Source organism: Felis catus, chromosome A3 (assembly GCF_018350175.1).
Source record: "Felis catus isolate Fca126 chromosome A3, F.catus_Fca126_mat1.0, whole genome shotgun sequence".
In the NCBI taxonomy this organism is placed as follows: Eukaryota; Metazoa; Chordata; class Mammalia; order Carnivora; family Felidae; genus Felis; species Felis catus.
This window is the reverse complement of record NC_058370.1, coordinates 35,962,917-36,100,967: the sequence shown is the minus strand read 5'-3', so window position 1 is coordinate 36,100,967 and position 138,051 is coordinate 35,962,917. Positions and strand designations below refer to the sequence as shown.

General features: G+C 40.6%; 3 long non-coding RNA genes across 4 annotated transcripts; 2 read left to right on the top strand and 1 right to left on the bottom strand.

Moving 5' to 3' along the window:
• The first annotated feature begins 28,644 nt into the window (after positions 1-28,644).
• On the top strand, positions 28,645-38,313 carry LOC111559789. Its single transcript, XR_002741045.2, has 4 exons — positions 28,645-31,237; positions 34,225-34,423; positions 35,686-35,748; positions 37,820-38,313. It is a non-coding gene; the product is annotated as an uncharacterized LOC111559789 (long non-coding RNA).
• An 8,203-nt stretch (positions 38,314-46,516) lies between these two features.
• On the top strand, positions 46,517-127,971 carry LOC102900958. Of its 2 annotated transcripts, none has more exons than XR_002154660.3 (3): positions 46,517-46,846; positions 67,267-67,377; positions 127,505-127,971. It is a non-coding gene; the product is annotated as an uncharacterized LOC102900958 (long non-coding RNA). The 2 variants fall into 2 exon arrangements; XR_006595371.1 differs by lacking the exon at positions 127,505-127,971 and adding an exon at positions 91,736-92,567.
• Positions 52,455-74,289, bottom strand: LOC109498080. Its single transcript, XR_006595372.1, has 4 exons — positions 69,984-74,289; positions 66,755-66,905; positions 53,856-53,916; positions 52,455-52,979 (listed from the first exon to the last, which is right to left on the bottom strand). It is a non-coding gene; the product is annotated as an uncharacterized LOC109498080 (long non-coding RNA).
• Positions 127,972-138,051: the final 10,080 nt, after the last annotated feature.

The window sequence follows — 138,051 nt, the reverse complement described above, 5'->3', positions numbered from 1 at the left end:
TTAATTATTATTAAAATCACACTAACGCTGACTGAGGGCTTACTCTTAGCTGGGCCCTGTTTTAAGTGCTGTTCATATAATAACTTACATGAACCTTAAATGACATACGGTCTGCAAATTCTTACTATCCCCATTTTGTAAATTAGGAAACATGTTTAGAAGTTAACTCTATTAACCACACAGATAAATTTCAGATCAGGAATCTGGGTCATTTTCAAAAGTGTATTTTCAAAGCATATTTACTCTCAAAGAACATTGTGTGGCTAATTTTGTCTTTTAATCAAAAACTGGAAACTATTTTATTTTTAGTCTAATTTATAGATTGGAAAATAACATGGATTGGTTTGGCAGGTACATCTCAGTATATCCCAGCTTTTGATATCATTTATCATCTCTATGCATGCTTTTATTTTATTATTATTTTTAATGTTTATTTACTTATTTTGAGAAAGAGAGAGCATGAGCAGGGGAAGGGGCAGAGAGAGGGAGAGAGGATCCCAAGCAGGCTCTGCACTGTCAGTAGGGAGCTCAATATGGGGCTTGATCCCACAAACTCCAAGATCATGGCCTAAGCTGAAATCAAGAGTTGGAAGCTTAACCAACTGAGCCACCCAGGTACCCCTCTACCCATGCATTTAATCTCCAGTTCTTCTTCCCACCCCCTCGCCCCGGTTTTATGCTTATTTTAACTCTCTCTTTTTCCTAAATGTTACTGTGTTGTTCTTTCTATATCTTCTTGAATTGACAAAAGATTCATTTATTTTACATTTTTCTTGTTTTTGGTACAGTATACTTATTACTGTAAATTATCCTGTGTTATTGTCGCCCTATCCTAAAGATTGGGGCGTACACTATAGCCTTTGTTATTTATTTCTAAATAGCATTAAATTTCAGTTTTAATTTCCTTTATTCAAATTTCTTCTGTTTCAATTTTAATTTCAAACAACTCAAGAGTTATTTGAAAGTATGATTTTAAAATTTAAGTAATAGAAAAAAAGCTTAATAATAGAGGTATTTTGCTTGTCATTTCTAATTTTTTTCCCACCATAGGCAGCGAAGGTGACCCATATGATGTGGTTTTTGAATTTAGGTGAGATTTCCTTTGTATCCATGTCCATGGCAAATTTCTGGGAATGTTTGATTTGTGTTTAAAAAGAAAGTCTATTCTATCTTTGACTCTATCTTCCTACCAACCTACATCAAATTAAGCTGAAGATTTGTTTTTCAAACTCCCTGAAATCTTTAGTCAATTGGATCTATTGATCTCCATGTATTCAAGACCCCTGCGGTACTATAACTTTATCATTTCTTCTTACATGTCAGCCCATTTCTTTCTTTTTAATATTTTGCAGGAGAACTGTCATATAATAGCTGATGATAGCTACTTTTTCATAGTAAATTGTAGCTTTTATCAATATTAAATAATAGAATTGCACCCATACTCCCCATTTCACTATATTACCTATCTATCTATCTATCTATCTATCTATCTATTGAAGTATAGGCATATAATGTTACATTAGTTTAAGCTGTACAACATAGTAATTTGTCAAGTCTGTAAGTTATACTACGTTCATCACATGTACAGCTATAATCTGACACCATACAGCACTATTATAATACCATTGACTATACTCCCTTATGCCATACCTTCCATCTCCATGACTTATTCATTCTATACCTGGAAGCCTGTATCACCCATTCCCCTTCACTATATTTATGGTGCACAACTTTGATTAAACTCAAGGGTCTGGAATATACGTCTTAGCCCTATCCTTTCCATCTTCTAAAACAAACCCAAACAACAATAGTAACAACAAACCAGATGTGGGAGCTCTCATGTGGCTCATGACTCAGAATCAAACAGTGAGGCAGTCACCTGTATTCTATGAGTTTTTGCCCTTACCCTCAAGAAGGAGTTGGTACTTGGATGTGTTTGGAGGCAGAATCTCTTTCCCCAACTACAATGTTTGGTTCTCTTTCCCCAACTACAGTGATAGGAGAATGTGATCAAGAATGGGCCTAATGCCATTATTTTTACTGGATGAAATTTCTCCTTGAAAGTGATGCAACCATAAGATCCAAAGTGCCTATTCTAGGGCAATAGTGAAGTGCAGTTACTGCATTTGAGACAAGTCCTCAAGACTCCTCAACCACATCAGGAGCATTATTTATTCTGAATAATCAGAATTTGTCCCAGGTTCAAAGCAGCCATTCTCAATTAAGAAAAATCAGCTGCATCGATTCCAACATGCTATGTCATTATAACTCTTATTGCCTAAATATTATGCATAATAGTCATCACTTACTGGGAATGTGCTATGTGACAGGAATTAAACTAGGAATTTTGTACAAAGCTATGGGGGTTATATAGGAACCCCAAACCTTTGCTACTCCAAATGCAGTCCCTAGACCAGCAGCATCAGCCTTACCAGGGAGCTTGTTAGACATGCAGAACCATGGGCTCCACTCCAGACCTCCTGAACAAGGTCATCTAGCATCAGGAGTTTGAGAAGTGCTGCCCTGAACCATGTTATCTCCGTACTAAGCAAGAAAAGATGAAGTACAAGTTGACTCAATAACCAACCAAGATCACAGAGCCGGGAGAGGATGAGAGTCCCAACGCGGGGAGCCAGACTCAGTGTCTGCTCCATATTTCACTTTCCCCTTTCTACACCACCTGCCGATTTCCAGCAGCATTTGCTTCCCAAATGAATGGAAAGCTCCACGGGCCATGGGTTCCAAATGTCTCACAACAGTGTCCTGCACTTGAAGGGTGGACACACTGGCTAATTTCCATGAGATAGTCTTTCATTCAAAGAACAAAGGGAAGACGCTTATCAGAAAAAGAACACAGAGACTTTCCTCCTTCAAGTAACAGCGTCTGTGAAGGCTAAGACTTGTTTAACATGATTAGAGCTGAATAGTCCTGATAAACTCTTCCTCTGAAAATGATGATAATTAAATTATAGGTCTTAATGCCAAACTAAGGATCAGAGCAAAGAATAACTTTTAGCAAGGTGGCAAGGTTCTGTTTATGCTTCTATTGTTAAAAACGGCCAGTTCTTAAATCTGCAGTGTTTATGGTGGTATAAGTTCTTCAAAGTGGGGACTGGACTTGGCTCCTTGTTATTCTACTTTGAATATTCCTGTGCATGAAATTCAACTTCCTTCTCTTCATTGTGGGACTCCTGGTTTTAACAAATTGCTTAGCTGAATAAAAAAATATCTTTCAGATATGAAGAACAAGTGGCTCATAAATAAATGGATTTACCACCTCACTTCCATTTTATGCCCATTATCTAGGTCACAGATGAGTCACAAGTGCTCACGATAGCACTTCTCTGTAGCATGGTCTAAGGTCTCTTTGCATCGAAATCTTTTTAGCTGCTTGTAAAAATGCAGACTGCCAGTTATAGCACCTATGGGAAGAGACTGATGATGGTGGGGCTAGAATTCGCATTTTCAGTAACAACCATAGGTCCTTCTTATGCTCCCTAGATTGGGGGGATTCATGTATAGCTTCACGTAGGGTGAAAAACTTTGCACGTATCCAAGGGGAAACTCTTATAAAACCATCCTATGATAAAACCATCTAAAAATGCAAATACATTTTCATGGCTATTTTGCATTTGCATGGCTATTTTGATCTGAGGTGGCAGCCTCTGGTTCTCCCCCACCATGTTTTCACAATATTTGATGGTATAGAATGGGCTAGGTTAAACACTATGAATGCATTTCTTATAGGGAAATTTGCCTTAAGAAACCATCTCAAGTGACAGATATTTCAACCAGCTCACAGATATGTCACTGCTTCCCCAGTCTCTCTGAAGGAAGTCACTGACCAACATTATAGCTAGATTCCTTTCAAGCTTGGCTTCTTTATTTTCCAAACCATTGCACTCCACCCCATTCCTAAATGGGACTCTGTGACTGTACATCTAGATATATAAACAAATACAGTCCTGATCTGGTTTCTTTTGAAAAGAAAATTCTGACTTCCCTGATAAGCCCCTTGCCTGGACTATTCTGGGCATAATAACAGCAATGGTAATAGGTGGCTTCAGCTTTGTAATTTAGGGTCCTGGTCTGTGACCCTAAAGCAGCCGGCCTCCATGCAGCCAGCTCTGGCATCTCTTAATTGCAACAGGGCTGTCAGCCACAACCAACACTGATTATGCCTAAATCTCTCCTTTCAAAAGTGCCAATGTTTCCTTTGTTTTGCAAATGCAGCCAAATGGGTATTTAGCACTGGGGTTTGTATGATGCCACAGTTCCTGATTGTTGACTTGGGAATTGAAGCCTGAAGCAGTGAGGACTCACTGACCAGGAAGAAAAGGAAGGGCAGAACCAAACCTCATTTCATTTACCCTGATCATAGTCATAGCAAACCACAGTAATTGGTTAGCCATCTACCCAATGTTTACCAAGTGTTATGCTAGTGCAGCCACAACTGGCATGCAGCTGGAGAGGAATGGCCACCTCTAAGAGATGGCTCTAGGGGCTCTAGCTAGAAGCTTTTTGCTTTCGTGTTTTCTCCTCCATCTTGCCTAGGAGGGAACTGATGAAAATGTTTGTATTCCAAGGAATCTGGCTAGTTCCTGGGAGAACGGTAATATCCATGCAGGACTAACCCTTGGCCACATGAAAAACAAGTCTTGTTATTCCCTAAATAAAATGGTTTCACTCAGGAGTGAATGAACAGACAAAATCCAAGACCAAGCAGAAAGAACCCTTTCTGGGGGCGCCTGGGTGGCTCAGTGGGGTTAAGCGTCTGACTCTTGATTTTGGCTCAGGTCATGGTCTCACGGTTCATGAGTTTGAGCCCCACATCCAGCTCTGCGCTGACAGCCTGGAGCCTGCTTTGGATTCTCTGTCTCCCTTTCTCTCTGTCCCTCTCCTGCTAGTGCTCTCTTGCTCTCAAAAAATAAACATAAAAAAAAAAAAAAGAAACAAAAAAACAAACCCTTTTTATGCCCACAGGACTGAGGCAACACTTGGAAGCTGCTGTATGCTCACTGACAGTCTTGCCTTCAGCAATAAATAATGGATGCTGGTGCTCTGTTCAGCCCCCTAGGATCGCCCTCACTCATTCCATATGGGGGTCCCCCAGTTTCTGCATATTTCATGCCTGACTCACTCCTCTAGTTTTTGCATATTTCACTCCTGACTTTACCCCTTTTTGTAAGACCGCCCTAAGGCTGCTTCACCTGATCCACTGAGAGATGTAAGTGCCTGGGTCTCCCCAGGGCAGACCCTCAGCTGGTGGTGACCCACTAGCACAGCAGAACAGAAGCCCTGCTGTGTTTGCCTTAAGGCAAGACATGGCCTAAAATATAATGGACCATCCAACCAAAGGGTCCTGCCAGATCTAAGACCTCTCCTCCCATCACTCCACCGCCTGGCTTCCTCTCTATCTCACTGTCCTGCTTCCTCCTCTCCCCTTCTTGTTTCTCCTGGCAGCACTTCCTTAATAAATCACTTGCATACAAATCCTTGTCCAAGGGTCTGCTTCGGAGGAAACCAGCTGAAGACAACTTCCATGGGCTTGTGAGTTATATTTTATGAAATACGGATGATTGTAAAGCAGGTACTGAAAGGAATGAACAAATCATTCCATCAGGAAAGGGGTGAGGCAGGGGGGAGAACAAAAATTCCCTGTATTCCTAGCCATGCCAAAGAATGGTAAGTCCAGCCAAAATTGGAAGAATCCACATCCAAAACATCACAGAGTGGCTAGAACTTGAGGGTTATCGGAGGACTATCCTCATAGGAGAAAGGGAGGCTCAGAGAGGCACAGTAGTTTTCTGGAGGTCACATCATCATCTAGAGCCCAAATCTATCTTTTAACTCCCAATCTAGGGCTCATCCTAAAGTAGTGTTGCAACCGCAAACATCAGAAAACTTGGGAGGAAGAGACTATTCTTGTCTGAGCTCACTGAATGTTTTCAGAATGTATAAAAACACCATGACTAATGCCCATGTGGCCTGTGCTCTTTTCCTACTGTTAATCTGAGGCAGTTGCTCTTTTTATCCATCATCCATCATCTCTCTGCTAACAAAACCCAAACTGTAGTTTCTTCTAGCGTATCTCTTCTGGCGGGTACTGGTCTTCGTATACAAGTTTCTATCTCCTGAATTAAAAAACAAGGCATATGAACCATATGGGATTTATCAAAGAACCTGTAGTATTTGTGATGCTAAACTAGTTGAATTTTGGCATTTTCCTTCTGGAGACATAAACAGTTTGACAGGTAAATGATGTTGATTACCATGATCTGTTTTCCTAGGAAAGGTGTCATAATGAAGACACCCAAAGCCAGGTCCCCCATATCCTAGACCTGTTATCATATGAACAGTTTGTTCAAAACCCTGGGCTTCTTGCATTTTCTTCACAATTAAAGCATACATGCACACCAGATTATAACTTAATCCTTTTTAAAATTGGTTTTAATGGACTCATGTTTCAAACTTCATTCTAAGTAGTAATATCTATACAATGAGAAGTTTTATACGTGAATTGTGTTTTCTCAATATATTGGATATATTGAAATAGACATACAACTATTCAGATTTTTAAAAGCAAATTTTATCATACTCTTAAACTCATCTGTGTGTGTGTGTGTGTGTGTGTGAGAGAGAGAGAGAGAGAGAGAGAGAGATACTTGGAAGTTCGTTGCTTAAAGATATGGGGAAGGGTCACCCACCATACTCTTGCCTTCATTTCCACATGTCTGACCCATGTAGAGAGGACAAAGACAGGCAAGAGAAGATTGACAAAAAGGGGCTGTGAGTTTGAGCAAAATCTAGAGTGTGGTGGCCAGGGCATAGAAGTGGAACTTTTGTGTGTGTGTGTGTGTGTGTGTGTGTGTGTGTGTGTGTGTTTAAATACCTTTATCTTAGAATCTGGGAGCACACAGAATAAATGAGTGATTTCCATCAAATGATCATATTCATTAACTGTGGATAACCTGAAGCTGAGATGGGATCAGGGAGGTCAAGGTCTTTGAAATCACACTGTACTAAAGATGAATGAAGGTGTGAGGGTGTTTAGCTGAGAGAAAAGGCAGGGAAAGACTCAACAGTTAACTACAAGGAAGGGACATTAGACTTGTTCTATATGAACCCTTAAGTTATTTGTTATTTAACTTAAAATTCCTTGGCACGGGGATATGCTACTTGTAAACTGTACACCAGAGGTGGTTGGTAAACCCTGTATGCACCAGAATCAGGAATATACAGTTCTGAGCTGGGAAGTTAGCATTTCAAAGATTTTTAATCAGAAGCCCACATGCCTAAGTCAGGCTCTGGATGAGCATGGAGCCTGCTTAGGATTCCCTCTCTTCCCCTTCTCTGTCTGCCCCTCTCCTCCTTAAAATAAATAAATAAACAAACAAACATTTTAAAAAGTCTTTAAGGGGTGCCTGGGTGGCTCAGTTGGTTAAGCATTCAACTTCAGCTCAGGTCATGATATCAGGGCTTGTGAGTTCAGGCCCCACATTGGGCTCTGTGCTGACAGCTCAGAGCCTGGAGCCTGCCTCAGATTCTGTCTCCTTCTCTCTCTGCCCCTCCCCCTCTCTTTCTCTAATATAAATAAACATTAGGGAAAATTTTTTAGGTAAAAAAAAAATCTTTAAAATAAAAGAAGCCTGCATCCCTGATAGAGCTACCATAAGAGCTTCAACTTCCTTTTTCTGTGGTGCACTGGCAGGTTTGCTAAGTAACGAAATATATGTTAGGAATGACTTCTCACTGGTGAAATGAGTATTCAAAATATGTGAATTGGCTAGAAATACTTTACAGGCACTCACATCCCCCATAACATAAATAGGGTGTGTGTGTATGTGTATAGTTGGTCTGGATCTACACTACTGACTTAAAGTTTAAATTTGGTCCTTTATTTTGTTATGATTAGGCAATTCTCTTGCCCACTGGTTCTCACCTGGAGAGTTTGTTAAAGCTGAGATTGCTGATGTAGTAAGTGATACTGGAATGGTGTCTGAAAATTTGCACTTCTAAGAAATTCTCAGGTGATAACCGCTGCAGACAGTGCAGGAAGCACACTTTAAGAACCACTGCTCCTGGGGGCCAGGGTGGCTTAATCAGCTGAGCGTCCGACTGGCTCAGGGCATGATCTCCCAGTTGGTGAGTTCGAGCCCCATGTTGGGCTCGCTGCTGTTGAAGCAGAGCCTGCTCAAGATCCTCTGTCCCCCTCTCTCACTGCCATTCCCCTGCTCACACTCTCTCTCAAACATAAACGTTAAAAAAAAGAAAGAAAGAAAAATACACTGCTCTTACCTGATCTGATTACAAGGTCACCTGAATCCTGTTACTAGAATATTGCTGCATCTTCCCTGGATAAGCCTTTTATGGAAGGTGCTTGCTGGAGTGCCCAAAGAAAGCTGGGACATCGTTTTGGTAGAACAGGTTGTTCAACTAGAAGTGTGGCTTCTTTCTAAAAAGTATTGCATGTTGTATGGAAACCAATTTGACAATAAATTTCATATATTAATAAATAAATAAATTAATTAATTAAATTAAAAAAAAAGTATTGCATGGAGGAAAGAATTCATCCCGAGGCTTGTTTCCCTTGAACATAAAACCCACTCTCAAAGTCATAGGAGAAGAGAGCTATAAACATCACCTGACTACTAAAGGCTGCAGATATCTATTAAATAACTACTGGCAAATAGCAAATTGGCAGAAGTCAATTTACTACAAACTCTAAGGAAAAAAAAAACAGAAACACTAGGAAGTTATAGGATAACAGAGTTGGGCTCAATAAAGAACACGGACAAGATCTACCCAAAGTCTGGGTTGGAAATTTTGGATGAAGTGAATTCCTGTTCTTAGAAAACAATCAAGGAAAGCCTACTGGCCGATGGTGGCCAAAATTCAGTCAAGAAAAGGGACACTGGATTCCCTTCCAAACCTGAGGTCTCTGGTTCTATGAAAGAAGCTGAGGTGTATGAAAACTTAGATGGACCTAATTCTATCCTCTTATCCTTTTTGGGAAAGGTTTGCCATGCAGGAAGGAAAACCATCTGCTTCTCAATATTAAAAGATCCACTGTGGTTGTAAATAAGGAAGACATTCCCTAAGTGGACAGGTTTCAGGGAGGAGCTAACTTACCTGCAAAGTTGCTTGATGGAGGTGAGAAGATCAAAAATGACAACTTAATGATTATTTCCCAGATTAATCTGACAATATCAGATCAAAGAATATAGGCATTCACCCTGGACTTAATTGTTTTTACCTTCGATGGAGATAATCATTATTATGTTTTTGCCTTAGATGACAGTTCTGCTATGTCTCTTCTTGAAGCAACCAGGACCCAAAAACACAATCCCACTGCAAACAAACTTATCATGATCCAACCTACTTAAATAGTTAAGCTAAGAGACTCATGGGAAATTATTTGCTCCAAAAATGAATTCGCTGCAGGGTTTCTTCAAATAGCAAAGCTCCTAGCTTACGTTATAACATGTCATAGACTGTTAAGTACTTGACAGAAAGAATGGGACCAAAAACTAAAAAGTCTGGCCAAAGTGTCGGGAGTCCCGGCTGATGGCACAAGAGTTCCAACTGATGATAAAGTGTCTCTGAAGTGATTGTGTAAATCATTGAAAACCAAAGACTGATTTATAAAATTAGATTTACCCAAATCTCCAATGCTTGAGATAAGTAACTAATGTGACAGTAACTACTGCAGTGTATAAATTTGGCTTCTTTAGTTACTCTATTTGACACTCACTATCATTAATGTGGAGTGGATTGAAGAAGCAGTTTGGACTAGCCTTTGTGGGCAGAGGGCCTGGGGATTTTTATTTATTATTATTATTATTATCATTATTATTATTATTATTATTATTATTATTTTGCATGTACCGAAAATATCAGAGAGAAGGAAGCTTTCTGTGGTCAAATGGTAAGATGTTCATGCTGGATAAGTCTCCACCCAGTGTGAGTGTCCATGTTCACTTCTGTTATTGAATGTGTGTTTGATCATTGCTAGTTTGAAGGTACAATTTCAATAGGTTAAAAACATGATTCTCATAAAAACATAGAGTGAATATGTGTCAAAGGTTTATTTTACTCATTAATGAGGGAACCAATAAGATGATAAATTTGGTTTGAAGTTAATTCATATATAATCATGCTGGAACAAGATTGCCAAATTAGACACAAAGCTAGTTAATATCTTATAGGGCAATAAAACTGTAACTTTTATAGTTGTCTTTTTTACCACACATAATCCTTTAAATTAGCACACAAAAATCTTCGAGTTAAGAAACATGTAACTTCACAGAGTATGGAGCCTAATCAAAAGTTAATAGTAAGTTAAACAAAGAGAATTACATAATATTTGAGTGGGTCCATTAGACATGCATCCATCCTTTGCCTTATTTCCTAGTTTAGGATAATTTTTCTCAATAATAGAAACGAGTGAGTTTTTCTTTGGGCACTATGCCATTATATTTGGTAGCAGCCACCAGCTGAACTTTTTGTCCCAGAAGGCTGAGTGGATATTCATGTGTTGTCCTAGTGCACTTAGTGAAGCATCTTAAACATCTTATGCCCATGGTTCTCAAACCTGGTGGGGGAATGGTGGGGCACATTAAAATCTCTTGAGGAGCTTCAAAAACTCCAGATACCCAGCCAACACCCCAGACCAATTCAACGAGAATCTCTGAGAACGGGTCACAGGCAGCAGTATATTTTAAAGCTCTTCAGGTGATTCTAAGATGAATCAAGACTGAAACCACTGTACTACTTAGAAGCAATATATGTATGTGTATACATAAATTTATTTTAAAATTAGGATCATACTAAGGTATATTTATCCTGTTTCTTCTTTTATTATTAATTATACTTTGAAAATTTTCATTAATCATTAAACATTGCTTGGGGCACTTGGATGGCTCAGTCGGTTAAGCATGCAACTCTTCATTTCAGCTCAGGTCATGATCTCACAGTTTATGAGTTCAAGCCCCACATGGGGTTGTGTGCTGCAGCACAGAGCCTGCTTGGGATTCTCTCTCCCCTTTTCTCTCTGCGCCTTCCCTGCTCTCTTTCTCTCTCTTTCAAAAATAATAAATAAAAAACTTAAAATCATTAAACATTGCTCAGATGCCATTTTCTTACTTTTTATTTTTTCAAATTCCATTAAAATTGTTTTAATGTTTATTTTATTTTTAAAGAGACAGAGCATGAGTGGGGGAGGAGCACAGAGAGAGAGAGAAAGAGAGAGAGAGAGAGAGAGAGAGAGAGAGAGAGAGAGAGAGAGAATCCCAAGTAGGCTTCCCACTCAGCCCCACAGATCTCACAATTGTGAGATCATGACCTGAGCCAAAATCAAGAGTCAGACACTTAAGTGACTGAGACACCCAGGTGCCCCTCAAATGCTATTTTAAAAGAATGTATTGTGTTTCATATAAATGTATTATGATTTATCTGGCTATCTCTTATTCCTGGACTTTTAATGCTATGTTTTCTTTTCTCTTTCCCCTTTCTTTTTTTCCCATTATAGGCTAGACTGCCATGAACATATTTATATAAAAACTTTATCTATATCTTGGATTATTTCCTTACAATGGACTTCTGGGATTGGATTTATAGGGCAAAGAAAATAAATGTTTTGATTTTTTTTGTTTATTTATTTTTGAGAGAGACAGAGAGAGAGAGAGAGAGAGAGAGAGAGAGAGAGAGAGAGGGAGAGCACGAGCAGGGGAGGGGCAGAGAGAGAGAGGGAGACACAGAATCTGAAGCAGGCTCCAGGCTCTGTCAGCACGGAGCCCGATGCAGGGCTCGAACTCACAGATTGTGAGATCATGGCCTGAGCTGAAGTTGGATGCTTAACTGACTGTGCCACCCAGGTGCCCCTGAAAATAAATGTTTTAAAGACATTCATTTCTACAAAGGCTTATAAATATATACTTTTAAACTGATGATTTCCTCAATTATTTATTTATGAAATATTTGCATATGCCAAGAATAGTTAAAAAATCATTTTTAAAAGTCTCCCTCAAAGGACATTTTTAAGTTTAATACAGCTAAAAGTTATTTTAGTGTGCATATGGAAAGACTTAAATCCCTAATTTGAGATTTCCCCCAAACAGCTTCTTTTCTCAATGTCATTTGTGGAATAATTCATTCTTTCTCCATTAATGTATGTAACATAAAATATGTAAATTAGTACTCATAACTGCAGAGAGCAAACTGAGGGTTACCAGGGTGGGAGGTTGGTGGGGCGATGGTGAAACAGGTGAAGGGGATTAAAATTACACTCATCGTGAGGAGCACTGAGTAATGTATAGAATTGTTGAATCACTATATTGTACACCTGAAACTAATATAACACTGTATGATAACTATGCTGGAATTAATTTTTAAAAAATATATAGGCTAGTTAACTGTACTTTGTAATAGTGGATAGACTCACAGATGCACATGAAAAAGACTGAGACTAGTAACAAACGATTTTGAATATATTCTTGTCTCAATTTTAACCATTGCTATTTCTTGGAGTGATCTAGTTGTGGTTTTAGCTCTCACTCACTCCCTTACAGAACTCTTAGGTGTTGAAAAACAACTTGAAAGCTCATCCTCTCTAAGATGGCTTTAATCTGTCTGCAAGCAGCTTGTAGCTTTGCCAATAACAGACCTGCCTAAATCCATCTGTTCTACTTTAAATATTCTTCCTGTGTAATATTGGCTGTACCTTGCATTATCTCTGAAGAAAGGTTTTTCTATGTAATGTCCCAGACTGACTTATTAACAATTCTGAATTTAGTGAGATCCATTTTTATGTATTTTTGTTTATATTTATTTTTAATATTATTTCTACAGTCAGCATAATATCATTAACCTATGCTTAATAGCCCTATTGAAAATCATTAAATGAAGCCCGAAGTCATCAAAGCCAGATTACACTCAAGAAAACAGAAACATTTTCAATGACTATAGGACACCAATCTTCTCCCCCCTCACCGCAAGATGCCTCTGTTAGATCAGAGGAAAGGCAGACTTACCTACTAAGTTTTTTAATGAGTTGCATTTCATTAGCTATTGCTCTTTTTTAACTTTGTTGTGTCTGAGAAAACTTTATGGTGCCTCTCCTACTGCCAGGCATTACACAGACCACTAGTGATTGCATATTACAAAGAGAAACAGCTGACTTCAGTAAATTTTCACCCATAACCCCGAGAAGACAGAGGAAGGTGTGTGTATGTGAGTATATGTTGCTGTTCCAGAAACTGGGGAGAGCTTACCCTGATCCATTCACCCTCACCTACCCAGCCTCTGTCTTGGTCAAGAACTTATTTGCTCATTTGAAGGATACACTGCCAGATGGTGGACAAGAATTAAGGGTGTCACCTATGGCCAGGGCCCTTTTAGTGATCAACCTTTGAAGTGCTTTCTGGCACCAGAGTCCATGTTAGACCATCCTGACTTTTGGAAATCTGGCACGTTGGCAGTTGTGTTCATTATACTCACTCAAGGGCCCCCCTGGACTCTGTAACCTCACAAACTCAAAGAAGCAGACCTTCAGGTCTTTTACCAAAACCAGGCTATGGGCTGCGTCGACACCTTCTAGGGAAGGGATCCCTCCAAGTCTTTTCAAGGACCTTTGGCTAGCAGATGACTGTGCTGCAGAGTCCTAGTGTGCTTCAGCAAACTTTTACCTAAAATGAAGAAACAGAAGCTTCAGACCCCCTATTATGGCTGAGCTGAAGGAGGAGGTGGAGGAAAATTTTCTGAGGTCAAGGAGGCACATAGCAGATTGTATCTCAGAAGTTCCTGAGGCTCTGGGACCTCCCATAGCATGGGAAAAGCCTCAAGGAAGGCAGGCCTAACTCGCCCACACATTGCCTTAAAAACATGATTTTTTTCTTCGGAGGATTCTGAATGGCTGTTTCCCTTACCACTGCAAGCCCCAAGACGTCCTTTCCTGTTTCCCCTCCAGTACTCAAAGTGTTTACAAAGCAAGCAGCTCAGGATGGGGCCAACTGCTCAAAACAAGCCCTAGATTTATAGAAACTTGCACAAGTTCTCCCAAAGGCACTTCTCCACTGGCAGTGAGAGTAAGGCAAAGAGGTAGCCCTAGGCTGTCTTCTTCCAGGAGTCAATCCTGAGCCAAGAATCTGAGTGCAAGAGGTTTACTGGGGAAACTCCAGTAATCCCAACCCACTCTGCTGCCCTGGGAGACCAGGGAGGGGGTGGAGGAAGTCAACCAAGAAAGGGATAGAAGCCAAGCAAGATAATCTCATTCTGCAGGGAGTTCTGATATGTAAAATACACCCTAGAGGAGGACATCCCACCTCAAGGCCAGTGTGTTGGGCTTTTGGACCAGTCAGTTATTGGTGAAAGCCACTCAATGGGACCGGGAGACAAAAACTCCCTGCATTTCTGGAAACTTGTAAGGATGAGGCAATCCTCTATGGGGTTATACACAGGCAATGCTTTGCATGGGGAAAGTCATAAGTTGCCTTTAGCAGCAAAACCTACAGAATCTGAGCAGTGGGCTGGTAGAAAGGATCCAAGGGGATGTCATGGGGGGCTACAGTGTCCACTATAGGAACTCTCTGGGGATAGATCTTCCTGCAGCTCTGGGCCAAGCTATTTCTCAGAACCAGAGAGAAGATGTCTTGCCCAAAACAGGTGGTAAGCCATCTGTGGGCTCTGTGGGAACACGAGGGCACATCCTGCTTATGGAACCTTGCCAGTCAGCAGGGTAGAAGGCCTGGCCAGGTCACCCCGAAACCTGCCTGGCCAGACCCTTTGTAGGTGTCAACACCTTTTTTCCAGTCCCAGGGTGTGGGTGATACGTAGATCACAGAACGTTTTTCGGTCATTAAACTGCACACACTGCCAGACAACCCCAAATATACCTTTAGAGTTAGTAGTGAATAATATTCCAAAGGGGAATTGCCCTGCATGTAAAAATTACATTTTCAACCTTCATCACTCTAAGAAGTTCGACAAAAAGTCCTCAGTCTTGCTAAATGTCCACGACCTGTGGCTACTCGGCCACTCATCCAAAGGCCCTAATAATAGGGAATGATCACTGAATGCTTAGTGTCTGCCAGGGCCTGTTTAGATCCTTGGATGTGATAACACAGTTTAATGGTCCCAGCAACTCTATGTGAGACAGGTGCCTTGATTGTCTCAATTTTATGGATAGGAAACCAAGGCACAGAGGGGTTAAGTGGATGGCCTCCAGTTCCACAGCTACTGAATGGCAGAGTTGGGATTTGAAGCTAGAGAGCCTGAATCCAGAGTCTTTGCCACTGATCACTGTGGACATTCAGCCCTGAGTGCTTATGAATAGGTTCTGAATGAGATGAAACCAGAATTCCATCAATATTCAGTTTAAGACCTAGTGAGTGAATTCTACTTTAAAAGTTAGATCCCACTTTGACCCTCGTCTACTCTTCTTATAGTTTAATAGGTGAGAAATGAGAGATATGGGTAAAGGGAAGTGATCCCGCTGTTCTTAGTATCCACAGAGCCTCATTCTTAGTCTACGGTTTTTCTATCTGCCATAGTGTCTCATTCAGGGTCTTCAGCTACTTTCTTCCTTGAAAACAATAATTAAGAACTGCTAACATTTACTAGATCCTTTTTTTATATTATTTTATTATTTTTTTATTTTTTAAAAATGTTTATTTTTGAGAGAGAAAGTGCGAGCCAGGGAGGGGTAGAGAGAGAGGGGGACAGAGGATCAGAAGCAGTCTCTGCCATCAGCACGGAGCCTGATGAGGGGCCTGAACTCATGAACCACAAGATCATGACCTGACCCAAGTCAGATGCTTAACTGAACAAGACACCCAGGTGCCCCTATTAAGTCCTTAATATAATATACACCAGGTCCTTTACTAAGCACCACATGTGCCATTTTATTTCATCCTAGTTATATGCCTGTGACATAGGAGCACATTATTATCTTGAATTTTTCAGATGGAAAAATCTTAGGCAAGCTTAAATATTTTGCCCAAGGTTACACAATTAGCAAGTAACCAAAACCTAAATCTCTTTTATTATAGAATCAATTGCTTTAATTAGTGTCAAGAAAAATTATCAAAAACTTAGAAATGAAGCAAAAGGACTATAGCATCCTTCTGTAGCATATAAAAACATTGTCTAATAGACTCATCCAAGGATCATCTAATTTTCTGAGGGAATATGCTTTTGTTTTGCTTACTATTTTTTTCCTTTCTCTTTCAACTGCTTTATTGGTATATGATTGATGAACAATAAATGTACATATTTAAAGCATAGAATGTGACACATTTTGTCATAGGTACTTTGCTATGAAACCATCACCAGGATCAAGGTAATAAATAAATCCATCACTCCCAAAAGTTTTTACTATTTACTCTCAATTAGAGACCAGACTATCAATTTAGATGTTACCTTATAGAAAACTGAGCAAATGACCTTCATTTAGTAGAGATGCAAATGATTTCTTTGGTAGAAAAGATAATCCCAAGTGTTACAGTTTTATTGCCCTATAGGACATTAATCAGTTTCATACTTAGCTGAGAAATTCATATTATTATGCCTTTTTTGACTGTCTATATAAATCTTTGTTCCTCAAATGCTCTGTGAATGAGCTTTTCAGCCTCCTGGTTCACTAATGACATGAGTGAACCCCTGACATATATTCACTGTATGTTGGTAGAAGAGTCATGGTTTAACTCTGGAAATTGTATTTTGTCACTACTGAGTTTGCATATGTGCATCTCAGAATGAGTTGATGTGTCCTCGTCCATAGGCCCTTCGAGACAGCAAATCAGGACACAATTGTTTTATCCACCTAACAATGGTAGAGCTCTAGATGGTTCTAGAAGATCATAGCTGCCATGGTAGAAAGCAAGTCTGTGATTCTCCCTCATTCTTATTTGGTACATACTGGTGGAGTGACCTGGCAAACACTGTGTCCAGAGAATTTGTGCCTTGAGTCTCCCTGAGTTCCTGTTCTTTCTCTTCCACCATACTTGAGATTTTTTTCTCCATAGCTATACAAATATCTAAAATTTCCATAAATTTGCTTTCTAGGAGGTGGGTATCATAGACAAACAGGCTTTTCTGGGTCTGTGGTCCAAGCAGCTAGAACCTCGAGGGGATGTGATAAAAATGAAAGATTTCATGAATAACAAAATGTTAAGACAAAAGCCACCAGGAAAGGTTAGCCTGCCTTAATCACAAGTGCAAACATCACTCCCTTCAAATAGATTTATGTGTTGCTTTTTCTGAGGTAGTGGTAGGTTTGCTTAACATTTTCCAAGGAATCAGATCTCATGCTTATTAATCATTTGCTCCCTCAGGAGCAAACCTGATGAAAATTGCTTACCTATTTAACTTTGACTGTAACCCTCCAAACCCCTGTCATTTTGTTTGCCAGAATATCACCCCTCCTTATCTGGCCAGCTTCCATCCGGCCTTCAAAATTCAGTACAAATGGCATCTCCCAGAGGAGGTTGGTAGCCTGGGCCATGGCTCCTCTGGATTCAGGTGTCCTGGCCTGGCAGTTTTCACCTTGTACTACATTGGTCTCTTTATGTTATCTACATCCCCCACCACCCTAGGCAGGTTCTCAAAGAGCACCCTTTTAGTACCAGTGGCTAGTACACAGAAATCATGGAGTAAATAATTTGAGGACAAAAATCATAGCTCATACTTCTTCATAACATTTGTGTTTGACATGATGCTGTGTCTCAAACTTGAGTAGGCACTCATATATACGTTGCTTAATTATTTCCTGCAGCTTTCTGGCACTAATCTTCCTTTGACCATTTTTGAGGCAATATGTTCTCATGTTAATATTAATTAATGTAAACATGTTAATATTTATTAGAGAGTCCAATAAGTGACTTAAGAAATTATACATATGCACACACACACACACATACACACACATACATTCATTCACTGGTACTGAAGGCTTATGAGCAGATGCAAGTGTTAGAGAAACACATGAAGGTTTCTCTTTTGGAGAATTTAGAGACTACTGTTGGCCAGCTGGATGTTATTTTTGTGGGGGCCTGGTTAATACACCCAGAAAATGTATCCCCATGCACCGTTTATCAGTGGGCTCTGGGTCTAAGCTAATGGAAGGTTATCAATATCTCCCAACACTGAAGTCGTGAAGCTGTACTTTACACTCTTCCACTTATTTAGACTTGACCAGCTTCTTTAGAAATGCCCTGGACACCAGAATCGGCTCTATTTCAAAACAGTTTGTGGATTTTGGTTGAAGACTATTTTAGAGGTAAGTAGTTGTCTGAAGAAAATGGGTTCCCTAACAGCATTTTTAAACATAAGTATAGAATCAGAGATCTTAAAAAGGTCTTGAAAGTTAAAGTCAGGTTTTTTTTTTCTTTATGAAGAATGTTGGCTAACTGAGTGCTAGCTAGCATATGGTCCAAGAGTGGCAGCATCCGTCAGCATACCCAGGAAACTTGCTAGAAATACACGTTCATGAGCCCCATTCTAGATCTGCTGAATTGGAGTATGAGGGTGCTGCCCCCAAATTTGTTTTAACAACTCTCCATGTGATCCTGATGGTCATGAGTCTGGGACTTGCAGAATCAGTAGTTTCCAGGCCAGCTGTCCTTGGGAAGCAAAATAATTAGTTCTGCAGGTTCTCCATAAAATCACTGGGAGAGGCTGGAAAAACACAGATTCTTGGACTCCAACCTCAGAGATTCTAATCGAGTAGGTTTAGAGTGAGGTTTATGAACTGGCATTTCTACCAAGTCGCATGGTGATTCTGCTGGTCCCCGGACCACACTTTGAGTTGTGAGGACAGACACCCAGAAAGCTATCAGCTCATCCTGCGTGGCTACAAAAGCTATACTCCATCTAGCTGGAACATCATGAAAGCTTGGTGACTACAAGGAGGGGTTTTCCTTTTCTTATAAGAAACCTGGCAAAATATTACCAGGCTCTTTGCTATTTAAAAATAGCACAGAAGTCTTTGGAGCATGTTTCTTTCTGTAGCTTCAAAAGGCAGTATCTTCATGCATTTTTTTCCCTTTTAGATCTTTTTTGATGAGGACAGTTAAATATCAGCATTATCCATCCCAGGGCTTCCCAGCTAGAGCCCCTCATGAAGGAAATGATGAATAAAGAAGGAATAACTGCAATCTTTGCATCTCACAGAAATGCCTGACTGTCACAGAGGCTGCATCTAAATCCTGAACCATTTCCTTGAGTGCTACAGCGTCAAGAGAAGAAAAGCCCACTCATTGTTTTCCATGAGAGTAAACTGGACAAAGAAAATAACAGAGTTGACCAGCTATGTGTCCATGACCTACTTACTAAACCTCTCTGAACTTCTGTCTTTCCATCTGTGAAGCAGAATTAACATTACATAACTAAATTCTGCTGTGAGCAGAGCTACTCAGTGTGGTTCGTGGACCAGTAGCATCAGCATCACCTGCGACTCTGTTAGAAACACAGAGGGGCACCTGGGTGGCTCAGTCGTTAAGCGTCCAACTCTGATTTTAGCTCAGATCATGATTTCACGGTCTTGAGATTGAGCCCTTCATTGGGCTCTGTGCTGAGCATGGAGCCTGTTTGGGATTCTCTCTCTCCCTCTCTCTCTCTCTCTCACGCTCTCTCTAAAATAAAAAAGAAATTAAAAAAAAAAAAAACACACAAAGAAATGCAGTCTCAGGCCCCACTCCGGATCATCTGAATCTTAACATCCGGAGGCGGGGCTCAGCAATTTGTTTCAACAAGTCCTCTAGGGGATTCTGATGCACACTGAAATTTGAGTAACACTGAATACCATGACTGACAGAAGATTCTAATGGTTAAGAATGGCTTAAGGAGGGGCGCCTGGGTGGCGCAGTCGGTTAAGCCTCCGACTTCAGCCAGGCCACGATCTCGCGGTCCGGGAGTTCGAGCCCCGCATCGGGCTCTGAGCTGATGGCTCGGAGCCTGGAGCCTGTTTCTGATTCTGTGTCTCCCTCTCTCTCTGCCCCTCCGCCATTCATGCTCTCTCTCTCTGTCCCAAAAATAAATAAACGTTGAAAAAAAAAAAAAAAAGAATGGCTTAAGGAAGGGCATCTGGGTGGCTCAGTCAGTTAATTGTCTGACTTGGGCTCAGGTCATTATCTCATGACTTGTGGGTTCAAGCCCCACGTTGGGCCCTCTGCTTACAGCTCAGAGTCTGGAGCCTGCTTCAGATTGTGTCTCCCTGTCTCTCTGCCCCTCCCATGCTCATGGTCTCTCTCTCTCTCTCTCTTTTTCTCTCTCTCTCAAAACTAAACATTAAAAGAAAAAAGTGGCTTAAGGAGTGCGGCTGCAGTTTTTCAAATGCTGACTCTACTACTAACTTGCTGTGTGATCTCAGGCAAGGTGTTTAGCCTCTCTGAGACTTATTTTCCTCATGACAAAAATCATTGCTACTGTATGGATTAAATGAGGTAACACATGTAAAGGAACAGAAGGCCTGAAATGTAGGGCTCAACAGATAGTATCATTGGATATTTAAAGTACAGATAAAAACAAAGCCAATGTTATGCCATATATAATATAGTAATTTATTTATAATTATTGCCTCTGAACCATCCGATCATTGTTGAACATTTTTGTTCTTTTTGTATACTTTTCTTTACACATTTTTTTCCTGCAATTACCATGAATTGCTTTTATAACCAGAAGAAACACTATAAAAATGATTTGTGTTGAAGGAGGGCAAATGTTAACAACTGAAGTAGATGAGGTGTTATGTTTGGCTATGCAATAGTTCATGGGTCCTCATGGGTCTCCCTATACCCATGCCCTTCCATATAGCCAAGCATACCTTGTATTGGCTTCTGAACATACATGGGTGAGTCTGATCATTCCCATGTAATCAATCAGGAAGAACAACTTCTTAGGCCTCATTACCACAGGCATGGGCTTAAGATATCCATAAAACCATCAGGTGAATGAACCAGACTAGCCTAGTGGATCATGAGATAGATCTTCATGAGATAAGTCATCTTACCTAAGGCCATTCTAGACCAACTGGTTCCCAGCTGACCCACCAACAGGCCACAGAGTGAGCTCAACCAAGACTGAAAAAAACTGCTCACCTGAACTCAGCTCATATTGTTGACTTGTAGAATCCTGAGCTAAATAAATGAATGCTGTTTGAAGCTACTACATTTGGGAAGTTGTTACCCGGTGAAAGCTAACTGATATACTGGGTATACCTCAAGAGTTGGCTATAGTGTCATCATCCTGTTCTGCCTTCCATACCCGGCAGCCAAACTTTTCACTCTTTTATGTTAGGAGCTTTACAGACAGTTGAACTATCAGTATGAGTAAGCAGCAGGCAGCAAGTAGAGCAGAAATAAAGCATGCTTGGAAGGCACATCGGTAATGGAAGGTGCTGTCTTCACATCCTTTAATAAAAGAAAATAGGCCAAGAGGAAAGAAAGAAGCATGACTTAATATAAATTTTTCATATGGCATATCAGGAACAACCAGTAATTCTATTCTTAGTCTTTTCCTCTATTGATGCTGAAATTTATTTTCAGGTTAATGTCTATATTGGTCTAAAAAGGAATACTGAAGTTGTGGGCTAGGACAGGAAGAATGTAGTTGGTAAAATAAAATGTTGTCATCCCATTTCATTTCAGGAGGCTAAAAAAAAAGTCGATGCAGGGCTGAACCCAGATGTCACTGTCAATCTGCCCAAGTGATTGTTGGTGGCACATCTTTACCGCTCTGCTGATAGCCATCAATTAATGAGTCATCAGGCACAGTAATCTGGGCAGAAGCAGAGAACACCCTCTCTGCTCTCCGTAAGAAAGTCCTTGCCTTAGCTGTTGAGACATTGCCTATGCTTTTCTACCTTTTGGGTCATACAGATTTTAATTAGATGAATTACTCCATCTTGAGTGCCTAGAAGCACCATAGATGACACACCATTAACTTGCTGTTTCTAACCTCTTTGTGTGCGCAAATCCTTACAACCTTATTATCATCACCCCTATTTTAGACACAAAGAAATGAGGAACAGAAAGAATAAAGAGCTTTCCCCTAGGTCTTAGGCCAGAGCACCTGCCATTAACCAGATCGGGACCAGAGGCCAGCACAGTGCATGGTCGTGGCAGATGCTCAATAAATAACCGTGTCTGACTTACCCTATAAGCCCTAATAGGGACGTTGCACCGGGGGGGGGAGGGGACTGCTGAGCGCCCTTGGGGAATAAATATTAGTGATGAGTATTGATTTATTCTCCTCTTCTACCTGTGTATTTCCACTTGAAGGGCCACTCTCAGCACATCTATGCTTTCTGGAAATTCAGTTCAAAGAATTGAAATTCTTTAGAGCTCAAACAGTGGCAATTGGGTAGGAAGGTTAGTAGATTTGTCTGGAAAGTGACTTATCCCACCAAGCAAGCAGTCTGCACTCAGGTTCTATGTGTGGATGATGACAGAAGTACCTCCTTCACACACCCATCACTGTCAGGGTAGCTTTGCCTCTTTTCTCTCTTCTCTGTAAGAGGTGTTAGCCAAACATCAACACTTGCATCAACTCTGTAACATGGGTTAGCCAAGCATCAACTCCTAGGTTCAGCATCTTTCAGTCTTTATTGATAAGAATCTTGCAAGTGTAATTTGCTCTCCTTCTCAATAAGTAGGTCAGCCCCTTTTATCTCTTTCCTTCCATCTTCTACTCCCACCTCACATACCCATACAGACGTGCACAGAACATGTACGCCCACCATTCTTTCTTTTATTCCAAACCAGAAAAATTCAATGTGATACTGTTCTTTGAAATACAATGACTCAGAATCGGTTCAGAATCAGTATGTCCCCAGCAAAACCACCAGAATTCTGAGTTTTTCCAGCAGGCTTCAGACAGAAGTGGAATCAACATATTCAAGCATAAAGTGAATTCCAGTGAGCTCCACTAAATAACACCAGTGCTTGAGAACACTCTTTACCTGGGCTGAAAGACATGTTACTTTGAAGTCTCAGATGTCAGCAAAAGTATGTTAAAATTTTAATTATGATGTAAATGAACATACTTTTATTTCCTGCCGATTTTGGAAGCAGAAAGTCTATTTTATATGGGGACACGATGGGACAAAGGAAGTGACATAGCTTGTGATTTGCATATGCTCCTGAGGTTTCAAATCTAGATGCAGCTTCAAATACGGAAATAATAAGCAAGTCACAGTATCTTATCATGAGTCTATGTAATTATAAATCCACTTCAAAACACATATTGAGCATTTACTGTGTGGGAATTTTTAGTGTGTGGATGTGTAAAAGACAGATAAGATAGCATTCCCTTCACCAAGTTTGTAGTTGCATTCGGGTGCAAGAATATGGATCTGGGGACACCCCCAGGGTGAAGACCTAACTGCAATACTCTGAAACCCAGGGAACCAGTGTTTTTTTATAGTCTCACAGATTCACACGAATAATAATTTTCCCAAAACACATTTTGATAGCTAATCTAAGTTCTCACAATCAGGAATTTCCTTTGCATTACCAAACTCCTGACATAAAAATGAAGGAGGGCTGATTGAATTTTGTACGTGTGGAAGACAAGCATGAGGATGTGTATTGAATGGTCCAGATTCTTTTATGCCAACCATCAGTTCCAGTTATTGAAAGAGGTGTCCTATGCTCTCTATGTCCCTAATATCAAAGACATGCCAAATTTTCCCAAGTGCACATTAAAGAATTGAGAAAGCAAGTGAGAAGATGAGAGAGAGGAGACTTCTCAGGGAAAGAATACCTAACATCGCTGCCTTTTGGGAGGAATCAGAATGTTCCTTAATCTTTCCAAACACTGCTGCTCTCCTTCCTCTACCCCACCCCACACTTGCCTGGTATATGATGACCTAAGATTTCACGGATATTTTCTCTGACTGGGCTCCCCTCCCTCACCAGGCCAAGCCCCCCTTTAAATAGTCTCACAACACACAACGCTACTTATTTGTATCATTTGGTGTAGTGTAGTGGTTACCAACATGGACTTGAGAGTGAGGCTGCCTCAGTGCAAATGGCTATGCCACTCACTAGCCATGTGCCTAAGTTAGCCGTGCTCCTTAACCTCACTGTACCTCAGTTTCCTTATCAGTAAAATGGGGATAATAGTAGGTGTCACCTCCTAGGCTTTTTATGAAGACTAAATAAGTGAATATTCATGAAGATGATCAGAACAGTGCCTGGCATATGGTAAATGCTAAATAAGTGTTCATTTAATAAGTAAACTTTGTGGAATGAGTTGTTTAATATGTCCTCAAATGTAAGTTCCAACTTATTGGTTTGTGTCACTGAGGTATACTACATACCTGTACACAAGGTGGGAGGAGGGAAGGCATTACTAGTATTATCACCACTATTGGTAGTTAACAGTTATGGCAGGTTTGCTCTAGGCCCAGCAAGACAGTCACAACTTTATATTCATTATGTAATCTTTTCAATAACTCTTAGAAATAGATACTCTATTGACACCCATTTGTCAGATGAGGAAACTGAGGCAGGGGACTAATAACCTGCCCGAGGTAATACAGCCAGGGAGTGCTGGTTCATTCCCAGTGGGCTGGAGGAACATGGCAAGTCCTGGACCATCTGAGAAAGCTTGCACTGTAGTGACTGGGAACAAAATAAAGAAATTAGGACAGTATGGTGACCATGAAAATGTGCCCTTCAGATTTTTGCCTGCAGGTAGGGCTTGATTACCAATTCCCTTCATACACATACACCCACATCTTGATGGTGGGCTAGACTCAGTGTCACGTTTCCAAAGATTAGAGTCTCATCCAAAGACAAGAAGGGAAAAATAGTAACTTCACAGTGGTGTCACCTGGCAAACACTACCTTGGGTGAACAGTCAAGTGTAACATCACCAGTGAGGTCATAGGGATTTGCTATACATCCTGACATGAGATGATGAGTAGGGCACTTCGCTTTTGCCATGTTCTTTCTCAAAACCCATAGCCCCAGTCTAATGATGAGAACAACAGACAAACCCAGATTGGGTACCTGGCCAATGCTCCTCAAGATTATCAAGGTCACAAAAAACAAAGAAAGAGGGAAAACTGTCACAGAAAGGAGACAGGGGAGACACAACTAAATGCAATGTGGTCCCTGGATTGGACCGTGGAATAGAAAGAGAACATTAATAGAAAATCTGGTGGGATCCACATACAATTTGGAGTTTAATAGTAATGGACTAAGGTCAATTTCCTAGTTGTGACAAATGTACCACAATAATGTAAGATGATAACCATGGGGGAAATTGGATGAGGGGTATAGATTCTGTGGGGGGAGACGTATGCTATCTTCACAACTTTTCTGCAAATCTAAAATTATTCCAAAATAAAAAGTTTATTTAAAAACACCCCCAGGAATTGTCATTACATTGGTTTAAGATATGGCCTGGGCTTTGGAATTTTTATAAGACCCTAGGCAATTCTGATGTGCAGAGAGGTTTTGGAAACCACTGATCTACATTCTTTTTTTTTTTAAATTTTATTTTATTTTTAATGTTTACTTATTTTTGAGAGACAGAGCACAAGCAGGGGAATGGCAGAGAGAGAGGGAGACACAGAATCCGAAGCAGGCTCTAGGCTCTGAGCTGTCAGCACAGAGACCAATGTGGGGCTCGAACTCATGAGCCATGAGATCATGACCTGAGCTGAAGTCTGATGCTTAACGGACTGAGCCACCCAGGTATCCCCCACTGATCTACATTCTCAAGAGCTACACAGTTGAGCGGTAAAGCCAGTTTTTAAGTAAAGTCACAAGGGACAGCTGTGTTAAGGTGGCCCTACTCCTGACCTACTGGTTCCTTCTCTGCTATCACAGTGCAGTGGTTCTTCCTAGAACCATACTCCTTGCGAATAGGCCACATATACTCTCATATTTACTCTCAGAAACACATTTAGATCTCTCTGGTGGGAGACTCTAAGGTACTGGTTAGGACCTAATCCTAATCTTCTTTTAGGTTAGCAAAACGGATATTCAGATATAACTTTGTAGAACCACAGTAAAATGGAGTTACTTATGTCAAGGACAAAATGGATATGGTTAACAGGTGCATTAAGGAAACATAACCTACCCTTATAGGAATTTACAGTTCTTCTCCAAAATCAGCAGAGGACCCAGCCAATCCCCAAAACTCCAAGTCTATCCATGCCATCTCTGGACTCATTGTTTCCCTGACTCAGCTACCCCAATCCAGACAAGAAAGAAGACCACTATGCAACCAATCAGCTGAAAAAACTAAATAACTTCTGTATTTATCCTACAAAAACCCCTTAGTCTGTGAGCAACTTGGAACTCACTGTGCCCACAGCCTTGGTTTTCCTGGTTTGCAAATCAAAAGCCTTGCAATACACTCATCTCTCTACTTTGTTTTATTTAGTATGCAGTTTGGTTTTTGACACCTTCCAGCATGCACTGAATTTATTCCTGAGAAGCTGGGTGAATAGAACACCAGTAAATCAATTCCTATTTTAAGTGCATAGTGGGAGCTGACTGCTTAAAGGTTTTTTGACGAGAACCTGTGGGCAATGAGAGCTTCCTCTTATAACAGACCTCCCATGTTAGCTCATTCAATTTATTTTAAAAATTGGGGGACTAGTGTTTTCTTGCAGCAGAGTGCTTCATAGCCTGGTCATGCCCCTCCTCAGCCAAGAAAGTCATGGCTACTGTAATGGATGCTGGAGGTGCCCTGTCCAGATCCTTGTTACTCTTTCCTGGCAGGTGCACTGGTTCCCCAGATGCACAAACACATCAGCTTTGCTCTTGTCTCAGGGCTTTGCACCAACCTTCTGAAATATTCTCCCCACCATGATGGGTCCCTTCTCATCTGCAGCTTAACTCCCATCTCCTAAGAGGGGTCCCCCCTACCTCAGTCTCATGTTATCCCCACAACTCACTCCAACCTCCTGCTTAGCCTCTGGCCCCATATGATACTGCAGTGTCTATCTGTTTGTTCACTGTTTGTCTCCTCCCACTAAAATGGTATTTCCACGAGAGGAGTTCTTGCCTGACGTTCACCCCTGTTTTCCCAGTACCTATAGCAGCATGAGGTGTGTAATAGATGCTCAATAAATATGTGGTGAATGCCAGGAGGAGGCAGGGAGAATTGATGCTATGGGCTCTAACTCTGAGTGATGAGGATCCACAGGGTTCAACCCACCCAATGCCCTCTGAGGCCCAGGAGGCAGTTCCAGGCTACCTGTAGGTCACTGAATGAAGAGATCACCCTTGTCCTGACTGTACCTCCTCTGCCAGCCTGCCCCTTGAGGTCCATCTCGATCCCTGTCTTTCTGGCCAAGGCCCCCACTACTCTTTCTGGCTCAAAGCAGTCTGGCTTTGGCAGGGTTCAGTATGCTAAGGGCCCCACAGCCACACTGACCTCCCATGAGCGGGGTGGAAGAACTCTTGAGTGGCTCTGTGGAAGCTCAGCGAGGCTGCACGACATCCCTATTACCCCCAGCAGCTACTTCCCAGAGGCATTTTCGTAGCTTATGCCAGGAACCTCCCCTCCCCAAAACCTGCAGTGATTGCTGGCCCCACAGAGTGATCGGAGCCATTGGCATCACTCTGCAGGATGCTAACAGCAAACACTGAAAGTCAAATCCTCTAGGGCCCCCTGCCTGCTCTTCCAGGACTCCGTAAGCCTCATCTCTTCTGGAACGATGATTGTGGATTGAGGCAATCAATGTCAGGAAAACGCACGCAGGCCCCAACACAGGCCAGCAGGCAGGTCTGCAAATATCAAAACTACCCAGTTCAGAGCAAGGCCTGGCCGCTGAGAAATGCCCATTTGGGAGGCCCCTGACCGTGTGATGTGGATCCAGGTGCTCTCTAGAGTAGAAGTATGTGGATGGTTGAAGGAAGAATTGGGCATTCCCTAGTGTGGGAGGCAGAATTCTGAGATGACTGTCACAATTCCCATGCCTGGCACACAGGCTCTGTGTGGAATCTCCTCCCACTGAGTGTGGGTGGCATCTGTGAATATGACAAGATGTCACTCTGTAATTAGGTTATATTATATGGAAAAGGTAAAGGGATTCTACATGTGTAATTAAGGTCCCCAAACTGTTGATTTTGAGACTATTGAAAGGGAGATTATCTGGGCATGGGCCTGGCCTGATCAGGTGAAAGCCCTGAAAAGAAGGTGTTGGTCCCTCCCAAAAACATTCTGCTGCCGGCAGAAGAAGTAAACTGCAATGTTGTGAGAGGGCCTGTCAGGGGCAGTGCGGTAAGGAACTGAGGATGGTTCCTGTCTGAGAGCCCTCAGGTAACTGGGCTCTCAGCCCTAGGATGCAAGAAATTGAATTCTGCCAACAACCTGAACGACCTTGGAAGGGAACCTCAGGCTCCAGATAAGAATGCAGCCAGAGGGTATTATGCTAAGCGAAATTAGTCAGTCAGAGAAAGACAAATATCATATGACTTCACTCACGTGAGGACTTTAAGACACAGAACAGATGAACATAAGGGAAGGGAAGGAAAAATAATATAAAAACAGGGAGGGGGACAAAACAGAAGAGACTCTTAAATATGAAGAACAAACAGAGGGTTACTGGAGGGGATGTGGGAGGGGGGATGGGCTAAATGGGTAGGGGCACTAAGGAATCTACTCCTGAAATCATTGTGGCACTATATGATAACTAATTTAAAAAATTAAATTAAAAAATTAATAATAATAATAATAATAATAAAGACTGTAAATAAATAAATAAAAGAATGCAGCCCCAGTAGCTTGTAAGAACCTGAGCAGAGAGCTCTGCCACGTCATGCCCAGACTGATGACCCCTGGAAACTGTGAGATAATAAATGTGTGCTGTTGCAGTCTCTGGTTTTGCAGTAATAGTGTTAACACAGCAATAAATAAGAAACGCATCTGGGTTCTAGAAAGGCCTTGGTGCATTCCCGGTGCTGCCTCCTGAAATCAGAGGGCTTCTACCTGCTCCAGTCTCCCTCTGCTCCTCCACTTAGGGAAGCCTCATGGGTATTGTGGTGTAGCGTGGGGACTCTACTTAACAAGGGTTAATTTAACAAAGTCACAACAGTATCTTTACTTATGAGTGAGAGTTTGGGGTTGGATGCTTCCCAACATTTCTTCCATCTTGAGCTCCCCTGATGCTACGATGTAACCTACACACAGCACAGCACACTGCGGGGTTCCAAAGTGCCTTGAGAGGTAGGATCCAAGATGGGGTTCAAAACTAGGTCTTGAGTGACCAAAGGCCCCTACTCTTCCTTCTCTGCTAAAACACTTTGGATTTTGCCATTTACATGGTCTAGTTGGACCCTTGGTATAACATTTGCACTCACTGATCTACAACATGCCATTTTCCATCACAGGCCTCAGCCCTGTTGTTTCACTTCTCACATTTCCAACTTGACTGTCTGGAGAGGTGGAGAGAACAGGCCACTCACCAATACTGGCTCTGAAGCACCAGACGTGGTATTGGCACTGGTGCTCTACTGACACTGTTTTTCAAAATGATGGGATGTGTTCACGAAGCCAGACATATTATCCTGAAAATGGTGCTGTGCAGTGTTGTTTTGCACCCCACCTGCCCCCCTTTATATTTCTTTGCCACCTGGAAGCTGCAGCTCTGTGTTTACTGCAGGGTGTCCTCCAGAGACTGTGAGAGCTGATGCCTTCCTCCCACCGCCCGCTGGCAAGCTGGAATTAATTATTCCCTCTCCTGGTCCTCACCTCACGCCATTTTATTTTTAAAATATTAACAACAGTAAATTGGGACTTGCATTTTTGCTCAAAAACAAACCATTTCGTGCCTGTTTGCTTGGGGCCCACGGGTGAAATTAGCCCTAAAGTCACAAGATGTCACGAAGAGAGGGTTCTCTGATCCCTTCGGCAGGATACCAGAAGCAGCAAAACCTGCCAAAGTGCTTGACGGATGCTGGTTGGAGGAGGACAGATCATGAGTGGGTGTGAGTTGGGTGTTTAAGGACCTAGAGAGTCAAAGATGTGATGAGGTTGGAGAAATAGGTCATCGTGCCCAGGGTCAGGGGGCCTGGAGGATGGGAGGGACAGCCCACTGCCCTGAGAGAGGATTTGGAACACCAAAGAGGCAGGGGTTAATTCCCTGGAGCCAGCTTGAGAACAAGATATAAAAGAACAGGACAAAGAGGGGAGAGGGGAAGGATTCTGGAAAATGGTGGTACAGGGGCTGGGCGTGGTTGAGCCTTCTCTCAAATCAGCAGAATGGTCTCCTGACCTGACTGGGTGGCGGATATACTGGATGGAGCTGAGACCTGAAGGTGGACCAGGATGGGAATCTCAGCTCTGCCGTTTTCAAGCTGAGGGACTTAAGGTAATTTATTTAACCTCACTGCAACTCAGATTTCTCATCTGTAAAATGAAACTAATAATACCTCCTCGCAGGTTGTCATGGGAATCAAATGAGATGATGTATGCAAAAACCTTAGTTTACTGTGTAGCACATTGATGCCAAATAAATGGTACCCAGAAGGAGCTCAATGAATAGATGTTGAACAAACACAGGACTAAACCATTAATGCGCCAAAGCTGGAGACAGGTATTGTGAAGCTTGGGGTGTCTGGAGATGACAGTCTGCAAAATTGGAGGAGCCATTCTTAATGCTCCACCTGTATCTCCTTGGCACCCACCTTTCCTGTACATCCTAAGGTTCTCTACTCAAGCTATGACTCACTGCCAGGGGGATTTCTCTAGTCTCTGGAGTAGGCTTGGTCTTCCACAGGGCTGGATGCAAGTTTATACCCCTGGGAATGGCCCTTAGCCACTGAAGGCTGGGAGCTGGTTCGCAAATACTCCAGATTCCTTGCCCTTCAAACGAAGCAATTCAGGCCTGAGCTCCAACAGCTGGTAATCTACTCACTAATGCTCCTTGCATTGGCTTCCTCCTCATTCTTCCTCCTCATCCCTGCTCACCTACCTGTGATCCCTAGGATCACCTCCCAAGTAAAATATGTGCACTCACATCCTTCCTCACCTTCTGCTTCTGGGAGGACCCAACCTAAGATAGCATTCTGACTGAAGAATTTAGAAACCTTTAAATTTTTTTTTGGCAGGGGAGGGAGCTCAGTAAGGAAGCTGGTGCAGGATCTGAAAGAGTGAACAGTTCTTCTGCTCCAGGTCTGATCCTCAGGAGTCTGCCATCTGATACCTAAAGTGAGCTGAGAAAAGGACTGAGAGCAGGACTCAGAATGCTCTTTGAAGTGCCGGACTAGACAGCTGGGTGAGTCAGATATCCCCTGCTCATCTATGGAATGACTAAGACAAGGCTCTGGTGGGGCCTGCTGTGAGGCACCAAGGCAGGTGCCTGGCTTCTTTTCCATGACGCAGCAGCACAGTTGAAAAGCCTTCAGGGTTTTTTCCACTGCCTCCTCCCTTGGGTTCCCATTTCCAAATCTCTCATTGGGCAGAGGGCTGGCTGAGAATTGTTTCTACCATTATGGGGAGCTCTTGCAATTAGAGGAGAAAGTGGAGTTTGCTTAAATAGGGGAGGGTTTCTGGAAAGAAAAAGAAAAAAACTTCAAATACAACTGCCCTCGCCAAGGCAAGCCCAGGAGAAATTTCAGATAAAGAAATGTCATTGCAAAACAACAAAAAGGTGATGTGTTTTTTCCAGTTTGAATTCAGATCCTCAATGTTTAGAGAACATTTTCCTTTTGACTACCCCCTGAATTTACCAGACATCTGGGTCTGTGATTGTTTAGTTAACTTGGAGAGATGCAGCGAGATGTTTCCAAAACTTAACCCCAAGGGCTCTAACTTTGGCAGGATAATAATAATCTATGCCTAAGTTCCCTGGTTTATGGAATGTAGTGGAAGTTATGTAGCTCCAGGATGGACAGGGAGAGCCTAGTGCCCAGCCTGTGACAGATGGAAGAGCTTTCTCTGACTCAGGCTCCCAAGTTTGGTGGGGGCTGTGGTAGACAATTTTGCAAAAATGGTTGTAATAATTCCTCTCTCAATATCCATAATTTTGGGTGGCCCCCACCCATACTGACTCTGTACTTAGCCATGAGACTTACTTTGGCCAATGGGACAATAGCAAATGTGGCCTAAATAGACTTGAGAAGTGCTCACACATTGGTGCTCGTCCTTTCTCGCTGTTTTTGGATGATGAAAGATAAGTGGTCTAGTCACCCATCACCCTAATCAGCAGCCATTACCAACCACCATTCATGGAAGTGAGGACGTTACAGACCAACAAGACCCCAATCTATCAGCTGACTGAAGAATCACCTAATTAACCCAAAGGCCCATGAGCAATAAGAAATTGCTGTTTTAGGCCACTAAGTTTTGGGGTAATTTGTTACATAACAAGAAACAACTTCTTCAGAGAACCCCAGATAACACTTGTGCCCACATGACATGTAGATCTACCCTTCCTTTCTCTCCACTGGCTTCCTCCCACCCCCACACTAGGAGGGCTAAAGGGGGGCCTGAGCCTGACGCAGCACCAGTAGAAATACCAGATGTTTTCATATCACTGCACAATTGTTACATCCTTCTCAAAATATGTATTCTCATCACCACTTTTAAATTGTGGTCATTATTAGACTCACCACCAAATACTGCTATTTAATGGTATAATTTTTAGAAGACTATATATGACTATATCACAAATTTTAAAAATATTTTTGTAACTGTATTTCAATACAATTTGTTTCATATGAAATCTTATGTATTTTATTTTATACATTAAAAAATGTCACTCTGCAAAGGGGCATCACCAGACTGTCAGCAGGGTCAGTGAGAAAAACAAAAAGCTAATTCTATTCAGATGAAAAAAAAATTTGTTGGTCTTATTTATGTGCAATTTATTTGCCCAATCTCGTCTCTCAAAATATTGACATAAATTATGAAGACATCTGAAGGGAAAAACTATGGCAAAATAACCCAAGAAACTTCTACCTGTGGTTGATTGTGGCACAGTATAGAACCACAAGAATGCCATAACTTTGGTATGCAGCAGATGCAAACTCAAATATCTACAGGGGTTGGGAAGATAATAAAACTATGTGCATTGAACTAGGTATATAAAGACATGTAGTGTTAGGCTCTATGGCAAATTGGAGAGGAAATACCCTGCTTTAAGGCATTCATGTTTAAGATATCTGCAAATCCAGCACTGGCCAAATAAAGTAAGTTTCTGGATAGTAGTAAGCCTAGGGGCCATTAGTTTGCCAATCACGAATTAAGAGCAGAACTAGACATCTGGCTAACCTTCATCCTTGAGCCAGCTCTGCCTTTGACTAATTTGACTGCCTTTTCCAGGGCAGTCAAATTCTTAGGCTCCAGTTTTTACATCTGAAAAATGGTTTTTTTTTTTCTTTTACCATCTTTCCTTCCAGAGCTGCCATGAAGTTTTAAAAATTAGGTCATAGTGAACTGAGGGTTACTGGAGGGGTTGGGGGGGGGGGACAGGCTAAATGGGTAAGGGGCACTAAGGAATCTACTCCTGAAATCATTGTTGCACTATATGCTAACTAATTTGGATGTAAATTTTAAAAAATAAAAAATAAAATAAAACAAATTAGGTCATAGTGGGGGGAGCAATTTGAAAAAAAGAAACAAGTGTCATTAAACACTTAACAGGTTGAATTAATACAACTATTTGGTAAGTGACCTGATAAAGTATGCTTGTGTATATAGGACACATAATATGGCTTATTATGTCTGCTAAGAAACTGGTGCTTCCCCCAATCAAATTGTGTGGTCCCAGTATATAAGTCATACGCTTCCATAACACTCCACATTCACAACACATTGGTATAAGCTGGGCACCTGGCCCAAGCTAGACCAGAGTCTTTCCCTGAGATTTTTGAACAGGGGGTACAGAAAACAAATGGCAGTGCCTTTCCATAGTGGATGTGTAGGAAGCACAAACTGGGTGACGATATTTCTGGTATGTGGAAGGAGGAACTGGTGTTTTAACAAGAGAAAGTAAAGTCAATGTACAGAAAGAAGCAGTGACAGAAGGCAAAGCAAGAGCCTTGATAGTGTTTGAACACCTCTCTGTCCTTCCCATGGCTTGGCTGTTCAACATTTATTCACATTCTTTGAGCCAATTCATCTGCATTTTAGCCTAAACCATTTACCTTTGGGTTTTTGTCATGTGCAAAACCAAACGGACATAAGCAATATCGTCAACCTTTTCAGGAAGCTCTGTTGGCAGTTCGGAATCACAGGAATGTTCCTACTTTGCTTTTACAGTTGTTGGGTCACCATTTGAGGCCAAAGATCTCTGAGGGTAACAGCAGACTGAGAGATTTCCAGATTGGAGTGTGGACTTGTGCTGGAGAAGAAATTTGAAAGAGTTGGAGGCAGTAGCGTCAAGGCAGCCCAGGGCAAGAGCAGCAGCACTTATCTGTGAGTCAGGAGTCCCGGATGCAGCTCTCACCATGCGGCTTTGGTAAGTAATTTATCTCTGGGCCTGGTCATTTGTCATTTTTCAACAATGCCATTTGTAAGGTTTGCCCAAGAAACCCAAATGTGTGATTCTACATGAGAGGAGGGCAGAAAAGAAGGGGTGATATGAGCCATCAGGATCCTTTCTCCAAGGCAGTTCGTGCTGTGATCCAGAGGAGAAAATAAGAAATTGCATGGCTGTGTGGAAAGGGGACAGGCCCCCTCCCTGTACCAGGACAGTTCATGGTGGGGCCCAAAAGAGGAGCAATGGGAACTGCTTTATCCTTTGCAGAGTGGATACATTTTCCTCTCTGGTATCCTTCAGAGGCTGCAGGCTGACACAGCAGAAAGAAGAAAGGGGCTGTCCTGTCATTTCGTGAGATTTTAAATTTTGCTAAGTTTTTGGAGGAAGATTCTTGGAGCCAGAGATTGAGCCATTGTTACAGGGGGAGAGAAGTATAACAAAGGAGCCCTCTGTCCCCCACCCAAGACCCCCATCCTCATGCTGTGAACGCTCACCTTCCTCATCCTTCAAATTCATTCTCATGAATAACAGCATCTTTATTACTAAGTCAGAGGGTGAGTAGAGACTTTGGTCCAGTGGCCCAGGATAGTTCTTCTCTAAGTAACTGGTCACTGCTTTTGTGAGGTAGAGAACAGTGGAAACACCTCAGCCCCATCAGACCCAGTTTAAGATGAATGTGAACATTTGAAGGAGCTACTAAGATCTTTAGGACATTGGTTCTCAAACTTAAGCCTATCTCATAATCACCTGGAGGTGATGAAAACACAGACTCTGTCCCTCCCCATTCCACTGGAGTTTCAGATTCTGCAGGTTTGGGGTACAGCCTGAGAACTGCATTTTTACCAGACTCTTAGGTGATGCTGATGCTACTGGTCTAATGTCCATAGTCTAAGAACCAATGTCCTAGAGTAATGAGTCACTGATTGTGGAAGATCAGTAATATTGCACTTAGGATCTTAAATTCAAATCCAAGTTCTCTCTCTTATTAGCTGTGTGGAAGAAGGAGGAATCATTTTCTGATGCTCAAAGATTCATCAATTCCTACCTTGTCCCTTAAAATGGGAGCCTCTACTCTTTGGGAAGACCAGTACTGGGAAGATAGCTTCTATCATCCCTTCCAACCCTTCCTTTATTTGCCCCTCCCACCCCAGCTTAAGTACTCGGCAAGATAACGAAATAAGCAGTGAGCAATCCTAGCTCCCAGCCTCCTCCTTGCCAACTTGTTTTTTGTTTTCTCTCAGATCTGCCTGCTCATAGCAAGATTGCATTTTCTGCTCCTCCAAGCTGCAAACCTCCTGAGAAAGGTTCTGTGCTTTGGGGTGGATGGGTGGAGGAGGGAGGGAGGATCTTAGGTACTCTAGCTGTTCTGTCTGACTTCGCATATCTCTGCAGCCCTTTCTCCTTTGGTGGGTCCCAATGCCTAGACTTGGAGCAGAACTAGTCTGATTCTGGCTGTTGGTCCCAACCATTTTTTCCCCAATCAGACTAAAACAAAAAGCACTGACTCCTGGTTATGTATCCACTGGTTCATGGAGAGGAAAGGGGCAGCACTTAGCACCTTGATAGGACCTTGATCAAACAGTATCTTCTCTGAGTCAAGTATAGAAAATAACACCCACCACTTAGGAAGTTCCTGTACAAATTAAATATAATACTAGCTACAATAGACCATAATATAGTAACCACTACATAGTAGATCCTCAAAACACAATAATGGTTTTAAAAATTTTTCACAGAGACCTGTCCTATTCTGTATAGACCTAGATTTACAGGACTTCTCCCAAAAAGCAGAATCTGAGGTCACGGCCACAGTTAGTGTTGTTTTGGGGGGCTTTTCCAACTTTGAAAAGAAATCATTCTGTGAAGGCAACTCAGGAGCATACATTTTGCAGTTCATATAATTTGCTTGTGCAGGCTTTCTATTTATTGGTTTATGAATAAAACTAAAGGTTTTGAAATGAGGTGAGACACGTAGGAATCTTGTACACAAGGCTGGCTGCGAGAGTCTGTGTTTGCACCTCTCTGCCTGTATATCTTGTGTGCACATACAAAAACACACATGCAGACACACAGTATTCAGTAAGGAATGCAACCCTCCCCAACAAAAAATCTAACACAAAGCTGAATACAAAATGAAGCCAACAGATGTAGCTTTAAAAATGATTCGCTAAATAGCTTACAGCAAATTTCTTTTTCTTAAGCTAAAGAATAGTAGGAAATTTTGCATACTATCTCTTTTTAACTCCTTAAGGGCCTTAAATCCCAAGGCACTGAGCAAGAGGGGACTAGCATTTCGTTAAACCATAACTGAGCCTCTTTGGTCTCCAGACGTTATCCTGAGAATCACCAAGCCACTTTGAAAGCAGAGATGCTATTCAGAGGCATTTTTAAAAATCCTCCCCCAAACAGAAAAATCCGACTGTTGACACATTTTCCCAATTTATCACGCATGCTGCTCAAGCTAAAAAATAATGCGATACCAAGACCTGTTTCTTTAAGCAAACTCAACATTATAAAGAGGAAAAGAATGGCCTTCACATAACTTGCAAAAAAGAACCCTGGAAATCTGGTATGCTGAATGACAGCTAACAGACATGATAACAACAGTTCCTCCCTTGCTCCCAGACTAGTGGAGGGGATAGCACTTCACAAGCCTTAGCTCCTTTATGTGCCATGACAGCCACGTGACATATGCATGGCAGTTTATTGCTTGCTTTTTACAGATGTGAAAACTGAGGCTCAGTTCAGGTTACATAAGTTGGTCAGGGCCATAAAACTGAAGTGGCAGAAATGGGCCAGGTACGCAACCATCTCTCTCAATCCAGCACTCAGTGAGCTTCTCCGGATACTTAGTTTCTCCTGGTTACTCATACCAACATTTCTCACTTGACTTTTTAGCCCAGAGGGCTGAGTTCTTTGGATTTTGCTGACTCATGTTCTACATGTCAGGAGCATGCTTTCTGTTACAAGATCTCAATGGGTTACGTGCAACTCATGGGAAAACTCATAGGAAAATTCACAAGGTGTTGGTAAAAAAACATAGACTTTGCAGTCGGAGATAAGATTTCTAAACTCTTTTAGAATTTAGGCTGCCACAGAGATTCAATGAGATAATGGATGCCAAAGGTCTAGTGCACCACACCACAATCATTCAATAAGTCAGTTACTTTTTTCTTATTGTTATCAAGTGGTATCTGTGTTCCCAGCTGGAGGAAGTAGGGTGCAGGGTAACTGGCCAGAGGTTTTAGACTTGTTTCATGAGAAGGACTAGGAAAAAGAAATGCAAAATTCAATGCTTAGTTGATAACAGCTTTTTCTTAAAGACAAATGGGAGTGATTTACCATGTCATGCCTCAGTTTATTTTTCTCCCCTAGGCAAGAGAACACTGGATACGTGAAAGGAAAAGTTAGAAGCTGATGTGTCTGAGGACATTTTCTGGGAAGACAACTCAACATGGAGCTCTTGTATACCCTATGCCATCATTCTATCAGAGAAGCAGCAAATATGTGACCCTGAAAATAAGAGTTAGCTGAAGCCACCAATCTATCCCCCTGGTGACTCTGGTAGGAATGGACAGTGGCATCAAAACTCTCTTTTTTCAGGGCACCTGGGTGGCTCAGTTGGTTAAGCATCCGACTTCGGCTCAGGTCACGATCTCACGGTTTGTGAGTTCGAGCCCCATGTCAGGCTCTGTACTGACAGCTCAGAGCATGGAGCCTGCTTTGGATTCTGTGTTTCCCTCTCTCTCTGCCCCTTTCTCTTTTTTAACTGTGTATTTGATATATGTCTCTGTATGTGAAACTGACTTAAATCACTCACAGGCAATGGTTTTTCATCTCTGAATATAAATCTGCTCCTATCAATGCTTTGCTTGAGCATCACCTGATTCTTCATTAGCATTTTAACCCCTGATTCACAGGAGATAAAAAAGCAGATCCGAAAAATAACTATTTGCTGAAATTTGGCAGCTAGTAGGGGGTGAACAAAAATGCTTCCTTGGGACATAACTTCATTCCAACATTTAGGGTGAATCAACCTTCCCGAGTTGTTTTAAGCGTAACATTTGGTCAATAAAATGAGGAATTACTTACAGTGGTAGAATTCTTTTCTCTGCAAAAGGGCAGTTGGTATTCCCATTCATTTCCTGTATACCTGGTGTGTGACAGGCACTGTTACAGGTACCAAGGGTTCAAAGATGGTTAACATATTGCCCTTGCTCTCAAAAACTTTTATAGTCTGTTAAGGAAGAGAAATGCATAAATATGTAATTACAAAGCACTGTGATAAATCATATAAGGGAGATGAGAGCATTGCTCATTGGTAAGAAGAGGCAACTTTCTAAAAGCAAGAGTTGGGGGACTAACACACACTTCTACTCAATCCTGAATCATTGAACCTTGTTTAACAAGACAGTTCTCAAAGGAGGGAAGTGAATTGGCTTGGGAAGTCCTGTCATCAAAAAGATGCTGCTGTTTCTCTGTCACCTTATTCTTGTACTGTTCCATGAACTTTATAGTCATGGCTAGGTTTTTTTCTGGCCTAGGAGGTACCATGTTCCTCAAAGCTTGACCTGTTTTCCGCATGAGTGGCGGGAATGATCTATATAGGAAGAGGTTCTAATAGATGGGGATACAGGAATACAGACACATATTTAAAGAAAATTTTAGTGATATCCTAGTTGATTGTCATGTCAATAGAGACAAATCTACATAAGGGAATATCTTAGATATTTACTAAATTCCTCGATGGCTGAGGCTGGTTCTTAATACATATTCTGTTTATGATGTAGCAATCTCTCTCTGGATACTGATCACTCAGTAAAAACCTTCAATCAATTGCATATACTGAATAGAGAACCAAGTTCTTTTCTAAGTTGGTTAATATCTTAGATTCAAAAAGGGATACCATGTGAAACAGGTCTTCTAAAATAATAATACCTCAAAAGGGGATGCCCAGAAAAATGCACTGAGGGCTGAAACATGCATTTTTAATTTACTGCTCTATAGTAATCAGTACAGTGTTTTCCTGGTAAATGACAGATGCTCAATAAATATTTGTTGAATTAATTAATTAATTAAGAGTGCCATAATGACAGCTGATTATGTTTGAGGAATACAGGGATAGTCATCTTGAAACAGGAAAAAGTGGATATGTTCAGCAATTTCTCTGGTCTAAATCAGGAATGCTATCTCTATTTCTAGTGTTATAGTGAAGTTACAATAGGCTTTCCCATTAAAATAAAAAATTCACTTGACAGGACTATTACATAGTCTTCCTGGCAGACTCACAGGCATTTACTTCCCTCTACTTTCTGTTTATTGATGGAGAAGCCTCAGTGTGAGTTACTTCTAGCTAGCTGTCAGACCAATCTCAGACTAGCTGCAGAGAAATTTGAGAAATAGACTGCTTTGCAATTTTTCAGTCATTATTTTTTGAAATTGTACAAAAGATGAATATGACGAAAGGAAATCAGCAATTTTGTCTAAGATTCTCCATTGGAAAGGAATCTGCCCAACTTGCAGAATTCTCAGAGCTATACCGAGGTATTTCGAGGTATTCCTCGGAAATAGGGGTGAGGCCAGGGGGGTACCTATGAGGCTTTCATTTTCTGATGTGCTGCCATCAGTAAAGAATAGAAGCCACTCACTCAAGCCTGCAGGCATGAAAAGTCATCTCCCAAGTTCAAAATCTGTGACTGGTGTTATTTGGATACTGGAAGCGATGAAACCAGATGGTCATTTTGCAGAACCTCCCATTTTAGCAGGAATATAACCTTGCTCTTCAAGCATAAAAGGGACCATTTTGGAAGATGGATGAGGTGAGTCAGCAGAAAGTGCAAACAGTCTCAATTTCTGACAGGAGAATTAGCCATGTTTGGGTAATAGGAACCAAATCAGTTCAACAACAAGAACAACAAAAAAACCCAAAAGCAAAAGAAAAGATTAGTGAGTTGTTCTAGTTCCCCCTTCACATGGAACAGAATTTGGCTTCCTTTACCAGCTAAGAGGATCATGTATATTTTTCCATGACCACAGAAAACAATCCATAAACCTAGTGCAGCTGTCATTCAGCATCAATCTGGTGCTGGCATTGCAATTCACTTTGACTTTCTCTAGAATGACTGTTAAGCATTTAAAAGGAAACACGAACCGTTACACAGGATTTCCCCGTCTCCTTTTGGGGATACAGATTAATTCTTATCATCAGTTAATCACTACTGAGGCTAACCTCTGTGAGTCAGCAGCGGTAAGAAAAACAGTTAGGATCTCCTCTTGAAATATCATGCTTTACTTCAGTAAAAAGATGCTGAAATATTGCAGTAGGAATGGGATTGTAGCAGCAAGGAGAACATGGCTTTTCTGGAACACAGGACTTTAACTCACATGTGATTATGAGTTTAATTAATAAAAGTTGTACTGCCAGCTGCTAGCCTCTGAACTTTAAATCGCCTAGGCTTTAAAGCTTCCCCTTCTCCTGTCCCTTGACCTCAAAGCTTTTTGGAAATGTTACTCTACCTCCCCACCCCTAGCCCATCCTTCAAATTTGATTAGTTTTTCAGCTAGCTACTAACATCATGTGATTCAGGTCATATGGAATTGTTACTTTTTAAGTACTTAAGAGCTCACAGATCCCATTAAAGTGTCCATTTCTCTTTTTCTAAGTGGCAGAGGAAGAGAGAGGAGAAATGAAACAACAGTAGCTAATTGTTTTAAGTCAGACACAGGAGAGCATCAAAAGGGGGTCTAGAAAGGGGGGGGGGGGACCCAGCTAATTAGATTGGAAAAAGAATTATGAAAAGTTTAAGCAGGTTGTAGGAAATAGTCTGACAGACAGCAATAAATGTGATTGAGATGGAAGAAGCAATGGCTCAGATCAGGGCTTTGGAGAAAAGGCCAGGATTACTGAAATCTGACCGGAAAGGCTTCAGAAAAATGGTGTCAAAGAAATTATTGGGGGAGAGAGAGAGAGAGAGGGAGGTTGAGGAGGAGCAAGCCTGTGGATGTAAATTAATCTTATAATGGGGGAGGGAGTCGAATCAGGTACTGAAGCAATATTAAGGCAGTGCCAGCTGAGACCAACAGGTCACTGGACCCAGATCTATTACCCAGAGTTTTCAGCACTGATTTCATTAACTTCTGAATGGTTGGGATATTGGAAAATATTATTCCAGTTCTGTCATTCTACAGATGAACAAACTGACTTTCAATGGTGGTTGAGTGACTTTTTTAAAGACAGTGTGATTCCAAAACAGGAAATTACAAGCAGACTTCAGGGCTAGAACCAGGTCTCCTGGCTCCTGATCAGCAAGCATCCTTGACATCATGCCCTGCAGCCCAACTGAGGGGGAAAAGATATTGGAAAAGAAATCATATACATTCTCTGTGCCTGATTTGACCAATATGAAAAATGTGGATGATGCAAGAGGTCGTATAATAGATAGTTAATAGTTTAGTCTCTGGACTCGGAGGGATTACTTTTAAATCCTGGCTCTGCTCTGTGATCTTAGGCAAGTTTTTGACCCTTTCTTTGCCTCAGTTCCCTCATCTGTAAATTAGAAATAATAATGCTACCCTGGTTACGGGGGTGTTATGAAGATTCAGTGAACTAGTACAGGTAAAAGCTTTTAGAATTAGTGGCTCACTCTTCTCCCCGATAGGCCCATTCTGATGAATCACTGCTTTGGGTATCTCTGTTCTTCTTAATCAGATCTATGGCTTACTAAATGTTATCTAATATCATATATGAACTCATATTATAACTGTGGCTTGCATTATTCATTTAGAAATCAGAAACTGGTTATACTTTTACATTGGGTGAAGTGCACTGAAATCCTTGTGAAGAAAATTATGCAGAAATGTGTAGCAATTATTGTTATAGCAATGATCGTAATTCTGAAGCTGCAGCTAGAACTCTCTGGAAATTTCTCTGAAATCCCTTTCCCCCTTTACAACTAATTTTTTTTCAAAAGTCTTTCTCCACTCACCATGTCCTGTTTCCTCAGTGCTACATGGTGTCTCCTCCCTCCCTCTTACTGGATACTTGGAAGGCCCTCTGCATTCAGTTTAAGAACTACCAGTTTGACCTCTGAAATGTCACTATTTCCAAATTTCCCCCAGGGAATCAGCTTGGAAATCAACATATTATCCTAAGGCTGTCGCTCCTGCCAGTGTTTTGGTGAAGAACAGATGAGGATAGTCCCTTGACACTTCAGAGCGAGAATTGAAATAGCGACAAGATCTATGTCTGCAACCACCACTTATTCCTCCACATGAAGCCATTGACAATTTCAATTCAGCAGTTCTGTCAGCATTTGGAATTCTGAAGCTCTGCTGTGGAAGTAGTAACCACAAGATTAAAAATGAAATAGGTATAGTTCAGACCTTGAGCCAGCCCTGGAGTGAGGGTACTCGGCCAAAGTCAGCAAGGATAGTAGGGAAAGAAATATTATATTCTGTCTACCTCACCTCAGTTTTCCACATTTTTACTACAGCTCTTTTGTTGTTGTTCAGTTTTAGCCACTTGGGGCTGGTTCTGTGCGTCATGCTGCCTGAAACATGCACAGAAAAACTGGCACCTATTTTCATATAGCTAGCCAATGTATTTGACAATGCAGAATACTCAGAAGGTGTGAGAGGGTGTTCTGCAGGTTTATTATTCAAGTGTACTTTCTTGGTACCTCTAATTCCTGGATTCCTGACCTGCTTTTCAATCTCTCTGGTAGGTGCTCATCTTGTATAATTTGTTCTAGTCAATAATGAAAATTTTGAAACTTACAATTAACTTCTGGGCAGGACTCATAAGTCCATGCGTATCCTGAAAGGGATCTTAAAAGATGCCTCAATGAGGACTTACTTCTTTTTTCTTTTAATTAATCATCCTTTATACCAATTTACTCCCCTCTATTTCTGGAAGAAATATATAATCCAATCTGTGAATAGCAATTCTCAGATGTTAAAAAGGACCCGATTACTTTATTATATTGGCTTCTGCTCTGAAATCAACTTTAGACGATAAAACACCAAATTACCAGCATGGTATATTCAAGGCCTTCCATAGAAGGCATCAAGTCTCTGTTCCAATGTATTCCTCAACGTAAGCTCCCCACTACTCAAATGGATGGCATTTGCTGTCCATAACTTGGGCTTAACTTACCTGTAGTTCTGCCTACGCTGTAACTTTTACTGAGAAGATCTCTCCTCCAACCTCCAAAAGCCAACTGGAGTCCTGCCTCCTTGCTCAGATCATTTGAGTCCACTGCAACAATGTCCTCCTCAGAATTTACCTTCCTTATTTCTGGTCACATTCACTTGGCAAATAATTATATACTCCCTCATGATTTTTCTTCCACTGTTGTATTATATTTTCATTCTGGTATTATTTATTGATTTTATTATTTATTGTTTTTACTAAGATTACTACATGCTAAACTTATTGAGGTCAAAGACCATATAAACATGAGACTTTATATCCTCCATGGGGTTCATTTATGTATCTGGTACTCACTGATTGGTCAATATCTTCCTATTAGGTTGGTCCTTGCTGACAAGGGGTGACACTGCAGAAATGGATCTACGCTGAGGCTGACAACACCAATTTTCTTACCTTTATAGAATTGAAAAGCAGTTCCATGATGGGAGAAAAATAGTTTATTCATGGTGCATCATATAAAAAGCAGATTTATCTATTTTTATCCTTCATGTCTCCTTTTTCAACCTCTTTCTCAAGTTACCTCTCATTTCTACTAATCACCAAAACCTACATGTTCTGCTGAAGGCTGGCTGCTATGAAAAGAGGTGCCACTGGCAGAAATATCAGTTTTCTGGTTGATAACCATCACTCTGGGGTTAGCACTTAGAGTTTAGGAATGTCTTTAGACAAGCTAATTAAGGGGCAATTTATTTTGTTTGTGTATGTGTGGTCGTACATGTTTAACAGAGTAGAAAAAAATTGTAAATTCTTGGGAGATTTTACCATGGAGAGGTTAAGGAGATTATAAATGGTTTCGTATTCTGAATGCCAAGGTGATAATACAGAAAATGCCAATGAACAAACAAGCAGGTAGCATCAGAGGGTCTGCATGAATGTTTCCTGGCACATCCTTGTGTCCATCTGTTCCTGCCTCTTCTTGCCGTATTGCCCTGGATGTTTAAAATTTTAAACTTAAAATAGAAAATCTCTTCATTTCCCCCCTGAAGCTTATCAATAATATAAATGTTAAATTCATGCTTAAATTATGTTTTTCTTTAATTTCTCAGTAAGCTGTTCTAGAATTAGCTCCATAATTGTGCACATCGCCACTTCTTCCCAAATATGTGCCCTTTGCCAGCTTCACTGCGGTCTTCTACCTCCACCCCCCATCCCCCCAGTCTTCCACTAGCAAACAAACCCAGCAGTAATTACTAATGTCCAAGCACGTAATTCTGGCAGCATTAGGCTTTTTCATTTGACGCAACTACGCAGAGCTGTCTGGACATGCAGCATGAAGTCAAAGCATTTTAAAAGCCTCCTACCCTTTTTTTCTCCCCTCCTCCCATCACTAAAACACAGTTGTTTATTTCGTTTGCGGATTGCAGAGTTAAAAAATTCCTCCACGCAGTTACATACCCCTGAAAATTAATTTTACATCCATATATAGTAATAGATCAACATATATTTATGCGGAAACACATGGTTATTTATAAAATTGAAAAACACTAGGAAATAAATAGCTGGGAATGAAAATATCTTATCTATATGGACAGGGCATTTTAGCAGCTCTAGTATAGAAATAATAAGAGTTATGACGAACAAAAACAATCCAAGATCTTATTGTGAGGCTTTTCAAAGGATCATGACAGCGTTTCTTTAATGCGTTGCATATATTCTTACATATGACGCTGTTACTCTTACTTAACAACTATTCAAATAGCACAGTTTTGCTCCTGGTCATTTTATGCCTATTTTATTTATATCAAACAGCAGGAAACATCCCTGTGGTAATTTGTGTTCACTCAGAGGCCCCAAGCCTCAGAGTAGAAAATGGTTAAAGTACTTATCACTGCCTCAGCAAAATCCCGCAGTGCCATAATAGAAATTGCAGTAGATCTTTAGGTCAGAGTCCGGTTTCAATCTAACACCTGCATTACCCTGAAGGACAAAGTTGCATTTTCCTGAGGAAAACCAGTCTTAATGATGTCAAAATCAAAAACTATCAGCCTGAGATAACCAATGTCCATAGGAAACACTTCCACTCACTCTGAAACCATGGCCAAGGAGATTAAATCTACACCCTACAGGACCAATAATATTTCTCAGAGATGTATTTGTGTGAGTGTGTGCTTATGTTCATGCCTAATTACAAGGATGGGGGAGAAGGAAGAGGTAGTGGGTTTCATTTTTAAAGTTGATTCTGCTTAAAGTTGATTCTACCCCCATATATTTTTTTTATCAAATAGAAATATATATGGAAATATATCACTTTTGTAAACAGATCATGTTGGCATCTTCATATATACCTCATTCATGTGCACCCGCGGTCTGTAGACAAATATACTCTGTGTTAAAAACAAAAACAAACAAAACCCTTGATATCCGACTGGAGGATGAATGCAGATTTTTTTTTAATTTGTTTATTTCCTACCTAAAAAAGGGGTAGAAGGTAACATGAAATTTTCCACAAGTAGACTTATTTTTTTGAAGCTATGCAGGAGCTGAGGATGGGAGCAGGTAACTACCTGCAAAGGAGTCCTGTGGGAAGGATTTTTTCCCCCTTTTTAAAAAATTTTAACCTACTATGCGTTCTCTATGAGGGAGTCTCTGTGAGACCAGGGTCTCACAGAGGCAATTTGGCCTCCAGCCCTGAATACCCAGCTCTGGCCAGGCATCTCTGCGGCAGGTAGATGCGGCGCTGCTGCCGACCGCTGTCCGCGGTGCTGAAAGGTCGCGGGCGCCTGTGCGGGCCCTCGGTATTGCTGTCCAGGGTGCTGACTGCGGGCCGCCGCAGTCCCCGAGGCGAGCCCACCCCCGCCAGCCCTCCGCAGAGCCCTCCCACACAGCACGACCTGCCCGCCTCCCGCCAGCCTGCAGTTGACGTGGAGCAGGCGGCATAAATCAAGTCCGCGGGGCATGGAGGCTGCTGCCGCTGCTGCAGCTCAGCTAGCCCGGGGCGGGAACTCCCCCTTCTCCTTTCGCCTCCCCAGCTCCCACAACCTGCCCTCTCCTTAATTCTTCCCTGGATAATAGCGCCTTAACGACAATAGTCAAACTAACAGGGTCAGAACGGCAGGGTTTGTTTGTTTTGGTCTACAGAAAAAACAAAACAAAACAAAACAACCCAGCAGCCTAAAGACCTCTGAAAACTGCATCGCAAGATGGAAGAGAGAGAGTCCCACTACTGTTTCGAAAGAGTAAGTTATTATTCGGTACGTATCCTTGCGCTTCCTCCCCATCGCTCCATCTGCAGTGTCCCCATTCCTCCCTTCCCTAAGCAGCTCACCTCGAAAATACTTTATAAAGCCCCAGACAGGAGCTATCCCGACGCGCACACACGGAATACCGCACCCTAGGTGCACAAATACTTGTATTTGCTCAAGCTCACTTGGTCTCCGCGGCTGTGGTCCCCTCTGGGTATGCAGCCATCCAAAACCAGAACCACGACCTGATGTGGAGGCTCCTTACCTTGGCTTCTTCAGAGGGTGGTGTTCGCCCGGCCCCTGCAGGTCGCAAGTGTGGAGGAGCCGCCGGGCTGGGAGGGAAGGAGAGACAGCGCCTGACCTCCCCGAGGTTTCGTCTTCAATGCAACGTGAGCTCTGCCCTCATCAAAGATGGCCGTTCCTTTTGACGTCAGCAGCTTTTAATAGCCCTCTTCAGGAGGGGCGGGGAGGAAGTGTGTTGAGGGGAGGGCGGAGGGAGGATGGAAGCTGGTGGTGGGAGGGGAGGAGCCGAGATGTGCGGACTGCTTGACTCAGCTCCCGGGGCGCTTTACTGCAAACCTTTGTATTGTAGTCTTTTATAAACACCTGAACGGGACGATTCTTATGACTCCATTTTAACACCCGGGCTCGGGCAAATACATTTATCTCGCGACTGGTTTTCTGATATTCTGCGTGTGTGCGTGTCTGTACATACGTATCTGTTTGTGCATATATTATATGTGTGTTATATATGCGATAAACATGTGATATATATAATTTTTCTCCCTGCTGAGTTGTCTTTGATTGAGTCATGGAAGGGGAGGGGAAGGCAGAGGAGTAGAAGGGGGCGGGGGAGGGAGTCGAGAAGATTTCAGTTGCAATTTGTTTTTTCTAAAGAAGCGGCTCGGAAGGGGCATCCCTGTCAACCCTTGCCAGCTCCATATATGGCCAGGCTACGTGGGCTGCTATTTTTATGAGTGAATTCTTCATTTTATCAAAGCAGCATCGAGTGCTTGGAGTTTGCATTAATGTGGTCAGTTGGGGAGACAGACTCATACACGTTATTTTAAAGTACGTCAGAGCAATTATCTCTGGGAGATATAAAATGAATTGGGAGACGGGGGAGGGAAAAGTAGTTAACCCAACCAGCGTGGGTTTGCTGGAGTTCAAGCCTTGGAGTTGAGAGTTGTTTATAAAGGGCAAAATCGATGACGCTGATTTTCGGTTGAATTTGCAACCGGAGCCTGGGGTTTTACGTTGGGGTTTCTTAGGAATAGTTCACAGAGTCGCATACGCGCCTTATAGGACCGCCCTGACCTCCAAGGGGAGTGTGGAGGACTGCGGATTCAAGGATCTCTGGGACACTACAAAATTCTGGTGGTTCATTCAGTGCGCAAACCCAGGCTAGGTTGGGGGGCGCTCAAAACGGCGTGGGAGAGAAAAGCTACTTGTGCTGGTCATATGAGAGATTAACAATAATAATCATAAAGCAATAATCCTAACTGTCCTCCTTTGTTGTGTATTAGGCACTGAGGGAGGGCGGGTGGTGGGGTATGCAAATGGTGCCGCGGTGGCAGCCTCTCGGATGATTCACAGGTGTTGGGGAGGCTGTCGCGGGGCTCTCCGCAGGGAGGGAGAGCTGGGGAGCGCGTGGGAGGTGGGGGACCTCGGCTGAGGAACTGTTTGTACTTTTCCGGGAAGGATGCGATTAGAAGTCGTGCCTCGCAATGCTGAAACTTGATGGCCTCTTTCAGGCGATGGAAAATCCTGGTCTCGAGTCCGGAAAAACAACGCACTGCCCCCACCCCTGCCACCACACATACACACACAAACCCCCCCCTACCCCCCCCCCCCCCACCCCCAGCACACCCGGCTCTCTGGACTGAGAACCAAGCTCAAGTTTTTAATTGCAAGCTATTGTAGAGAGAATCCTAGGAAAAGAAAGAAGGAAAGCAGAGTTATAAGGGGGCGTTTAGAGCCAGCAGAGCTGTAAGAATTAAATAAAGGATGCCTTTAATTGAAATAAGTAGAAGTCATTGTTTCTTAAAGATTCCCTGACCCAAAGGGTATTTTGAAATATTAATGTTTTCAATAATAATTAACAAATACTGTTTGGATTTTTATTAAAGCTGGATTCCTGAAACAAGGCATGTTGCTGAAATATTCATTAAACATTTAAGATTCTTATACAATAAAGAAGAAGAAAATCTGCACGGTCCTCAGATACTTAATTGGCAATAAAATTCCTAGTTACAGTTCTCACTTTCTTTATAAAGCAAGCTGGAATGGGCTCAGGGAAGTGGTGACAAATGCAATGTCACTACAAAATCCTTTAGAGTCAGGATTTGTTTCCAAAATGTGGCACTTATTTAGCACATAGAATCTTCCTGGGGAAAAGCCTGCAGTGAGGAGAAACAAAATATGTGTAAGGCCCTCAGACTGGAAGTCATTCATGCAGAAAGTTTTGTGAAAGAATGGAGGACTTGGGGGATATTCCAGATTTAAAAGGACAAATAAATAAAGGAAGTACGTCACTGACTAAGGCTCATCCTGCAGGCAAAAGTGATGTGGTAGTCACCAGGGAGGACTGGTTTGGTATTCTGAATTTTCAACTGCTGATGCCCCACACTGACATCTTTAAATATTACACATAAGAGGAAAGAGTGAGACTGATTCAAAGCTTCACAGAAAATACCACAGGCCCAAAGGATTGTCTTGTGATGGTGGCAACATTTTCCACTCTCCTGTGCTTAGGCTGAAAACTATACAGGTTAGGATGTTTTTCATCTTGCTCTGGGAAAGGTAGCAGAGTCTGATTTGAGACATAAACACTGGATAAATATAAGTCTACTAAGGATGGTCAGATAGTCCTAAATATATTTTTAATATGATAATAAGATTCCCACCCCACCTCTACCCCCAGGGTTTTCTCATTGCTTGATTAACAAAAATATATCAACAGTCATCCTTACCAGTAGGGAACTAACAGATTTAAGTTATTCAGGGTCTATAAAGGTCTAAACCACAGAAGAAAGGTGATGGAAAATTTGCTTTGAAATGATTCAGCTGCCTGTGAACCAACACAAAGAACCAACATGTAGAGTAACTAATGGTTAGGATCTCATTTGATGAGTAATGAGAAAATTACCTGCTCTGCTGGATGGATATTTACACTATGCTAATTCAGTCTCTGAAAGCTTTTTCTGGTACACCATGCCCCAAAGTATTCTAGTTTGTAATAGGTCCAGATCCAAGGTATTTAGCTTGTATTTCCCAGGTAAGGTACAAGATGTATGATTGATTAAAAAATTACTACTTCAAAAAGTATAATAATAAAAGTTTTAATAAAACTTTATATCATATGATCTTTCCAAAGTCGATTTGCAAATAGTTTAGTTACTTGCTCAGCTCAGAACCCCCCCTCTCCAAGGGCCACCTTTGGGATAGGCCTGGCATCCTGTGACTATATTTCAAAACACCATGAGGACACAAGGCTTGGGCACAAGAATATACAATTTGACAGATCAACTGTTTTGATTCCTTGGTTTACTTTCCACATGGTGTGTTTACCACATTTTCATTACATGTTCTTCCAGCCCTTACCCCAGCCCCCACCCCAGTCACAGAAAGTGAATAAATAGTACCTGGTGAAAGCTTAAGGGCTGTAGCTCTAAACTCCCCAGGTTTTCCTTATTACCTGAAGCCATTGAGGTAGGGCCATAGTTTGTGAGAAGTAGAAAAAGAACCAGGAGCATTGGTTTCTGTTTCTGGCTTGCCATGTAGAGAAGAAATAAGATTGCACACCCAGAGTTTTAAATAATACTTTGGTTTTTACAAAGAACAGCATTGTAGGAAAGGAGGAGAGTCCTCATCAGCCAGAGGAGGGTAGGTGCTTCCATGCTCCTATTCCTTAAAACATCTACATTGTAGGCTCTCTTTTGTACATGAATGCACCCTAGAACTCTCTCCAATGCCAAGATGTGCCTGTGGTCAAGGAGGTGGAAGAACTTTGTGTCAACCAGGGATACAAGGAAGGAGAACATAATAGTCAAAATTAGTGAAACTTAAAAAGGCTATTTGAAAGAGATCACAGTATTCCTTCAGTAAATCTTTTAAGAATCTTATTATTCTGTCATCTCTCTGTTTTCTCATAGGTAAAATGGGGACAATAATTATAATCAACTCACAAGGCAATTGTGAAGTACTTAGAATCATCGTATCTGACACTATGAAGTATTGGTTAAATAAAATAAATCTATCAATTTGATGAGACTTTTAACTTTCTCTAAGTAATGACTCATAACTGCTGCTTTAATATGGAGGGTTGATTTTTTTTTCATTAGCTAATGACTAGATATGTATCATTTAACCCATCTGGGCCCTGGTTTCTTCATCTGTTTGAATTCATTCATTTATTCAACATCTAAAACCTTCCATATGCTTGCCACATATTGGAGTTTAGGTAAAACAGAGGAAGGAACTGAAGACTAAATAACCTGACTAAAGGCACAGCTAATAAATGGTACAACTGGAATTTGAACCCCATGGCTCAAGTTTATAATCATTATGCTTTAGTACGGAATCTTCCATCCCCATCAGACTCCTTCCCTATGTATTAGGGTTCTCCAGAGAAAGAGAAACAGAACCAATAGAATGTATACACACACAAATACACACACGTGTATTCTCTTTTCCCTGCCCCTCTCTGTGTATGTATATGTATGTATATATATGTGTGTGCCTATGTGTGTGTGTGTGTGTGTGTGTGTATATATATATGCAAAAAGGCTTATAAGGAATTGGCTTCCATAATTATGGAGGCTGATAAGCCTCAAGATCTGCAGTGTAAGTCAGAAGTTGGAGACCGAAGAGAGCCAATGGTGTAGTACCAGTCCAAAGGCCAGCAAACTTGAGCCTCGGATAGAGATGTTGTTTCAGTCTGAATATGAAGACAGAAAAAAGCCAGTATCCCAGTTTAAAGGCAATTAGGTAGAAGGAACTTTCTGTTGCTGAGCAGAGATTCAGACTTTTTATTCTATTTAGGCCTTTAGCTGATTGGATGAGGCTGACCACATTAGGGAGGGTAATCTGCTTTAGTCAGTCTACTGATTTAAATGTTTATTTTATCCAAAGATACCCTGACAGAAACACCCAGAATAATGTTTGACCAAATATCTGGGCACCTTGTGTCCCAGTCAAGTTGACCCATAAAATTAACCATCAGATCCTCCCTTTACAGCTAACCTCTCTGCCTCAACATATTTTGGCTTGTGTATGACTTTTTTCATTAACAGCTTTAGGGTTCCATTGCTAATGGGATGAGTCTATGGACACTGACCACAAGGTTTGGTTGGGATGAATTCCAAGAAACGGATCTAGGCTGGCAAGATGATTACTTGGAGTAAACAGAAACAACAGAGTTAAAGGAGAAGAGTGCCAAGTATAATCAAGGAAGGAATTTAGAGATCAATACCAAATAAGGAGCATAAATAAGAATTGGGTCAAGATGATGCAGTCAAAATGTACTTGAAAGAGTCAGTCGAGGAAGTCAGAACAGAACAGCAAGGTTGGCCACTGGTTTTGAGGGAACGATAGGAGATTTTAAATAAGAATTTATTAAATAAATAAACAAACAAACAAACAAATAAATAAACAAACAAACAAGGAGCCAGGAACTCAGGCAGTGAAAATCAGGGTGAGATGGGTTAAGGTGAATAATTCAGGATATGTCTGGAAATGTACAAAGGATATCTGGAACTATTCGATTGGTTTTGGCCATGAAAGACAGCACAATTCTGCTACCTAACACCAGAGCATTTATTCAGTTTAATATCTCAGCAGGTAATGTCAATGATCTCCTGGTCATTTCCAATGGACTTCCCATCTTTCTTAACTTCTGCCTTCACTTGACACTCTGTACTGCTCATTCCATTTCTTAAAGTGCTCTATGAAGTGCCCCCATCTCTGTTTCTCTCCCTTGTTTGTTGACTCCTCATTTTCCATAGCAAATGAGTTGAAGCAGCAGAATTGTGGCGCCCAGCAGATTAAGCTGTACATTTTCCTGAGCTCCACACAAGCCCTCTGGGAGCTCCATTTGTCCATGTAATGTGTTCTGACTCTCCACCATGAAAACTTTTGCACTCTAAGCCAAAGAGAAGAAAATTTAGCATCTCACATTTGCAAAGGCCTGTACAAATTATAAAGCACTATCACACACATGGTCTCATTTTATTCTCACAATTCTCTGCGATATATGTACAAGCAATTATTATCTCAATTCTAAATTTTTTTTAAATTTTATTTATTTAGAGAGAGCATGCACAAGTGGGGGAGGGGTAGTCAGGGAGGGAGAGAGAGAATCCTAAGCAGGCTCTACACTGTCAGCAAGAGCCTGAGGCAGAGCTTGATCTCATGGTTCGTGAGATCATGACCTGAGCCAAAATCAAGAGTCCAACACTTAACTGCTTAACTGACTGAGCCATTCTATTTTAATTCTAAATTAATACATGAGAATTCTGACTGAGTTTTTCGGACTCCTGTAGTCTTCATGGTAGGAAAATAGGAACCAATGTCCTATTCCTTCCTTCACATGTTATCTTAAAAGAATCTGATTCATGCCCCCTGAGTTTAAGCATTCTTTATGTATGTAGGACTGCTAATTTTATGTTATCAGTCCCATCTTCTCTCATGAGCTTGAGTCATATTCCTAGCTTCTTACTGAATACTCTCATCTGTAGGATCAAGGTATGTCAAACTGAACATATATATGCATCAGTTGGTTTCCTCCACTCTTCTTCATCTCACATTCTTAATTAACAATCTCAGTAGGTGTCCTGCTTACTAAATTAGCACTCAGAAGGATCTTAGTTTCGTTCTCCTTTTCTGGCTTTTCTTCATCTTCCCAGCTCTATAGGCTCAGTCATGTACCTTTTCTCCTATCTATGCACTCACTTCTTGGTGATTTTATCCAGTTCTAGAACCTTGAGTGGCATTTATGTGTTAATGTCCTCATACTTACGTATTCAGCCCTGATTTATCTTTTAAACTTCAGCTTGTCCATCCGACTTCCTACTCAATACCTGAACATAAATATAAAGCAAATATGGATAAAAAAACCTAGCATGTACCAAGTAGAATTTGAGATTTTTAACTCCAATATGGCTCTCTTCCCCATATTAGTAAATGGCATCTACATTCACCTATTTCTTTAGGATAAAATCTTGTCTTATTTTACTAATCTCTTTCCCGTGAACATCTCATGTGTGAGCAAATGTTGCTCTGTTTTCAATACTTTTTCTAAATTCACCCACTTCTCAACCTCTACAGTTGAAGCCACCATCATCTTTCACTTAGGCTCTTACAGTAGCCTCCTAGTTTGTTTCCTAGCCCCTATTTTTTTCATATAGCTATCACAATGGCACTTGCAAAAAAAAAAAAAATCTTTCTCAAAAAACGTTTAATGGCTCCTATGACTTTTAGAAGTCCTTCTCCTAACCTACAAGATCAGGCTTCTGGCCACCTCTTGAAACTCATTTCCCAACACTCTCCTTATACTTATTTCCATTATAATCACACTGGCCTTCTTGTTGTTCATTGTACAATCAAATGAACTTCCACCTCAGGACCTTTGTATTTGCTATTACCTTTACCTGAAACATTCTTCCCCAGATCTTCTTATGTCTCACCTCCTCAAATGCTACTTTTCCAAAGGAGTCTTCTCTGACAATCCAAATTAGCTAATCATGCTAATCTCCAATTCACTATCATTCTTTATTCTCTTACCCTGAATTATTTTTCTTCATAGCACTTTTCTCCTCTTGACATTATATATTTGTTTATATATATTATGTATAATATATATAAGTCTATATCTCTATCTATCTATCTATCTCTATATAAAGGTAACAGTTTTTAATGACATTAGTGTTTCCTTTGGGTAAAGTATTTTTTGTTTCTAAATAATGTGCAGATATTGCTAATTCTTGACTCATAAAATAGACTATCATTGGGTTTATTGTTACGACCAATGATAATCAAGCTCTCTTATATTACCCCTTTACCCTTTCCCCATCCTCTCAACGCCATGACTTTTTGTTAAATGATGACTCAGTTATTAATATGAATAGGTTAGCATTGTTAATCCCACACAATGAGTATGCTTCTTCTTTTGCATAATATCCCACTTTACTTGAAGAAGGTTTTAAGAGCTTCTATAGAGGAAATAAAGATGGTTGCTTACAAAGAAACACGAATTACATCAACACCAGACTTCTCATCAGCAAATCTGGATGATAGGAGGGCAATGGAATAAATCTTGAAGTGTTAGGAGAAAAATAAGTTGCAGTCTATAAATCTCTATTAAGCTAAAATGTTGATAAGGAATTAAGGTCAAAATAAAGACATTTCCAGAAATACACAGATTCAGGATGCTTACTTTCTGTGCACTCAGTCTGAAAATAAAAACATTTTCTGAGGATTGTACCCCAGAAAAACAATAAACAAAAAAACACACAAAATGCAGAAGGCTAGGGATTTAGTAAATGTTAGAACTAATGTAGGATTTATTTCTCCTAGGATCAAAACTAGGAAGCAAGTACAGAAATAAAACAGTAAAAATTAGATAACTTAACAAATAGTGTAATTTAAAAGGTGTATTAGTCTGACAATGACATAGGTCTCTTTGAACAATAATAAAAATAAAAGTGTCCTATAAATGTCAGGAAAAATGAAAGCTTACCATACATTTTTGGTCCAAATATGACACAATTTTGAGCAAATTTTTAAAAAATGTTTATTCATTTTTGAGAGACAGATGGAATGAGAGCAGGGGAGAGGCAGAGAGAGAGGGAACCACAGAATTTGAAGTAGGCTCCAGGCTCTGGGCTGTCAGCACAGAGCCTGACATGGGGCTCAAACCCACAAACTGTGAGACCATGACCTGATCCGAAGTCGTATGCTTAACTAACTGAGACACTCAGGGGCCCCCAGTTTTGAGCAATTTTTGATGGAGCTTAAGGAAAGAGCTTCTGTTTGTCCTTTTTGTTTGATTATTTTCTTTGTGTGAAGATTTGGTGTCATAGGAATATTTAAAGAGTCACTGCTTGGTTCTGCAGTGAATAGTATTTATATGATCATAATGCTATAAATGCTATTTATTGATTTTTAAAGTTTATAATCAAGTGGTAGATCAAGCACAAGAAACTTCACTATATTTTCCTAACAGAATCTAAATGTTATGAGTCCTAAACTATAAAAGTGGTGCTAGAACTGTCAGAATGTGGTAAAGGAGGGAGCTGAGGAGGGGATAAGGTGGAGAGGTGTCATTGTGGTAAAGGTTTAAGAGAATTACTCTAAAGTTGATAGAAGAAAGAAATAAGGTTTAATCATATTACATGATTATATACAAAGTTATATATAAAATCAATCAACAGAAAACAAAAATTCAATGAAAGTAACAAAGTTTGGGTGTTTGAATAAGAGAGAAAGAGCCAGGGCACCTGGGTGACTCGGTTAAGCATCTGACTTCAGCTGATGTCATGATCTCAGGGCTCGTGGATTTGAGTCCTACATCAGGCTTGTGCTGACAGCTCAGAGCATGGAGCCTGCTTTGGATTCTGTGTCTCCCTCTCTCTCTGCCCCTCCCCCACTCATTCTCTCTCTCTCTCTCTCTCTCTCTCTCTCTCTCTCAAAAATAAATAAACATTTTTTTAAAAAAATTTTAAAAAGAGAGAAAGAGTCAATTAGATGATGTTCTAATCTTTAAAAAGGAGAGTTAATACATACTATTCAAATTTCATGCATCAAGAATAGAAGTATGTAATTTAAAATTAAAGTTATAAACAACAAGAAGAACTTAAAATTGAAATATTTAAAGATAGTTTCTTTGGGAAAGAATAAAGACAAAGACTCATGATATTATATTTTTTTAATTTCTCATTTTTTAATGTGAATATATTAACTCTTAAAAAGAATAGAGATAGAGGTGCCTGAGTGTCTCGGTTGAGCCTTCAACTCTTGATTTCAGCTCAGGTCATGATCCCAGAGTAGTGAGCCCTCTATTGGGTTCCACATGCTGAATGTGGAACCTGCCTCAGATTCTCTCTCTCCCTCTGCTCCTCTTTCCCACTCACACACATGCTCTCTCGCTCTCTCAAATAAAAAAAAAAGTAAAAAAAAATAGAGATAACAAAATTATGAAATTATTTCAAAATGCTTTTAAAGAGGCACACTTGGTTTGTGTGGGCTGGAGTGTTCTCCCTAAATGACTATCTTATAATGCCTTGGCAGTTCTAAAAGCTTATTTTCTCAGTCTGTTAAAATGCTATCCACTTTTATAGTGGAGAATAAAAATGAATATTGAAATGTGTTTTTAACCCTTTAGCTAAAGAGAGAGTCTGGATTAAAATTGAAAAGTGAGATGTGAGAGATAATATCTGGGCGGAAGTCTGGTTGAGAGTCAACATCTCAATAATATAATTGTATTTATGGGAGAGCCAGTTTTGAATGGTGGAGTAAGGACCTCCAAAATATGTTACTCCATAAAAGCAATAAACTCACTGGCAAAAATTGTCAAAACCAAACAGACTTTTTAGAACTCTGGATATTAACTAAAGCTATGCAACAATTTGAAGAGCATGTATTAAAAAAAAAAAAAGACAAAAAGCCTAGATCTAAGTAAGAACAGCAAATTTTTTACCATTTAACTTTCTCTATTCCCACCCCCCCCTCCTCAGTTCTGTGGTAGCCCTGAAAGCCTAGAAGCCTAGAAGACAATGAAGGTGGGGGACATAATTGATTTGGAGCTCCCCAGAAGCCCCATCCAAAGAGAATTGTCATTACTTTACTTGTTTGAAAGTTTCCTGGAAACTACCACTCTCAGTGCTTGTCTTTGAAATGACTTAGAACTCAGTGTGAACAGTGTTTTCCCCAGGGCATTTGTCAAAAACAGTCAGCAGCAAATGTTTAACATAGCAGCTGCCTGAGGCAGTAATAATAGTTGGGGCAAACAAGATGTTGACAAAGAAACTTAAAAGGAAATGCTGAGAAGTGAGATGAACATAGGGGCTTTGAAAAACTCCAATATATTCCTGGGAATCTAGATATTCATACAGATGTATAGGGCTGTGCACATGCCCTGAAAAGATCTGAGAAGGCCTTATGCTCTGCATGATCTTGAGATTCTGCAAAAGCAGGAAGTAAAGACTAAGGTAGTGTTGTAAACTGCCTGCTAGAGTGTTGAAACACTACCCTAACACACAGAGGTTCTCTGCAAAGACTGTGAGACCTATTGGTTCAAGGCATTTAAGGAAATCTGTCCATTCATTAGCTGACCACTAAGTTAGCTGAACAGAGACTTTGGGTCACACACAATAAAGAATACAGATTTTACTGAAGTGGTTTAGGAAAATCACTAAACTAACAAACAGTGGCTGTAATAAATGCTAGGAGTAGTGGTGGTGACAGAATCTGATTTCCAGAGTTGTCACATTATACTATTTTAAATGTACAGTTTTTAACTAAGTATTGAAGCATGTAAAGAAATATGGCCCATAAGCAGGAGGAAAATGATCAATAGAGACTTCCCATGAGGACACTTAGATACTGGACTAACTGGGCAAAAAATTAAGTTGGTGATTATCAGTATGTCAAGAACTAAAAGAAGTAACTCATGTCTACAGAACTAAAGGAAACTATTAGAAAAATAACTCAACCAAATAGAGAATATCAATAAAGAGATAGATATTATTTTTAAAAAGAACCAAATAGAAATTCCAGAGCTTAAAAGTATAGGAACTAAAATGAAAAATTCATTAGAGAAGGACAGTAGTAGATTTGAGTTGGCTGAAGAAAGAACTAGCAAATTTAAAGATAGGTCAATTGAGGTACCTGGGTGGCTCAGTCGATTAAGCATCTGACTTTGGCTCAGGTCATGATCTCATGGTTTGTGGGTTCAGGTCTGCATTGGGCTCTGTGCTGATAGCTCAGAACCTTGAGCCTGCTTCAGGTTCTGTGTCTCCCTCTCTCTCTGCTCCTCCCCCACTCAAGCTCTGTCTCTCTCTCTCAAAAATAAACTTTAATTTTTTTTTTAAATAAATAAAGATAGGTCAATTAAAATTATTCAGTCTGAGAAACAGAAAGTAAAAAGAATTTAAAAAATTAATAGAACCTTGGAGACAAGTGGGACACCATCAAGTGTACCAAATATGCATAAAGGGAGTATAAGAAAGTGAGAAGAGAAAGGGATAAGAAGAATATTTGAAGGAATTATGGCCAAAACATCCCAAATTTGGAAAATTACATTAATCTAAATAATTAAGAAACTTACTGAACTTCAAGTAGTAAAACTCAAGGAGATACAAAGAAAAAATCTTGAAAACAGATACAGAAGTGATTCATCTCATATAAGCCATCCTGAATAAGATTAACAGCTGATTTTTCATCAGAAACCATGAAGACAATGGTATGATATATTCAAAGTGTTGAAAGAAAAAGACTTCCAAGCAAGAATTTTGTATTAGCAAAACTATCACTCAAAAAAGAAATTAAGACATTCCTAGATAACAAAAACACCTGAGAAATTTGTTGTAGCACAACTGCCTTACATGAAGTACTAAGCACTGGGCAACCACTAAGAAAATAACTAGAAAACATAGTAAAAGAAACAAAATGACAATGAAATTAAAATGGTACACTAGAAAATATCTAACACAAAAGAAGGCAGTTGGAGTAAAGGAAAAAGACATAAGGCATGTAGAAAACAAATAACAATAGGGCAGACATAAAGCCTACCTCATCAATTGTATTAAATGTAAATGGATAAAACACTTGAATCAAAAGACAGAAATTGGTTAAATTGTTCAAATATCCAACTATATGCTGGCTATAAGAGACCCAGTTTATAGTCAAAGATACAAATAGATTGAAAGTAAAAAAGACATAAAAAGATAATGCAAACAAATATAAGAGAACCAGACTGACCATACTAATAACAGATAAAATAGGTCTTCAGACACAAATCATTACTAGAGACAAAGAAGGACATTTTATAATAATAAAAGTGTCAATTGCTCAAGAAGACATAATAATATATACACCACAGCAAAACCACAAATATACTGAAGGGAAAAATAGATACTTCCAACAATAATAGTTGGAGACTTTAACACTCCGTTTTCAATGTATATAAAAGACCTCAATAGAAGATCAATAACGTTCAAAGACTTGAACAACACTAAAACACACTAGACCTAACAGACATCTATATAACATTCCACCCAACAACAGAATACACAATTTTCTTAAGTGCATATTGCCTTCTCTTCTGTGCTCATATGTCCAAATCTCTCCCTTTCATAAGGATACATGAAGCCTGATTTCATTTAAGCCTTACCCCAGAAAACCTAGGATAATCTCATCTCAAGGTCCCTAACTTAATCACATCTGCAAGACACTTTTTCTAAATGAAATAATGTTTATAGGTTCCAGAAATTAGAACCTGGTATCATTGGGAGACATCATTCAGCCTACTAGAGGGAGCTTTTTAAAAACACTCATGCTTGTGTACCATTTCCAGAAATTCTAATTTAATTAGGTTGAAGTAGCCCTGGACATTGATAATGTTTTTAAAGCCTCCCAAATGTATCCAGTATTTCAAACTATTGCTGTGGGTAAGCCGTTGATAAATTGGTGAATAGGAGTTACCTTGTTTATTTTCTTTTTGTTTCATTCTATTCACTCAATCTTTTAATTAAATCCCTTTTTCCTTTTAAGACCTTAGCAGAGCTAACCTGCTGCCTTGGTAGTTTCTATTAAAAATGGATCACCATTTATTAACTAATTAATATTAAATTCAGGGCGTCCGGGTGGCGCAGTCGGTTAAGCGTCCGACTTCAGCCAGGTCACGATCTCGCGGTCCGTGAGTTCCAGCCCCGCGTCAGGCTCCGGGCTGATGGCTCGGAGCCTGGAGCCTGTTTCAGATTCTGTGTCTCCCTCTCTCTCTGCCCCTCCCCCGTTCATGCTCTGTCTCTCTCTGTCCCAAAAATAAATAAAAAACGTTGAAAAAAATTTAAAAAAATATTAAATTCATGTTAAATTAATGTTCACCAAGCTAAAACATACTAAAGTAATTTTAAAAAGAAATAAGGTAGGGTTTCAGACACATTGCCTGGTGGTTATAGAAATCTTGTGGGGAAAGAGGATATTTCTGGCATGGGAGAGCTGCAGTATACTATGGAAATCATTCTAGACTGGGATCAAGATTTATTTTTATTTCTTTAACAAACATATATCAAATGTTATATATTGCTGGCATAGTTTAAACACTTTACAGATGTAATTCCCTACAATATCATGAAGTTTGTACTATTATAATGTCCATTGGACAAATGAGTACACTGAGACACAAAACAGTTAAGTATCTTCCCAAGGACCCTGTAATAAGTGCCTAGGCAGCCCAGCACCAGAACAACCATGTGCAAACACTAACCCCTGTTCTTTTGTACCTTCTCAGCAATACTGTATCTTCCCATTTCTGCTCTGCTGTATCTGTGCTATGTGGTTTTTGAAAACCGGTTTACCTCTCTGGGCTTGTTTTCTCATTTTTAAAATAGAATATGTTTCTACTTGGAGGTTGATATTTTACACAAAGGGTCCAACCAATTGCTTTCTGACTGATAGAAGCATTCTTTTATTTTTCTGACTCCCACCCCCTGCCATTTCTATTAATTTGCATGCTAGGCTGTCACAGTCTGAGTCAAGGACTGAAAAACATGAGTATCATAGAAAGTCCAGGTTGGAGTAAATCTCTGAAATAGCCTGGTCTGTTCATTTCACAGGTAAAAAAATACTGAGACAGAGGAAGATAGGACCAGTCTTCTAACTCCCAGACAGTGACTTTTGCCACTTGAGTACATGAATTACTGGGGATTAGTTAAGATGAAAATTGTGATTCAGCAGATCCATGGTGGTGCCTGAAATTCTGCATCTCTAACAAGCTCCTAGATGATGCTGATGCTCCTGGTCCACATTTTGAATAATGAGGTTTTGATAGAACCCAAAACTTCAGGTCTATGTTATACTTGGGAAAAATAATGTCCACCCAAATCTCTGGGGTCATGACCAATATTATCTTATGAAACTCCATTTGGCTTGTGACCATGGAAACAAGTACAATTACAAACAATTTTGAAATTTGGAGTTTGGAAAATGACCATGTCACGAGTGATGAGGAACAGAAGAGAGAGTGGAAGCTGAGAGCTGAGTGAGGACTTGTGTGGGGTCAGCAAGCTTAGAACATGGGGTGGCTTTGTATATCAGGAATATGTTTCTCGCAAGTTATAGAAATCCAAATTTCAATAACTTAGGCAAAAAAGGCAACGTATTGACACAATTAAAACCTCTAGCGTTAGGTCTGGCTTCAAGCAAAGCTAGATTCAGGTGCTCAAACAATGTCATCAAAAATTAATCTCTTAACATCTGTGTGTTGACTTCATTCTCAGATAGACTCCACTAGCTGTGCTCAATAGCAGAAAAGAGCATGCTGCTTTTCTAATAGTTCCAACAAATATCCCTGACTATTCTTTTCATTGGCTAGTCCTGGGTTATGTGCTTCTTCCAGAACCAGTCACTGTGACTGGAAGGGTGTTGTGCTCTAATTCGGTACCCTGGGTCACATGTCCATTCCCATGATAAATCCCATTCAAAAGACATGGACTGGGAGTTGGGGAGGAGAATGGTCTCTGAGTGAGGTCAACAGGAAGGGGAATGGATGCTAAGTAAGCAAAAATAATAGATGCTCATTCTAGAGAGTGGGGCCAGTTGATCAACTGAAGGTATTAAAAGCTTGGCTGGGACGTCAGAGGCTCAGCAAGGTGCTGGGACTTGAAGGGTTAATTCACCTACTAGTGAAAATCTGGCCACAGATGCTATTTCAATGATATGAGTCTATTTTGATTCTTCCTAAAAAAGTGCTTCTGAGATTCTGACTCAGGAGGTCTAGGGTGGAGTCCCAAGAGTCCACACTTCTAACAAACTCCCAAGTGATGCTGATGCTGCTGGTTCATGGGCCACATTTTGGTGTGGCACTGTGTTGAAGCATCAACTCCAGTCATCTCTAGCTGTGGTGTATTACCAAGCTTGATTGCCCTTCCCTTGAAATCCTTCCCTTCTAGTCCCTTCTAGGGGTTAGAAGCTTTTATATGCCCTTACTAGGCTCTGTCCTGCTGTCAGTCATCTCTCTCAGGGACTAAATGGAGATCGAGGCATCCTTTCTGTCAGAATCATTGGCTTCATCATTTCCCTACTCCAGGTCTGTACAGATTTAAGGCATTGGACCAAAGGAGGTCCCTGGCTTAGGGTCCAAGGAAGGTTAGTTTGCTGGCTCATGGTCAGCATTTCATTTAATGAAGAAGTCAGAGATTACTCCATTTTCTGCTGCTCACTTATTGTTCTTTGGTCATAGACTAGAGAGACTTGCCAAACCCCAAATGACTGCAGTTGCATGAGTGGACCCTGCTGAGGCAATCCAGATGAGCAGAACTTCCCAGTTGATCCACAGGTTGGCAAGCATACCAAACGGCTGTTTATGAGCCCCTGAATTTGAGGAATTTTGCAAGACTGCATTATTGTGGCATTAGATTACTAAAAGGCTATCTATGTGAACTTGGGCAAATTTCTAACTCTCTATAAGCCTCTTCCTTTGTAAAAGGGGGAAAAACTTACAGAGAATTATGTGAATATTAAATAAGGAATGTTAAAAACTTTAAAACAATTTTTTAATTTATTATGAGAGAGAGAAAGAGAGAGAGAACCCAGCACAGAACCCCACACAGGGCTTCATCCCATGAACTGTGAGATCATTACCTGAGCTAAAATCAAGAGTTGAATGCTTAACTGACTGAGCTACCCAGGTGCCCCAGGAATGTGAAAAACTTAACACAGTATTCCAGTAAGCGGCAGAATTAGAACTACAGTTTGCCCTTCTAAAGCTGGTATTCAAAAAGCCTTATAGAGAAAGAAACTTTCTGGTAGAATAAAGAAGAGATAATGTGAGAGTCCAAAGAGAGAAAGAAACAGTGATCTCTGCTTGGTGTCATCCACTTTCCAATGTCCTTTACTGTATTTTATAGCATTCAATCTTTCCGACCAACGTATATGCTAAGTTTTTTTATTCTCTTTTTATAGACAAAGAAATCATGACTCAGAAAAGTTAGCTGACTTTTGTTAGTCAGACAGCTAATAGTGGAGGCACTGCACTTTAACATTAGGTTTTTCCCATTCTAATGACCTTGCCCTTTTCCACTCTGAAAATCCGATTCAAACCTTAATCACATTACAGTTTTCATTAAAATATTGTATAAAGGGCTTCCACTACAGAGTAAGAAAACTGATGGCATAGCCAAATCTTTCAAATTTTATTTTTGCTTTTCCATTTGACTTAACAGATTTTTCTTCTTTCTTTCTAGAATCAATCTTTCTCCTTCTCTCCCTAAATTTCTCTCTTTCTCCATGTCTTCATCTCTGTCTCTGTGTCTCTTTTTCTCTCTCTCCTTGCTAGCTTCAGATCCCTGTAGTTAACATCAAGTAGAAAACAAATGACTCAGCAAGCTGGATGTTAATCTCAATGGTTTATTTTTTCTTAAAGGGGGAAAAAAAGATCTTAGCAGCATATCTAGAAAGAAGGGAATGAAAATTTTAAGCCTCTTGTAGGAAAAGCATCATAGATATACATAGCCTATATAGCATTTTTTAGTTCAACCATGCAAAAAAAAGAGGCCCCGCCTCACAGCAGAGCTTAAATAAATCTCTACATACCATTTATGCTCACATGAACAAGCTATTTTTTCTTCCTATGTTTAATGCCTATAGGAAATCCAGGCTAGTACTGACTTTGTCAAATTTGATCCCTTGCCTCTGTCTAACTCTTGATCTGCATATATATGGCTTTTTTATTTTTATTCACAAAAACAAAGGGCTCAGAACTCATTGTTTCCATTTTGAGCCATATGACCTGAATTTGGATGATATTGGTCACAACAGGCTAGATTGTACTGAAGTAACAAACACCTTCATACTCATAATGGCTTAATATAATAAAAGTTGGTTCTTTTACTTGCTGTTTGTCTGATACAAATTAGCAGGGCCTTTCTTCATCATAATCACTAATGGATTTCCATGAATGGAAACTCCCGTGTGGGCTTCCATGATTGTCATCATGAGGAGAAAGGAGGAATCAGCCAAGCACAGGAACTTAAATGCTAACACTGGAAGAGACATACATCACTCCTGCTCATATTTAACCACGCAAACAAGTTATCTGGCCTCTCTTACTTTAGGGAGTGGTGAAGTGGATCTCCCATATTCCTGGAGAAATAGAGCTGATATTTTTATGAACATCTCTAATAACTAGCCCAGATGACCTCTCTGATGATTAGGTAGGATTCTTGCCTCTCCTGGACCAATGACAAAATAGGTTCCTGGCCAATTCACTTTTCTTTTAGGTAAATTAACTTCTCTTGGGGAAAAAAATGATGCCATATCTTATTATACAGCTTAGAGGTTAACATGTATGAGGAGTACAAATGTTTCACTGCTTTGAATATTTTAAAATAGAATTTTATTTTTCGAATGATATGTGTTTGGAGATAATACCCAAAAGGTAGGCAAGGTTCCTTTTCAGTTCATTCTTGCTTCTACTGTTATCTGAAAAGGGTCTCACATTGCTTGTTCTCTCTCTCTCTGTCTCTCTTTCTGGAACATGTCAGGAGATATTAGATCTGTTGTTTTATTTAACCTCTAATCTATAACGATGGCTGAGTTCCAGGCAGTTAAAACTTAATTCATATTAGAGATGAGAAATTTAACTTTCCAAGGTAGACTGACCCTTCAAATATGTAAATTTATTTTAAGAAACTGCATGTATATATCTAAATTTTAGCAAAACACAGGTCCTCTTTTGATTTCCTAAAAGGAGTTTATTGTATCTTCTACCATATAGGCTTGAGATAACTTGATCCAGAAAACTGGACACACTATATGGAAGCAGTTTCTAGAACAGTTCTGTCCAGTAGAATTTTCTGTGATGCCAGAAAATATTCTATAGCTGCATTGTTCAGTTGGGGTAGCCACTAGCCACGTGTAGCTATTTAACACTTGATACGTGGTTAGTGTGACTGAGGAACTGCATTTTGAATTTTGTTTAATTTTAATTAATTTAAATTTGAATGTTAATAGCCACATGTGGCTAGTGACTGCTGTATTGAGTAGTACATTTCTAGAAGTTGGGCTTTCAACAAATGTTTGTTATTGTTGAATTTTAAAAAAACATGAAAATGCATCCTTAACTTGAAACAAAAGAAACTCATGTGTGCATCTCTGGTCTGTTTGCTGAAAACCTGAGACTGCCACAGGGATAGTTTCTAATTCTGGGATATGGGCATCTTGAGATTCTATCAACCTGCAGAATCATTTCTTTGGAGTGGACTCGGGGTTAGGCCATCCTGGGTGTCAGTGTTGGACCATGGGATGGGTGGAGGGAATGTCAGCAATTGTTCTAGAGCAGAACTATAATGCCAGTCATTGTGGTGGCCTTAATATCTTCTCCTGTTAAGGCCATGGGCTCAGTCCGCTTGTGCTGAAAAAGATCTGAGCTTCACAAACACACAATCATCTCTTTACCTACTCTCACTACCATCCTTCTGCAACACCAATGGGGTTCAAAGTTGATAGTTTTACCTCCTTCACCTCCATTTAATAAACCTTCCCCATCATTCTGTGAAATGACAAATGCTGTTTCTTAAAACTTTTCTAAAGCAGTAAACAAACATAATTTTACCATTACCCTCCCCCCCATACAGACACAAAAATCAAACCATATAGATCATGCCTCCTCAATATAGATGTTTGGGAATGAGCACTGACCACCAACATCAAGACAAAGCAGTTGGGAATACATCCTCTTTTCTGATTTGTTCAGGATCTCCAATCCTTAGTAGGTGCCATCCACTGTGCTGAGCGCTGAGGGTATAGAGGGGAATTACACAAGGTCCCTCTTTCAGGGAACTCCCAGCAACTGGTAAGACATAGACATATAAAGAGTTAATTCATGATGAAACATAGTGGTAGTATGAGGTACTAGGGAACACAGGATAAGCAGTGACACAATAGGAATATTCAAAGTGAGATTATTATTTCCCTTAGTTACTTGGAATTCAGAGAAAGAAATATATCCAAAAATGTTTATGGCTGACACTGGCTCAGTATTATTCAATCCTGTTCCTTCTTTATAGTCTCACAGATTACATTATCCAACCTCACTTTTATTTCATCTGGGGCCATGCATTCTGGCCACAAGATTCTGGACAATGCATCTTCCAAGACTGACATGTCTGCTATAAAACCTCCTGTTTTATTATTCATGTTCTCTCTTATAGAAACCATGGAAGCCAAATGCAGGGGCACCATAAAATGAATGAAGCTGAGTGCTTGAAACATTGCTAGGAGGAGACACCAAGAACACCTCATGAATCTAATTGGAGCATTAGGTAAGAAATAAGCTTTTATGGTGTTAAGCCACTATAATTTCGGGCATTTTTTTGTTATAATATCAATTGTCCTTACCAATACATTGTCCAATTGGCTTTAACTTGGATATCAGATATAATCACAGAATTTTAGAACCTAGAAAGCTCTCAGTCTATTTAATCTCTTTATTTCACAGAAGAAGAAATGAAGCAACTTGCCCAAGTTCATACAGCCAGTTTTGGGATATAGCAAGACTAGAATCCAATTCTCAGGCAAAGGCTGGTTCCACAAGGCCAAACTTGCCTCTATTAGTCTATACATACTGTTCAGCATTCTTGTATGACTGCATGAAACATAAAGAGGTGGAATTTTATGGAAAATGAAAGTCGTCTCTATAAGGAAAGGAACATTGAGATTTGTCAAAAGGGATGTATTTTGATATTTGCATAAAGTGCTGAATTTAAAACATGGCTAGATTTATTTATCAGGACAATTTTAGGTTTATCATCAGAAAAGTGCCTTATGATTTCATTTTTTTTTGTTTGTTTGTTTCACTATGCCTGGTATTTGAATTTATCCATTGCCAAGAGGTGAAAGGTTGAAATTCTTTGAGTACAACATATGGGTTCATCAATTTCTGAGAAAAATAGGCTGTAACCTTGCTGACCTTCAATGTCATGAGATTGAACTCTGAGTTTCCTAGCCCATGGACTAAATCTATCGCACCCATAATTTCTAGGATAAAATGGGACAAAATAACACAGGATAATTGAATTGCTGTGACAGATGCTATTGCTTACATGATCAATTTCTATTCTCCCCTTCTATCACAGATACCAAATCTTGATACATTTGTGTGGCAACAAGCCTAGTCCAGGTGATGAATGGTGATGAATGCAGACCAGATGTGGCAGTTGTGGTCTCCTTAGCAAATGATTTGTCTAGAAGTAGGAGTAGAACCAAATTATGGCCAATGAAATATAACTAAAAATTTGCTGCAGGCTTTTGGGAAATATTTTGCTCTTTGCTAAGAAGGAGGTGCTAAGGAAAAACCATTATTTTATGACCTTTTCTTCCTACATCTGGATTTATTTCCATGAGGACATGACTCTGGGAGCTGCAACCACAGTCCAAGGGTGGGAAACAACCAGTTGTGAGTTGGGACATGTTGTTTTTCATATCTCTTTACAACACTCCCTCCCAACAAGTGCACACTTGCTTGGTTATCAAGTCACTGGATTGAGGGATTAAGGATTAGGCCTTGTAAATGTTCCCAGTAGGTTAATTTTGTTCCAGTCCCCTACTGTATTTTTTTTAAACAAATTAGCCTAGCTATCATGTTTCCATCCCTTTATATGCTCTGAAAAATAATTATACAGATAATATTTATCCTCAAGTTTCTTATTTACAAAATTGGGGTAATAAAAATCTACCTGACATTGTTATTGAAGGGATTGTATTAAATTCATTTATTCAACTAGTATTTCCTGAGTGCCTACTGTGGGAGAGAAATTGTGGTAAGCACTGATGATATTAAATGAACAAAGTAACCACAGTCTCCTGCCCTCATGCAACTTCTGATCTGGTAGAAAAGACAGGCAAAAAAATAAGAAAAGAAAAGAGAAAAAAGAAAGGAATTGTTAAGTAAATATACAAAGAATAAGAAATTGTAATAATTTCAATGAGTTGGACAGGATGGGCTGATGGAGGAAAATGAGTGGAGCAGGAATACCACTTGAAAGTGTCCACAGAAGACCTCCAAGAGGTGGTGAGATTTAACCTGAGAAGGATGTAATAGATCCTACCAGATTAAGAACAAAAAGCAAGGGAAGAGGTTTGTAGCAGACAGAACAGCAAGAATGGCAGTCTTGAGATGTGAGGGATTTGGTTGTTCAGGGAGAAGAAAGAAGGCCAATGGACTGGGATATGGTGCGTTAAAGGGAGAGGGGCAGGAGGTGAGATTGGAGAGAATGACAGGGGCTTGGTCATATAGGATTTTACAGGCCATGATAAGAAATTTGGATTTGATTTTAATCATGATGGGAAGTCTTTGAAGAGTTTTAAGCAGGTTAGTGACATGATATCGTAGAATTTTTAAAGCCAAAATTAACTTTTGTGTGAAAAGGGGTTGGAGAAGTTTAGCAGTAGAGTGGGGAAGATCAGATAGGAGCTTACTGTAGCGCTATAAGCAAGAGACAGCAGAGGCTTAGACAGGGAGAAGTGATGTTAGAGGTGCTGGAAAGAAGTGTAGATTCAAGACAAATTTAGAAAGTAGAGTCAACAAGATTTGCTGATGTATTGAGTGTGAGAGGTAAGGGAAAGGAAGAATTAAAGATAGCTTTCAGATTTTGTGTTTGAATATCTGGATGTATAGTGGAGCTGCTTTCCAAGAGGAAAAGATTGAAAAGGGGAGGTTTTGTATGTGGGGGTAAAAATCAACAGTATAGTGTAGATTTTTTTTTTTTTTTAGGATGGCTGTGGACCATTTATATGGAGATGCCAGGCTGGTAGTTGAATGTATGTCTATATATAAGTCTAAACTGGTATATCAGCTAATGCTGTGTAACAAACAACTCCAAAAGTCAGCAGCTTAAACAATAACTATTTCTTCAGGTTGGCAACTTACCCTGGGTTAAGCTGGGCATCTTATTTGGTCTTACTTGGGTTCCCTAATGGATTGGCAGTCAGCTGCAAGTTGGCTAGGTGGTTTGCTTCTAGGGGTTGGTTGATTGTCAGTTGGTGTAATGATCTCCATGGTTTTTCATTCTTTAATGGGCTGCCTTGGGCTTACTCATATAATAGAGAGAAGGTTCCAAGAGTAAGAAAAGCCTTAGGGGCACCTGGCTGGCTTAGTCGGTTAAGCATCCAACTTCAGTTCAGGTCATGATCTCACCATTCATGGGTTCAAGCCCTGCATTGGGCTCTGTGCTGGAGTCTGCTTGGATTCTGTGTCTCCTTCTCTCTCTGTTCCTCCATCACTCATGTTCTGTTTCTCTGTCTCTCTCTCAAACATATATAAAGAATAAAAAAAAAAAAGAGAGAGAGACTTAAACTCACAATTGGTATACCATCACTTCCCCAGTATTCTATTTACCAAGGAGAGATACAAGGCCAGCCCAATTCAGTGGGTGGAAAAAAAGACTCTACCTCATGATGGGAGCAGTTGCAAAGTCACATTGCAAAGGGGTAGGGCTTTCAAGAGGCTATTAACTGGGCCATCACTGCCATTAATTCACTATATTATAGGTTATAATTTGAGAGTCTTCAGCACATAGATATTAGTTAAAAACGTGGAAACAGTTGAGTTCAGAGTGAAAGAAAGATGAAGAAGAGTCTCAAGAAATTCCATTTGGCCGATGAGGTTGGGGCCAGCAAAAAGACTGAGAAGGTCAGTGATCTAGAAGGTGAAGTAGGAAATAGAAGCATATAAAGAAGAAATTGGTTTGTATTAATGTTTAATAAACTGAGTCTGAATATAGCTCATATTCATTTATTGAAGGTGTCCTCAGTTCAGGGCATTTAGCTAGCTCTGTGGTAGAAAAAATGAGGTATAAACTATGGTCCCACTGTAGAAACCATGTTGAATGTATAATTTAGTTGGAGGGAAGAGCCTCATGCTTACATAAAGTTAATAACAATGTACGACAATTATACGGGAGTTTCTCAAGAGCCCACCACTGAGAATCCTTTAGCAAGATAAAAGTCTATCCTTTGGCTGGTTACATGGATATTTTTAGTTTGTGAAAAGTTCCTCAAATCATACACTTATTATTTGTGTAATCTTCCATGTATATGTTATACTGCAATAAAAAGGTTTTTTTAAGCTACCTCAACCCTCTTGAACCTGATAGCTATTTAGTTTGACTAAACATACTAAATGTCTTTTCATAAGAACTCACTTTTGTTACATTTATTTACGTATATGTGATATATTCATGTATATTTCAGAACCAAAATTTAGAAAAAGAGGCTTGAGGATAAAGAAAATAAATATTTTCTCCTTATATGTAATTCAATCACAATGGATTTTAAAAACTTTCATCTGAATAATGCTGCAAAAAAAATATTTTGTCTTTTACCCTGGCTTAAACGAACCCCCAAATGTAAAAGTAAGTTAGTTCTCTGTTTCAACATGCATTGTACTTTTAATACAAGAGCAAAACAAATACAAATAGAGGAGAAAATATTTTTTGTTATGAATTTATGGTAACAAAAAGAAGCCTCTTCTGAATAAGACAACTGAAGAAAAAACTTAGAGCAGTTAGAAAGAAAAGACTGCAGGAAAAAAAAAGGCCAAATTAGACAGGGGCTTGCTGGGAAAACCAGAATGGGGACAAATTGGCTGGGGCAAAAAGAGAAAGTAGTTTTTATAAAATTGCCTGTAGAAATCATCATACTATCTAGAGTTGGTTTGAATGATTTAGGGATGCTACGGAGGAAGGATGGCAAGACAGCCCAAATCCTCAGAAGACTTGCATCATGTTCCATGATCAAAAGATGAAATGATCTCTTATAATTAGTGCAACTAAAAACTTATGATTAGCTTCATATCCATAGTCTGTGAGCATGGTCAGTGACTAAACTCTAACTTTGTTGGCTGAACTGCAAAGCACTTAGAGATGATGAGATATAAGGACCCTTAATTCATGAGGAAACGGAGACCTACAGAGACTAAATAATTTGCCAAAGACTAACTGAAGAGCTAATAACACAGAGGTAAGGGGCTGCTCGGAATTAACCACCTCAAAGTCTAAACAGATAGGCTCGCTGAGTTCTTGTAGGTAGGTAAACCATGCAAAAAAAAACTGACTTTGTGGAAAGATGCCATTGGTGTGGACTTTTTTCATATTGGGCAAGGCCTGTGACCAGAAGCAGTGGAAATGCCAAAGGAAGTACTTTACAAGGGGTACCAATTTCTGTAAGAGTCAGTGTGGCAGTTAAAAAAAAATGGCCACAAATTCTTTGACACTCCTTTCACTGATTGCTTAATGGTCCATGTTACCTTGGATCTAGGTTGGCTTGTGATTGCCACCTGAACAACAAATTGGGAAGCAAGAATAAAAGCCAAGACACCTGCTCAAAGGCTCTTGCTGCCATACGGAATGATGGCAGCTTGGACTAAAGGGGAATGATTTTAGAGATGGAAAAAAGTAAAGAACTTCTAAATACATTTTGGAAGTAGAATTAACTAGATTTGATGACAGAATGGATATTGGAGGGTATGGCTTAAGCAATTAAATAGTGCTAATTTCCCTAGGTGAGAAAAAAACTACATATAGAACCCCAAAGTTCTATTGTTGCCATGTTCCATTTGGGATGACCATGAGATTTTCTTTCTATTGGTGGTTGTATACCAAGTGGGCAATTGGATCTATAAACCTAGGGCCAGGGGAGAGATCGCAGCTAGATATAGAATTTCTTTTATTACACAAAAATGAGGTTTTTTTTTTAAACTTGAATTATTCTTTTGACACAGCTATGTTGATCTTTCCCCAAACTTATGAATCTCAATATCCTCCTCCATGCTTTTGCACACAGCACTGGGGTCATCTTCCTCCATATTTGTTTTTGTACCTATAAAGATTTTCTTTAGTCCTTTTCTTTTGTGAAGTAAAGCAAAGCCTAACCAGATTTCTGGGTTTTTAGCCATGGCATTAAAAAAACATCAAGCAAGATCTGTAGTGTAAATGGTTCCATACCATACATTTGTAATTTCACAGCACTCTCTGGAATTTCAAAAGAAATCCTGGAGACTCAAGTCTGAGAAAAAGATGGTGCTCCTCATCAGTTTTGCCTATAAATTCTGTAACCCAATGCAGCAGATTACATCAATTTTTCAGTCTATAAAAGCCTCAAGTGATGGCTGCTCTTCCAGGTCTAATAACTCCCCATGGGACTGTAGTGCTGGTTGGTCCCCTGCTCCAAAATCCACACTGTCCTTCTCTCAGAATTACCTTTGTTTTCCCACTAGGTCATTTCTATTTCCTCAAGCTTGTTAGCCTGACCCCATTAAGTCATAGCTTTAGAAAGAAACACCTGTTTAACTCCTTTCCTCAGAAATAATTTCCACCATTTCTGCAATCTTTGTAATTTATCCTTGTCAGAGAAGATCAAAATACTAAAAAGAGTAGAAAAGGATGCTTTCCTCCAAGACATCACACGTCTATGTCTATGGATTCCCGCCCTTAGGAACCTAACTGGGGAATGCCACATTCATAACATAACGAGATAGGTTCTATACAATAAGTCAGGAAAAGGGAAGTGAGTCAGTGGCAATAATTTTGCCCTTTTAGAAGACTAGGGCCATATTATCACCAGAGGAGAAAGCATCATTTCTCACAAATGGTTAAGATCACAGACTCTGGGGGCTGACAAATGTGAGTGTATAATCCCAGTCTGACTCTTGAGTGACTGTCTGACGTTGAGTACAATCATTTAATATTCCTATAAAATGTTCCACTCATCAAGATTGTTGCACTTCTAGTTCGTATTTACCCTTCAAATCTTAATTCAAATGTCCCTCCTCTTGGAAGCCTCCTCTGCCTGCTTTCTCATTTAAGGAAACTACCTCAATCTCTTGGCCTCATTCATTACTGCATATATGTTTTTCCTTGTACTCAAGAGAATTATTTGTAATTATATTATTTACAGTGTTTGTTTATATGCTCATTTATGATTCAGTTGCTCCATTGTCCCTAGCTCAGAATAGGTGCTCAATTAATGAAATATCTGACCAAGGCCAAGATCACCAGCCACTCTGGTAGGAAAACTCAATCTAATTATTTGTTGTCCTCTGCCAAGCACTATCCAATAGAAATATAATGCAAGTCATTTATGCAGTTTTAAATTTTTTTCTTAAACTCTTTTTAAAAATTAAAAAAAAAATCTTTATTCGTTTTTCAGAGACAGACAGAGTGTGAGTGGGGGAGGAAGAGAGAGAGAATCCAAAGTAGGCTCCAGACACCAAGCTGTCAGCACAGAGCCCAATGCAGGGCTTGAACTCACGAACTGTGAGATCATCACCTGAGCTGAAGTCAGACACTTAACCGACTGAGCCACCCAGGTGCTCCTAAACTCTTTTTTAAGTTTTTTTATTTTTGAGAGAGAGCGAGCACAAGTGGGGGAGGGCCAGAGAGAGAGAGAGGGAGACACAGAAGCTGAAGCAGACTCCCGGCTGGGAGATGTCAACACAGAGCCTGACGCGGGGCTTGAACTCAGGAACCGTGAGAATATGGCCTGAGTCAAAGTCGAACGCTTAACTGACTGAGTCACCCATGTGCCCCAGTTTTAAATTTTCTAGTCACTACATTAAAGAAGTAAAAAGAAACAGATAAAAAAATTATAATGTATTCTGTTTACCCAACATATCCAAATATCATTTAAACTTGTAATCAATATAAATATAAAAATTACTAATGTAAAAATTATTAATGAAATAGTTTACATTCTCTCTTTTTTTGTAGTAAGTCTTTAAAATATGCTAAGTATTTGACACAGCATATCTTAATTCAAGTGTTAAATTCTCACAGGAAATCCTTGATGTGTATTTCAATTTCATACTTTGTGGTCGACAAAGGAATTCACATGCCCAAGTTGTTCCAAATATGCATAAGCATTTTCCAATACTTGAATCAAGTATCAGATTTTAAATGTAAGCTTAAATAAATTAAAATGAAATAAAATAAAGAATTTGGTTTCTAATTATAGTAGACACATTTCAAGTGCTTAATAGCCACAAATGGCTAGTGGCTACCATATTATAGCTCTAGACCGTTTGCCAAATTTATCTTGTAGAAATGTATCCTTACTTATCAATTAGATTATATTATTCCAAAAGGAAGAAGAGAAAGGAACTTAAACATATTAAGTGGAGGTGTTTGTCAGGAATTTTGGCAAGTATTTCCAAAATAACCTTTCTAATAAGCCTATGAGGCTGATTTCATTGTCCCTATTTTATATATTGGGAAAATGAAAGCTGAGAGAGAGTGAGAACTTGCTATAAGTGCAAGGCATCTTTCTCTCCAGTGCCTTCCAAATGATAAGAGTATGCAAAGGCGTTCTCACCCTCAGCTTTCTGTCCTCTTCCCCGTGTCTTTCTGTGCACTCCACCAAACATTCAAGAGCACTCTCAGCCTGTTTTGCTCAGTACAAAACAGGCTTTCTTTTTCCCACTCCTTGTAGAGCCTGGTCACAGGTGAGGCTCTATGCCCAAGGAATAGACTCAACTTCCCCCCTCCCATGTTGAAGGGTAATTAAAGGTAGTATTCCTCCTTGAAGGTAAGGAAAAAGCTACCAACTTCATAGCCACAAACTCTCTAGAGAATAATTGAGATCATTGCCCACTGTTCTATAGGAAAGACTTTGGGCTGGGATGACCTCTGGGGTTGTGGAAACCAAGTGGACTGCGATGATTTTCAATCTTCTGCCTTCTTTAACTTGGACAATGTTCCTTCTATCCTCCTTCGGAAAAAAAAAAAGCAAACTGTATATTTAAAATGAGTTTGAGGTGCCCAAACATCATCCGTGTTTATGTACTCAGTTTCTCAACAAGGTTCAGGGGGAAATTTTTTGATGACTTTATATGTCTGAGATTACTATTTGCTCCTTCATATCCCTTTGCCTTTCATACTTAGTGATAAAACACCTTATTTTTAGCTGGGCACAGATCCTTCCCTAGAGAACAAACACTATATTTCTCAGCTTTCCTTGCAGCTAGCCATGGTCATGAGACTACATTTTGGCCAATGCAGTATAAAAGGAAGTGTTGTGTGAAGTTTCCTTAAAGAAATAGTCTCAACCCTTCTTCACTGCCTTCCTCCAACTGTGCAGGCTGGAATGCAAAATTGATGGCTAGAATTTTAGGAGCTATGTTGGACCATGAGGTGGAGGCCATGTTAAAAGGATAATAGATCAACAAGATAAAGGAACTTGGGTCTTCGGCATCACAGAGTGCCAAATCTGCCCCAGACATCTAAATCTATATTCGCCTTATGTGAGGGGGATACAACTTTTATCTTCCTTAAGGCACTGTTGTTTTACATTTTCTGTCACATGTATCTACATCCAAATCCAATGCAAACTGACACATATGCTTTTCAAGTAGAAGGTTCTGGTAGAAGTGGGACTTCTGTAACTGAAATGGTCCATTTAATAACACTAAAAATGGTAAACATTAAATGGGATATATGAGGCCCCTCTTGGCCTGTTCATTATTAAGATGTATCTAATCTCTAGGCTAATCACCCATATTCATTCAGGATGTGATGTACTTCCATTAGGTCCTGAGATCAAATATCAGCCCAGAGGATCTCCACAGCATTTTCCAGATTTTTCCATTTTAACATTTTTTTTCCTGCTGATATTTCTTGATTTTTTTTCTTTTGTTTCTCTCTCATCTTCTTCTACCTCTCCCCTGCCCCAACATTTCTACATTACATTTTCCAGTGTTAATCCTTCATAAACATGCAGACTGGTACTCATTTCCAGGGGGAGCATTTTTGTGGTTAGAGAAGGATGGCACAAGGGTTGGGCAAGAAAGAGGAAAAGCCTGGCTTTCTGGACTGTCAGAGTGATGCCTAGAATGTTGGCCTCATTCCCCCAGTCTTGGTCAATAATGCATGAAAGTCACACGCAGAAAAGTATGTGTAGGAAAAAGACTAGAAGGATGTGTCCTAATTAAAAGCAATGGTTACCCCTGAGAAATGAGGTAGAAACCACACCATAGTTTTCTCATCTTATGTACTTTTGAATTATTTGCCGTTTTTTTTTCCTTAGAGGAGTATCCCTTACCCTATAATTTAAGACATAGAAATAACAGTATGTTCACAGTCAAGGGGTGGTAGTGATTATAAAGTCACAGACGCCATGCAATGTTCATCTGTAGCTCTATCCAAAGGTATTCAAGGCCCAAGACTGTATTCTGGAAAACCTTAGCTCCTCCTGGATCTGCCTTTGTGCCTTCTAGGAAATTTTCTTCTCAGGAAATACTGTGGAGTTGTTGCTGGGTAGATAGTAGGAGGAACTCTGGGCCAGGCTGGGGCCATCTGTAGATAGGATCTCCATAGACTTCTGCCCAAGTATTTATTGCAGGTACTTATGAATGAACTCACTTTTATCTAGTTATCACATTGTTTTCTGAGATTTCTGAAATATCTTGATTCCTCTTATGACAGGCATTTTGCTATTCTCCTTCCAAGAGCCCATTTCTCTGTCCAGCTTCATGGTTATTGACTTGTTATTGAATACTGATTGCATTAATAGACAGATTCCCATGTCTCTCTTTATCCATGGCATAGTTAGTGACCTTCCACACTGATTCTGGGCCTGGCCATGAGATGTGTTCGATTAATGAGATAGCAACCATCTTACTGAAAAGTGCATGTGCATCTTTGCTTCCGCTCTTGGACCCTTGCACCCTCAAAAAGACATGCCTGAGCTAGCCTGCTGGAGGTATGTGAGAGATACTTGGAGCACAGCCAAGTTATCCCAACTGAGGCCACCCTCGACCAGCCAGCTGACAGCCAGCCTGGCAGAAGATAGTTGATACATGTCAAGACCAGTCAAGATTGATCCAGGATGCAGAGCTTCCTAGTCGAATCACAGGCTAATAAGAGATAACAAATGGTTGTTGTTTTATGACACTTTGTTTTGGGGTAGCTTATTGCATAGCAATAGCTAATTGATTCAGTAACACACTTCCTTCGCTACATGTTCCCTCCCACCACCTTACCACAATCCGCTCTGCCATTTACCATCTATGTGACTATATCAGTTAATTTTTTTGGTGTAACAAGCCACCCCTATTTATTCATGATTATTCATGAATCTATGTATAGGTCAGGTATGGGTTCTAGTGATTTGGGTGGAACTTGCCTGATCTTGGTGGGGCTTGCTTATGCATCTGTGGTCAGCTGGAGGTCTGGCAGGTGCTGGCTGATTTATTGTGATGACACTGGGATGATTAGAGTCCCTCTCCATATGGTCACTCATCATCTAGCAGGCTGGCTTGACCTTATTCACATGATGGCCACAGAGCTCCGAGAGTATGCAAGAGTGACAAGTCCTAATGTGAAAACATTTTTTAAGCCTCTGCTTATATCGTATTTGCTCTATCCCATTGTCTGAAGCAAGTCACATGGCCAAGCCCAGAGTCAGTATGGGAAGGTAATACCAAAAGATGTAGATACAGACAGGCATGGAAAAAATTGGGGTCACTAGGCAACTAATTCACCATAGTGACATCACACAATTCCTTTGGTTTTTCTGGGCCTAAGCTTCCTCCTCTAACAAATGAGGATAGTAATACTAGCCTGTTATAAGTTGAATTGTGTCCCACCAGCAGATGTAGAAGTTCTAACTCCTGGTACCTGTGAATGGGAGGAACCTAATTTGGAAATAGGAACTTTGTAGATGAAATCAGGTGATGATGAAGTTATCAAGATGGGCCCTAATCCAAGTATAATCAGCATTTTTATAAAAAGAGGAAAGCACCATATGAAGACAGAGACACAGGGAGAACACCATGGAAGGATGAAGGTAGATATTAGCACGATACAGCTGTAAGCTCACGAATGCCGAGGATTCAAGGATTGGCAGCCATCACTGGTAGCTAGAAAGAGGCAAGGAAAAATTCTACCTAGAGTCTCAGAGGGAATATGATCCTGCCAACACCTTGGTTTTGGCCTTCTAACCTCCCAGAACTGTGAGGCAATATATCTCTGCTGTTTGAAGCCACCTTGTTTGTAGTGCTTTTTTACAGCAGCTCTAGAAAACTAACACAGATACCAACTCCCCTGGTACAGCTTTTATCGAGGGTCAATGAGAACAGCAGCTGCCGAAGGATGGACTCTAGTTCTACCAATGGTTACTCTGAGATAATGCTTATCCTATCTTATGCTGGGAGGAAGCTGGTCAAGTAGGTATGAGCCTGTACAACTGCTGCAGGATCAGAGCTGCCTCAGGCCTCTGGTTTTAGAGGCCTCGTGATTTCCAAGGGAGGAAAAGGCCAGCATTGCTTGTCCTGTCAGCCTCCCTCCTGGTTTCGTGTCAGCTCCCCAGGCTCCTGACAGACACCTGGCCTGGCCAACCCTTCAGCATGCAATGGGGCATGCCTGCAGAGCCTGGGATGTTTCCCTTTGCTGAAGGAGAAGCCCTGTGCTCTGATTGCTGGCCTTGTTCCCAAGTAGCTTTAGTTCTGGGAACATTCCAGGAAGACAGGGGCTAAATTTAATCTCCCTTACCTTGTGACTCCTATTCTGTGTCCTCCCTTCTGACTCTTATTATTCAGGGAACTTGGTTCTCTGCACTGATAGAGGCAGTAGTAGTGACTTTTGCAGCCAAACACAGGCAGGAAAAAGCTCCCCTCTCCTGTGGGAAGTCTTGCATCTCCCTAGGCATTTTATGGGGCTGGGTACATGAAAGTACTCCAAGAATGCACCACATTTCTTCCAGAATGCTCCCTGAGGCCTCCTACCACCCTAAAGTTGCTCATTCTGTTCTCTTCAACTAGAGGGGACTTTCTTCTTATGTACCTGTTGAAATGGTTCATAAGCTTTGAGAACTTAAAGCATGGGTCAGAATGGAGAGAACATAGAATTTGAGACAAAAGACCTGAGTTTGAGATTTATATTCAACACTTACTGTGTTTCTTTGAGCAAATCACTTAACATCTCTGTACCCAGATATTGCTATCATCATTATTACCTGGTGAAGAGAGTAACTTTATTCTGAGAATCCACTAAGATAATGGATCTGAATATGTTAAATTGCATAGGAATTATTCAGTTTAGAAAGAGAAAATTCACTCATTCATTCATCCAACTAATTATTATTGGAAGTCTATGTTTGTGCTAGGTCCTCTGGTGGATGTTGGAGATAAAGTTCTGAACAATACAGCTGAACTTTCTACCTGCATCATTCTTACATTCTAGCTCAGGATGTGGGAAATCAACCAGCAAAACAACTCAAATAGGCATAATTACAAACCAATAGATAAAATTATAATAATTTCTAAGAAGGAAACCAATATAATAGGAAACCAGAGAATTACTGGGGAAAAGCCATTTGGAATGGATGTTAAGCAACATGGACAGATTTGACATCATCTGAAATTTGAATGGTTTCATCTTCTTCTCCTGGAGGAAAAATCAGGCAAGCAGTCTGGTGTGTGTGTGTGTGTGTGTGTGTGTGTGTGTGTGTGTGCTATTTTCCTATACTGCGTTCTGAATTTTGTATAGATCTGTTTGTCTTGCTGCCCCTGTACTCTCTACTCATTGACTCGCTGGCATTTATATCTTCACAGGGATGGCAGATACCCCCTAGACAAATGTTGAATGTCATTGTTATAAAGGAGACTCTCTCTAGTCTAGTAAATAACTGTTTAAAAAGCTAGTTCTTGTTGACAAAGAAAAAAGGAATTTTAAAATTTCAAATCTTTCTTTTACACGTTAGGAGCAAGTAGAGTCTGAACAGAAGGTTTCACAATAAATAAGAGTAGAGAGAATTTGGTGTATATTTAAAGAGAAGTTTCAATGAGACAGAAAGGACTAGAAAGTTTCTCATTACTAAAAGAGGGAGGGAGAGAGAGAAATTGAAGGAGCAGAAGTCAGATATAAATGTACTTGTTCTTACCAGTAGATGTAAAAAAATGTTGAAGTATGTTTTTAGGGGACATTATTGTTCAACAGCAAACATCCATCATTGCTTACTTTCTTATTGGTAGAATGAACATTTTGTTAGGTGTCCATCTTTACGTCACGCGGTCTGTGTGACTAGAGAAAGTGAATTCAGCTCCAGTTACAGGGTGGAGCTTAGTCAAAGCAAATGATGATAATCTCAACCCTCTTCATGGAAATTGGTTCAGAAATGCATGCTTTAGCCAATCAGCTCAAGCCATTCCTCTGCCCATTCTTATTTGTTTTGAGCTGATCCAATGAAAAAGAAAAACCTTTTAATACAAAATCACAGGGAAGTTTTCTTCCTCTCTCTTCCATTGGTGCTGGAGGAAGTGGGCTCCCAGTATGATTTATAACCAACTTCTGAGCTAGCAGGAAACCAGTTTTAGAATGAGGCCAACAGTATGGTTCTCAGAGTGAAGAGACAGAAAGAATGCACATGCCAGCCAGCTGATATGATATTGCTGAGGTCTTCAGCCAAACAATCCTAATGCTAGACTTCCTTTTTTGTGCTATAATAATTTTATTTCTCAGGGCACCTGGTTGGCTCAGTCACTTAAACGTCTGACTCTTGATTTTGGCTCAGGACATGGTCTCACGATTTGTGAGTTCAAGCCCCACATCAGGCTCTGTCTCCCTCTCTCTCTTCCCCTCCCCCACTCGTGCTGTTTCTCTCTCAAAATAAATAAATAAACTTAAAAAAAAAACAAAGAAACAAAGCCAGCATTAAAAAAATAACAATAATTGTATTTCTCTAATCTGAGTCAGACTTTCTATTATTAAGAGCCAAAAGCATCTGATTTAACACAATGGGAAAAATAACCATCCTGTTTTGGAACAGTGCCTGAGTGGGGGGAATTATTTCTCAATTTTAATGAACAGATGCTAGGAAAATTTCAAGATTACTGGAAGAGTCCTATGCCAACAAGAAGAGGTGAAAGCAGAATAGAAAAGGACACATGGCATTATGTGGTTAATCATCAAGAAAGCTTATACCACCTCCTTTAGCCTGAGAATGCTTTATAAGGAATTCAGAATTTCCTGCAAACCCCAGGGAATGTGGGACAGAGGGGCAGGTAAGACAGTTGAATATGTGCCTTGTGACCTGAATCAAGGGGATCCTTGTGCTAAAGGATGTGGTGATTTGTAGTAGAGGGCAGCAGGGTGGGCCACTCAAGATAAAGTTTGAATGGGAATCATTGCCATGTCCCAGAGGAGGAGCATCACCAGTAAGACCCCAAAAGAAGAACAATTCAGCCAGAACACACCAGGAATTACACAAGACCCATCAGCATTGGATGCAATATGACTAGAGTTTGCCAGGTAAGGTGAGGTCACTAAAAATCAACAGAGAACCACAAATAGGGAAGAATGTGAACTTCTACCTACACCCAAACCTTGTATTAGAAGGGAAGATCAGGCTATGAGACCAACTGAGAAAGAAGAGATATGATCTTGGTAGAGCATCTGGAGTTAGAAATACTTAGTCATTTTCCTAAATGAGACTGCTTAATTCATTATGACAGATTGCATCATTTGCCCTATCTGGTATCCATGTCCTTTATCATGTGACTTCACAACTCTTCTTTCTAACAAGGCAGAGTCTAGGACAGCATCTATTTCCACACCCCTGGATCTGGAGTTGGCCATGTGACTTGTTTTAGTGAATAGAATGAAGCTGAAAGGCTATGTCCCAGTTCTATGTCTAGGTCTGAAAAGGCCTTCTGTGTTTCCATTTGCTTGTACTTTTGTGTCTGCCACCATCATGAAAACATGCCTAGGCTTAAAAGTTATGTGGAGGGGAGCTGAGTCACCCTGGTCATCCCAGCTGAAGTCATCTTAGATCACGTCTGACAGCCAGACATCCCCAAATGTATTAGCTCTCTATTGCCACTGTAACAAATTACCATAATTTTAGCAGCTTAAAACAACACAAATTTATTATTATAGATCTGGAGGTCAGAAGCCTAAAATGAGTACACAGAGCAGCATTCCTTCTGCAGGCTATAGAGAAGAATTTATTTCCTTGTTTTTTCCAGCTTTTAGAGGTTGCCTATGTTTTTTTTTGACTCATGAATGCCTCCTTCACCTTCCAAACTAGCAGCATAGCATCTTCTCTCCTGTGTGACCTCCTGGTGATCTCCTATAAGAACACTTGTGTTTATTTATATCGGGCCCTCCCAGATACTCAAAGATCTCTTCATCTCAAGATCCTTGACTTGATCATATCTGCAAAGTCCCTCTTGTATGTAAGATAATACATTCACAGGTTCTGGGGATGTACAACTTTGGAAACCATTATTCTACCATACCAGTTATAGGAGCAAGCCAGACCAAGATCAGCAGGTACAGATTGGTGGGAAGTAAATGTTCATTGTTTTGTGTTATTAGGGTTTTTGAGATCCTTTGTTCAGTGGCATTATTGTGCCAGTCAATAACTGATACATGGTGGCAATTGAGCTATCCTTTTCTGGCAAGTTTACAATTATAACTTGCCATTAGTTACAGTGAAAACCAAAGGGGGGGGGGGCCCTGGGTGGCGCAGTCGGTTAAGCGTCCGACTTCAGCCAGGTCACGATCTCGCGGTCCGTGAGTTCAAGCCCCGCGTCAGGCTCTGGGCTGATGGCTCAGAGCCTGGAGCCTGTTTCCGATTCTGTGTCTCCCTCTCTCTCTGCCCCTCCCCCGTTCATGCTCTCTCTCTCTCTCTCTCTGTCCCCAAAATAAATAAACGTTGAAAAAAAAAAGAAAGAAAACCAAAGAGGGGGTGCCTGGCTGGCTCAGTAGCTGGAGTGTGTGACTCTTCATCTCAGGGTTGTGATTTTGAGTCCCATATTGGATGCAGAGATTTCTTAAAAGCAAAATCTTTAAAAACAAAATGAAAACCATAGTACAAATTGGGAACAAAAGAGTAAATAAAGTTACTTTCATTCTTTTGGGGTTTTTTCTCTTTTTTCTCTCTCTCTCTTTTTTTTTTTTTACTTTTTCATTATGGAAAAAAAGAGAGCATGTAGAAAAACAAAATCATAGAAAAGAATTAAAGGGCACTTCCAATCCTACCATTTTGAGATCATTATCACCGATATTTTGGTGCATATCTATGCAGAATTTTTCAAATATTTAATACTTGAAAATTCTCTTCTATGACATCCGGTGGAAGTTTGACCTGACCCAGGAAAGTTCTCCTTCCATCTCAAACACACAGAAATGCCAGAACAAATCTACTAGAAAATAACAGCACGAGTGAGAGAAGGTCAGAGTTACTGCATTACAAAGACTTATAAGGTTGGGAAGAAGGAAGAAGAAAGATGCAGATTAACCTGAGATTTCTTAAGTATACATCTTAAATCTTTCAGGTTAACCACTAAAATGTGGCATCTCAACCAATGGAAGAAGCCAAAGGAGATGGACCCAACAAAATTCAGGGGCAGGGAGAAGCAGCAAGGAAAAATCTCCCAAATGGAATGCACAAAATAGGATGGCAGAGAGAAATCCAAACATACCAGTAATTATGATAATACAAAGAGATTATACACAAGGTACAGACAATCAAATTGGTTTTAAAAAATCCACATTTGCTACTTTCCAGAGATGCACTTAAAGTAACAAGACTCAGAAAGGCTGGAAACCAGGAGATGGGAAAGGCATTTGATATGTATCAGGCAAATGCTGAAGACTGCTGGCCTTGCACACAGCAGAGATATGAACACAGTCACGTAAAAACTGCAGCACTGTTTATACTAGAGAAAATGTGGAAATAACCCAAAGAGCTGTGAAAAATGGAATGGGTAAATAGGTTATGTACTCGCATGATAGAATGCTACATAGCAGTTACAGTGACTGAACTAGAATCCTATGAATCAACATAGACAGATATTTTAAATGTTGAATGGAAAAAGAAATAGAAAAATATTACATTCAGTCCGATAACATTTATCCATATGAAAAAGCAACTCTATATATTTCTCATATGTATGTGGCAAAAATATAAACATCTGGACTGGGTGATATACATCACATCTATGACAGTTTGAACAGGGAAAAGATGAGGTAAATAGAATAAACAAGACTTTAGCTTTATATTCTAGTTATTTTAACTAAAAATTCTGAAGGAGATATAATTAATTAATGTTTGTTTCATCATTTCATCTAATTTGCTGTACTTTTAAAAACATTTCAAGGTACAGTTCCTTAAAATAGAGTGAGGGATATTTTCTCTAAGGCTTTGTTCAGTGCCAAAGTTCTGATTCTACTATCATATCTAATATATAAAGGAAAGTATGAAAAAAAGAGAAAATCGTAGTGCTTTGGAATCTGTAAACAAATATTAAGCATTATTTACTATAGAAGAAAAGGGAAACCCCTAAATGTCTTGAAATAATAAAATTGACATGTACCTTTGGGGGAAGTATTAAATAGCTGTTAAATTCATGTTCTTAAAAAATATTTCATGACATGACAAATGTTCACAATAAACTATGGAATTGATTATATAGGGTACAAAACTGCATATACATATATATTTACATATTCACATAAAAAATTGAACTGCTCCATGGCTGCTGGCATTATGGGTAACATTAGCTATATTTTCCACAGTAAGTAGTATTATATGCATTACTTTTAAGTTAAAAAAATTAATTAAAGGGGGCTAGTTTCACCAAAATCGTAAATGGATAAGAGTCATATAGTTTAAAACATGAGAAGTTTTTTGTTTTTTGGGTTTTTTTTTGTAACTAAGTGACAAGTGTAAATACACTGGCTCATTAGAAATGATGCAGATTATAGTGTCATTTAGTTAACTTCTGCCTCTCCCTTCCCACCTAAGGGCCCATTTGTTGTGGATTCAGGACAGAAAAAGATCAATAGGCTGATTGGGACAGTTGATGAAGTCAAATGTGGCAAGCACGATCCATACTGCACTCACCCCTATCACCAGGAGTATAAGGGGATGGGTCAATAGAGACATTTTTATCTGATAGAGATTTAGATTCTCTCTAAGACTGAGACATCCTGGTCTCACAGAGCATGGTCATCCATACCACTGGGGCTGCATGGCATTTGCCTCAAGGAGTGCCTCCTCCTGGCTAAGAACCTGATTGCTTCTGGCCTTGGAACAGGCTTTTCGCAAGGAGGGTCTTTTTCTCGGTTTATATCCCACCCCCACTCTGGATTTTGATATTGAAACAAAGAATTCTATTTTTTTTTTCTGTGGAGTGCTATTTCTTTACTTTTTTAACACAAAAGAAGCAAGCTTGGTGAGTTTGATCACTTCTCAACAGTCTTAAAAAGCTAACCTGGAGGGCTGAGGGCCTAGGAATTACCACGTTGGAGGCCTCTGTGAAGTACAGATTTAGGTGACCAACATATTTCAGACAAAAACTCAAATGAGCATCCATGCTGACAACTTTGCTCCTTCTCAAAGCAGAGAGACTCAGAAACCAGTGAAAACAGAGATGGAAGAAGAAAGGACACCTGTCTTCGGGCACACAGATGGCAAACACTAAATGGTTTGCTCCATTGTCACTGATAACATTACTGATATTAGTAGATAACAAACAGCATTAAAGTGTCTTCACTCTAATAAACTCACAAAAAAGAAGAAAGGAAGGAAAGAGGGAAGGAGGGAAGGAAAGAAAGAAAGAAAGAAGAAAGAAAGAAAGAAAGAAAGAAAGAAAGAAAGAAAGAAAGAAAGAAGGAAAGAAAGAAAGAAAGAAAGAAAAAGCTGCACCTGACACCACAATGTCACTTGGAACCTAGCCTTGGTTTAATAAGAGTAACTGAATCACTGAGAATGTTTTCTTGTCCCAGGCTTACCACTAGGACTGGTTCTTTAAAAACTCTGGGCATTTCTTTTCTTCATGATCTGAATTTCCTTGCTTTTATCAGTACACAGAAGACTATGCGATGAAACAAAACTTAGCTGAACTACTGCACTGCCTACTGCTGCAGCTTGGGTTGGAAATTAGACTTTGTGCCCAGGAATGGTGGAAAGGGGCAGCTGTTCGGGGTCCTGCTTCTGCCCCTCAGCCAAGGAGCTCTGTGGATACCTACCAGACTGTTCATTTAGTTGGAATCCATTGATGGACCAGCAGCACACACCCTGGAGCTCTGCCAATTCCCAAGAGAGGACCTATTTACCACACACTTTGTTTGCTGACTGCAATATTCTTGTTAGAATGTATTTATTGCTTCCCTAAACACTCAAATCATCTTCCTAGGGGAAGCTTGCTATCCTTTATGGAAACACATGTATCCCATGTTGAATTTCTTGCAACATGCTGAACTGCTGAGTAGAAGTTACAGAGGCTTTATCTTTTGACACAGATGTATGTTGTGAAAAGAGCAACCACAAGGCAACCACCCAGAGACTGTTGAGTAGGGAACAATCTTTCTCTCTGTGGTAGAAACATATATAAGAAGACAATTAGGGGATACATGTGTGTATCTATATGTAATTTTTGGTAAAAAGCAATGATCAAAGAATACAGGTGTCACAATGGAATACGATGTAAGTAAAAAGCAATAATCAAGGAATACAAGATTCATAAAAGAGTCCAATCTTTGGACAGTGCAAAGATGTCACCATCAGCCACTCTACCATTTTCATGTCCAGTTAAATAATGGGGAGTAGCTGTGGGAGGAATGCCATTGCAAAAACTTACTTCCATAAGACTATTTTTAAAACTTCCGTGAGGTTCTGGGTGCCTGGGTGGCTCAGTTGGTTAAGCATTCAACTTCAGCTCAGGTCATGATCTTATGATTCGTGAGTTCAAGCCCCATGTCAGGCTTTATTTATGTGGACAGCTCAGAGTCTGGAGCCTACTTCAGATTCTGTGTCTCCCTCTCTCTCTGCCCTCCTCCCCTCACCCTCTGTCTCTCTTTCTCTCTCAAAAACAAACATTAAAAAAAAAACTTCCATGAGGTTCAAGAAATTAAACAATACGCTTGATCTAGCCTTTGGACTATGTATTTCCCACTTCAGAGTCAGACCTAGCCTGATTAATCATTTGCTAATACAACCCAAATATGATAGAACTCTGTTGTGGACCATTCTTGGTCTGGAAGAGGTAGCAGTGTGGCTTCTGATGCCTTGAAAACTAATGTAAATCTTTACTGTAAGTTTCCTTAAAGATGTAATATAGGGGCTGGCCACAGTGAGTGGCCCATAAAACATTGGTAATATCCTCTACCAGGTACCACTCTCCAATGTCTTCCAGAAAGAACAACCGCTAAACTTTCTCCCTGCCTCTCCATACATCCCTTTCAGTATCATGGGGATTCTTACCATTCCCTGATTTCAGACTCTCTGTAATGCCTGCCCACTGTGCTGGATGTGGGAATTCGTAGCACATTACACTTTATAGCACTCTTATTCTTTGGAGAATTATCTCCTTTTCCATTCCCAACTTTAAGTGAAATTCTAGTAAATCAAATTATTTTACTATGGTAAAAGGCAGAACTTTCTACCTCTAAAGGGTGGGCTATACTTAAGCTTGTTTCTAAAGAATACAGTTATGGAAGGAGAAAGAAGTAACTTAACAGCTGAGAACTCTGGCAAACATTACCTTAGCCAGGTGATCAAGGTTAACATCATCAGTAATAAGTCATATTGATTATATGGGCCCTTGATAGAATGTGTTTTAAAAATTCCACTTTGCCTCTGTGGTCATCCTCCGTAACCCATAACCCACATCTAACCATGGAAAAACAAAACAAAATAAATGGAAAGATATTCTACAAAATACTTGACCAGTACTGTTCAAAACCATCAAGCTCATCCCAAAAAAGCAGTCTGAGAAAGTGTCATAATCCAGAGAAGACATGAAAACTAAATGAATCAGGATTCAAATGAATCCTAATTGGGTCTTGGAACAGAAAAAAGATCGTTAAGGAAACACCAATGAAATCGGAATGAAATATGGGGATTGAGGGGCTTTATTTTGTCTTTGTTGTTTTTTTTTTTAATTTTTTTAATGTTTATTTACTTCTTGAGACAGAGAGAGACAGAGCACGAGTAGGGGAGGGGCCGAGAGAGAGGGAGACACAGAATCCGAAGCAGGCTCCAGGCTCCAAGCTGTCAGCACAGAGCCCAACTCAGGGCTCAAACTCACAAACCGTGAGATCACGACCTGAGCGGAAGTCGGTCGCTCAACCGACTGAGCCACCCAGGCGCCCCTGTCTTTGTGTTGTTAAGAAAAGGATGACCAATCTTTTGATCTGGACCAGGTATCTAGTGAAGGCACAAATTTTAGTTGTCCTGCCAGGGGACATAATGACTGTTAATTAAATTTGCCCCAGATAAATTTCCAGTTTTCATGTCTTAACTTGCCAAATTGTTACATTAAAAAAAACAAAAAACAAAAAACACAACAAAGTTAGTAGTCAAACATTATCAAAACAAAAGGTAAAGCAAACTTTACTAGCATATCTGGAAGAAAAACAAAAGAGATCCACTTTCTAACTCAGCACATTTATTTATTTATTTATTTATTTTTATTATTAAAATTTTTTTAACATATATTTATTCTTGAGGGAGAGAGACAGAGTATGAGTGGGGGAGGGGCAGAGAGGGAGGAATACACAGACTCTGAAGCAAGCTCCAGGCTCTGAGCTGTCAGCACAGAGCCCGATGTGGGGCTCAAACCCAGGAGCCGTGAGATCATGACCTGAGCTGAAGTCAGATGCTTAACCGATGGAGCCACCCAGGCACCCCAGCATAGCGTTTAAAGAAAGCCTTTCTTCTCTCTAATTTTCATATATCCTGTAGCTTTTCTGGCCTTTCTTGTTCTCTAAATCCTTTTCTTTCTATTCCCTACTTCTGGTCTTTCTGAAACCCCACCGCACATTTTCCTCTTGCTTCTTCCAAACTTGCTCTACCCACTTTTCAGATTCATCGGTCTCTGAAAGCCTGGGAGTCTACCCAGTGAAGACAGAGTTCCCCAGGGGAGAGGAAACAAACTTAGTAATAAAAGAAAAAATTCCCCTTAGAAGGGGTAGGAAGGGAATGAGGGTAGGCTGACAACTCCATGAATTAATATGAATTGCTCCCATCACAAATATAAACAGTTGGCTTTGATATACAGCCCAGCATTAAAGAACCATAGCAAAGACTGAGGATGAAAAGTACATCCAGAGGAAGAATTAGGATAGTCTTGGTTCAGAACAGTCTTGGGCCTGGCATTTAAGTGGTAAATCCTATGCTTTGTGCAGAGAGAGTCTATGTCTGCCCTATTTTCTGTTGTGTCTCAGTGCCTGGTCCAGAGACAGAATCCCAATATATTTGATGGGTGACTTTGAGAATAAGAGTATCCATTTCTTTCACTGTAAAGCAGCAAATGTAGACAATGTCTCCCTTAGTTACTTCACAGAGATTTTGCCAGGAGTCAAGCAAACTTGCATCATGTGGGAAATAACTAAAAAAGAAGTGTAGTGAACAAAACATCAGTGTGGACACAGCATCAATGTGGAGGCCAGAATAGGCCTCCATCATCAGAGGGGGCTTAAATGAGCCCACTGGCTGCCCATCAGATGGGAAAGTTTGGGTCAAAACATCTCTGAGTTCTCATTGGCTTACTGCCATGCGACTTTGAACGCCTCCTGTCAAAAAGTGAAGTTGTGACTTGCTTTGAAAAATAGAATGTGATGGAATGAATGCCAGTGTGCAAGTTCTGAGCCCAGATCTCAAGATTCCTTGTGTCATTTTCCTCTCACTCTTGGAATCCTGCCTCCACCATGTGAATAAGCCCAGGCTAGGCTGCTGAAGGATGAGAGACGCAAGGCCTAGTCACCCCCACAGCCCCAGCCAACAGCCAGCCCAGTTCAGAAACAGAGCCACTTAGCTTGAACAGAAACTGACTGCAGATGCCGGAGTGAGCCCAGCTGAGACCAGAACAGTCCAGCTAATCTCACTCAAAATGCTGGCCTGTAGATTAATGAGCCAGATAAATCATGTTTTTAAGCTACCAAGGTTGGGGTGGTTTGTTCTGCCACGATTGCTACCTGATACAACTCTCAAATCGAAACTTCCGTGAGTCAATTACTCTTCTCTCACTTGTACCTTCAGACAGAGGGCACATTTTCCAGGAAGGTGCCCCTGACCAAGAAAGCATCCAATGCCTTGTCTTGATGGTCTGTTGACTGCTGGTTTGGGCCATATAACCTCTTGTATCATTATCACATTGGCTAATTTTAAAAAGCTCTAATGGACATGGTTAAAATTTACTTCACACATTATCCCTCAGACCTATTTACTTTGGCCTCAAGCTTTTTCTTATTGACTTAAGAGTGAGATACTCATGACTTTTGATGTGCACGAAAGAACAAACTGGACTGGAACACGTCTGTTTTTGGTTTCAGCACCCCTCTCTTTTGAGAACTACCATCCTTGAAGGTGTATGGCTTCATCTTGTTTTCTTTAGGTGCTTGGGACCATTCACTGTGAATATGCAAGCTCATTTATTTATGACCCTTCAGATCACAACTCTGTTCTCTGCATTTCAAGGTAATATCTAGTTATATAACAGATTAATTCTGCTATGATGTGGCACATCATAGAAAACTCAGCTCAAATTGGCTTCAGTGAAAAGGGGAATTTATTTCTTTCTGTTACGGAAGGGTATCTGGCTTCGGGCATGGTTTTTTAGGTTTCAGTCTTTCTCATCCCATCAATAATCTCTCTTTTCTTCTGTGTTGCCTTCATTTACAGGCAGGCTTTCTCCATGTGGTGACAAAATGGCTGCAGTGAGCCCAAGACTCCTCTGTTTTCTGCTGAATAATTGCAGCCCAAAGAGACCATCCCCTTCTATTTCAGCAAAGTCTTGAGGTTGATTCTCATTGGACCTCTTTGGGTCACATGTCACGCCTCAACCACTGAACCACTCACTTTCTACAGGGGAACGGACCATGCTAACTGGTCAAACTGGTGGGCTCTTATCCCCTAGAAAAACATGGTGTGGAAGGTGATGGTGGGAGGTGATCCATCAACTCATGTGGTTCAAGAGAGAGTGGGGGGCAGGGCTTCCAGAGGAATATCAGGTGCTGTTATTAGAAAGGAGAACAGTTATGGGCAGGCAAAACCAGCAGTTACCATTACAACAGCGTTTTTCAATCCCACAGTACACTGCAGTCACCTGGGGGAACTTTCAGACAAGACCACCACCAGTAGTGATCTACTTGGTCTGAGGTGTGGCCTGGGCATCAGTAGTGGTTTAAACTCTCCAGGTTGTTCTAACAAACAGCTAAGTCAAAGATTGCTGCAGTAGGGCTATTAATAGCTAATTAAGCCTTAACCCTGGGGAATTCCTTGAAGTACTATCCATCACTCTAAAGGACTGCATCTCTCAGGGTAGAGTTTTCAACACTGGAGAAAGTCAGGAGTCTGTGTGGTGCAGTAGATGTGGGAGTGAACTGGGGTAGACGGACAGGAAGCTCTGATTGCCCCCAATTCGAACTACATTAGCAACCATCTGTTCTGTACACAAGCTGCCAGCTGTGATCACGGCAAAAATTAAATTTTGAGAAACCTTTTGGTCTCCAAAGCCAAAGAACCCATTTTATGAAACACCCCAAATTACAGAATGAAAGGTACAAGGTTAGCTACCCTGTCAGATGCCACCACTCCTGGGGTCAAGTGTAAAGACGCTTGGGGGGTCCCTGGCATCATTCAACCTGTTGAGTCCCTGCCTGACTCCCCTGTCCCCCATCAGAGGGAGGTGGAACAGCCATCACATCTATGCTTCTGCAGAGTGTTTTCTTCCAGCTGGTTGGAGGAGGCAGATTCTCCTCATCTTTCTAGCGAGGAAAAGTTCTAGCCAATCACAAGAAGCCAACTTGAGACTGCAAATGTGGGGATGAGATGGCAAAATCTGTTTTTGGAGCTGCAAGAGACACTCCTCTCCATGCGCAGAGCTGCCCCAGAAAGCTTGTTTGTCAGGCCGGAGCTGGCAGCTGCTCGCTGCCCTGGGGTGGGGGCAGGGTGGGGGTTTCAGAGGCTTCTCGATGCCTGGGTATCTGCACCCAGAATTCCACATTTGCCTTTACCAGGGTCTAGGCCCTGAACAAATCACAATGTGGGGCTTCCCCCCAGAACTTCTATTTTGGAGAAACCAGGAATGGAGAATGCTCAGGGGTGGGCAGTGGAATGCAGTAGGCAAGGTAATGGATTGGAAAAACAAGCCCCAACACATGGATTCCTGTTCTGTCTTCCTCTACTTGGGCATATGACAGAGCCTCCCTGAACCTCAGTTTCCTCATCTGTAAGATGGAAGGCTGGGTTTGAGAATCCCCCAGACTCTGCAAATGCTGAGGTTATGATGGTAAAGAAGGGAGGGGCCACCAATCTGCTTTGCTTTGGGGGCAACTGATGGTGTGAAGCTAGTGGAGTGCTTATGGCCTCTGCCAATTTTAAGAGTGAGACAACCCCTTTCCTCCACATCTTTTTCTTCCCCCTTTGTCCTTTTCTTCCCCTCTGATCATCGTCACTATCCTTCAAGGAGCAAAAACACTGGGGATGATGCCCCAGGTGTGTGAGGGGCAGCTAAGCCAAATCTTCACATATACCCACGGCTTTAATTCCTGTATCACACAGGGCGATGGTTTGCACTTCTGCAGACACGGAGGCTCTAGTAGGCTTCCTCTCTGTTCTTCTCTCCTGCCCTGACTCCCTCCTCCCTCTCCCTTCCCTCCTCCCTCTCCCTTCCCTCCTCCCTCTCCCTTCCCTCCTCGGCTGTTTACTGATCCCCCAAGTCCTGATGACGTGCCAGGCACTGTGCCAAGTGCGAGGGCCCCGAATTCATCAGGGGGTGGATTAGAAAGCTCTGCCCTAACGGAGTCTCCTGGGGGCAGATGTGGAAATAAACAAACAGTGACTGTACAGCGACAATACTGCGCCCCGAGGGCTCCGGCGGAAATGAGCACAGGCTCTTCGGAAAGCCCACAGGACGACCCCTGACCCAGGGGATGCCTCGCCTGTGCCCCTGGCCTCCCAAGCAGACAGCAGGGGCGCGGGGGAGGCGCGGCCCCAGCCCGGCCCGCCGCCAGCCCCGCCTGTGCCGCAGTGAGTCAGGAACCCCGCCTCCCGGCCTGCTCCCGCGAACGAATCACCACCACCCAAGTCACTGCAGCACAGCCCGCCCGAGCCCTCCCGCCCACGCCCTCGCGGCGTCTCTCCTCCTCCACCCCCCCCCACCCCCACCCCCACCCCCGCCACCCCGGGCCTGCTCGCGCGTCGCCTCCCGCGCCCTCGCCTTCTGCTCGCCCAGCGGAGCTGGCTCCCCGACCTTCCGCCCGCAGCCCCAGCCGCGGCTGCTGGAGGGAGGCCAAGGGGGTGCGGGTGGCTGCCTGCTGGAGGGAGGCGCTCGCAGAGCTGCAGTGTTCCTTTGCATCAGGAACGTGGCCGGGGGGGAAAGGAGAGAAACAGAAATGGTGAAATGACTCAGGATTCTTGAAGGAGCTAAGCACAGCGGGTGCGGAGGGCTGGCTCCAGAAGGAGGGCTGGGAAGAGAGGGGCCTTGCCAATCTCTTGAGTCTCAAACGCGGGGGCTCTGCTCCAGCCCCGAGCTCGAATTTCTGCGGGAGGGTAGAAATGCAGTAATAATGTATAACTCTAAAAATATCAAACTGATGTATTTGGATGAATTCACACCAAGCAGGTGACCCAGAAAAAGGAAATAAGATCTGAAAGTCTTGAGCATCCACAGAATAATTGCTCTGTTGGGCAAAGGCCAAGTGCCTTAACCCTACTGGCCTTTCCAGATGACTTTTTTGGGAAGAAAGGCTGGTAGCAGGAAGTGAAAAGCAGAAAACAGAGTCTTTTGTGTCTGAAACCACTTAAAGGACTCTTCTTGGAAAATCCACCCTGATACAGGGGGCTCCAAGTGGGGTCACCAGGTTTTGCAGGATCTCCTGCAGTGGCTGGAATCTGTCTTTCCCTAGTCAACTAGTAGCCTAATGGCAGGGGAATGGCACAGCCTTGGGCCTCTAGGACGAAAGAGCTACTGCAGTTCTAGACGTGCCTCACCCAGGTGGGCCGTGACCTGCTCAGCAAAGTATATAAGGGGATCTCAGCTCAGAGAGGGGGGCTGTGCAAAGCCTAGTTTATTTCTCTAGTCCCTACCAGCTGGTTTCCATATAAGGAAAAGCCTGGCCTGCCTTCATAGAGCAGGCAAAGTTATGTTCCTGGAAACCAAGTTGGATCATAATGTCACCCGCTCAGATGCCACCACTGGCTTCCCTCCCAAGTTACTACCAACCCTAAAGGTCCCTCCATGATGGCAGTTACCTCTCACCTCCTCCCTTTCCACTCTCTTCCCTTCCTCCCTCCGCTCCAGCTATACTGGCTTCCTCTCTGTTCTCTGAACACACCAGTCTCCCCCTACTTCAGGGCCTTCCCACATGCTGAGCCCTTCATCAAGAATTCTCTTCCCCTAGGTGTTTTATCTCAAAAGACCATCTATCCAAAATAGCATCCTGTCCATAGCACCTCTGCTCTCCATCTCTGCCAATCTCCTTACTGTTTTCATGTCCTCCTTATATGTTTATTTATTCATCATCAATCTCCCCTAGCACGTGAGTTCCCTGAGGGCAAGAACTTTGTCTTGTGGACTGTTCTAATTCCCAGTGCCTGGCAAATTGTAGGTGCTCAATAATTATTTTTGGAAAGAATGGGGTTGGGATAGGTCAAGGAATTTGCTCAGCTTCACACAGTTAGTAGAACAGCCAGGAGCTGAACTCGCATCACCTCCTCCTGACCTAGAACTTTTCTACTCTATTATGCTTAAGCTGGTTATTTGGAAATGATCTCGAAGTGGAATCAGATTGGACAGTGGCTGCTGAGGAAGCTGCATACCTTCTCAAGATGCAGTTTTTAGGGACTTCCAAATATTCTATCACTCTGTAATGTAAATATTTATAGATGCAGTAAGTTCCAGTAGATGTTGAGCGGTTCATGACGTGGTGCCAACCTTGGGTTTCTCCCGACATCTCTTCTTTAATCACCTTTGAAGGCATGACTGAAAGTTGAGATTTATAGAGTTTAGGGCTTTTGCACTGAAGTTCATCTTACCCACTAAGGCTGGAGCTATTTTTTGGAAGAGTGAATCCTGCTAACTGAGCCCAGAATGATAAGATCTGTATCAATGTGATGGAATATCACTGACAGTCATTTGGGCAATTATGGGCATTCTAAGTGGATCAGTTTCCTTGTGGCCATTTTTTTTTTTGAGCCATAACAACTATTTTCTTAGCAATTATCTATTTTCTAAGTTTGAAAATTGTAAAGGATGTCCAAGAGTTTCAGCAGTGCTAGGACTTTTTAAAATAGCATAATCCAAAGAAATAACTTCCAGAGTTGGAGACAGGAAAACTGGGTTTGCATCTGCCTGGTCTGTACACCAGCTCTGTGACCCTCTTTGTATTCCAAGTGGTCATTTGAAAAGGAGGGCTTGTGCTCTCTGCCTGAGATCACTGTGGTAAGGGTCAGGTGAATGAGTGTATAATAAAGTGCTTTATAAGCAGTACAACACTGGGTACAACACTCAGTGCCTTGTATGATACTGTTAGAAAGAATATTAAAAAGAAAACTAAGAATTAAAGTCCAGCCTTCTAGAGCTGCAGCCAGAGTGGGGGGCTATGTACAAAATACAGTGCACTGGGGCACTTTAAAAATGGGGCTGAGAACTCAAATGGAAAATCTGCAGATATCAAGACTCAAGTCTGAAACAAGCACTGTGCCAGAGACTGGGGCGGGGAGGTGGGGTGGGAGGGAGAGTGTGATCAGTGAACAAATTTGGAGATTTGCAATGGCTGAATCATAGGGCTGGAACCAGTGGGAGTTGGAGGGAGCAGACAAATGGATGACTTTTGATCAAACAGAGATGAAACAGAGTGGAAGGATGGAAGGCTGGGTAGGGCAGATGCTAGTTCCTATCTTCTTCCCCTCCTTCATTTGGCAAACATTGTTGAGTGCTGGCCAGGTGTGAGACATAGTTTTTCCATCATCTCCAGGAAACTGTCCTCAGATAACTGATGAATAGCCAAGTCCTTCTTCTGTAAGCAGGCTGGTATTGATACACCCTCCCCCAACCACCCCAGCTTGGAACAGCTGATGAAGGAATAGGGGATTTGAATCTCTTAAACACCTAGAAAAGTGTATAACTTTCTATAGATGGAAGCCTGCTGCAGCTTTCTAAGGAGACAGAAGAACTGGAGATTATGATGCATCCAACAAAGCTAAAATGGCAGAATCAGGCCAAATAAAGTATCCAATCTTACCCTTGATTTATATATTTATCCGTTACCTATACTATGTTTTCTACCAGTTGCCTGCTTTTGTGCTGTCTGTTTTAGTCAATAAGCCACTAGGGGATAGGCAGTCTGTCTTCCTAGAACATTCAGCACCAAGCCTATAGGAAATATTGTCTAATGACAATGTGTTTTCTCTAACAGGCTAATTATAAAATAGCCTTCAAATGCCCAGATTTTTCATTCATTCATTAAATATTTATTTGGCTCTTACAGTGTTCTCTTTAGTGGGTGTAACTGCACCTACCTTGTTTTTACTACCATTGGGGTCCGTATTAGTAGCTTTTCATAGTCCTATGATGATACAATCCTGATATCGAAACTCTTGCTAATCTAAGAGTTAAGAAGAGGTGGTGATTCACTGACTGGAAAAAAACAGAGAGTAAAGATAACAAAGGGCAGGCCCTATTTGCACTGTATTGGAGATGGGAAGATGAAAGAAAGGTAAAGGATTGGTTATTGCTATATAACATATCAGCCCAGAACTCAGTAGTTTCAAACATTTTTTTTTCTTGCTTATGTGTCACTGGTTGGATGGAAGTTGGTTGATCTAGGCTGAGTTTCAGATGGGCTCAGTTTAGAGCTGCAGATTGGGTCTATATCTGTACACATGTCTTTTTCCTTGGTTCAGTGAGCAGCTTTGGGCAGGTAATAGGAATATGAGAGGGCAAACCCAACTACAGAAGTTCATTTCAAGTCTTTGCTTGCATTATGCTTGCTAACGTTTCATTCGGTAAAGCAAATCATATTGCTACATCCATCATCAGTGAAGCAAGGAAATGTATTTTGCCTCTAGTTGGAGGAATTGTGAAAGGTTGTGGGGACAAGGAGAGGTGAAGTACTAGTATCAATAATGCATAATTAGAATCTAGTTTCTGTATTTGGAATATTTCCAGAATATGGGAATATCACTTTATGCCACCCCCTGTTGTTCTAACTCATTAAAGCAGTTAATCCATGGATTAGGCTGTTCTAGCAGCAGTTGGAATTCTTCCCCAGTGAAGGCTCTTTTGGCTGTTGATTCGTTGGCAAATGCCAGATCAGATGCATCACTAGACACAGAATCAAAAAGTCTTGGGTTCAAGTCCCAGTGGCACCACTTACCATCTGTGCATCCCCAAGTGGTCATTTAACCTCACTGAGCCTCCATTTCCTCATCTGTAAAATGAGGGTAAGAATTCATGTTCAATTTATCTCATATGGTTGTTATAAAATCCAATCAAATTAAATCATAAGTATGAAAGTGTTCTGTAACTGGAAATGACTTCACTTACAAGATAGTATTATTGTGGGGCAAAGAGATCAGGACCTTCTGCTGGGTACTATTTGTGTTAGAGATTTCTAGAAGTCCATCTTCTTAACTAGTTCCACTGATGGAGTGATTTGCATTACTGTTGTGCCCTTCAGGCCTTGTTGCTGGGGCAGCCAGATTGAAGTATGAGTACTTTGAGTTGAGGTGGGATAATCAAGGTTGACTTCTTGAGGAAGGGCCACAGAAAGAGGTGGTGAAGCCAAGGAGAAATCAGCCCACTTCTTGTTCTACTGAATGTTAATTCTGCCATCATTGGCCTTTTTGGGGTCTCATGGCACGGAAATGTTAAGTCCATGTCCTTTGTTGCAATTTTGACTTCTCTCTTCCTGGTTATTTTCCAGTGGTTTATCTGGAGGTTGGAACATGCTATGGAGGCCAACACCACAAATACGAAATAATCCACGGTTTTGGAAAGTGTCTTGTAGTTTCCTTTGCTTGGCTTTCATTACAGTTATAAAATTCTTGATTTTCATGAATCCACCAAAAAACACATACTTATTTAACAACCTTAGCAGCCTAAATTATACATATTCATATCTGGAATGCCATCTGTTCTATCTCTTGGAATGAGTTGGTTCCTAGGTGTGTGCCACCAACCTCATCCAGGAGGTGGCCTGGGGAGTCCATATGGCTTCTGGCATTTTCCTGGCCACACCGGTACCTGGGCTCAGGCCCAGGAAGTGGTTTGGGATTAGGGATAAGCAACAAACCAAATGGACTAAGGCTGGATCTGCAGTATAATCTGACTTTTCAGGCTCTTTCTGAAGGGAGAAGGAAAGGTCATATGATTTTTTTCTTTTACATCCTGTGACAAAACTCACTGTGTGAGAGGGTTCCTCTCCAGGGTAACTATTTAGGCAAGGCCACTAAATGCAGTGGTATAATCTCAGGTTCTCTAAGAAGAAACACCCTACACCACATCCAGGATAAATTATAGGGTAGAAATGTGAGCAGGTGAAACAAAAAGTCAGTTAAACCAAAATTAATGAGAGTGGTCTGATGGATGTACAGTGTATGAAATCAAGATTCCTTAGTTCTATCCCCAGTTTTGTCCCTAACTAGCTCTGGAGTCTTGAGTGATGCATTTCACTGATCTGTGCCTCAGTTTCTTCAACTGTCACAGGAGTGAACTGGCCCTTAAAGTCCTGTCCAGCTTTCTCATCTAAGACTTTCATGCCTTCCCTGTCCTCATTGGTAACATGAGGAGATTGTGCCATATTACCTGGAAGGTGCTGACTCCTTTATCCCATGATTGCACTTTCTAATAGCAGTAAAGTGGAATTACACTGGACTCAATGCAAGCCCTGTTGGCCATATGTGCTCTTTGGCAAGAATTTAGTATTGGAAGACAGAAAGGAACACAAAAGAGAAGTGGACCTTTTCCCATTGGCATGAAAGTGAATATTTTGTTTAAAATATCACAAATAAAAATAAAACAAAGAAGGCTGCATTTTAACACTTGTCATGTAAATAGTGGACGACATCCCATTAGTGAGACTAGTCAGAAAGTGCACTCTTTAAAAGAGCTTGTTTCATCTGACAGGTACTTTTAGGAGTATAAATGCATGTTTTTGGCAAAGCCCCATGCCTGGTGATGTTTTTCTTAGCATGGAGGGTTTAGGAACTGGAAGAGAGACTGTGCAGAGAGAGAGGAGTATATCCAGAGATTAAAAATGTCTGTGTTGCTCATCTTTTAGGACCACCAGATTAATAACCTTGGTGACCATGGTTCTTCCAATGAAGAATCTAGACAACTTATGGCCACTGCTGGAGCCTGAGGATTAATGAGCATCCTGCACACCTTGGCTGTTCATGCTTTTACTTCTCTTTCTGAAATCTTCCATCTAGTACGTCACCTTCTGTTTGGCTGGCACTGACAGAAAAAAAAATGCATCGTTTTACTGGGTTTTGAATTCATAGCTTCTTTCTAGGCTGAGTCTCTGTCAAAATGGCCTGTGTATATATCAGTCTATTTGGGGGTGGAAAGAGGAAAATTGTGTAAGCCAAACAGTTCGTGGGGTGCATTTTTAAAGTTATAAGTAGATGTTACTTTTTATAAATTCCTGTAGACCACTTGAGCTTTAGTTTGCTGCTCTGTTAAACAGTGTCTTGGCTTGCAAGGACCCAAGTGCAAGTAATTTAGTTAGAAGGTGATGCCAACAAGCCCATAGAGAAGTGCGGAAGTGAGACAGAGAAAGGAAGGCAGCCAATGCAGGGTGCATTTGCAAACAAATTAGGCTCAGTCCTGCTGGGGAACTCTAAAAGCCCACATGAAACATGTATCTCAGAGCTATGCCAAGGGAGCAAAGCAACTAGGGTATTTACCCACCAGCCTCTCCCAGTCATTGGTTGAAGGCTGCTTCAGAGGGGTGTTAATTACCCAGCACTTTTGGCCCATCTTGTGCTAAGGCAGAAAGAAGCACAAGAGTACACCCTCCGGAGTAGAAATTCAGCTAGAAGAGCATTACAATGGTAAGATCTCAAGGGATATGGGCAGGGCTCCACCTGCACTTGATACAAATAGACATACAAAGGATATCACATATAACAAACAGATATATGTAAATGAAAGTATTAGAATTCCCCACTCAAACTTAAATAATAAAGGAGGCATAAGGATTCAAAACTGAAATGTCCAAAGGTTGGGGTGGCTTCAGGTAAAGCTTGGTCCAGTCTCTCTTTTTTTTTTTTTAACGTTTATTCATTTTTGAGAGACAGAGAGAGACAGAGCATGAGTGGGGAAGGGGCAGAGAGAGAGGGAGACACAGAATCTGAAGCAGGCTCTAGGCTGTCAATGCAGAGCCTGATGTGGGGCTTGAACTCATGAACTGCAAGATCATGACCTGAGCCAAAGTCAGACGCTCAACCGACTGAGCCACCCAGGCGCCCCACTTGGTCCAGTCTCTTAAGTGGTTTGACAGGCATGAGCTTCTTTATTTCTTTGCACCACTCACTATGTGTTGGCTCCATTCTTGGTAGTTTCTACTTTATGATTATAAAATAGCTTATAGTAGCTCCTTAGGGCTCTATTTTCTAGATTCAACATCCAGCCAAGAAGAGAAAGTATGTTTTTCAAATAGTTTAAACAAGTCCTGGAATTAAGTCTTTGGGGGCTATGATTTTCCTGATTAGGGTCAAGTTCCCACCTTCCCATCCCAATCATTGCAGCCCGAGTTGTTGGTGGGTGGGGGAAGGGTGACTCTAACTCAAAACACATGGCTGAGAAATTCAGTCTGTTGGGACAGGAATAAGAGGTAATTAATACTAAGACCCTTAACAGCATAGGTGTTTGATAACCTTAAGGAAAGCAGCTAAATCAATGATATTATATTTCAACTCCCTGATGTCAGAATCCAGTTGAATGTCCAGACAAGAGAGAAAGAGATTGATGGTGGTATGGTAAGGGAGGGCCAGGAAGAAAATGTAATGGTGAAAGCATGGGTACCAACAGCCACTCCAGGGAGCTGAATTCAGACTGTATCTTTGACAACACTAATGCTGGGTAATATTTATTTAGCTGAGCCTAATAAGCAGTGTAAAGAGTCTCATCTCTCAAATTGGCACAGCAAGGGGCCACAGCAGCCAGGCTGCTGATAATTAACAGTGAAATGCCTGGCCTGTTCTCTCCCTGCAACATTCGAAGGGATGCCTGGGACTGCCGGGCAAATTCATTTTCCTCTTGATGGCTGGGATAAGGATGGAGCTTGCTACAGAAAATTACTGGAGAGGCAGCTAGCGAAGGGCAGAACAAAATGACTATTCTGAGCAAGCAGGCTGGGCTGAGGAGGCTACCTCTTTGCTTGTGGAAGGTCACATACACACTGCATTTTCAGTACCCATAAGCATAGAACTATACAGGCAGATATGTTGGTTTTAGCTCACAAGTGCTAGAGTTGAAACAATAGTTGCAGAATCAAAGGCTGTTAGAATTCAAATGACCCTTGGAGACTGTGTAGTTCAATTGTATTCACTGATGAAAAAACAGAAACCTATACAGATGCGTGGCATCACAGTGAGCTCATTGTAGAGTTGAAACGAGGGAATGCATCACCCCTATTTGACAATCCACTGTTAATAATAACCATGTCTGTGATCTACATTCTTGAGGTTCACTCTGGACCTAGATCTTGTTCCCCTTTTATAGTTGAACCATTTGGTGGAATTCATGCAGCAAATCGGTGGAAAACAGAACACTCCAATCCCAATTGACATTGTCCATAAATAATTCTGGAAGACCTCTCTGATTAATAATAGTGATGATGGGAATGATAGATGATTATTTATCTATTAAAATATACCATGCACTGTGCTAAACAATTAACATGCATTATTGTGAATTATAATCTTCATAATAATTCTTTGATGTGAATACTACTCTCCTTGTATGGTGGAGAAAATTGAGGTTTACAGGGTTTATGAATTTACCCAAGCACACAATTTGTAAATGGTAGAACTGGGTTCTGATCTCATGTGTTCTCATTCAAGAGTCAAACCTGTACCTGTAACCACTATAAGCCTTAACTTTTCTTCTCAGCCCTGCCAGAGTTTCAATGACTTTCACTGGATTTTCCTTCAAGAAGAAATTCTATATTCTAGAAATATGGTATCATTTCTTTTATCTCTAAAAAAAGATCATAAATTTACTGTACTTTTTAGAATTGCTATTAATGATTTTTGAGATTTGGTACTTTTTTTTTTTTTTGGAGGATCACAGTGAAACGCTACATTTGCATATTTAAAGACAGTTTTCCTAAATGTCAGTTCAAAATATAGATTTATCAGAATTTGGAAATGAAAGGACTTTTTTTCTTACTGCTGACTCTACTGGATGTCAAGACTGTGCAAATTGCATCCCAGAATTAGAGCACTGTGGGGGCATCTGACCCCGCCCAAGTATTCCTGCCAAGTAACCCATCTTTCTTCTTGTTTCCCCACCCCTGATCTGCATGGCTTCCAATTCTCCTTCCTCCAGTTTCTCCAGATGGCAGACATCTTTCAGCCTCCTGGCTCCTGCAACTTCTTCCTACTGAATTGGAGCCAATTCCTGTAATCCAACTTCCTCCTCTTCAAAGGGATGTGCATAGCTTCTACAAGGACGAGGCCATCTGACTCCAATGCCTGTTGCCTTCTCTTGCCAGTGTCCTTATCTGACCTCAGTTTTCCCCACTTGGTCTTCATGGAGAGATGACCATTGGCTCAATTTGCATCAAGTTTTCCTCTTGGTCACCTTCTCATCCTAATTCTTTTCTCTCATCTTCACCATGAATATCCCACTGTTCTCTACTTTGGGGCTGTTTCTTCCCCACTATAATAGTATTATTATAACTTAGGACAGATGTATTAATGCTGATATTTTAAAATTTTGAGGAGTTTTCCAATTCCATCACCAAAGAGCTGGCTTGAGGATGACCAAAGAATTTACCCTTCATCAGTAGGGGTATGAGAGGAATGCTTAGCATGCAGAACACCCACTCCAGAACAGGTGATTGAGGTAGAGACAAGAATCAAAAGAACATACCTGAGTATGAGTCATACTTTTCTCTTTTTCTCTCTTAGCTGTTAAGACCTGAATTTGCCTCTTTTTCCTATCTTTAGGCAACTACTATCTTACATAGGTAGTCTATTCCTATATTATCAATAAAAAATTAGCTTTCTCCTGTTTTCTAGAAATGTTTAGTCTACCTGAATGTTTATAATATGTACAATTGAGCATTTTCTAAAAGTATGAAGATTAAATTAAAGGGAACTTAAACTGCTCATTGGGATCACCTTTAAAAAAAAAAAGCAAATATTTCTTCCACTGGATCATCCCTTTATCTTCAGCATGGGTACTTCTTACTTTCCCTCGACACCAATGTTTATATTTTATTGTTTTATTTTTTATTTATTTTATGTTGAGCTTTGATGAAAACTGTGAGTTCTCTCTCCCCAGAACAATGTCCAAATATCACATTCATACATACACACACACACATGCACAGGATTTTGGCCACAACTTCAAAGTGTTCATTGATGCTCATACAGAAATCCATTCATCATACTGCTGTCAGACTAATAGTTCTATAGGATGAGTGAGGTCATCTCATCTTACTTTCCTAATCCCTGTCACCCCCAGAATATAGAATAAAGTGAAAAGCCTTCCTTGCCTATTACTCAAGTTACTCTTCTTTTCCATTCATCCTCTGCTGTATTTTTATTTCTTCATGCCTTTGCTCAAGCTATTCACTTCACCTAGAATATCTTTTTCATTCTCTACCTTGAAAAACTATATGCAACTTTCCCTATCCCACTAATGGCACCTTCTATCACCCCAACCAATGTAGACGCCATAAATGTACTCAGGATTCATCTCATCTTTCTTTACATTACAACTCCCTGAGGGTTTTATCTCTTTGACAGCATTTAGGAGCATGTACATCTTAAGCCTAAACAGAACCTTAACAATCATTTTATAAAGCCCCTTTTTGTTTGCCTCATATTATTCATTCATTTATAAATAATAATATTTACAAATTCTTTTTTTTAATTTTTTTAAGGTTTATTTTTGAGAGAGAGACAGACAGAGCATGAGTAGAGGGGGGCAGAGAGAGAGGGAGACACAGAATCTGAAACAGGCTCCAGGCTCTGAGCTGTCAGCACAGAGCCCCATGCGGGGCTCGAACCCACGAACCATGAGATCATAATGTGAGCTGAAGTCGGGCTCTCAACTGACTGAGCCACCCAGGTGCCCCTAACATTTAAAAATTCTTAATGTGCAACTGTTATGTGCCAGACACTGATCCAGTCACTGGAACATAGTAGTGGACAAGGTAGATAGAGCCTCTGCTTTCATGGAACTTTCTTTATATTGGGAGAAGAAAGACTAGAAATAAGTTTAGAAAAAAAACAGGTACTTACAAATATTGAGTATTTGGAAGACCATTACTTTGAGAAATGCTATAGAAAATGACTGAGGAGAAGGAGAGGAAGAACATTATGTTTATTAATTGGTAGGTCAAGGAAAGCATCTCAGATATTTGAGTTGAAACCTGAATGGTAAGGAGCTAGCCAGGTAACGATGGGGGGGAAGGGCACAGCAAGTGCAAAGACCCTGAGGTGAAAGCTTACTGAAGCAAAGACAGAAGGCCAGTGGGGGACAGGGGAGAGATGTTCTTAGATAAAGTCAGAGAGGAGAAAGGAGTTTGGAATCTACTCTAAATGACATAGAGGCTATTAAGTCTACAAGCTTCTTGAGAGCAGACCTATCTTATGTGGCCCAGCACAGCACTTAGCAAAAGAGATAAATGCTGTAAAGAAAAAAAGTTTTACAACCAAGTCATTTTGAGCATGTTAAGATGCTCCTCATTGTAAACTCAAAGAAAGTTGTTTCCTAGGCTATGCACTATATGTCCATGGTCACATTTGGCTAAGAGGAAATGTAGCCATTAAGTAACAACCCTTGGATTTTAATTTCCTCAAGGACCATTGTGGGGACTTTTACGAGCTGGTAACAGTCCTACATGCCCTGCAAGTTCCCATTCATTCCACTTGCTTCGATTTTATCTTATCACTGAAATGGTTTGAAGCCTTAGGAGTTTTACAAGCTTCAATCCGCTCTTGGCTTTTTGCCTCCGACATTCAATTTTCACACCTACTTTTATGAATTCAAGAATGGTACTAGACTGGCTTCCTCTGATAGGATTTTTTCCCTCTCAACACATTTTCAAACATTACTGATTTAGAAGGTTGTATAAAACATATATGTTCAGCTTAAAGAATAATTAAAAGCAAATACTTGTGTAACCACTACCTAGGTTAAGAAATAGAATGTTGTATTTTACAAAGTGGGGTTTTAGAACTGAAAGCAACTTTCAGAACCAAAATCATCTGGTTTGCTCTCTTTTTACACGAGAAGTCTAAGGCTTAGAATTGGCAAATGGTTTTTTTTTTTAAGTTTATTTATTTTGAGGGGGTAGGGGGGAAGGAGAGAGAGGGAGAGAGAGAATCCCAAGCAGGCTCCCCCTTATCAGGGCAGAGCCTGATGCGGGGCTTGAACCCATGAATTGTGAGATCATGACCTAATCCAAAATCAAGAGTCAGATGCTTAACTGACTGAGCCACCCAGGTCCCTTGGGCAAGTGGTTTTATGCAGGCCACACTGCAGGCCACACTGATGCAGCTAACAGAATCGTAACTCTAAACCAAAAGGCCCATAGAGATTAGGGGATCAGTTTCTCAGATTAGGTTATCTGGGCTCCTATATGAACATTTTCAGTCAGAGCTGAGGGGGTAAGAGCTAAATTTCTCATGAAGGGACTGTTGTTTTTCTTTCCAAAAGCTCTCTATGAAAGTAACACTGATTGATGATCCACCCTCAGGGTGCTTGCTAATTTCTTGGTGGTTGGATTTTTAGCGTGGAGTTCTTTCTTTTTCTTTTTTCTTTTTTTTTTAATCACTTACTTGGCTCATGTTTAGAGTTGACATTTTCTGACTATCATAAGATTTCTGGTGAGTTGTGGAATCAGAAGTGGTTTGGAGTTCTACCTCAGCAGCTTTTTATTCCAAAGACAGTTTTAGTTGGAGGTGTGGAGTGTTGTAATCATATCTGGTCATTTCCCTAGTAGGGTTGAGATCTAGGCTGGGTAATTCTGTCATTAGTATTATTTCTTTTCTCTCTCTATTTCTCACCTTGCCACACACACACACTCACTCACATCAATAAACCAATTAACATTCGTACCTTGGAAACACCAAAAGATGGGGGGAAATAGTTACACAAACATCTGTATATCTCCATGTGACTTTTTGCTCCCCAAAGACTTTCTTGACTTTCATAGTCAAGAGGGGAAGGGCAGCATTTTTGGATTCCTAAGAATTTATTTGAAGGTAGAAAACTCAAATGTCTTCTATTCCAGGTAGAAAATGAGTGTAGTGTGCAAGGAGTAGTGGGGGACCATGTTAACTGGAGACAATTTGCCCATTTGTGATACTGTAATATCAAAAGAAATACATATTTAGTCTTTGTCCCAAGTTCTCAGCACAGAGCTCCTAAAACTCTTGGCATTTCTGAGTGATAGGCATAAGAAAAGTATCGTTTTTTTAAAGTTCAATTTATTTATTTTGAGAGAGAGAGAGAGAGAGAGAGAGAGAGCACAAAGGAGGGGCAGAGAGAGGGAGAGAGAATCCCAAGCAGGCTCCACACTGTCAGCAAGGGGCCGGATGTGGGGCTTGAACTCACAAACCAAACTGACCTGAGCCAAATCAAGAGTCAGATGCTTAACCTATTGAGCCATCCAGGTGCCCCAGAGGAGCATCTTTTGTTATTCATAATAAGACCCTTTAATCATACCTGAGCTTATGCTATGACTCTGGAAGGATGGGGGCTGCTTGCCAGAGGAACTACCCATGTGAATTGAAGGCTGAACTTGAAGCCCCACTCTCCAAACTCTGGGGAAGGGAGAAGGGCGGGAGGTTGGGTTAATCCCTAACGGCCAATGATTTAATCAGTCGTGCCTACTTGATGAAATCCCTATAAAAATCCTAACTGAAGGGGTTTGGAGAGCTTCCTGGTTGCTGAGCACATTGAGGTACTGGTTGTGGGTAGCATGCCCAGAGAGGGCATGGAAGCTCCATGCTCCTTCCCTCCCATTCCTTACCCTATGCATCTTTTCCTTTTTGTTGTTTCTTTGTTGCATCCTGTATGATAAATGGATAATAGTAAGTGAAGTGCTTTCCTGAATTCTGTGAGCCATTGTAGCAAGTTATCAAACCTGAAGAGGGGTTATGGGAACATCTAATATATAGCTGGCTGGTCAGAAATGCAGTGACAACCTGAGACTTTTGATTGGCATCTGAAGTAGAGAGCACTCTTGTGGAACTGAGCCCTTAACCTGTGGGGTCTGTGTTAACTGAGTAGTTTGTGTCATAATTAAGTTATACATAGAGATACTCAGTCAATGTCTGCTGAGAATAGAGAATTGATTATGTGGGGGGAAAGCCACACGTTTGGTGTTAGAAGTAAGTAGTGCAATGAAGTAGGGTTTTTTTTCCCTTTAGAAGTCTAAAGACATTTAAATTCAAACATTTAAAAAATATTCTGTGAAGACCCCCCAAAATAAATTATCTGTAGGTGAAATGAAGCCTATAGCCACTTCTTTCCAAATTTGTCATCTTTGAATCTTTTCACACTAGTCAAATCAAAACTGCCATACAGTGCGGTGTCAGTGAGGGAAAAAGTTACCAAGTGATAGGATATTGGTTCAGAGTTCTGGTGGTGATGATGGTAGAGAAGGATGTGGTGCAGAGAATGGGGCAATGTGGAGGATTGTCCTACAAAGCAGCCTGTCTCTTGGTAGATGAGTGTGATTTATCATTTCACTCTCCCCATGCTTCATTTGGGTTATTTTTTCCCCACACTGTTTTCCAGATCATAAATTCTTTCTTCAGCTCTTTCAATTCTACTGTTACGATCATTCACTAGTTTTTCCTTCAGCTACTGTAACTTTCAGTTCTAGAATTTCATTTATTCTTTTAAAAACATTTACAATTCATTGCAAAATTGTTCAATCTTAATTTTTATTTGTTTCAATAAAGCAAAAAGTTATTTTAAAGTCTGTTTCTTATATTCACACATAAGGGAGTCTCCATGGTTTTCTTTCTGTTGTCTGAAGTTTCTGATGCTTCTTTTTAAAGATTTTCTATTTTTACCTGATTTGATTTAATATAAGACATTATATTTGAAAAAAACATTTATGGGAGTTATTTCAACATAGGTTGATGTTATCTTCCTCCTAGAAGGGAATTTTATTTCTTACCGTCGTGTTCCTGGGACACTAGCAGTTTGAGGGCACCTTAATCCAAGTTAGGGTTTTAGATTATTTGGGCAACCTGGATAATTCAAAGCTAAACTATGTATGAGAGCTGGGTGACTTTGATTCCAAGTTTTGTCTTCTTGATACAGTGAGACTGACAAAAACTGTTTATATGCTTTCAGATGCATCTTCCATATGGGCAAAAAGTGGTACCAAATAATAGTTTACCTCTCTGGATTTTCAACTCCACTGGCTTTGGGTGGTAATTCCTCACTATCTTATTTTATGCTCTTTTATGCTTTCAAGCTGACTTTTATTGTTAATTTTAAAAATACATTGCCCCAGCTCTTTTTAGTTGTCTTCAGTGATAAGACTAATCCAAATTACCTAGTGTTCCATTACTAGAGGCAGAAGTCTCAAGCTAGCAAGATTTATAGATTAGTCACCTGTTTAAACTTTAGAGGCTGGTTATACACTGGTTAGGAGAACAATATCTCAACTTCCCTCTTTCTCAGATACTGCTCTATTACCTGTTTGGTTTTTCTTTTTCTTTCTTTTCTTTCTTTCTTTCTTTTTTTTTTTTTTTTTGTGATTACTGCATTTCATGCTGACAACCACTTCCTGCCTTCCTTTTCCTAACTCCCTACAGAGCCACATTATGATGTAGAACTCTTAGCAGAAGGGAAGATGTCTACCCACCAATAGCCTTCTCCTTCAGTTAAATATACATATATATTTTATAATAAAAATATACATTTTTCTCTATCTCTATCTATCTATCAATCGATTGATTTTGGTGATTGGCCAGGAGAAAAAGTATGAGATTTTAGAAATGTATAACTTGGATCTGGAAAAACAAGCCATTTTCTTTTGAAAAACTCAGGATATGTGGCATCTTCAGATTCAATTGTATTCTTTTTGTGAGATGCAGCTAAAGATTCAACTTCTTTTCAACACATGCTTCTGATGGGTCTGAAAGTTGGCATATCAATCTGCGAGTACTTGCAAAAGAGGCTTTCTTAATTTTCTTGGCTTAAAATTCCTTTAAACATGAAGAAGTTTTTTTAGTGAACTTTTATTGAAATATAGGATAAATACAGGAACATGCACATATAAATGCATAGCTAAATGAATTTTGGTAAAGTTAACAAATCCATGTAACCTGGACCCAAAAATAGAACTAGATCATTACCAGCACACAGATGCCTCTTTCTCATCCCCCTTCTAGTCACTAACCACTCAAGGGTAACCACTCTTCTAATATTATACTGTAGATTAATTCTGTTTATTTTTGAACTTTACATATAGAATCATTTAGTATATACTTTTATGGCTGGTTGTTTGGTTTTTCTCTCTTGACATTGTGTTTGTAGGGTGTATTAATATTATTACATGCAGTTGTAAATCATTCCTTCTTGTATTCTGTATAGTAATCCACTTCATGAATATACCATGATTTGTTTATCATTTCTACTTTTGATGGACAGTGGGGAGTCTCATCATTTTACAAACAGTGCTGTTAAAAAAATTATTGTGCATTCTCATTACCTGTTAGTAAATATAGATAGCAGGAAGATTCTTGAACTTCATCTTCTAAATTTTATCCTGCTCACCAGGATTGTGACCCAGATTCTGGTCCTTGATCTTTTAATTTGGGCCAAATACAGAGGAAGAAGAGATGATTTCCATGAACTACTTCCTAGATAAGCTGGGAGCACGTCGTCTGGCTGATGTGGTCTTTTGCCTGAGCTGTGTATCCAGAATCCAGTGTTGAACTGGATGAGCTTGTTAAAATGGTGGAAAAATCTCTTTGGTAGAGTGCCTCAGTTTGAGTTAAACCCTGGGTCTATACCCTGAACATTGCTTTGTAGTTTCATCTGATGAACCAAATTACATCTACTAACCATTATGAAGTTTTAGAAGTTTTTATGCTGTGTCCCAGTTGAATCTTTTAACAATGTGAGAAGGCTCAGTTAACAATGTGGCTCAGTCAGCTGGGCGCCTGACTTCAGCTCAGGTCATGATCTCATGGTTCCTGAGTTTGGCCCTGCATCAGTCTCTGTGCTAACAGCTCAGAGCTTGGAGCTTGTTTTGAATTCTGTGTCTCCCTCACTCTCTGCCCCTCCCCTACTTGCACTCTATCTCTTTAAAAAATAGGTAAAGATTTTAAAATTAACAATGTGAGAAAAACCTGTTTTTTTAAATAAAATATCCAGTTTCTTATGTAAATATTACTACAATCCTATTTGCTAATGATGTTCTGTGAGAATTCACAAAAGAAAGGATATCTGCTTGTGAGGCCTTCAAATTCCTCAAAATTTGCTTGGATAGAAAAACTGCCCATAGAGCAATAGGTGCTTAAAACAGGATATTATAACCAATGCAAGTTATTGTCATATATGCCTCAAAGCTAAACAGATGGCTAATTGGGAATTAGAGTAGAATTATTCATTCATTCCACAAAAAACAAATGAGCCTCTACTATTTGCTCCTCTCTATGCTAATATAATTTACATTAAATTATAATAAATTAAATGTTAATTATATAACATAGTACCGTCATAACATGATCTACTATAATTCCAGGGAGTGATAAGAGCTAGAGAGAAAATAAATCAGCATAAGATGGGGAGCCGGATGTTATTTTAGATGGATAGTGGGAGGAGGAGTCAGGAAATCACTGAATAAGTGACACATGCAGAGACCAAAGTGAAGTGAGGGAGCATGGCCTTGATCTGGGGGAAAGTATTCCAGGAAGAGAGATTTGCAAAACCAAAGGCTGTGAGAGGGAAACAAGAATAGAAGATTCAAGGGGGAGCAAAGAGGACAGGATGGCTGGAATATAGTGAGCAATGGCAAGGAGGAAAGGAGGTCAGGTAAAAGAGGAAAAGGAAGACAAGGGCCACTTGAATTTGGCAATTCAAATTTTATTTGAGGGCAATTTGAATTTTATTCCAAGGTGATAGCATTCCACTGGATCTTAAGTAGGTGTTGCTAAGAATGTGGTTTGATTTGACATACGGTTGGGAAAGGTCAATTTGGTTGCTGCATAGAGAATGGATTGTAGGTATTAAGAATGGAAAAAGAATGGAAGTTTTCTGAGAAACTCATTTGATTCCCTAGGGTTGGGAGATGAAAGAGACATGGATAGGGAAGGCTGCTGCAGGGCAGAGGACATTAGTCCCAAGGAAGAAAGGGATTTAAATAAGTTAGCTAATTGCCAGAATTAGATGAGCCACTACATTTCACTCTTTATTTTACAGATGCGAAAACTAAGGCTCAGAAAGCCTAAGTAACTTTCTAAAGGAAAAAAATGTGATAACCACATTGAAAACAGGAAGGAGTTTGGGGAAAGGTGACTTCTGTCACTAAGTCAATCTATTCGTATGCAATAAAGTAAGATTATTGGTAAGAGTTACAAACATTTTGAAATTGACTTCTGAACCTCTCTCTTTCTCTCTTTTCTTTTTTGAGAACTGAAATTTTGGTGGTGCAAAGTGGCCAGCTTATCATCTTGAGTTGCATTTTAGAAAAAGCAATACTGACTCTGAACTTTTTAATGGCAAGTCCAAGCCGTATTAACTTTCCTAAAACTGTTGGGGACAGTGTCTGGCAATGGTAGGTGCATAATAAATATTTGCTGAATGATTATATGATGAAACTGAGAGTCGGAAGAATTCTAAGAAATTATAGAAAAAATGAGAAAAATTACCCCCTCTGTATACTTAAAGTGTACTGTATAATATTAGTAGTGTACTAATATTGAGAAAGGACAATTAAAGCATTAGTCACATGCTTTGGATTGTGATGAAAACTAAATTCAAATTGAGTTAAACACTAAGGAACATTCATTGGCCCATGTAATTAAGTCTAGGAGGGTAGTTCTAAGTTCAGGTATGGCTGGATCTAGGGTTTGTATGGCATTTAAATAATTCTCTCTATCTTTGTGTCTTTCTTTCTCTTTCCACTTATTTGTTTGTCTTTCCTTCACACTGGCTTCATTCCAGGCTGGCTGTCTTCACATGGAGATCCTCCTATGGTTATAAGCTTACATCTTTCAGTTTATTAATACCAACAGGAAGAGTTCCCTTTCCCAAACGGTTCTATCAAAAGTCTTCAGGGGCCAGGCCAGTCAGTCCATGTGAACATGGGCTGAGAGTAGGTGGGGAGTGGTTTCCAAAGGAAGAGTTAGGAATGACTAGCAGAAGTTAGAGTGGACAGTGGCAGGAGAAGCAACAAAGATCTACTACCAAAGTGAAAGAAAAGGGAAATCTTGCAGCCAAAGAGGCAATTTCTGCTTATAAAATCCCCCTAAAACCTAGGGCACCTCAACTCCAGATCAAGGCTGGGCAGGTCAGTACTGACACTGTAGATATTTGTAGATATTTGTATTTGTAGATGTTTCCAAAAGCTCTTTCAGGCTTCCCGAGGCAGCTAGATTTTCCCAAGGCCCCTGAGAAACTCAACAGACTTCTTGGGTGTATAAGAGCTCACAGAACCAGCAGTCACTGCCATGTTTCTGTCCTCACAGACTCTCCAGTTATTGGTATGAAGCCCCAAATGCCCATGGTTCATCCGTAGCTTTTTTTTTTAATGTTTATTTATTTGTGTGTGTGAGAGAGAGACAGAGTGCAAGCAGGGGAAGTGTAGGGAGAGGGGGAGACACAGAATCTGAAGCAGGCTCCAGGTTCTGAGCTGTCAGCATACAGCCGTATGTGGGCCTCAAATTTGTGAACCATGAGATCAAGACCTGAGCCGAAGTTGGATGCTTAACTGACTGAGCAATAGTTTTAAAAGTCATTCTTCATGTTTCTTAAAGGAACCATGAGCCCAATGTGTGCTTTCCTCTGAAGCTCAAATTCTATAAAGTGAAATAGTAAGCCAAATGGGGTGGCAACTTCAGACAAGTGTGTAGGTTCTACTCCATGATGAAGGTAATCAAAGAAACCAACTGCCTTCTTACACTCCACAAAAATGCCTTCCAAACAGATATTTCCCAGCCAGTTGAAAAGTGAGTCAGCTAAAGAACTCCAAAACAATTAAATTAATTGAAAATACATTTCATAAGAGAAATTGGATAGATTATTTGAGGTCACGAGCATCTGCCAATGAGTATTTACCTCAGCATTTGCAGCTTTACTTTGCTTCCCCACTTGTAGCATTTCTGAAATCCACTTATTTCTCCTTTGTGTGTAAATTCTGAGAATGTGTGTTTCTAGTTATGGCTCCATAAGACCACTATTTACCCCCTTCACAATTTTTGTCATATGTGCTATATCGTCAGGGTTCAGTGAAGGAAGGAGAAATGTCTCTAGGTATTTCAAGCAGAAGGTGATTTAATACAGGGAAATAAGTGCTCACAAAATGGTGAGAAGAATAGAAGTCAGAGGCACCAGTGGGATCTTGGTTTCAATGTCAAAGTCAAAAAACTATGGTCATCACATTTCCACTCTTGCTGCCTCCATAATTCTGTCACTCCTGTGAGGTTGCTAACTGGAAAGTAGAACCCTGAGTCTGACTCCTGCATGTGCTCAAAATGTTCAAAGCTTACTATAACTGCCTTTACTGCAGCAAGTCTGCTTGCACTTTATTTCTGCCTTACAAAACTCAGGCAACTGCATCTAACTGGCACAGCATAATTCATATCCAGAGCCCTAACAGCAAGGGCATCTGGAAAGTGTAATTTTAAGACTTCCCTCCTTAGAGAGAAAAGAAGAGGTTGAGAGAATGAATCCAAGAATATGTCACTCACTTTACAAATTAAAGTTGTTTTTTTTTTTAAAAAAGACCTTATATTTATACTGTAAATGAAAATCCAGGATCATTTTCCATTAACAGAAGGTATTTGTCAAAATAAATGCAAGGAATTTTTTTGCCTTACATTTACCAAAAATATTTTTCCTCCCTGAGAGAACAGAGTAATTATAAAAGGCTCTTTTTCCCCAGGCTTTCCCCAAACTGCACTATTCCCCTATGCTACCCTCATTTATATACTTTGTGTGAGCCAAAAGCCAATATTTGCAATTAAATGGCAGGTCATGTGTGAATTAAGGCAGACTTCTATGCCAAGTCATGTTCAAACTTGCCTCTTTTTTCCTGGTTCGGGAATGGAGAGGATCACACAAAACTGGTCCCATCAGCAATGTGCATCAGTGTACTTTGGGAAATGCTTTATTAGATTGTAATCAGTTTGAAAGTGCTTTTATCTCCTCCTCTGCCTTAAGTTCTAGAATAGACCTCACATTTTTTTCATCCAACCTGGAGTTACAAATATGAGAAGGAAAAATATCAGGAATGGTGACTCGGAATTTGGGGGAGTGAAACAAAGACCAACAGTCAGTTTAAAGCAGGGTCTTATTGTCTTTGCCTAAAGTGGGAGGTGGGAGACTGGGATTCACTCCTACAGGTTGAGCTGTAAGTTCTGGACAAGAGTTGTCCACTTAACCAACTCCTTTCCTGGTGCTTTGAGTCTACCCTTCATGCTACCAGCTGACCAAACCCATCTCCGCCATAAGGACCATTGTTTTCTCCTTTCTTTCCTCCACTTCCCCTTGGTCAGCCCACCCCTTATCCTCCCATCCCCACTCTACTTCATTCCCCACCCCACCCCACACACACACACACAGCTTCAGTACACCTCATTGTCTGCCTTTCAAGAGCTCCATGAGTGTCTGTTTTGTTCAAAGCAGAATCTATAGCATCTGAAAACTGCTTGTGATAGACATTCAATTCCCACTAGTTGAAAGAATAACAAATGGGTGAGTGAGCAGTCAGTCTGCTTGGCTCAGCCAGGCTAACCCAGAAAGAAACCTGAACTATCTCAGACTCATTCTGGACTTTACTGTGTTTCACAGAACATCAGATTGATCAAAACTATTTATAATGGAATGCACTCCAGGTTCTAGACTACATGAATCAAATATAGGCCTTCAAGTCGTTATAAACTGAATTTTGAGATAACGTTGGTAGTTTCCCCTTTTGTCTTAGAGAATGAAGAATTGGATTGAGCTTTGACTCCACTATCTCCTGGATGGCAAGTCACTTTCATTTTCTGAGCCCCAGTTTCCTCACCTGTAAATTGGGGGAGGATTTACTCTTTGCTTAATTCACTACCTGCTGCATGGGTCATGTGAAATTAGGCACTTACCCATGTATTTTATCATTGAAGAAGTAGTTTTCTGAGTGCCTACTGTGTGCAAGTCTTTTAAATGTCATCTTCTTAGTGTGGCATTTTATTTTATTTTAAAAATTTTTAATGTTTTTTTTTTATTTATGAGAGAGAGAGAGAGAGAGAGAGAGAGAGAGAGACAGCATGAGTGGGAGTGAGAGAGAGGGAGACACAGAATGTGAAACAGGCTCCAGGCTCCGAGCTGTCAGCACAGAGCCTGACACAGGATTTGAACTCGCAAACTGTGAGATCATGACCTGAGCCAAAGTAGGATACTTAACCGACTGAGCCAACCAGGTGCTTCTAGTGTGCATTTTATAATCAACTTATGTAACATTTCAGTCCTACTTTTCAACACTGCTAGTCCTCCCTTCTGCTTTATTTTTCTAACAAGTGCTTTCATTTTTAAACTTAATATATGTTTTATTGATTTAATCATATACTATAATTATTTAATTTGTATTGCGTATCTCCCCCTGCTAGGTTTTAGGCTCCATGAGAGGGGATGATGATTGATTGATTGATTGATTGATTTTGCTATTGTCTTTCCAGAGCCTGTCCCCTAGTGGGCACTTAATAAATAATGTTGAATGAATAAACAAATATCCCATGCTCAGAGTACAAGTGCTGATATAAACCAGCCTACCAGATGAAACTCAAATGTATTCTTTTATTAGAGAAAACTCACTAAAGAATGTGTATTCTATACAGAGGGCTGGAGTTACATTGAAGGAACAATTAGGAGGCCAGTATATAATCCAGACAAGAAATGACAAAGAAAATAAGGAGACAATTAGAAAATATTGAGGAAATAGAATTGTAGCGTGTGGCTCCTTGGATATGAGGTGTGGTGGGGAATAGTGAAATCTACATTGAATTCCTAGTCTCTGGGCTGGGCAACTGGATGGATGAAAATGATGCTCACTGATACGAGGATACCAGTGAAGGAAATGGTTGTTTGAGGACATGCATGAGGAGAGAATTTATGCCGGGTGCCAATGGGCCAACAGATGTTCACTGAGAGGTTGAATACATGGCTCTGGGCTTAGAAGAGAAATTTAGGCTGGGGATAAAGATTTGAAAGCCATAATCCTAGGCTCTAAGGACAGCATGCAGAGTAAGGATAGGGAAGGGTCAAGGGGACACAATCATTTGGGATAAATATTCTTATCCCACCTCTCCATAGATGAGACCACTGGGAAGTGCCCAATTATCCTCAAAGATTAGCTTTTTATCTATTCCATTTGAGACCCCAGAGTTCTGCACCATGGATAATGGAAAAGACTTTTGTATACTTAAAATCCAAGACTACTATAGCCTTTTTCAGGCCAAATACCCACAATTATTTTACTTTCTTAACAAAAACGATATGCTAGATAGTTCTGGGGTTGGGGGCCAGAAAACTTGGGGGCTGATATAGCTTAAGATCTCCCATGGCTAATGGGTGACGTTGAACAACACATGGATTTTTCTGTCAGTTCATTTCCTCATCTGTAAAATTATGGTGTTGACCTCCATGAGGTTCTTGGAAAGATGTATCAGGAGCATTTGAATGATTAAATAATGAAATCTAGAGTAGATATTCATTAAAGATCTTACAAGAATCCAGTTTCTATTCCATTCCAATAATACTTTGTTGTTGGACCCATTCCAGTTCCTGTATATATTCTTTAAAGCATATAGATGCCTAAACAGTACACAGAGCTCTCTAGTGTGGTCATGACTAATGCAGCAGAGTACATAAAAAGGTAGAAGAAAATACAGACTCTATACCCCTGTTGTAGGCTGCTGGCTATTGTCAAGCTGCTAGTGATTTATTTAGCAGTCTGGTTGCAAAAAAACAGGACTAAACCATTTGCATTGATACTTTAGGTTTTCTTTAAAAGCAATTAACCCAAATTAAGACAATATTCACCAAAGGTTCTGAAAACAAAACAAAACAAAGCAAAGCAAAACATAACAATAAAATCACCCATCTACTGATTTAATAGAAGATTTCTTTTTTTTTTTTAATTTTTTTTTTCAACTTTTATTTATTTTTGGGACAGAGAGAGACAGAGCATGAACGGGGGAGGGGCAGAGAGAGAGGGAGACACAGAATCGGAAACAGGCTCCAGGCTCTGAGCTATCAGCCCAGAGCCCGACGCGGGGCTCGAACTCACGGACCGCGAGATCGTGACCTGGCTGAAGTCGGAAGCTTAACCGACTGCGCCACCCAGGAGCCCCTTTAATAGAAGATTTCTTAAAAGTAGCTAAAAAAAATTGGGTATTTATGTTGTGTGCTTTCCCAACTAAGATCTTAATATGCTTTGCAAACTTGACTCAAATGCCAATGGTACTTCCCCCTCTGTGTCTTTCAAAAAAATGGAGCTAATGAGAACTGAAGAATCATGGCGGTATTGAAAATGTAGTCTTTGAAGTTCATGTGTGTAACTGTAGTATATTATTGTTTAGCTGATTTCCTATCCTTCCTCTCCCCCCCCCCCAACCTCCAAGGGAAGTGTGTACTTTCCTGTCCAATTTATATTGACCTTGACCATGTGCTTGTTTAGACCAATGGAATATGTAAGTGACAGTGTTACTGCTGCTTGATATGTTTCTGACATTTGATACTTTCAGCTTCTCCCTCTTTGAAATGGGGTCTTATCCTGAGTTTGAGATACTGCATGGTTCTGCTAATGCTTCTGGACACTTTTTCCTCTATCATGAGAAAGGTTTCTCCCTAGTAGCTGCTCTGTTTTCAGCCTGAATCTCAAAATGAGATTCATGGAGCAAAAATGCCCCAGTGTACCTACAGATGCAATGTGGTCGTAGCCAACTGGTAGACTCTCAAGCATAAGAATAAGTGATTGTTGTTTGAAATCTCTGAATTCCACATCAGTGTGTTAAGCAATATGATTGTGTCAATAGTTACTGAGTATTATTTGGCATAACAACCTTTCTTGTAGATTTAACCCCCTGTGAGATCTCTTGTCTCTGTAACTACTCTGTACAGGGCCTAATTGACTTGGAGCAGATATCAAGACAAAGTTGTACTTAGCAAAAAATTGGTTTACAATTTCTTAAAGCTCAGAAATCAATTTTACCTCTCTAACAGTTGACCATTTTTAAGGTCTAGTTCTCAGCCAAAGGCAATTTTTCCTCTAAGGGATATTTAGCAATGTCAGGATGCATTTTGACTGTCATGACTCAGGGTGGGGGTGCCACTGGCATCTAGTGAGTAAAGGCCAGGGATGCTGTTAATATATAGCTCCTCACAACGAAGAATTATCCAGTCACAAATGTTAACAGTGTCAAGGTTGAGAAAAGCTGGCTCAACCCTATATTTCTTTCTCTTGGGGCATATCAAATTTATCTTTGGGCAGCACAGCATTAAAACTGATATCACTCATTAGGAACAAATAAGAAAACTCGGCCAAGTATATGATATCATTCCAGATAGCCTCCTAAAGAAAGATAAGAATTCTTTTATTGTTTGTTAACCCACTGAAAAACATAGAGCAAAAGTAATTATTTGCTCCCTTTTTGAGATTTAAAAATCTTTAATTGGATTAAAAAAGGATTTCCTTTTTTACCAGCACTTCAGGATATTTCTGTATTGCTCAGAAATCAGAGGCCTCATGATTTAGTTATTCATTTACTCTCTCATCCATTCAAATTATTTATGGAGCACCTACCTTGTGCCAGGCAATCTTAGGATTTCTCGTTCCAAGATGTCAGGTTTAATTCTGTTTGTTTTGTTTTGATTGAAATAGAGTATATAAGAGTGTGTGTTAAAGTTCACATTTATTTTAAAACACCCCAAGAGTAAATATAATCTTTCTGTTCACCCTGCACCTTTGAGCACCCCTTCCTATGTTATGAACTTCAAAAAGAAGTGGAGCCTGCCTTTTGCTAGAGATATATAAGATGTATTGTTTCATCCTCCCTTATGAACAACTTAATACAACTGTGTAGAACTTTGTATTAGATTATAGTGGATCCTGGTAATGCCAGAGGTAGTTGCAAAAGTTTTAGTGGTAGCAATATAAGCACAGCTTCACTTTACAGACATATTTCTCAGTGTGTTTTATGTTGGTTTATTTAATAAGCAAATATTTCATATGCTTTGTTAGTAAGAGGCATCCAGCAGAATCTGATACTACTGGTGAATGAAGACAATTTTTAAGCTGAAGAACAATGGCAGCACCAAGAGAGAACTGCTGGGCAACAGGCTTTTATCTACCTGAAACAGAAGGAATTTTCTGGCAAATCCACAGATCCATTTGGGTCCTTGAAAATGTCTAATGTAGCAAAAATATCCTCACCTCCAATTGCAGGCTCCAGAAGAAGTCTCTGTTATGAAATGTCCTGTTCCAGCCCTCTAACCTCTGCCATTTTGAAGCCACAGTGAGCTATATCCCAGTGAGCCAGGGGTTGGAGAGCTAAGGACTCAAGCAGGAAGATAGTGCAGAACCTGACCCTGAGATGAAGGTGAAGACAACACACAAATGTTGTACTTTTCCGGCCTCAGTGAACTGAAATCATGTCCTTTTTTTTTTTTTTTTTTTTTTTTGTTAATTTGATTTTGCTGTTTGGATTCAAACCCAGTATCTTCTTCCAATAATGCTCTTTTCTGTACCCAGTCACAGAAAGAGTAGAAGAGAGCTAGCAGGAAAACAATGGTCTGACACTTAAAGAGAAAATCAATGGCAGATGTCTTCCTTTATGTTTTCTCAGCTAATCTACAAAAACCATGTGGGAAGGCTTAGTTCCTATTTTTCAGGTAAGAAAACTGAAGCTCCCAGAGGGCAACTAACTTGAATTTTAATTGAGGCATGTCTGATTTTCAGGTCTATATTCTTTTTCATTAACTACAAAAGCTAATGTTGACTCTCTTTTATGACCTGTTAATATTCAAATCAATATGATTTTTTGTCATGGAAAAATCCAAGCTCTAGCAGAAGGGAGGAAGCAGGGAACATAAATTCAGCCCCTTCAAATCACATGGAGAGACAAGGAATCTGCTCTGAGTTTGCAAATTTGATTTTGAGGACTCCAGGCATGGGAACTGTGTCAGACTCAATATATCTGCTCATGGACCAATTAGGACCAGGTGACTGCCAAGCTGTTTACTGTCCTCTTCTGACCCACCTGCTCCACTCACAATCATTTTGCAGCCAGAAGATCAGTGAGGTAAAGGTGGCCTTGTGCCCTCTGACTTTTGCCCTCTGCCTTCTCTCTGGGTTTTTTGACACCACATTGGTGGCAACCAGTGGCCACCTGCTTATAGGCACAAGTCATCTAAAGTAATAAAACAAGAGGTAACTGGCCAGAGCCAGCCATTGAATTTTTAAGGTCTAAGCCTTTCTTCAAGAAAACATGGTTTCTTCAAAGAATCAGATGGAGTATAGCAGGTACATGTGGGGACTCTGGAACCACATTATTCAAACCCTTGAGCAATCATTGGCTATTCTATTTACTCACTGTGTGATGTTGGAGATTTTACTTCACCTCTTCAATGCCTCAATTTCCTGATCTGTAGAACAGACTCATTTATTCATTTCACATATGTTCTGCCATGTACCACAACCTTGATTCCATGTGCTGGGGATGGAGCATACACAAAACCAACCAAGTCCCTCTGTTCTCATAGAGGAGACAGAAGATAATAGATTTGTTTGGAACATAACTTCACATAGTGCTAAATGCCATAAATCAAATAAAACAGAGGAAGGGATGGAGAGTTGAGGGAAGGGATGGCAATGTTACAAAGAGCAGAGATGGAAGGCTCTTGGAGGAGATAAAACACAGACAATATCAGAATGATGTGAAGGGAGGGAGCCACACAGTATCTGAGGCAAGAGTATCCCAAGAAGAGGGAGGAGGAATATAAAACAAAATATAACAATTGTACCCACTTTATGGGAGTCCATGCAAGTTAAATGGGATAATACATATAAAATGACACCATAGCAACTACTCTGTGAAGGTTAGCTCTGCATACATCTTAGAATCTGAGTTGAAAGAATGGTAAAGTTCTATTCCAACCTTTCCCTTAGAATGCAGGTGTTTCCTCAAAGGAGCTTTCCTCAAAGGAGCTTCAGCTTAAGTACCTGTCATGATGAGGAGCTCCTAACTCAAGAAGAAAGGTCTTGCCTCCATTGTTGGGTAGCTTTTCCTTGTGAGGAAGTGCCTCCTTCCACTGAACTTACACCCTATCCAGGGAATCACAAAAACTTACTGGCTCTCTGTTTCACAGGACAACATCTCCAAATTTCGAAAATAGATTTCCTCTGAGCTCAATCAGTGCCTTCAACCTTTATTTACATGTATGGCTTCCGGATTTCTCACACTTTCATTTGATCATCTCAAAAACACAGTAAAATAGGCTCAGTCTCTGAAAAGATGGAGGCAAATGATGAGATTAGCATTTGAGGCTCAAACCTCCCCACTCGAAAGCTCTTCCCTAAAAACACAGCCCCCAGATAAAGAGGAATATGTCTACTTAGTGGTGTGTACCTGCCCCTACCTGCCATCTTGCTCAGGCATAAACCCAGCCTGCACCAATTTGAAATCACATCCATGATAATGGTTAAGAGAAGTAGTTGACTGACCAGTGCTTCTGGTGTCCTGGAGATTAGAGCAGAGAAGAGAGAAGAGGGTGGCCATGAGCAGTGGTGGGTTTAGGACAGATGATATTGCCATGTTATTAATTAAGCATCAGATCAAAGGGATCAGAATAGAGCTGATGAGTCAAAGATCTTAGGTTCCATTTCCTGTGAGCCAGCCAGCTGGGTCCTGCTACTCAGCATCTGCTTGTTTCCTTACCCTGCCGGCTGCCTCATAAAACAAGCCATGGCTGCAAAGCTTAGAGGGTACGGACGACTCACCACTCAGCACAAACCCATCCCTGCTGCTAGAAAATAATCTCAAGGAGAAATCTGCCTGATGGTAGATGACTTGGGCCAGGTTGTCTTTAGAACTTACCTACTTTCAAGGAGATTCTCCTTGGCATGACTTCTGAAAGGATGGACAGGTTTTATCACTATGGAGTGCGGGCCTGAATTTTAAGCAACGCATTCAATGGCATTGTGAAGTTCTGTATCATTTTTTTCTGATAAAATTAATGGACAAACATAGACATTGGGACAGTAAGTAGAAACAGGAGATAACACTAACAGCAGTCATGTTTTGATCTGTTTATTTGTTTCAGTTTTTATATTTAGAACAAAAATCTTAATTCTTAAATTGGACGTAGGAAGGGTGAGTGCAAGAAAATTGAGGCACCCATATTAAGCAATAGTCACAGTACAGACGGCCTCTAACTGCAACTTCACAGTGATTTATCTGCTCTCCTGAACTGGCTTGATAAAGCAGCCACCCCACTGATGTTCAGATGATGCCACTCCAGGACTCAATTTGCTGGGAGCTGCCAACTGGCTGAGTAACTGCTGGAAAATAATGAGCCAGTTTCTCATTGGTCATCTATTTGACTAGCAGGCAGGTTGGGCAAGGCCAGGAATCTTGTGGGGGCAGATCCATTCCAGAATACAAGGCCATCTGACCTTCAAGTGGTTCAAACTGGGCAAGTTGCCATTTGGGGATCCTGACACTGGCAACCACAAAAATTTGCCGAGTCATCCTACCTGACTCAAAGCTTTTGCTATTGTGGAAAATGTGTCCGCAAGATTTTATTGCCTCTGGAGCTTGAAGATTTTTTTTTTAACTTGGCAGAAGTGGGAAATTACTATTCCCTGAGCCCTCTGTACTCAGCTAAAGTCCAGTCATTCTTGAGAGCCAAACTCATGCATGGGCATGTTTTGGATCACTGAAGTACACAATAATCTCTCTCACCCCTAAACTCCTACAGCTTCCACATCAGGGAGTCCACATCAGTGGTCTCAAATTTTACTTGGAAAAAGTAAAAAGTAAAAGTGCTTGAGGGATTCATTTAAAAAACAGGTTCTTATTCAGCAAGTCTGGGGTGTGGGACATGGAGGGTAGTCTGAGACTCTGCATCTCACACAAGTTTCCAGTGAATCCACACTTCTGTAGCAAGGACCCGCTTCTTTGACAAGAGAAATGGGCTGTGTGTGATCTTGCACAAGTCTCCAGATGTGTCTGAATCTTCACGAGGGCTTGTATTCTCTTCCTTCTTACCCTCTCTAGCACCTCACACATTGCTATGTGAGCACGCAGTGCTGATACATATCTGTAGAATAAAGAAACTCCTATATGGTAGAAACTCTATTTCTCATTAGCACAATGACTCATGCACAAGTGCTTAATAATTATTAATTGAATGGATGGATGTCCTCTATGGGGACAGTGAGAGACTAACAAAAAAGTGAAGACAGAATCTAAGGTCTGGCTTAGATTTTAAGTGTTGGCTGCTTGAATCAAACAGGTAGAAAAATATGGATGCAAATTCAGGAAACAGGGTGTCTGGAATTAACTGATTTACGCCCTAGTCATGCGGCATCTCACACATCGATAGACCAATTTCTGTCATGGAGATTTAAAATTTTTTTTTAATGTTTATTTATTTTTGAGACAGAGCATGAACGGGGGAGGGTCAAAGAGAGAGGGAGACACAGAATCTGAAGCAGGCTCCAGGCTCTGAGCTGTCAGCACAGAGCCCGACGTGGGGCTCGAACTCACGGACCGTGAGATCATGACCTGAGCCGAAGTCGGACGCTCAACTGACTGAGCCACCCAGGCACCCCTGTCATGGAGATTTTTAAAAGCATCTCCACTGTCATGAGAAGGTTTGATCTGTACCGTCTGGGGAACTGTGTAGAGGCCCATAGTCATGACAGGGAAAGAGCATTTACTCAGTAGAGCTTAGTGGGAAAGAAGCCCTATGCTGCCTAAGAAACTGTTCATCCTCAAACAATGATTTCTGACTGATTCTTTTCAGTGACCTCTGTCTCCTTCTTTCTCTACTTCTGACCACCTACCAACACATACAACACACAGACTAGTTTTTGACCATGGCCTGGAAACTGATCCTCATTCTTGCATAGCTTTATCTGCTAGGAGGTTGGATCAGTGTCCTTGCCACACAACTGGACTGTGACTGAATAAACAGGCCACAGTTGTTCATAGAAAGGGTCAACCATCTCCCAACATGGGAGAAAGAAAGCCACTGAGGGTTGAAGGATGAAAGTTGTAGAAATTGGGCAGTAGGAAGAACCCAGGTTAAGGCAATGGTTCTACTCTTTAGACTTAAGGAGAAGTTTGGGCCCCTACTCCAACTCCGTACAAGCTTCTTCACCTGTCCTAAGTAGCTCTCTCTAACCTATGGTAACTCCCTCCCTTTGTCTGTTCTAGAACCTCTGCCATTAGAGCCATCCTTTGGAGTTAGGAAAAATCAGACATTGGCTTTGGAAGGCCACTGTTAACTGTACCTTTGACAACTGGCATCTGTAGAGGTGGTGAGGGGGGAGGCTGTAGTTTTCCTTGGAGTATCCCTATGTCAGCATCCAAATAGACAGAGCCCTGGGTATTTTCCAGCTCCCTCCAGCTGGATTTGAGGGAAGGCTATAGAGTCTCGGTATGTGACACTGATCTGAACTCTGAGCCTTACTGAGCCAGAATCATCCTGGCTGTCAGACAGTCACAGGGCTCAGGGTCAAGGGGGAATACCCAGATGTCTCTAGGCCAGATGAAGCAAGTCTGCAGCTTGGAGCTGCTTTTAGGCGGGGCAGAATAGATGGTGAAACCCTAGGGTCCTCAGAACCTACAGATGTATACAAGAATGCCCTGAGCTGCACCTGTCTCGAGTTACTGCATCCAGCCTTCCAGCGAGCTCTGCAGTCTGGCTGGCTTTGTTTGCTGCAGAGCTGTGTCCCCTCTGGCTCAGGTGGTGTCAGTCTTCTGCAGGGGCCCAGCAAAGGTGCACCGGGCAGCCTCCAGTCTCCCTGCATAGCTGAGAGCACTGCAGTAAGGGCACAGTCCAGCTCTGGGCTGGCTGCCAACAGCCTCTTGCAGACTGCGTCACAGCAGAGACCTCTTGCTTGCCGGCAAGGAAGGAATAAGACAGCGATGGCAGGAACTTGTAGTGTGTCTCTGATGCTGCTTCAAATGCTTTCCATGCCTCTCTGCTGTTTCATGTGTTTCCTCATTCCCTTTCCTTTCCTCCATCCCCCACCCCCACCATGCCACCACATCTGTGTCCTTCTGATGACTCTTCAGGCTAACGTCCAAAGAGAGTGACCCAGACTATAATGCAGCCTGTCGGGACAGTGCTTTCCAGGGAGAAACAGGCTGGTTGACCTGATGACACGCTAGGCATGTCAGTGAGTACCAGTGTGAAATAACGGGAAACTAGCAGTTTTCATCTAGAGAACTTACCCCAGCATGGAAAGAGCAGGGTGCCCTTGGTACATCAAGTACATCTTTCTGTGTCTTGATTTCCCCATCTGTAAAATGAGAACAATTTCTTCTCCCATATCTGTTTTATGGGGTCTTGTGAGTATCAAGAGGGATACTAGAGGGCTTCATAAACTTTAATGTACATGAGAATTACATGGGGATGTTGTTAAAATACAGATCTTGATTCCATAGTTCTGGGGTAGGGAGACTGCATTTCTAACAAACTCCCACATCAGTGGATGCTGCTGGTCTGGAGATCACTCTGAGTAGGAGGGGCTAGCAAATAAGAGGACAATTTAAGCATTACAAAGCACCAGGAAACTGTAACAATTTAATTATTTTATGTATTTGCCCTTCTAAAAAGCAAATTTGCATCTTAAAAGAAGTCTTCACATCTTTAATTCAAATGAATGTCATTATTTTAGGCATCTCAGATGGCTACCAGAGAGAAAATGTAAAGTTAAGAGAGACTGATTAACATTTCTGTTGTCACTGAAGCTGTCTCTTCCCTTCCTTTCCCTTTTCCTTCTCTTTCCCTCCTCCCAGAAAGAAGATTGAATCTGGATTCAAATGCAGTTTCTTACATAAGCCTGTGGCCAACAGGTGACCAAGGATGCTGAGACATTACCTGGGCCAGGTAATGGACAAAAGAGAGATTGAAAGCCACTGTTTTCTCAAAAGAAAGAGAATGTGTGTGCACCAAAAGGCATGTACAAGACTTTGATAGCAGCACTATTCATAAAGTCAAAGCTGGAAAGAGCCCAAATGTCTAATAGCAGTAGAATAAATAAATCATGGTATATTTATACAATGGAATACTACATTGACAAAAAAAGAACAAAATACTGTATCATGTACCCTCATATATGAATCTTACAAATGAAATGCTGAGCAGCAAAAGTCAGACATAAGAGCATATGCCATATGATTCCATTTATATGAAGTCCAAAAACAAGTAAAACTAAGAATAGGGTTACTTCTATATGGAGTTGACTGGGAATGGGCATAAAGGAGCCTTCTGGGTGCTGGAAAGATCCTTCATACTGGCCTGCGTGCTTGTAGTACCAATTCACTGCTATGGATTCTTCAGATTTGTACAAATTACTATATGCTTGCTACATTCTAATATAGACATTTTAGAGCTACAAAAAGAGAAAACCTGTTTCTAATTTTACCCCCGATTTTCACATTTCTGGGTTCTGTTCTCCTTCTCTTCTTCCGTCCCACATCTTTCATAAAATGGAAGCCCCTGTTGGCCAAATCAGTCAACTTCCCTGATTTGCTCCCTGCTGGCTTCACAGGTACTTTTGCTAGACCTTGAAACAAAAATAAAACTTGCTTTCTCATCACTTCCCCTGTGACTGCACAAGAGGCCTCAGGCTGTGTAGTTTGCTGCTCACAGGTTCCCCTCTGAGCTCAAAACCTGCTCCTGCCTCAAGTGCTGTGCTCTGGCCACCAGAACCCCTGCTCTCTCTGTGGCTGTCAGTTGCAAACCTGTCTCCTCAAGACCAGAATCAGACATGCAGAGCTGTTTAGTTTGTAGTTTAATGCATGTGTCCCATGTTTGGGTTTCTCCAAGAAGGGTCTGAAAGCTGTGGGGTATCAATTAACTGTTATCACAGTGCTGCCTAATAGGTCACCCCAAAATTCAGTGTCTTCAAACTACAACCATAATTAGGTCTCAAGGTTATGAGTCAACTGGGTTGTCTTTCGGTTCAGAGCCAGGCTCTGCTGATCTCAGCTGGGGTTGCTTGTGAGTCAGTGGTCAGTTGGAGGATGAGTGCTCTAGGATAACCTCACCTCCATGTTTGCTGGTCAGCTGGCTGCTGTCTGGGGAAATGACATGGCTGGGTCATGTGTCTTCCATCCTCCAGGAGGCTAGCCTGGGCATTGCTGTATGGTGGTGGCTGGGGGGTCCAAAAGAGAAAGGAGAGGTGCTCAAGGGCTCTGGATGTCAGGCCTGGAACTGGCAAAACTATTTGTTTTCCTTGACTCTATTGGTCTAAACAAGTCCAGCCAAGGTTCAAGCAGCAAACATGCTCTACCTCTAAATTGGAGGAACTGCAAAATCACATTGCAATGAGAGTGCATACAGAGATGGTAAGAAAATAAGGGCCATTTTTTTTTTGTAATCAATCTGCTACATGTGGCTGGGGCATCAAGACAGTAGCATCGAGAATAGTCTTTTTCTTATTGCAAAGCATCTATCGGGTAGCAGCTGCTACCCAGGCTTCCCAGGCTACACCCTTGACCCTGGCCCCATAAAAACAGTCAAACCTGTCCTTGAGCTCTCTTTTATGCTTAATTCCTTTGGGGCTCAGCAGGCTGTTTTAATCCTGACTGGTCAAACAAATGTGTGGCAATGTGGGTGATCACATAAAAGGAGCAGTCTTAAATATTTGCACTCATTGGAAGCTGTTTTAGTTCAAGTTCCCTAGAAAAGCCTGAAATGGGGATCCTTGTCAAGTGATTTGTTGGGGGAAGATTCTCAGGAAAAGGGGAGGGGACTAGGCATGGATATGGTCAGCCCTGGAGATCAGAATTGTCCTACCCTTGAGACAGGGAAACTGGGCTTTCTTGTCCTTATGTCAGTCAGCCACTGGCTATGGCTGGCCTAGGTGAGGGGTAGCACACATCTCCACTGTTGTGGTGTCCATCAGCTTCAGGCAGTTTTCTAGAGAATATAGCTGTGAGCTCTCAGAGCAGGTGGGAATGGGCATGTAGCCTGGGAAAGAGGGTCCAGAGTAGACCCCAACAATATCTACTACAGAGAGGTACTATTTAAAAATTAAATTCTGAACCCAAAGAAGAAATAGACAAAAATTAGAGGTGACTTACACGTTCTGATACCAATTCCAATATGGGGAAAGTGGCTCAGGTTCCCACACTATGAAACTATTCTTGGACACCAACTTGGTGTTCAACATTCAATTCAATTTCGAAACTATCTACTTGAGATAGTGTCAGATACCACAGGTTTTGGGCTCAGTCCTATGAGACTGCCCTCTACTTCACGAGCCAGCCAATCACAAGTCCAGGTTATTACCTGTACTTTGGGCCAACTAGCTATACTTTGCAGGTTCTAATGACTCCCTCCTTGTGTTTGAGTAATTTACTAGCATGGTTCACAAAATTTACAGAAACATTTTACTAGGTTATGAGTTTATTATAAAAGGATATAACTCAGAAGCAGCCAGATGGAAGATAGGCACAGGGCAAGATATGGGGAAAGGACAAGTAGCTTCCATGTCCTCTCTGAGTATGCCACTCTACCCCAAATCTCCACGTGTTCACAAACTCAGAATCTCTCCCAACCCTGTCCTTTTGGTTTTTGTTTGTTTGTTTGTTTGTTTGTTTGTTTTTAATGTAGGCTTCATTACATAGATATGATTGATTGAATCATTGGCCATTAGCAATTGATTCAACCTCTAGCCCTTCCTCCCTCCCCAGAGGTTAGGGGGATGGGACTGAAAGTTCCAACCCTTTAATCACCTCATTGATTCTCCTGGCAAGCAGCCCCCATCCTTAGGTGCAGTCCAAAAGTCATCTATTAACATAAAGACACTTTTATTGCTCCCATCACTTAGGAAATTCCAAGGGTTTCAGGAGCTCTGTGCCAGCAAAAAGGACAAAGACCAAGTATATATTTCTTATTATAAATCACAATATCACAAGGTTTGACAAATGTCTAAATGTTTGATGAGTTGTAATGTCATGTAAAGAAACCTATTCTATAGGCAGATCTAGGATCCATCATTGGGCCCTCCATAAAAACAGATTTGTACTTAAATAAGGGGAGAACTTGCACAATTAGAGTCATATATGAACATGAAAAGGTCTGTTCTAGGAATAGAGAGTTTCCCAAGAAGAGACTGGACACAATTTGGCAGGAAGATAGTATAGAACATTAGTTATGTTCGTCAAAGAAAGAAAGAGATGTTAGCTAGGAGTTCTTGACCAGAGATTTAAGAAAAGGTGTACAATGGAGACAGTTGTTCAGGAAAAATACACTTCTTCTACTTATACAGGGCTTTGACCTGTTTATTATGAATGAATCCTCTGTTCATTACCCCCATGGGCCACATGCCTAGTGAGAAGTGGATAGAAGGGATCTTGCAATCAGAATGAGCCCTGATGCATATATGGCACCAGCCACGAAGGAGAAGAGAAAGGTGGACCCTAAAAGAATGATCAAGATAGAACCTAAGAAGAAAGATCACTGGGTATATCCCTCCCAAAGGGACACAGTACTGGTCCACCGTCCAGTACTGGCTCTGAGTCTTATTGGAAATACACTCTCAAATATATAGGTTTTCTGCTTGGTGGAATTCTCTCATGCCTCTAAAATAGCTGCACAAGAAACCTACTTGGGGACCCTTTAATAATCCTACTGTCCAGCTGCTCCCTAGACCAATAAAATCAGAATTTCTGAAGGTGGGAGACATAATAATTTTTAAGGCATTTTAAACCCACCAGGTGATTTCATTGTGTAATTAAGGTTGAAGACCATTGGTCTAGGGATAGCAATTCTCAGACCTTAGTTTGCAGCAGAATCACCTGGAGGGCTTGTTAAAACACATGTTACTAGAGTGTCAGATTCAACAGATCTGGGATGAGCCTGAGACTCTGCATCTCTAATAGGCTCCCAGATGATGGTGCTGCTGCTGCTGGTGGGAACACCATATTTTGAGTATAGGTTTCTAGATTTAGAAACCTCCCATCCCATCCCATTAGTGCTCATTGGAGGTTTTAACTTTCTCCTGGCTAGGTCCTAGGGGCTGGGGGTGGATAGAGGAGTACAAATTCATTGGGATGCATGATAGGCAGTGATGAGCATTAAGTGACTTCATCTGGGACTAGAAAAAGAGCTGGCTAGGAGGGGGTGCTTTTGTACCTGTGAATAAGGTATTTTCTCAATTAGATTTAAACCTCAGCTGCCAGGGGGAAAAATCACTTATGAAAGTTGTATACTTCAGAGCAAATGGATTTAAGAATACTTATCTGTGATAAAGATATTTTTTTTGGCTTGCTTGCAAAGTAAAAAATTGTGACCAAGAAGTAACACTATGATATGAAACAGATTCCACAAATAAGTGAAATGAAGTCAGTCAAGAAAAGGCAACATAAGCCATCTTGCTCAATTACAGTGGCCCAGCATCATAGGCAAATGTCACCGTTGATGCTAACCATTCAACTTCTGAAATTTCTCCAAGAATGAAAATCATCCAGTGATGAAGAAATAATCAAGGAAATCTCAACTACAGTCACCAATGTTGCATTTTCTGATCTTAAGAGAAGTTTTCACAATAAAATCAAGCATTTTATAATCATTTTTCCAGAACTGGATCTTTATTCTAAAGTTTTTGACCACTTGTTTCAAACTTTTTGTGCTTTTTTATTGTCTCTTTCAGCCCTGATGATTCAATGTCTACAATTAGTATCTATATTGACCTGAATTATTAAGCTGTTCTTTATTAAGCCCACTTAGCACTTTGCTAATTGCCTACCCAAGTCCTTTCTCCACTTCTGCCTCACTAACTGAACCCTGATTCTTTTTCAGAGCAGCAAAGTACCCAGCTAAAAATGTTCACCACTCCACCTTCCTTTGCAGCTGCCAGTCATGGCCAGTGAAATGTGAGTGGAGGTCACTAGCTACAGCTTCCAGGAAACCTTTCAGAAGGAGAGAGAGACCCTGCTTGCTTGTACCTATTAACTCCTTCTCCTCATCATCCTTCTCACCTCATCTTTCCCAACATGGATCAGAGGACATCCTGTGGCCTTGAAGTGTTGTGCCTGAGGACAAAAACCACTTCCCAAGGCTGACAGAATGTGAAGTTAGAAGGAAACTAGGATGTTGATAACAGCATGGGTTTTTTTTTTTTTTTAATTTTTTTTTAATGTTTACTTTTTTTTTTTTTTAACGTTTATTTTTGAGACAGAGAGAGACAGAGCATGAACGGGGGAGGGGCAGAGAGAGAGGGAGACACAGAATCGGAAGCAGGCTCCAGGTTCTGAGCCATCAGCCCAGAGCCCGACGCGGGGCTCAAACTCACGGACCGCGAGATCGTGACCTGGCTGAAGTCAGACGCTTAACCGACTGCGCCACCCAGGCGCCCCGATAACAGCATGGGTTTTTCAGCATCAGCCCAGGGTTGCCGACTTCCAGTCTTCTTGTGACAAAAAAGAAATCCTCGCTTAGAGAGACCATGATGGGCCACTCCCTGTGTCTTATAGTGCCAAACAATGCCACTCTATTCTTTGTTTTTTTTTTTAAAGGTTTATTTATTTTCGAGAGAGAGAGAGAGAGAGAGAGAGAGAACACAGAAGGGGAGGAGGAGAGAGAGGGGGACAGAGGATCTGAAATGGTTCTGCGCTGATAGCAGCAAGCCCCACGTGGGCTCAAACCCACAAACTGCGAGATTATGACCTGAGCCGAAGTCACACTCAACCGACTGAGCCACCCAGGTACGCCTCCACTCTCTTCTTTAAAGTAGCTCTGTTACTGGTAATACTATAGCAGTAATTTGCAGACTTGAGTGTGCATCAGAATCACCTGGAGGGCTGGAAATACAAATATCTGAGTCCCAGCCCCAGATATTCTGATCTAGTAAATCTGGGGACAGGCCTAAGAATATGCATTTGTAACATGTTCCCAGGTGATGCTGATGCTGGTGGTCTGGGAACTGCACTTTAGGAACTCACTGATAGAGATGTATAGTAAGGAGGCAAACCTATCTGTGATGCTTTCAGTGTAACCCTGCCTTAGGAGAGAAGCCGAAGTGGGTGACATTTCAATGTCCATTTCTTGAATCCCCTATTTCTGTGACTCTGTTTACACTGGCCAAAAGACCCAAATACTCTCCATTTTCAGCTGTTGGGTGCTGGTAGTCAAACTCTCAAAATGGCTGGCTAAATATTTTCAAGACATCCTAGGTATTAGCAGGCTAAAAAACAATATTGGGTCAAACAGCTTCATGAAATCTTATCTTTCCCTTTAACATACCAGGGTATTTCTTGGGACCTGGTTCACATATGTAGTCAGTTTCAGGCACCAACAACTTCTTTTTGCTGTATCTGCCTGTGGGGACCACTCCCATCCAAAGCTTATTTGAGGGAACAACTTTTTTTCTAATATCAGTGAGTTTAGAAGAAACGCAAGGTGACATTGTCTCACCATTCCTCTTTTGAAGACTCTCTCTCATACCAGCAACTAATAATTGCTAACTTTCCAAAGGAGTCAGGGGAGATTAATTTTCTACAAAAGCTGATTTATGGCCAGTCAACTCTGAGAAGATGGCCTGAGTCACCGTCCTGGACTCATGCGCACTGCCGAACATTCAGCGATAAAAACCTTCCCTTTAAACACAGAAAATTTATGGCCAAACTTCAAGGTCCTCCCCTAAACTCAGAAATTAATCTTGAGGCTAGATAGGCAAAACAAATAAAGACCATTTGTAAAGCGGCAAAAAGGGATGCCCCAAATTTGGCTTTTTAGGCACTGTCCCCAGGTTGTGAATATTGAGCCTTCGCCCTTTACATTCTTTGTATTTCCCCCAATTAGGGATGAAGCTGACTCTGCTCCAATTGTACAGCAAAGTAGTTTAAAATTTAAGATGTTTTTGAGAATGTGCAGAACAGAATAGCTATAAAAATGCTATTACTATCATTTATTGAGCATAAATCCCTGTTCTAATGACTGAACCTTGAATTTTTAGGAAGTCATTTAGGCCTCCTAGTGACCTCATGTATGAATTGAATTATTTCTCCCATTTGACAGACGGGGCAAAGAGAGGGATCTAACTTAATCTAAACCACAGCCATTAAAGTGGTGAAGTCGGGATTAGAGGACCAGCAGGCTGACCTCAGAACTCTTAAACACATGATTTATTGCACCAAACAAAACAAGCAAAAAACAAAACAAAACAAAACAAAACAAAAACAATCTGACACAGGGATGTACTGATCTCAAAGTTGTTTTTCACTCTCAGACCTGTGGAGAAAGTTGGGGTGGCATATTTATGTTTTGTGGGGGCTCAAAAGAACTTAAGTGTCTTCAAAACCAGACCAGGAGAGGTACAGAGCTCATGAACAATTATAATATGCCCACTTATTTATTATAATTGTATAAGCTATAATTACATATGAGTTTATAAAACATATAACTAATAATATATAATATAGATGAGATGCTATTAATACACACCATATTGATTATAATGTCTTATATAATAGGTGTTATTTACCATGTATAGCTTTTGAAACAGTCTTATTAAGATATTATTCACATACCATAACATTCAGTAATTTAAAGTATACATTTCAATAGTTTGTAGTGTAGTCACAGAGTTGTGCAACCATCACCACTACTTCCAGCATATTTTCATTATCCCAAAAGAAACTCCATCCCCTTTAGCAGTCACTCCCCTCCTATCCATTAGGTACTTCCCCTCCCTTCAGTGTCTGGCAACAACTAATTCACCTTCTGACTTTACGGAGTCGTCCATTTTGGATAGTCCAATAAATGAAATCACACAATATGTGATCTTTTGTAATGGGCTTCTTTCACTGAGCATCATGTTTTCAAGTTTCCTCCATGTTGTAGAATGTGTCAGTGTGTTATTCTTTTTTATGGCCAAATAACATTCCATTGTATGGGTACACAACATTTTCTTTATCTGTTAATCAGTTGATGGACTTCCCCTTTTGGTGATTACTTATAAGTAACGGTGCTATTAGCATTCAGGTACAAGTTTTCATATGAATATATTTTCAGTTCTCTTGGATATATACCTATGCATGGAACTGCTGAATCATATTGTAACTCTATGTTTAGCTTTTAGGGATCTGCCAGACTGTTTTTCAGATGTGGCTGCACTGCTTTACAATCCCATCAGCAATGTGTGAGGGTTCCAATTTCTCTACCCTCATCAACATTTATTGTCTGTCTTTTTTATTTTAGTCATCTTAGTGGGTGTGAAGAGCTATCTCGTTGTAGTTTTGATTTGCATTTAGGTAATGACTAATGATGTCAAGCATCTTTTCCTGTGCTATGGGCCTTCTGTACATCTTCTTTGGAGAATGTCCCTTCAGATCCTTTGCCCATTTTTAAGTTAATTTGTCTTTTTGTTGTTGACTTGTAACTGTTCTTTATACAGTCTAGTTCCTTATCAGATATGTGATTTGCAAGTATTTCCTCCCTTCTATGGGTTGTCTTCTCACTTTCTTTGTGGTTTTCTTTGAAACACAATTTTTAAAAATTTTGATGAAGTCCAATTTATTTACTTTTTCTTTTGTCACTTGTGCTTTGGGTGTCATATCTAAGAAGTCATTGCCTAATACAACATCACAAATATTTATGGTTAGGTTCTCTACCAAGATTTGTATAATTTTAGCTCTTCCATTTAGATATTGGGTCTATTTTTAGTTAATTTTTGCATTTGATATGAAGCACACATCCAACAATTTTCTGTTGCATGTGGATATCCAGTTGTCCCAGCATCATTTGTTAAAAACGTTATTCTTCCTCCATTGAATTGTGTTGGCACTCTTGCCAAAAATCAATTGACCATAAATGTAAGAATTTATTTCTGGACTCTAAATTGGATTCTATTGATCTATATCTCTGTCCTTATGCCCGTATTCATGACAATTACTGCAGCTTTGCAGCAAGTTTTAAAATGAGAAAGTGTAAGTTCCCCAGCTTTACTCCTCCTTTTTTAGGATTGTTTTGACTCTTCTTTATTCCTTGAATTTCCATGTGAATTTTAGAATAAGCTCATCAGTCTATTTCTGCAAAAATGCAGCTGGGATTTTGAATAGGACTGGTTTTTAGTCTATAGATCAATTTGGGTATTGCTATCTAAACAGTATTAAGCCCTCCAGTACATAAACATGAGATGTTTTTCTATTTAGTTAGGTACTTTCAATTCTTCCAGCAAAACTTTGTTATTTTCAGTGTTCAAGTCTTATGCTTTTATTTGCTTAGATTTTCCCCTATATGTTTTATTCTCTTTGATGTTATTATAAATGGCATATTATGCTTAATTTCATTTTTGGATTGTTAATTGCCAGTGTATAGAAATACAATTGATTTACATGTATTGATCTATCTAGCAACCTCACGAACTTCTTTATTTTTTTATTAGTTCTAATAGTGTTTTTGTGGATTCTTCAGGATTTTCTACATATATGATCTTGTCATCTGTGAATAGAGGTAGTCTAAATTCTTTCTTTCCTGTCTGAATGCCATTTGTAATTAATTAATTAATAAATGCCTAATTGCTTTGGCTAGAATCTCCAGTAAAATGTTGAATAGAGGTGGTGAGAGTAGACCATCTTGTTCCTGACCTTGTGGGAAAATTTTTCAATCTTATGTTGGTATGATGTTAACTGTGGGCTTTTTATAGATGGCCTTGTCAGATTAAGGAAGTTCCCTTCTTTACTAGTTTATTGAATATTTTTATCATGAAAGGGTGTTGAATTTTGTCAATGTGTATTTTGTGTCTATTGAGATACTCATGTAGTTTGTGTCCTTTGTTCTATTAATTTGGAACATTACATTGTTTGATTTGGGTGTTAAGCCAACCTTGCATTACTGGGATAAATCCCAGTAGATCATGGTGTATATTCCTTTCTATATATTGCTTGATTCAGCTTTCTAGAACATATGATATTTTCATTATGAAGTGTAATTAAGTCTTAGAAGTTATACAGACCTGGCTAGATATAAATATAGCCTCTGTCATCTATACTGGCTGTGTGACCATGGGCAAATTATCCCCCCAGTTGTTGCCTCAACTATAAAATGGAGATAATAGAATATACCTCTATTCCCTTGGGTTGTTGTGAGGATTGAATGACACATCTAGAAAATTTTAGTATCTGGCACATAGTAAGTACCCAGTAAATAGTAATCATTATGGTAATTATTTTAATACAAACTATGACCATTTCTCTAGCAGCCAATTGGTGCTTATTAGTGGAGTTATATCCTCTCTTTATTAAACTTTATTAAACTTTATTTCCATCCAATCAGTATTTGCTATACAATTGTGAACTCCTATACAACTAAGTGATTTGGAAGGTTACCTCAT